General features: G+C 36.2%; 2 long non-coding RNA genes across 3 annotated transcripts; one reads left to right on the top strand and one right to left on the bottom strand.

Moving 5' to 3' along the window:
- Positions 1-41,272: 41,272 nt before the first annotated feature.
- On the bottom strand, positions 41,273-92,798 carry LOC131918707 (uncharacterized). Of its 2 annotated transcripts, none has more exons than XR_009381064.1 (2): positions 92,650-92,798; positions 41,273-41,806 (listed from the first exon to the last, which is right to left on the bottom strand). It is a non-coding gene; the product is annotated as an uncharacterized LOC131918707 (long non-coding RNA). The 2 variants fall into 2 exon arrangements; XR_009381066.1 differs by lacking the exon at positions 92,650-92,798 and adding an exon at positions 79,052-79,170.
- On the top strand, positions 74,731-102,017 carry LOC131918706 (uncharacterized). Its single transcript, XR_009381063.1, has 4 exons — positions 74,731-75,064; positions 95,630-95,815; positions 100,311-100,513; positions 101,899-102,017. It is a non-coding gene; the product is annotated as an uncharacterized LOC131918706 (long non-coding RNA).
- Positions 102,018-128,854: the final 26,837 nt, after the last annotated feature.

The following is a 128,854-nucleotide window of genomic DNA, read 5'->3' as shown; positions in this document are numbered from 1 at the left end:
ACATAATCCCTAACTACGTTCTAAACATTTGTCTTTATATCCACTTATAATTGCATTCCTCATCCTTCACCAAGGAAACTTCTCTTTGTAACAGATGCACCATTACAGGAAACTACAAGCAATCAAACTGCAGAGCTGTGGAGCACATTTCCAATGGAAATATGTACAACACAACTTCAGCATCTAAGACTCACTGAACATAGTGGAAGAGGGAGCAGAAAGAATGTAAAAGCCCTGGGAACCGAGACTTTTCTGTAAGATTGTATCTCCTACTGCTGTCAGAAGCTATACCCACAATCTCACCAACATGACTGCCTAACCATGAGATGAGTAAGGATGACAACAATAGACACATCAAAGTGGACAAGTGGAAGACCACAAGGCACCGACCCCACACAAAGGGCTGCAAGCAACTAAGGAATACTAAGAGTGGAAGAAGTAGTTTCCTTGAAAGAGAACACCAATTGGTTATCCATACCAAAAAGTCAGCTCTGAAAATACACATATGAGTAACATTATACAGAGTGAGCAGGTTATGTTTAGAAATACATAAAAAAATAATTAATGAAAAAAGAGGCTATGAATTAGAAGGAAAGCCAAGAGCAAGGAAGGTACGGTTTGAAGGGAAGAAAGGGAAGAGAGAAATGATGTAATTATATTATAGTATCAAAATTTTTTAAATGGAAAAAATTTCCTTGCCTTATAATTACATCTTTGAGACAGTTTTCTGGTATTTACTTTATCTTCTTTAGGTTCAGCATTAGTAAAACCAAATTACTTTAAAATAAAGTTCTGTCTCTGACTCTTCTCTCTCTCTCTCTCTCTCTGTCTCTCTCTCTGTCTCTCTGTCTCTCTCTCTGTGTGTGTGCATGCACGCAGTGTGTGCATGTGTGTGTGTGTGTGTGTGTGTGTGTGTGTGTGTACGTGTTAGGATTTTGGTTTAGATCATTTTGCATGCTAAATATGTATTTCACCACTGAGCTACATCTCTAAATCCTATTTAGATATTATTTCCATTTTAATTCTTCTAAAACTACAGCTAATATCTAGGAATAAAGCATAATTTTTAGCATTTTATACAAAATCAACAGACCAATAATATTGTAAGACCATTAAAAATTATTCTTGAATTTTCCAATGAAAACACATGTGAATGATAAGCCTTGAACTGGGGTTAGTTTGAAGAGTAGAGGAGTTTATAAAATGTAAGTGAAACACACAATTTCAAATACCAGAAAAGTAATGAGCAGTACATTATCAATATTTTATATGAATTTTATGTTAAGATAATATCTTGATTACCTCGGATTAAATATTTTACTATTGAAATTCATTTTTTTCATTTGCAAATTTTAAATATGTATCCTGGGTAGTTTAGAGTCGCATTTGTGGTTTGCAGTGCTTCTGTTGCAGAGTCGACGACAGCCCATTACCTGCAGGTTCCTCACATGCGCTGCACTTGTTGCTGCGATTGTGAGTAGCACTGTTATTCACAGACCAGTGAACTTTCAAAGACACTTCTGGTTTCATGTTGACTGTGAAGGGAAGTTCACACGATGAATTATTAACTTTCTAGGAGAGAGGAAGCATTTAGTGAGTCCCCAGAGAAGTGTTGAATGGAGGGCAATTTTAGGCAGACAGACCTGTGGTATCTCTCCTTCTCAGGGTTTGCCTGCCTATTTCAATGTAAACTCGTAGTGTTATTTCTTCTTTGGCGTGTGTTGTCCAGTTGGGTATTTACTTTTAGAAGCAACCGTTGTTGTCAAATGTTCATGGAACAATCTGTATTTACCATATTAAAATTAGTGTTGTTTCTTTTGATTCTTTATTGCCATATTATTCTCAATATTAGTGTTTTAGTTGTAATAATTCCTTTCCAATATTGTCATTTTGTGCTAATGTTATATCGTTATAAAAGCATCTAAATATTTTCCAACATAGAAAAATAATATAATCATAAATGAGACTGGCATTTTTTAAGTTGGAGCTGAGAGCAAAATCATAGGTAGTTACCTATGATAGTCTGGCATAGGAAAGTTATTATAATTCTAATAAGTTAACAATATACTTGTAGAAAGTACAGAAACCAAGCCTTTTGATTTGCCCATCATTTGTTTTGCTGATGTGTTTCTGTCAGGCGTAGATACTGACTTTCTATGGCCATAACTGTTAGGAGTAGCTCACTGAACTATTTAGCCCTTTATCAGCATGTTGGAAAAATAAATGGTAATGCATATAGAAATTATGTGCTTGAAGGAAATGCCAGATTGTGTTCTTTCTCAACTCAATATTTATTCATAAAGTATATCTGAGCACCAATATAAGGATTTGTATCAAGGAAAATATCAGTCATATTCCCTCACAGGGCTGGGGTTTTACTTTTTCCATTGATTTTACTAACCCACTTATAAGTTATTTGAGTATAATTACATGGATGCTAAAATTATCACTCAAAATTTGCTTGATTACCTTGCTAAACAGACAAAGTGTTGCTTGTGTGTCAGTCACTGGAACACAAAGAATCCTTCTGTACTTGAGGTACATCAAGTAGAGACTAGCGGCCAGTTTCCCTCCACTTGGGATGGCTCTGTGTGGATATGGATACAGATGAATCCTCAGTTGTATAGCAGAGTAATCATTATTCATTGTGTTATAGAACAGAAGCACATTTGTGTTATAGAACAGAAGCAACCAAAATAACTGAAACCTACCAAGAATCCTCATACTGTTCATCTTTTTGTATTCATTTCCCTAAAGAGTTTTTTAAAAAAAATTAGTTAAAAGCACTAATTTATATCTAACTTCACTGGGTTTGGAGATTAATATAAATTCTACCCACTTTTTTGTCCCTGGCAGTCAGCATAGACTACAGTGTAGTGTGTACCCCATTACCAGATCAACCTCTTCATATGTATGAGGATATATGGGGGATAAGGACATATAGGAAAATATAATAAATTTTCTTCTACTGTTATATGGTTCATTTTTTTTCTTTTTTATTTGTAACACACTTCCAGAGTGTTCAGATGCTTATTATGTTGATACAGTCCAGCATCATTTGAAAGAAGAAGCTTCAACTGAAGGATTGTCTAGATGAGACTGATCTGTGGCCATGTCTGTGGGGGATTGTTTAGATTACTAATCAATGTGTGATGGCCTATCCAACTATGAGTGGGACTATGGCACTATCCCTCGTCAGGTGTGTCCTGGCTGTGTAAGAACAGTGGCTAAGCATGGGGCTGTGAGCAGCAAGGGAGGAAGACAGCAAGCAGTACTTCTCTGTGGTTCTTCTTCAAGTTCTCCACCTGCTTGATTCACTCCTTGACTTCCCTCAGTGGTAGGCTGTGATGCAGAAGTCAAATGAATCCAAATGGATGAAAGATCTCAATATTAGACCTGCTATTCTGAGGACTAGAGACAAAAGTGGGTAGTATGCTTCAATTTACAATCACAGATAAGAACTTTCTGAATAGGGCTCTTACAGTACAGGAAATTAGACCAGCAATGGAAAAGTGATATGAAACTAAAAAGCAAAGAAGCTGTACACTCTTATAACAAAGGAAACTGTTCAACAAGTGAAGAGGCAGCCTACAAAATCAGAGAAAAATCATTGTCAGATATAATTTGACAGAAGATTAACGTCTAGAATGTACAAAAAATGAAAAAAAAAACATCCAGAAAACAACACAATGAGAAACTGGATTTAAATACAGATGTCAAGTAATCATATTTTAAAAAAAGCATTCAATATCCACAGAGCCACCAGGGAAATGAAGATTAACATTATTTTCAGACTTCCTTTTACCCCAGTCAGAATAGCTAAGATAAAAACAAAAATGACAATAAATGATGCCATGGATGGGGGAGGGGGAGGGGAAAACTTAGACACTACTGGTAGGAATTAAAATTGTGCAACCACTTTGGAAATAAGTCTTGATTTTTCCTTAAAAAAAAAACTAGAAATAGAACTGCCATATGATCCAACTATACCACTTCAGGGCATATAACCCAAAGACTCTCCATCCTGCTATATAGATACTCTTATTTGTGTGCTATTCTATTCACAAAAGCCAGAAAATTAAAACAGTCTACATGTTCATTAACTGAAAATGTGGCACATTTACAAAATGGAATAGTGTAATTCAATACTTTAAAAGAAATTTACAGGTAAATGAGTGAATCTGGAAGTAATTATTCTTCATGAAGTTACCCAGATCCAGAAACTCAAATGTCACATTCTCTGTCACATGAGGATGCTAGATTTAGACATGTGTGCTTAGACAGGAGTTCCCATGGAAGTCAGAAAACTAATAAGGGGCCATGTGTGATTTTAAGAACAAGGGGATAAAACACAGGTGATTGAAAGAAGAAAGTGGCATAATGGAACAGGAAGTGTTAAATGGTGTGGGAAATGAGAGGGGAAAATGGAATACAGGGAGGGATAACTAACACTGAAGATTTTTGCAGAGACTGCATAGGAACCTTCTACTATAGACGTCTGCTAATAGACATGTGTTAGTTTAAATGGAGCTGCCCCATAACAGGGAGTGGGGAAGTGATACCTGTCCCAAACTGATGAGTGGATAATGAAAATGTAGTAAACTCACACAATAGAATATCAATTAGTTAAGAAATGAAATTATGAAATTTGTGGTTTAACAGATTAAATTGGAAAAATATTTATCGAACAAAGTAAACTAGTCTCAGGAAAACAAATGCTGTATATATTCTGTCATACATAGATTATAGCCTCAAATATTTTGTTTTGTATGTTTAACTTGGAGTACATCTGGGAATAGAAATTAGAATGATGTCATTAGTAAAAAACGTGCATTATGGGAATGAGGAAGCAGACTATAGATAAAACGAAAGTAGAGAGGGTAGATACTGGAGACAGAAGGATTTAAAGAAAGATGCACTGGAGGAGATGGGGAAGCAAAGGAATGGTAAGAGGAATAACCAAAACAAATTGTTCATGAAAAAGCCATACAGAAAAATACAGTCTTGCAGTTCACTGGGAAATTTAATTGGAAAGGACAGTAGAGAACATTTGATACAAAAGAAAGTGAGAGGATGATGGGAGATGAAGTGTTACATAGGAGCAAAGAGGGCACATGGAGGGCAGAAGGGCAATATGGGTTCATTCACCAAAACCAATGATGTATGAAAAAAAAAACCTTATCTAAACCCACTAGTTGGTAAGCTGATTAAAAACTTAATTTAACAAAAGGACGTTGAAGAGAGGTGCACAATGCTACTTCCAGGAGATGTGGGTCAATAAACAAAACTCTCAATGTCAGATTTAGGACACTTCTTGAATCATTGTTTGGGGAAGCCTTAGATGCCTCAGAACAACATGGGCTATTGCTAATGTTCATGATTACCTATCAGAATCAGATAGTAGGTCCCTATTTTTGAAGACATAGCACACTTTTATTGGAGCACATGCACAAATCAGTTGGAAACTGCCCCAGAAATTACTTGCTGGTTAGCTTTTATACTGTTGAAAGGTGATATGGAGGTAGTAAGTGAGAATGAAATCAATAGTTTTACCCAGTACTGGATCCTGATTACTACAATATCAACCAGCTAACAAAAATGTGCACATTGATGCAGTAACAGCATGCTTTTGACAGGGGTAATCATCCACTTTCTGATTGAATTTAAGGACTGATCTATGAGAGACTCATGATTGGTACTTAAGTCCAGTCAAAATCCCATGGCTTGGGACATCACAAGCCCTACAAGGGAACTAACTGTTATTTTGCTAGACCATTGGTTGGGAAAAGTGCCTTATAAATACTCATGTATTGCCCAAGCTTAGATATTTGAACATAGGCAAAAAATCATGAATAATAACATATGCAAAATTCTAAAACTAAAGAAAATCATATATTAGGATCCTGCATTATATGGTTTCTTTCCTAGCTTAGATAGCTGCTCTTAGAAAATGACAGGCGTATGCACATTGCATGTTCAGCTCACTGTGGCTGAAAGGTCTTTTCTTTCTCCCAAAGAACTAAGGTTTATCTCATTAGCAAAATAAGTCCTCATGGAATAATATTTCAAAATCTCCCAAACTTCCTGAAGGGTTATACGGCTTCTTAAATATTCTTTATTTAGGTCAGCAACCTTTCATGAAATAACATTTATTATCTTCCCTATAATAACATCAAATGAATGCTTCTGCAGAGTCCATCAGAGGAGACAGCACTATCCTTCAGGCCATTTCAGTAATTAACCGCAAAAACCAATGGGAACTTTAACAGAGCAGAAGGCCCTAAAGATTAGAGAATGGATTATAGGGGTAGAAGACTTGTGAAGGAAGTTGGCATTGTCCCATACAGACTTAGGAGATTTGTGAGAAAGGTGGTCATTATTATAGATATTTGGAAAGAAAAAGATTACTTCATGAGCTTAAGTGTCCTATAAGAGTCCATGCTCTTTCATACTCCCCAGTGTACCTCCAGACACATGTGATATGGATTTCAATCCTATAATGTTAGCTCACAAATTATGCATAGAATAAGTGAATGAAGGCATGAATGATTTATTTTATGAGAGGTAGTAAAGAAATTCACCTATAAAATGTGTTTTATCTTTGTAGGTAGTGAAATTGCCTACTATTAAGTGCTCGTATGAGGAAAAGAGAATTCTTTTTTTTGTAATTTGTTTCAGAAATAGATCTTAAATAGAATCATAAAATTTCTATGAAGCAATATTTTTTCTATTATACCATGCTCATACACAACAGGAGAACAAACACAAATGTAATGTTATGAGATTTTTTTCTTCTGCCTACTGGTGTAAAAGGCACTTGGGAAGTCTTTGCTGATAGTGAAATTCAACCACTTAAGCTCTCCTGATCTTCTCATGATACCAATGGCATATCTGTGTAAGACAGTTGATAAGAGGTATATGATTATGAACCAAATAGAACTTAGTAGTTCTGAGCTCCTATCTAACATGAGCCCTATAAATAAATAGTTGGATTATAAAGCAATACAGAGAAGAACTTCATCAAAAAAGATAAACCTAAACTTTGACCTGTCGTCTTGAAAATTTGGACCTTTGGGTTACATGTTTAAAATTATAAAAATATGATTTTTAAACTCTAATTTTGTATAAAATAGAAATAATTATAAAGACAGTGGATAGTAGATTAGCCAGAGATAATAATATTAACATCAGACAACCACATTTTATAGTTTAGGAAACTCTGAGAGAAGTTGAGAGACAGATCTATTTAACCACTTTCTACTTTGTAAATGTAAATGAACTTTGGACAAATTTCTTACATTCATAGAACTCATTATGTACATACAAGGTTTGCAATTGGACTGTAATCTGGCAGTAGGAAACCAAGTCTAAAAGTAAAAATTCAGGAGAGAACACTGGAGACTGCTCTTGCAGAGGACCCAAGTTCTATTCCCAGTATACATATGACTTCTAACAACCACCTGTAACTCCAGTTCTAGGGGATCCAATGTCCTCTTCTGTAAGTGCCAGCTCTAAAGTGCTGTGTAGATATACATGCAGGTAAAAATTCTCACACATATAAAACCAAATGAAAATAAACATTTAATACAAAAATATTAAAAATAAAAATGCATACAGTGCTTATTTACAAGGACGTCTTTGGAATACTGAGAATGTATCCTTACATCCTGAATTTGTTTATTCTCAATATATTATAGTATCCTAACTTTGAAAAAATGCAAATTCAATAATAAGCTTTTAGAACAATCAAGTTTTTGAGAAAAACTCAGGCTATTTAATGATAAATGAATGTTCTTTGGGCAGTATACAATTGGGAGGTATTTGTGGAGGCATTATAGCAAAGAATCTCATGGAAATGTCTTTAAAATGTGTTACTATTATTGTTCTAAAACTTGTCTTACATCATCTGAATTTGATAGTTTACTCTTCATATTGATAACCTATTTGAACAGTGAAAATAGGAATTTGCTAAAAGTTCACGTTTTGAAGCTATTTCTCTAGAAGTGTTCATGTTATTTAAAAGGAACCATTTACAAATTTCCTTCAACCAGGTGCTGGTGTTCTATACCTCTGTAACAAAATGTGTTTTGCCTCATCTCTCTCTCTCTCTCTCTCTCTCTCTCTCTCTCTCTCTCTCTCTCTCTCTCTCTCTCTCTCTCTGTGTGTGTGTGTGTGTGTGTGTGTGTGTGTGTGTGTGTGTCTAGCAAATCATCCCTGTAATTTGTCCAGGTGTCCAGGTGGTCCTTATCTATCATCTATCTGTCTATCTATCATCGATCTATCTATCATCTATCAAACATCTATTGATACGGCATTTTTCTATGTAGTCCTTGCTGGTCTGGGATTCACAATAAACTTTTCTGTCCTCAGATTCACAGAGATCAACCAGCCTCTGCCTCTCACATGCTACAATTTAAAGCATGCATGTACTACTACATCTAGATGAATCCCCAAATTTCAAAGAAGGAATTATATCTGGCATTCATAATTTTAGGATTCCTCCTGTTATCATAATATACACTTTACTTAAAATTATTCTTTGAAAATTTCATACATTTATATAATGTATTTGATAAATATAATAAAAGAAAGCAATGGGTCTTTGTGAATAATGTCTTCTTTTGTGTGTTTAAATTTTTTATTTAAAATTTTAGCAAGTAATAATTAAATTAGATGTATCTTCACATTTTATTTATCACATTGACTTGTCTGATAAAGTACTTTTTCCTATCTTTGCATGGTTTTATAATAATTCACTCCGGTTCTTAAAATTTTGCCAATTCATAAAAATGAAATGTCACAGTATATTTACAAGAAAGGCATTTTATAATCTTTCTGCAAGCTAAGCTATTGATATTTTTTTTATTTTAGATTTGATGTTCTTATTAAATTTTTATTTTTTTACTTGATTTTGGGGCATCATTTGAACATTTAAGAATTTTTATAAAGCTTGAAAATGATTGCTATAAGTGATACATTAGAACACTTTAGAGGGGGAAGTGATTTCTAGCCTTTATAATTAAGTAAAAGCTTAAATTATTCTTTGCAGAATAGTAGTTGTTTATGAATTAGAAATTTTGAGAAATAAAGGGTAGGATAAATGGAAAAGATGACATGGGATTTGTCTTTTGGTGAACAGGAAAAAACTGATTTTTATTGAGTATACCTATAGATTTGTGTGTAATGTCTCTGGACATACAAGTATCTTTCTTATATTGCCCACTTTTCTTGATTTCATTTGTCTAAAACTTTGTACCAAAGATGCTGGAAAATGTATAACGATGTTATATAGAAATTAGACCAAGAATAAAAAGAAAAACAAATCCCTGGTATAGTTGCCTGCATCCTGAAGTCTTCTGGGTCTGCTTTTAACCTTCAACTTCCCTTTAAATAAATACTAAAATTCACAAGGTGTTTCCAACCTGCAATGACAATAATCCTTGCTGAACACATCAGTTACCTGGTAGGTAGAATTTACTTCATATTTCTATCATTTTAACACTAGCAGAGTCACTTGAAATTTTTCCTGCTCCAACTTTTTAAAATTTTAATATCTGTCACTGATTCTTAAAGAGCAGCCTTCCATCTCATCCCTTAAATAAATAAAAGCTTAGGGAGCCATTATTTGTTTGATTAATTTCTATGAGCCAAGCTGTTAGAACATTGTTTGTGAATTTAGATAAGGAAAGAAAAATTGGTTTCATCTTCCCACACCCTCCTGTCATAGTCTCTTACCAATTATATTTCATACAGAAAGTCAGCTGGAAGAAATCTCAGCCATGATGAAGCAGCTGAGAGTGGGAACAGACACATAGTTGAAATCAAGAGCATCTCATGTTTCCACCTCTTGTTTATAAATTCTTTACCATGTTTGCTTTGCTTCCTTCTGTTTCCTGAGAATCTCTTTAATCTCTTTTAATCTTTAATCTCTTCCTACTCTCCCTCAGTAATACAGTAAGTGATTCAAAAACCCTTTTATTTCTTTAAAAGGGACAGAGGCGATGGGTACTTTTATTAGAATTCTAGGTTTCCATTTAAACTTTCTGAGGAAATTGACTCTGGTTCACATATATTTTGTTAGACAATTATTGATACAAAGCATTCACATATAACCCTCTAAAGGGGAGGGGAGCACTAAATTGAAATCCAAAATGCTAGAAAACATTCTTTTGTACCTTTGGGAATGGGGGGGTGGGATGGGGAGAAGGTGAGGAGGGGGGCCGGGATGGGGGAGGACAAGGGAATCCGTGGCTGATATGAAAAATTAAATTAAATTATAAAATAAAAAATTATTAAAAATGTATTTTTATTGGAAAAAGGCAAATATGCACAAACTAAAACTGCTCTTCACCATCTGTGAAATAACAGGCCTCCCAAGGTGTGAATCAAGATTCCCGAGAGTTTTGCAATTAGTGTTTTCAGTCACATGTAATCACTGAGTAATGCAAATATATATAATGTTTGCCAACCAAGACCTTTGCAACTTGAAACCCCAGATCAGCTTGTGCCAAAGGAATTTTGAAAGAAGTTCAGTATAAGATTTTGTGGGAGAAAAAAAATGGTGCAGCTATCCAGATAGCTGAATCCGACTCCAAATCTAGCTTGTAGGCCCTCTTATAATAAGTACTAGCCACAGCTATTACATACTTGCCTTGTTAACATGACTGAGGTGAGCCAAGATAAAGATGAGTGCATTAGCTCTCTTTACTGTGATAGCAGGGTATGTTTAATATTTGAGCACAAGGGATTAGCTTTGTTTTCCAAGGAGAGATTTATACAATAATGAACCTAATCTGTGTTTAATAAGGTTTTCTTCCTTTGTGTTCATTGGAATATGGAAATAATTTTAGTTTGCTTGCACAGAAGTCCCCACTGGCTTACATCACAGTGTAGTATATAGCACAGAACTCCAACTAGTATCACATGCACCATCTCTGGGTGCACACGGTTTGCTGCCTCTAGAGATTTTTTTAGTCAATGAGTCAGATTTTTCTGTATTCAATACTGACAAATTGAAGTGGGTTTTATTATATTAATAGTTTACTAATCTCAATTATATTGAAGTCTTTGCAGAAATATCCTGTGGTTTGTACACTACCTCATAAGACACACTTTGAGAGACAGAAATACCATTTTTTTTAAAGTTAACACATTATCTTTCAAATTTGCACATATAAAAAGTTAAACTAGTAGTTTGTTGCGGAATATTATTTTAAAGTGTGCTGTGGAACATTTGGTTTAATGATGCAAAGATGTGTTGCATTTTTTATGTTGCATTTGTTTAACTGTGTGAAATTGTGTTACTTTGCCTGCCGAAAACACCTGATTGGTCTAATAAAGAGTTGGACGGCCAGTAGCAAGGCAGGAGAAAAGATAGGAGGGACTGGCAGGCAGAGAGAATAATAGAAGGAGAAAATTGGGGAGAGGAAGAAGAAGGCATGAGAAAAGAAGTAATAGGACATCAGGGGCCAGCCACTCAGCTACATAGCAAGCCACAGAGTAAGAAGCAATAAAAGGAATATAGAAATAGAGAAAGGTAAGAACCCAAAGTCAAAAGGTAGATGGGCTAATTTAAGTCAAGAAAAGCTGGCAAGAAATAAGCCAAGCTAAAGCCAGGCATTCATAAGAAGGAAGAAGCCTCTGTATGTGATTTATTTGGGAGCTGGGTGGTGGGCCCCCCAAAGAGCTAAGAGCAAAAGAGTTAAAAAAAAAAACCAACAACAGTAGTCAGTATATACTGAAATGTGTGTGAGAGTACATGATACATGTGTGTGATCATGTATATATTGCTGATAAGGTACTGTGTATGAAGATTAGAAAAATCTTGGTTTATTCCAATGTTGACTTTTAAATTTTTAAAATTGTGAGAATTACTAAAGGAATCATTTTAATAGTTTAGAAATAACATGAAATGATATTGTATTTTTAGTAGTTAGTGACTATATTATATATTGACTATATTTAGTGAAAATGACATAGTCTCACCATCACCACAATAAAACCTTAATGTGTAGCAACGCTTATTTCAATTAGCTAGATTTAGTTATTTTACAAGGCTTAAATACCTTAAAAACAATGTTTTGTGTAATAAATGCATACAATATCATGTGTTAATATAAAATTAAAATAAAAACCAGTATTGCAGAGTACTGCTTTGGCGCCAAAAAATTTGAAATTGTTCTACTTTACATATTGGTCCAGTAACACTGAGCCCTTAAATTTTCTAAGACTTCAATCATTATGTGTAAACTTAGAAAATTGAACTAGTTGAACTCAAAACTGTTCTCTAGGCCCTGAGCACTGTGGTCATGACCAAATGGATTTCTTAATGGATATAGGGGTTTGAATAAGAATGGTCCCATGGCCTCATATATTTGAATGCTTGATCACCAGGAAATGGCATTATTTGAAAGGATTAGAAGGATTAGGAAGTGTGGCCTTTTTGGAAGTGTAGCACTGGGGGTGGGCTTTGAGGATTCAAAAGCCATGCTAGGCCCAGTCTCTTTTCTCTCTGACTTAGGACATAGAACTTTCAGCTACTGCTCCAGCACCCTGCCTGCCATGCCTGCCACCATGCTACCCACTATGATGACAATGGACTAAATCTCTGAAACTGTAATCAAGCCTCCAATTAGCTTTCTTCTATAAGGGTTGGTCATGGTGTCTCTTCCCATCAATAAAACAGCAACTAAGACAGTCGCTCTGTTGCAGAGTTTCCCACACTGATGTGGAGCTGTGATGCTGATTGGGTGGTCACTGTACCACTAAAATCCATATTTACACCAAGATTCCAAGTTTGAACCTGAGTAAGATAAAAATCCACAGCATTTGGAAGTCCATAATCAGTCAGTGCTTATTTAAATTATTGATTTCCTCTCTCCTGATCCAAATGTGTTTCAGAACACTCTTTGCAAGCTTGCATATAATAGTTTCAGTTGCATTTTTCTGTATAGAAACTATTTCAAAGTATGTAGGGCGTTTACCCAACCACCCCCACAGTTCCCCAGAGTTTTCTTGAGTGCAAGCAGCAGGAAATATTAGATAGAAGGATTTATTGCGGAGAGTATCGCGGAGATAAACAGATAGAAAATAAAGGATAGCCTCGAGAGGGCCTGGAACCTATTCTAACGGGCCCCGACTGTCTCTGCCCAGGGTTTTTATAGAGATGCCAAGGGGTGGAGCAAAAGACCTCCTCCCCCAGCACAGCCAAGTGCAGACCATCCCAGACACCTGCACTTAGGCCGGTGGTCTAATCATCCTCTATGCAGACCTGCTGGGTAAAGCTAGGAGGAACCTGAGAACGGGCTCCCACAAAAGTACAATGCTTTGAATTAACATTTTGATTCCCCGCCACTCCCCATGTCTAAGGATCACTAACATGGAAAGCATCTCAGCTCTGCTCTTCGAGATGCAGTTAGAGTGTCTCCAACATCTATGGATTACTTAAGACCAATTGTGGACAGAATGCATCCCTCCTTACTCATATGTCCAAAATCAATTTTCAGCATGATGGTGTTTGAGGGAGAGGCCTCTGGGAGAGGTCTTGAGAGTGAGATCAGTTTGTTCTCTCTCTCTCTTTTCCTCCCTCTGTCCTTCCTCCTTATCTGTCTGTCTCTCTCCCTCTTTCCTTCTTTCTTCCCTCTTTATCATGCTATGTGAGTATACAACAAGATGACACCTGTCTAGGAACTTAAAAGTAAACCTTCAACCCTTTGGTCTTAGATTTCCTATTCTTCAGAACGGTGACAGATATTTATTGATTTAACCACTTAGTCCATACCAGTTAGTTATAGCATCCCCAATCAATTAAGACAGTTATGTTAGCCTCGTTCTGCTGTGGGTGAAGGTATCTAGCTTCCCTAGTGTGGCCTTGTTGGAGTAAGGGTGTTTTTGTTGGAGGTGTGTCTTTGGGGGTGGGCTTTGAAGTTTCAAAAGCACACGCCCAGTCCAGTGTCTCCCTCTCTGCCTGCTGCCTGCACATCAGGATGTTAAGCTGGCAACATGGCTATAGCACCACCCCTCCTGCACACTGCTATGTCCCACCATGATGATCATGGACTAACTGTAAGCAAGTCTGCAAATAAATGCTTTCTAAGAGCTGCTTTAGTCATAGTGTCTTTTCACAGCAATAGAAAAAGTAACTAAGACTCCTAGCATTAAAGCATGACCATGTCAAGATTAAAGGAGGCTTTTTCCACATGTCTAATGATTCAGAACTTCACAGGGCAATTCTGTCACTCATTGTAGCAAGGTGTGGATTTCTCACTGCAGAAGTGTCAGGATAGTTGGGTTTCCTACCTAATAACTGTCTTCCAAAAGAGGAAGAAGGAGGAGGAGGAGGGGGAAGAGGAGGGGGGGAAGAGGAGAAGGAGGAGGAGGAGAAGGAGGAGGAGGAGGAGGAAGAGGAGGAGGCAGCAGCAGGAATTATAGATCCTGTTGAATTTAAGCTGCAGCTGTTACAGTGTTACTCCATTAAATTTGATTGTCCCATCCAGGTTTAATTGTTAAAGAAAAAACTCATTTCTTGGAGTCAGGGATGTCAAAAATTCATACTTACCTTTTATTTCCCATATAACTACTTCTGATTTGGCTCAATCACAAGGTTTGATTTTTTTATATTTAGCTGATAATTGTTTATTATCATCAAGTTTAAGCTATCTCAGGTATTTTTCCAAAAGAATAATAATACAAAATAAAGGTATAGCTGGTATTTAGAAGGCTATTCACATGCCTTGTTTTCAAAATGTCTTCAAAGGTTTAATATAGGCACTTAAAGCTAAAGTTTTAACAAATACTTTGCCCTCCAAATAAAGAGCACATGGAAAACAGACACACAGAATCTCCTGCTAGTGGTTAGACACAGTTCCAGAGAATCCCAGTAAAGACTGAGCATGAGTTTGGATGTTTCAACTCATAGGTTTTTACTTTACAATGGCATGAAAATAGTATGCATTCATACTTTCAGTTTTCAATTTTTCCTCTTTTCTGGCTGTGGCAGAACCTTTCTCTAACTACTGAACAGCAGCATTGAGTTGCAGCTCCCATATGGCCAGGTGATTATGAGGATGAACAACAACTGTTTCATCTATAGAAAACCTTAGGACTAAACTTTAACATAAACATTTAATATGTTCTTTAGGTTAAACATATTAAATGAACATGTTTTGCTTTTAATAACTTCAACTATAAAATGAGTTAATAGTGAAATAATCACACTGTAAATCAAAGGATAATCTATGCATTAATGTGGCAGAATTGGTCTATAAAGATGTCACAGACATGGGGGCCGAAACAACAGCAATTTATTTTTCCCTCTTATGGAGACTAAAAGTCCACAATTAAGGTGTTCATAGTCTATTCCTATTGAGGCCACAATGAAAAGCTTCATTCTAAGATTTTTCTTTAGCTTGTTAGTGGTCTTTTTTGTCTTCTCATTATCCTACCTATATAACTGCATGGTTCCAAACTTCTTCTATTATAAGTACATTAGTAATATTGGATTAGCATCATTCTTACAATTATATTGTGAACGATCAAGATTACCATTAATGAGTTGGGCACAGAAATCAACCTTTAATACAAAGATACACCATAGAACATTCATTCCAGATCCCCTGTGACCACCCTTCTTTCTTTCATCCACAGGTTAGCAATACTGTATTAAGAGGAGGGAAATAAATGGGGCAAGAGAAATGGAAAAGGATGAAGAAAACAGGTAAGTTAGGAGAAAAACAGGGTACAAGGGAAAAAATAATTTGTGTGCTAGAAATAAACCTTACAAAACTAGATAAACCTTTCACAATCACACCCAAAACCTCTTTCAATTACAAAACATTATTATTGGTTATGAAGTTTGAGAAAAAGTTCCTTCTTGTTTCATTTCAGTATCTTCTTCCCGCTAATGGAAATCAATAACATGACATGCTGTGCTGCTGTTCCTATCCAGACATTTCGAATGTACTGTCAGACTTGGTTTTTACTTGATTTTCTGGGTGTATTTGCCAGTTAATCATTTGTTTTTGTATTATAAAATAGTTCAGCTGTGCCTCATTGAACACTGAAGATAATACTTGGCAAGTGATTGTCCAAGCCTCACCAAGCAATGCTCATGCAGGTTGGAAAGGATGTACACAGAACAGACGAAAGTGTAGCCAGCTTGCTTTTACTAACAGAGGGAATGAGTCTGATGATATAGGAATTAAAAGAGAATGAAAGTGCAATGATGTTGACCATCTTATTCAGATACCTTTGGCAAGATATAACCATACATACGAGTTGAAGAGAAAATTAGGAAAATATTAGAATGATTGCTGGTAGTTTGTTAGTGCTTCAGGCAGAAAAGGGGTTTTGTATTAAAGAATGTATAACAAGGACAACACATATAACTAGACAAACATCTGTTAAATGTTTTTCTAAGGGTAATCAGCTTCCTAAAGTAAATACAGCATGCTTCTTATTTGTTGCAAACATTTATAGCATTATTTATATATTTGGAAAATATTTTCATTCTTTTTGTTCATCTTGTGATTTCTAATGGACTAAGGTCTATAAATAAATTGATGACTTTATTGTAATATTTTAACGTTCCATGAGTAAACGCTTCATAGAATGTCCCATCTACTTTTTTTAGTGAAATATACCTTTACTATTGTTATCTGTACTCTGTATCTTATGTCAATTTAGACAAACAATTCATATCTTCTAATTACATGTCTGGATAAGGTCTACTGCATAGCAAACTTTTTGTTGGACTATCTTCGGATCACCAGCCTCCAAATAATGACATGGAGACTTCATATTAATTATGAAAGCTACAGCTTTAGCTTAGGCTTGCTCGCAACTACCTCTTATAACTTAAATTAATCAGCTTCTATTAATCTACATTCTACTACATGGCTTTTTTTAACCTCTTCTCCCTTTCTATACATCTGACTCGTTGCACATCTCTTGCTTGCCTATGTTCATCCCTCTGACTTCCTCTCTCTGTCTGAAAGTCCAACTCATTCTCTTCTACCTTACTATGGCCATTCAGCTTTTTATTACACCAATCACAAGCAACACATCTTCACCCAGTGTACAAATATCCTACAACACTACTGTATGAAACTTGTTGCTTAAAGTAACAATTGGACATAAGACTGAAAATTAGCTTTTCAGCACTGCATGAAGGTTGCATAAAATACAGTTACTTGAATTTAACTCTAACTCTGATCTTCTGAGAGAAATTATTTTCCAATTGAAAAGTTATTTGTAATTAACATTACTATAGAATCTAAAACCCTTAAGTATAAAATAATTATATAATGATTAGAAAATAAAATTCACAGAAACACTAGAAGAAATAATTATTCTAAAATTTACTTTATTATCAGATAACACAAAGTGGCAAAATGCCAACGTAAAATAAATATGCTTTTGACAAATAACTTTCAACAGGTGACTACTCTGTCAAAGAAGGTGGCAAATAAAGCCTTGTAAACAGTTTCAGGGACAGATTGGCACTGCAGAAACCTTGTGGAATTCATTTTTCATGATCATCTTTGAGGACTGTCATCGCTGTCATCCCTTCAGCAAATATTCCCTGAACTCTGACAATCACAGTGCTGAAGGCTGCGAATACGGCAGGGTGTGCAGAACAGACTCTGACATCAAGAAGTCTGTGGTTTCTGTAACTTATTCAACAGGCTTTTATTGCGCATTTCCTACAATGTAGGCATCTTGCTAAGCACACCCTGAGGATTAAGTAAAGGATTATGACACCCTTGGTGTTCCCTGTCTTATTTATCAGTTCTACCTACACTTTCTTGTAATGCTGAACTCATGCTTGTTATTTACCTACCGAGGGCCCTATCTAACTGAGCTATATCATTTCTCTATATTGTATCTCAGACCACAGGTGACCTGTGACTCATTTTCTATGTCACTATTATATCTGACCTTACTGATTTTCTCTATTTTTTTAATTAGTTACATCTGTATCCTGTATTTTGGGACTTACACTGTGAAACTGTTTAGAATAATTCTATATTTTATTAGAAGCTTTCAACTACTGCTTACCTTGACTGTCCCTTCCCCCAATCTGTCTATCATATAACTGATTTCTTTCTTGAAAATATCCTTTATCAGAAATTATAGTATCCTACTTATAATGTAACTGGTGTGAGAATTATCCATTGCCTAACTTACTTAAAAACTGAATAAAACTCAAATAACATTTATTTTTTTAACTCTAATAATGAAAAGCAAAATATTACTCTATTTTAACATTAGAAAGGGAGAGAAACTTGCAAACAGAGACAGACAAATCTCTGGGGGTTTGAGGCCAGCTTGGTCTACATAGTGAGTCCAGAACAACCATGGCTACACAGAGAGACCCTGTCTCAACGCGACCTACCAACAAAAACAAGTGCAAAATTGTGGAGCCCAATCCCCAAATAGGCAGTATCCTATACGATGAATGTGTAGGAAAGGACTTTCTAAATGATACTCAGTTTGCCAAAGAATTAAGGCCAACAATTGACAAGTGAGACTTCATAAAACTACAATTCTTCTATACACCTAAAGAAACAATCAACTAGGAAAAAAAAATTTCACAAACTGGTAAAGAATCTTTGTCAGCTATACATCTGACAGAGGATTAATATTCAGAGTATATAAAGAACCCAAAAAAGATTTAAAAAGAAAACAAAACAGACAAACAAACAAAAACAAAACAAATGAACCATAATTCTTTTCCAATATTGTTATTTTATGCTAATGTTACACCCTTATAAAAACATCTAAATGTTATCCAACATAGGGAAATAATAAAATCATAAGTGAGGCTGGCATTACTCAATAAGAAAGAAACTGACTGATACTGAAGTCTAGCTAAGGAGTCAGTGATAGAAGAGTCATGAACCTTGGAGGAAAACTGATAACCCCAACCTTATTAAACCAGCATAATCCTTAACAAGAATCTGAACATTTGTTCTTATACCCACAGATGAGTGTATTAGTCACCCTTAATCAAGGACTCTTCCCTTTGCAATAGACAGAGACCCCTGCAGAAAACTACAAACATTCAAAATTTAGAGTTGGCAAGCCAGGTACTGTGACCCATGCTTTTAACTTCAGCACTCAGGAGGCAGAGGCAGGTAAATCTTTATTAGTTAGAGGCCAGCCTGGTCTACACAATGAGTTCCTGGACAACCAGGGCTACATAGAGGAGAGCCTGTTGCTGTGGGATGTTCTGTATGGCAAATGTGTTGCTCTGATTGGTTAGTAAATAAAACACTGATTGGCCATTGGCTAGGCAGGAAGTATGGGTGGGACAAGGAGGAGAATAAAGCTGGGAAGTGGAAGGCTGAGTCAGAGAGACACTGCCAGCCGCCATGATGAGAAACAGAATGTGAAGATGCCAGTAAGCCACGAGTCACATGGCAAGGAACAGACTTATAGAAATGGATTAATTTAAGCTGTAAGAACAGTTAGCAAGAAGCCGGCCACGGCCATACAGTTTGTAAGCAATATAAGTCTCTGTGTTTACTTGGTCGGGTCTGAGTGGCTGTGGGACTGGCAGGTGAGAGAGATTTGTCCTGACTGTGGGCCAGGCAGGAAAACTCAAGCTACAGCCTGTCTTAACAATCTTCCCACCAAAACAACAACAACAAAATGCAAAGTTGTGGAGCCCAATCATAATAAATATATTTACAAAACACTCTCACACTTCAGGATCAGAGAACATTGTGGAAGATGGGGAAGAAAGATTGTAAGATCCAGAGGATCAGGGAGTTTGCTGTGAAATTGTGTCTCCTAGTAATTTCAGAAGCTACACCCAGAAAGTCTCATGAACCTGACTGTCCAAATGTGACCTGGACTAGAACAACAATAGACATGCCAGAGTGAATGAGGAAGAGACCACAAGGCCTCAACTCTACACAAAGACATACAAGCAACTAAGGAATGCTGAGAGTAGAATAACAGACTTCTTCAGAAGAAGGTATATCAGTTGGTTATTCAATACCAAATGGTCAGCCCTGAAAATATACATACAAGTAGCATTATAAGGACTGAGTAGGTTATGAGTAGGTTATATTGAGGAATATATTTGTATAGATATATACAGAATGTATACAATAACAAACAATGTAAAAAAGAGGCCATAGATTTTAAAAAGAACAAAGACAGGTATATATCTTTTAATAATTATGATTTTATATTTCTTTCCATAGTTTTTGCCTGTGATCATGCCTCTCTTCAGCCTAAAATAATGCTTCCTATATTTTCTTTATGTTTCATTTGTTGGATATAATTGTTTTAGGCTGTTTAATGTCATAGAAAGTCTGTCTTTCTCCTTCAACCATGGCAAATATTTTTGCTGGGTATCTTATTCTAGGTTGGCTGCCATAATCTTTTAGGCCTTGGGATGCGTTGCTCTGGGTTCTTCTCACTTTAATCATTATGGTGGGTTTTCCTTTATATATAACTTGTGTTTTTTATGTGTCAGCTTTCAGTATTTTTTTTTGTTTATGTATACTTATTTTTAAAATTATGATATGCCCTGGAGATTTTCCTTTCTGGTCTTGTCTATTTGGTGTTCTTGTATTTCAATAGGTCTGTCTTGCCTTAGTTTTGGGAAGTTTTCATCCATGATCTTGTTGAAATTTTTAGTTTATGACATTGACTTGGAATTCTCTTTTCCTCCTCAAAATTTCTCCCTCTGTACTGTGAGCATAAAGAGGTGTTAAGTGTTTTCGAAGCTATATTCATAGCATTTCTAGACTGGGGCAAATTAGGGTTTTTGTTATACTTTGTACACTTTCCAATGGTTGCTTATTTTTAAAAAAGAGCAATTATGATATCTCTTATTAGAGACAGATTCACAGTCAATAGATTGATGATCATTTTCAAGCTTTTACAGTGTCAGGTTTTCACAATATTACTATCATAATAGGTTTAATTTTTAAAATAGCTTCTCTCTCAGATTGCATTCTTTCATTTCCTTTTTCTACTTCATTCCAAGTTTATTCCCTAGAACCAAAAGAAAAGAAATACACACACACACACACACACACACACACACACACATATATATATATACATATATAAAAAAACTATAGAGAATTAAACATTGTATATGGACTATTCCCTTGTAGTAAGTAATGGCTAGAGAACTACCCACCAGTCAATTATGAATTTTTTAAAAATCAAATATTAGTCTTGAATGGAAACATGAATAAAATTATGCAATTTTTCTTTATTAAAATTGAATTGATTATACAGTGTACATGTGCAAGAGAGTATATCAAGCCTTCATACAGTATTTACCATTTTCAATGAGCCCTAGACCTAGGGATGCTATTCACTAAAATACAAAGTGCTTTCAGAACCTCCTTCTGCATTAATATACCAGTGAGACAGCTGCATTCATTTCATCCAAGATGAATGAGAAATTCCAATCCCCATGATGCTCAGGTAATTTACTGTGTTAAAAGAAGGACTCATGCTTTCATAACAGAGATTATTAGTTTATATTGTGTAGGAAGGAGACCATAAATTGCTCAGGATCAGTTTCTTCGGTGCCAGGTTTAGTTTTCCTATTAAAGCTCTTTTCAAAAATAGTTCCAAACACATTTTATAGTAAATTATGATCAAAGTGACAAAGATTGCTGTGCTTGCAGCTCAACTGGCAATCTGAATTCCTACAAAGGTAAAAGGACACAAAATAAAACCAAAGAGGCCACTATGGAGGAGAGAGAGCCTTTGGAGAAGCAGGGATTAAAGGTGTGCTCCTGGAAACAGTTCATTGCAAGCCCTTTTTAAAAATAGTTTAATTCCTTTAAGTGTTTCCTTTTACTATAAGAAGAGACTGAATTTCAATAACTCTCATTTCCTACCAGCCTTAAAAAAAAAAAAAAAAAAACTTGCCATCACAATGTAGTTTTTGCCATTGTCCTTTCCACATAAATTGCCAAAACTATGCCCCAAACAAAAGATACCATTTGTTTGACTTTTGAAAACCTTCTTATTTTGCCAGCAGCTATGTGAGATATATTTTATTTTCTTCTGATTACAAAGGATTTTTGTTGCAACTAGAGAGTTTTGCTCTATGTTGTTGCAGGAAGGCTTATCAAACACTATATATATTTTTATCCTTCTCATTAAGGTTGATTATGTGTATGCTGCAGAGATTACTCTATTAAGCATGAATCATGTAAGGAATATAAGGTCCTTGCTGTTGTGGAATATTTGCTTAATCAGGCAAAGATGTGTTACATTTGTTCATGCTGCGTTTGTTAACTATGTAAAGATGACAATTGACAAACAGGCTGAGAAGGAAATCAAAGATACATCACCCTTTACAATAGCCACAAATGATGTAAAATACCTTGGGATAGCACTAACCAAGCAAGTGAAGGACCTATATGACAAGAACTTTAACTCCCTGAAAAAAGAAATTGAAGAAGATGGCATTTGTATTCATTAAATAAAATTAACCTGAGCTCAGAAAGGCAGGGTTAGCAACTGGTTGACAGGAAGTAGCAAGGAGGAGCTTAGTATGGGTTTTCTAAGTTGGAATGGTATGGAACGGAGTGGCTTCCCGATTGGCAGCAAAGAGAGAAAGTTAGCCAATTGCTACTCTAACTCTCTGAGATCACAGATTTTCACCCTAGCCTTTGAATCTCAAGTTTTACTATAATGACAGAGATTTAGTTAGAACTACCTTTAGTGGCAGAAAAAGACCCATTGTCTGGGGGAACAGAATTTCCCCCAGGCTAAGGGCCTGGGAGGGGAGGGGTGGCCACTGGTAGTTTAAAGTGCAGCCACAGTAATGGAGGTAAAACAACATCTTGCTTTTTAAGAAACAAATTATAATTATAAATTTCTATTGCATTGCAAAACAGAACTTGAAAAAAGCTAAATAACCAAAATCTATGGGTGTTTTTGCTTTCATTTTTATCCTGGTAAAATATGTTAATTCTACATTTGCCTTTTACTCAAGGCTTGCTGGAATTTTTTTACAGACACACCTCATGTCTACTTATTTTAATTAAAATAATACAGTTAATTAAATACTGAAATTAACCATGTTTTCTAATTAGAATTTGAATTGTGAATAATTATAGTATATTGGAATTTGGACATTAGCATATTTGTTAATATTGTTGCTCAGAATTTGTACTACAATAAGATTGTTACTAAGCTGTATTTGAAGAAAGAACACCTGTGTAAGGGCTAAATTCTGAAGCTCCTTTCAAGTCTTCCACTCCTATTAGAGTCTTGATCTGATAATGATGCATACATAATGTGCCAACTGTGACTTTGAGTAAAACTAATTATATAGTTCTAGCTGGCCTTGAACTCACAGAGATCCCTCTGCCTCTGCCTCTCCTTCTGTCTCTGATGCAATGGAAATGAAGGTGTGTGCCTACCAGTGAAGTAGGTTATGATAAGAGTTCATCAACCTAATGTGTCAAACACATTTAGTTGGATTATCTGCTAGCTCTAACTCAACACTATATTCAAGGCTCATGGAAATGCTAAAAAGCACAGAAACTCATCAGCAGAAAGACAGTAAAGAATAAGCAAGTTTGCCAAGTTTTAAGAACTGAAAAATTGTCAAGCCTGGGTGTTCAAGGGGTCGTAAGGTGTGTAAGACCTGGCATGACACTTAATATGTAGCCCTGCATTGTTCCAATGAGATGAATATTACTCAGTTGCAGTTATAAATCATTTAAGTATTATTAAGTACTATCATACCTAAAGTATCAAAACTATTTATACCTTAAAAAGGACTTTTCTATAGCTATGATGAAATACATCTGTAAACTTGGCAGTTGGAAGGCTGAGGTAGGAAGATTAGTATTTGTTTGAGGCTAGCCTGGGTTACATAATAAAATCTGGATTTAAAAAAAAGCTCTAGTTGCCTTGTGGAGAATATAATTTAGGGAAACAAAAGAAGTGGAAGGATGACGGTCACTTGGGACACAAGTGTCACACAAGTCCTGGTATAAATTTAGAAATTAAAAGAAAAAAAATGAGGTATGTATTTGGATGATAGAGCTGGCAAAACCTGATGATGACAGTATGCATCTCTCCTTTCAGTTTTTCTATGTTTTAATGCCTTGCTATATTAAGATTTTCAAATGATGATTATTTTTTAAATTAGTGATGGTTTGAGAGGTCTGATATAAGCAGCATTTTACCAGTGTATTAATTTTATGCTATGTTTTGCATTCTAAGAAGTGTTTAAGTTTGTTTTGGTTGCTGGGGTGTGGCTTTCATAAAAACAGTATATTGATATAGTATAAATTAATTTCAAAGCTTTTACTTTAGGAACATAAGCATTATATTGAAAGAACTCAATTATAACTCTGTGAACACTAGGCAAGGTGGTAAACATTTACTAAAGAATTATGTACTCTGTTAGAACTAAAATTTGGAACTTCTGGATATTCTCATTTTCACTGATCATGAATTCTCTGCCATTCCACCATATATTGAATGGGTTAGATTTTTATAAATCTTTGAATGGCAATAATTATTTTTCCATATAAATTAAGACATTTGTGTAAATTTCAAAGGTCAATGGAAAATTGCTACACACACCACAAACTATTGTTAGCTTTATGGCCAATTGGAACTCCCAAGGAATTGAAATCATTGTCATCCAGTTTATGTTTCAGATAGATGATTGACCCAGTATAACAGGCACATAGTCCCTGAACAATTATACTCTAAATCTGCATTGGCTTTTACAGAAAAAAAAGATGATTGTTAAATCCATGTGGCTATAAAAATCCCCTGCATTTCATTCCCCAAGCAGTTAGGAGCTGTGAGAACATGATGGAACTGAAGACTGATGAAAAGTCATAATTCTTAAATATTATTAGAAATTTTAGATGATAGAATTAAAGGTTGATTGTGTTTCTTATGCAAATATTCATAAGAGTTATTTTCATTTCACTCAAAATATACTGGAAAAATCTTATTATAACAAAGTTCCAAGAGCAGTAAGAAGTCTGAAGTATCTATGGTCACAGATATCTGTGAAGATTGTTTACGTTTGGTGAGATGAAGAAAGCCACATATAGAAGGAGATGCTTCAACTTGAAAAAACATTGGAAAATTGAGAGAATTTCATTAGTGCAGACAAGAAGTTATAAAACTAATATTGTATTTCCATGTACAAGTATATCATGTGATGTCTCAACAGTTCATAATTCTCAAGTAAACTCATATTGACAAAGCTAAACATTGTTCTTGTTTTTTGTTTGTTTGTTTGTTTGTTTGTTTGTTTTTCGAAACAGGGTTTCTCTGTGTAGTTTTAGAGCCTGTCCTGGATCTCACTCTGTAGATAAGGCTGGCCTCAAACTCACAGAGATCCACATGGCTCTGCCTCCTGAGTGCTGGGATTAAAGGCATGTGCTACCACTGCCCAGTGACAAAGCTAAACTTTATCAGATAAGATTCTCCACCCTCAATCTAGTTATTTAATTTCTCCTGAGGAGTCCCTTTCCCTTCTAGAAGAGCTCAGGGTTTCACAGAGACGAGGATGGCATCACACCTAATGACGAGTGTGGGGAAGAGGCTGAGTATGGCAGACACATTCATGCAGATTTATGTCGCTGAATATCGCTTCTAAGACAACACTTCACTTACTTGCTAAGTGACTTATATGTGTATAGTCCCTTATGCTTATGCTTTCCTGTTTGACTGCTGGTATAATTGAATAACAGCATGGACAATCTAAAGTTGTTCTTTTGCATATGGAAACTATGTTGTTGCTGTTTTTCTTTCTTCCAATTTTTAAACATGTTTAGTAATAGGAATTCCATACAAGGATTAGATTTATAACTCATTGCTATTTTTCAGTAATGTAGCCACTGACAAGATGGGCTATACTAAAATACATTTAAATTAGTAATAAGATCCCTTACCCAAGAAGCAGTATACAAACATACATAAGACAACCTGCAGTTGGCTTGTGTTAATGATGGTCCATTGCCTTCACACTCAAGAGCAGGATTCCTGGGTAAGTGAATAAAAGGAAAGAATTATCTAATTATATGATTTCTGAAATAATCTAAAATGATAATTACATATAAAACTACATGGCCATATTATTATTGATAAATTATAATCCTTCATAATCTCAAGGATTTAAGAAAAGTGTTATTTGAATTTGTTGTCTTTATAAGTAGTTTGTGAAATACAAAAATGTTACACATTTGATTTGGTACCTAGCCTTCAGGAAATGTCTTTCTAGTGTGTAGCTGGAAAAAGCATAATGATATATGTAAATAAATATTTAATATATGACCATAGTCCTGAAATCCAAGCAATCAAAAGGATGAAGAAAAAGAATTATGAGTTTGAAGAAAGCCTGGGCAATATAGCCAGACCCTATTTCTAAATAGAAAGAATTGAAACTCAGATAAAGATACCAAACCCTAAAGAAAACCAAAATAAACTAAAGAAAATATTTCACACATTTTCATGTAGCATTTGGTAATTATGAATTGTTAGCATATAATTATTACTAGATGTTTACATAAAGTCATTCATAATTTTAATTTTTCACAATCAAGGAGTTTTTCAGGCTAAAACTATCTCTTTCATGGCAGGGATGGAGAAAATCATGATCTAATGTTAACCTGATATGCCTACTTATTGGCCATGGTGTTGGATTGGTGTTGGCTTTGCTGGATGTTGAAAGCTATTTATATGACTGGTACCCTTTTAGCTGGAGGCCAAATAATACCAGTCATTCCAGAAGGATGAAACAATCAGCAGACGCCTCCAAGATGGCTAGGATTCACTATGCAAGAAAGAGGTTTTTAGAAACATGGAAATCATTTTAACAAGATTTGAAAGTGGCACCATTTCAAATTCTAGGAAGAATAAACTATGATTTTATTCAAAGAATATTATTTAATTATTCAGGAGACTTAAGAGTGATCAACAATTGATTGTTTGCTACCACAAGTTGTATTTGAAGAATTTGCTGGAAGTTCTGTTCAGATGACAAAGCTGTAACAAATGCATTTAGCTGTCATTCATAAAGCCCAAGGCAAAGACAGATGGACCATTGATTTGTCTGTAGAGAAACATTGAGCTACTTTTTCTGCAGTGAACTAAATCCTCTATGAGTGATACCTACTGAGAATTTTATTTTTTTATTTTTTTGTTTACAATACATCCTAACCAAAGTTTCATCTCACTCCACTCCCCCCATTTTTCCCTACCCAACCTCACCTCTCCCCCAGGATCCTCCGCTCCTCCATTTCCCTTCAGAAAAGAGCAGGCCTACCAGGAATATCCATCGAAAATGGCATAACAAGATACAATAAGACTAGGCACAAACTTTCATATCAAGGCTAGGTGAGGCAACCCAGTAGAAGGAAAGGGGTCCTAATAGCAGACAAAAGAGTCAGAGATGCCCCACTCCCACTATTAGGAGTCCCAAATTTAACAAAGATTTTGAGGTTGCCTGTTTTCAAAATTAATGTTCTTGGGTTGTTGGTTTTTTCCTAGACTTGTTCTTTATATGTTTTTGTTTATTTTTTCCTTACATCATACTTTTTATATTAATTGATATTTTTGTGTTAGTGTACTGTATTTAAATTTTTTCTGGAAGTATTTATTACTCTCAACAGTATTTCTTATATTGATAGGAAACAACTTATAGTGGAAGTCAGCATTTGACAATTATGTGTTGAGTTCTTATTCTGCAAAAGGTCTTCTACCATACAGTCAGGAGGTGAGTGAGCACAGCAAGTGAAAAGAATGTTCTGAGGACACTTGCATCCAGATTATTTTTCTTTTGTGCCTTAACCAGTCATCACCCTGAAAAGAGCACATGTCAAGGTAGACTGAAAGGATTCATTTCTCAGTCGTTTACTTTCTGTGCTACAGTTAATTTATTTGCCTCCTTTATAAAGTGTGGATAACAATATTTTCTTCACAGAAATATTCTGAGAACGGAATGGAATAATATATATCAAGTACTTAGAACCATCCAATATTCTCCAAAAATTCAGTGGCTGGTCATTCCTATTTTATTGAAAAGACATTAATGTCTACTTAAGAAATTGAGAATAACTTGCAAATATTTTTCCTTAAGATACTCTAAGTAGAGATGGAACTTGTTGGACATCTCACATGACAGTCCTGATATCCTTTGTGCTACTAATCCTTGAGTCTTATGCAGTATTCTGATTGATCACTTGTTCAGGTGTAATACTTACTTCCAGTAGTTAGTTAGTTAGTGTGTGCGAGAGAGAGAGAGAGAGAGAGAGAGAGAGAGAGAGAGAGAGAGAGAGAGAGACAGACAGACAGACAGACAGACAGACAGACAGAGGATGCTAGAGATTAAAGCCTCATACATCTCATACATAGTAAGAAAACACTAACTCAGTCCATAGGCTATTTCAAACTTCTGATTCTTTGATTATACAGTTTTTGCCTTTATACATAAGAATTTCAGCAAATATAAAATGAATGTGACTTCCCAGCAATGCTTTTGGTTCACACTGTTGCACTTTAAAACTCTGATTTCAAGCACATAAATCACATTTTCAGGCACCAGCTTTTGCATTTCTACAAGAGGATTCTGGATCCCAGATCTACTCTGCTCTTTACGCTTTACAGTATATGGCAAGTGCTTTGAACGGACATTAACAAGAGCCATCATTCTACCAGTAAGTGCTAGAAGTTGTTGAGTAAATACTGTCTTAGTCAATGTTCTGTTGCTGTGAAGAGACACCATGACTATGGCAACTATTGTAAAGGAAAGCATTTAACTGGAGGTTTGCTTGGTGTTTAAAAGGTTTAGTCCATTATCAGCATTGACAGGAGGCATGGCGGCATGCAGCAGATGGTGCTGGAGAAGGAGCTGAGGGTTCTACAACTGGATCCACAGGAAGCAGGAAGAAAGAGAGATCCTTTGGGCCTGGCTTTTGTTCTTGAAACCTCAAAGCCAGTGACACGCTTCTTTCAACAAGGCCACACCTCCTGATTCTTTCAAATAATGCAACTCCCTAATGACAAAGCATTCAAATCTATGAGCCTGTGGGGGCCATTCCTATTCAAACATCACCCTCACTTGCTTTCCTTCTTTGGTGGGATAACTGTAAGGCCTACGTTTTATACCATTTTGCAGAGATCTCTGGGATCATTGGACTCTATTTACCCACACAATGTAATAACATACTTTATTTTAAAATCTCTGTAATCCTTGTTCCATTTTCTATAAAATGCCAAGTTTTGAGAAACCTTAGAGTGACACATTTCATCAGAAATTAGCTGTTCTTTTTCTTTATCATTATAATGACAAAAATACTTAGAATGTGTATATATAGGCTCCTTCGCTCCTAGCTGGTGTCTAAAGTTTTAAGAGTAATTTTGACATTTACATTCAGACACCTAGTTATCACTCAGAGTTTTTGTTTTTATTTTGTTTTGTCTATGAAGCATTTTATTATTATTTCTATTATAGTTATTTTATTCTCATTTTCAGAACTTCTATGACTCTGGCATAAGTTATCAGTTCTGTATTTCTAGTGTTCTAGTAAAGTTATTTCATACATTCCATACATTTTCCCTTCTTGGTTCTATTCAGCCTCAGGTCTCAGGTATGCTAGAAACACACTGAACACTGAGCCAGATACCAAGCTCTTCAATTCCTCCATGTCAGATTTATTGTTTTCATAATTTCAAATGTAGAACTTGCTTTTTTTTAGATTCAGAAATTCTCTTTGGTGTCTATTTTCAACTTTGCTTTTTCCCTCTCAATTGTCAATTTCCCTCCAACTTGTCATTGGTGAGATCTCAGTTCTTTATCTACAGTCAAATTATTCAAATCAGAACACTTTTTAGAATGTATTGTTTGAGAATTCCACACAGGTATATGGGTTTTGATCAAATCCACCCCCACTCCTTTCCGTTCAACTTGGACTCTATCCCTCTTGCTACATTCCTCTCCCAATCTCACATACTCTTTTAAACTGTCTGACTCTATTTACTCTTGCCAGTGTGTACATGGGTGTAGCACCACCCACTGGACCATATCTGGGAAAACTGATTCTACCTCCCCCAGCAGTCATCAATCACCACCAGGTCTTCAGTTATGAGTGAGGGTTACATCATGAATCCCTCCACTCTCTATCCAGGAAATTTGGCTGGCTTGATATTATGAAGGGTTTGTGAATGTTTTCACAGCCTGTGAATGTTTGTTTTCACAGCCTCTGAATTCATGTGTTTCACTTGTATTGTCATGCCTGGAAAACAATGTTTCACAGCAGTCTTCCACTACTTCTGACTTCACAGACTTTCCCTCGTGGGATGATTACTGAGCCTTTGTGGGGAGGGATGTGTGAGGGCTAAGAACTCCACAGTTTCTTATTCCCTGCGTGTGAATCAGTTGTGAGTCTCTGTGTTAATCACTATCTCCTTCACAAAGGAGCTTCTCTGATAAGGGTTGAAAGCTGCACAAATCTTTGGGTAAAAAGATAAGAGCTTATTAGGCAGTTTAATGCTATGTCCAGTCAGAAGAAGAACAGAATTAGATTCTTCTCTAGAGCCAACAAACTAACTGGCTACAAGTTTTTGGTCAATGATCTCAGGCATGAGTTCCATCATGTGGAGAGGCCTTAACTCTAACCAGAAAGTGGTCAGTTATTTCTTTAACATTCATGTAAGTATTGTAGCAATGGGCATATCTTGCCAGGCAAATCATTGTTGTAGCTCACAACAGACACAGGTAGTAAAGGCCGATGGTTATTTTTCTTCTCTAGCAGCATACAAGGCACCTTTCACCACTATAAAAGCTAGCCAGTAGGAATGAAGCTTCCAAGTTGGTCCCAGCTTGATTTCTCCATGTTCATTGACCAGTTAGGTAGACTCTTCAGCAATCAGGTCTTACCACCAATTTCTGAAGGGTAATCAAGAGTAATAGCAATAACCTGTATTGTTTGGGGTGTCTTAGGGTCCCACTGACAACTGAAAAAAAGAACCCTACACCTGGCATTGGGCCTTTTATTTGATAGCTTGTGACATCTAGGAGAGGCAAGAATTATTCTTCTTCAGTTGTGGAGACTTCTTTTGGTTCTCTGTGGCTCACCTGGCCTAAGACAACAACACAACAGAACTTCAATGAAGTCATGGCTCTCTGATATTGAGAGCACATGAAATGCATGAATAACATTCTTCTTTATATGCATGTAAATTTTCTGTCTCATTTGAAAAATGGTCTGAAAACCAAGTCTCCATTATACATTCTAGAAACACTCTGGTGTCTAGTTCTGGCTAAGACGTTTAATTTGGTCTGCATTTATCAGTGTAAACCACTCTTCTCATCTCTTTCTTCTTTCTGGATAGTTTTTACTTTATTTTATTTTTTATGCTCCTCTGGAAGTGAAGTTTTGAATCAATAAAGATACAGATCACAGAAGTAATTTGCTATATGCAAAGGCAGCCACATAGTTTTCCTGTTCAGTTTTCTGCCTGGTATAGATACCAGCTATATGAATCAGAAGGCAAGTTCATGTTAATTGCTGTTTATTGTCCTAATAAAAATTGTAGGTGGCAAATTATTGTTTCATTTCACTTTATAATATAAAGAAATGGTATGACTCTTTTTCAGACAGTGACTGTGGCATTAGAATTTCATGTTCTTTTTATTCCACACCATGATGGCTACTGTTGGTTGTCAACTTGACTACATCTGGAATGAACTACAATCCAAAAATGGAGAGCACACCCGTGAGATATTATTTTTGCTTTGGTGAATCCAATTCCAGTCTGGATCTTTGAAGGATGAAGATACAACTTAAACTGGAGCCACACCTTTTTCTGGAAACTACATGAAGACATGTAAGAAGGATGATTTTGTTCTTTGCCTTCTTGCCCTCACCTTGCTATCACATCCATTCCTTCACTGCCCTTGAAGCCTATTTCTTTGGGATTCCATTATAAATTGAAGACCAGCTGAGATATCCAACCTTATGGACACAGCAACTACTGGATTCCTGGACTTTCCATTCACAGCCAGCCATTTTCTTATTAGCTAGACTGCAGCCTATATTGTTTCAATAAATTCCAGAGAAAAAGACACACACACACACACACACACACGGAGAGAGAGAGAGAGAGAGAGAGAGAGAGAGAGAGAGAGAGAGAGAGAGAGAGAGAGAGATTCATTCTGTAAGTTCTGTTACTCTAGAGAACCCTGACAAATACATCCTTGAACCATATAGCATTTTAATTAGTAGAAATTCTATAATATTGCCTGACAGTATATCAGTCACTTTAAAATGAATATTGGACATTCAGTTTTGTAATTGGAAAACTTAGAGTAAGAATAATGATGGCCTGGGGCCAGAAAGAAATGAGTTGAAATCCTGACTCAAACACTTAGCATCTGTAAATGTGAGCATGTCCTTGAACTTTCTGAATATCAATTTCCTCGTGGGAATGAGAGTAATACTGTGGATCAGTATAGATGAGAGCAGTCATATAAAATACTTACCAAATTGTCTAATACAGAAGACGAAGAACAGAACATTGTTGTCTCTTGCACAAGTCTCTGATTGAGGAATGACTTCTAAATGATATATTTGCCATTTTTCCTATTTCACATATTTCCCTATTATTAACCAACATTATTAACTCCCCCAAATCCAACTATTTCTCTTCTGATATTTTTATTATGGAAAAGCCCAGGGAACTAACTAGTAGTCTATGACACTTCGCCTATGTTATCCTATCCACTGTTGGTACTATTTACATTTTTACCAAAAATACATGAGAGTTCAATGCTCCACATCTCCATTGGATTTCATTTTGTCTTTTAATTTTAGGACACTTTGGTTTTTGTATGAACAACATCTCATTTTCATTTGTTCAATACTTTTCCTATTTGTATGGATTATTTATGGTTTATGCTGAAAAGTATCTATTAACACATATTACACATAGCATTATTACTACATATGTGAACACAATTCAGCTTTTTACACATATTCTGGGTATAAATCCTTTGTGATATATATTAATGCTCCTCCACTTTGTACTAGTGTCTCATTTTAGTTACATTTTTTTTTAATGAGTAGAGGAGCTTTAAGTTTATGTTAAACTCAATATAACAGTTTCTTTTATGGTAATTTTTAATTTTGTGTTCTGTTTCTGCCTATGCCTAGGGGAAAAAGGCCATATATAATTTAATCTGATATGATGTATGGGTTAAAGTTTACTTTAGTCAGTCAGTATTCTCAGTACCATTTTTTAAGGAAATCATCCTCCTTTTATCCACTAAATACCTTTCTTGTTATATATGGATCTTTTCCTTTACATATTTATATCTTCTTTTGTGCCTTTAAGATCTTCTATAGTCATAGTAAAAAATTATGAACACATTAAATGTCTTTCTTAAATATCAATTAAACTTATAATTATACATTAGCTTGTTCAAGTATTTTCTTTTATAGATTAATTTAATGGAAGAGTGTTGATTGTTGAATAAAATTCACAGCACAAAAGATATATTTACATTAAATTTAAAGATATCATTTGCATTTAAAATACTGCCTTATAGTTTCTCAGAAAATTGGGAATCAATCTACCTCAAGACCCAGCTATACCACTCTCAGGCATATATATACCCAAGAAATGCTCAATCATACCAAAAGGACACATGCTCAACTATGTTCATAGCAGCATTATTCTTAATAGCCAAAACCTGGAAACAACCTAGATGCCTCTCAATCAAAGAATGGATAAACAATATGTGGTACATATAAACAATGGAGTACTACTCAGCAGTAAAAAACAATGACATCATGAAATTTGCAGGCAAATGGATGGAATTAGAAAATATCATACTGAGTGAGGTAACCCAGACTCAGAAGGACAAACATGGTATGTACTCACTCATCAGTGGATACTAGATGTAAAACAAAGGATAACCAGACTACAACCCACAGCTCCAGAAAAGCTAACTAACAAGTGGGACACAAAGAGGGACACATGGATCACCCTGGTAAGGGGTAATAGATGAGATCTCCATAAGTAAAATGGAGGTGAGGGGTGGCAATGGAGGGTAGGGGATGGGGGATGATAACATAAGGGAACGGGATGGTAGGGTTGGAACAGGGATGGAGTGGGAGAACAATGAAAGCGATATCATGATAGAGGGAGATACCAGGTGCTAAAGAAGTTCCTAGGAATCCCCAAGGATGACCCTAGCTTAGATACTAGCAATAGTGGAGAGAGTGTCTGAACTGGCTTACTCCAGTAATCAGATCAGTGAATACCCTAACTGTCATCATAGAGCCTTCATCCAGTAACTGATGGAAGCAGATGCAGAGATCCACAGCCAAGCACCAAGCCGAGCTCAAGAATTTAGTGGAAGAGAGAGAAGAGGGATTCTGTGAACAAGGGGCATCAAGATCATGATGGGGAAACCTACAGAGACAACCAAACCAAACTAGTGGGAACTGATGAACTTTAGACCAACAGCTGTGGAACCTCCATGGAACTGGACTAGGCCCTCTGAAAAATGTGACAGTGGTGTAACTTGATCTGCTTAAGGAACTCCCTGGCAGTAGGATCAGTATCCATCCCTGGTGCATGAGCTGGTTTTTTGGAGCCCACTACCTATGGTAGGACACCTTGCACAGCCTTGATATAGGAGGAGGAGCTTGGGCCTGCCTCACTGAATGTACCAGGTTCTGTTGACTCCCCATGGGAGGCCTTACTTTGAGAAAGGAATGGGGGTTGGGTTGTGAGGGGGGAATGCTGGGGGGTGGAAGGAGGGAGAGAGGGGGAATCTGTGGCTGCTATGTAAAATGAATAAAAAAAATTTTTAATAAAAAAGATCTCAAATAAATAAATAAAATGAAAAGATCCCTGGCATACGTGTCCAAACAAAAGACAAATGGGAGGAGTATTTGTCCTCAAAATCTAAAAACACCAGGTTTACTTACCTGTAGCTCATGTTCCCAGCAGCTCAAGCAAGAAAACAGAGTTCTTTCTGTTTTTGATGGCTTATTAAGAATATAATGGTCAAGGCATAGTGTCCTTTCTTCAGAAATTCCAAAAATGAAAAGAGATTTGCTCAAAGCTTCCCATTTCATATTTTGCCTATATTTCTTGGGAATAGAGGGAAAAGTGTTGGCCAAATGTTTGTTTTTGTCTCTGAAAACTCAAAGCTTTGGACTCCACTCACTCATGAAATTGACTACTCTGAAAGTGAAGGCAGTTACTCTCAATCCTAACTTTCCAAGTCTGTTGCTATGTACAGAAGAGCATTCTTCTGCTGGCCTCACCAAAGAGATTTAGGACCTTGCTTCCAGGATAGCATGGGCACAAAAGTCATGAGAAACATTTTGTCCTCTTGCAAAGAGTGAATACAGAAGTCAAATGTTTAGATGTCTAGAAAAATGTAATTAGTGGCAAAGAGTGTCTCATAAAATAAGTCCCACTAAAAAGGAAGGAAAAAAACAGAATCTTTTTTACAATGCACACTACTTTTATCTATTATCATTACTGTAAAGCTCTAAAGTGTGTGTTCATATTTGATATGTATTATAATACTGGGTTATTTAAAAAGCTAGTAAAAAATAAAATAAAATACTGCCTTAAATATCTTTATCCTTAAATACTGTTGAGCATACTGCACAGGCAGTGCTGTGATAAGCAAATACAGTGAAGTAAGTAGCAAGAAGGAAGGTGAGTCTTCCTGTCTTCTGGTCTGCATGGGGAGGAAGAAAGCGCAAATGGACCAGACACTCATAACACTGCAAGGGATAGAGCAAGGAATTACATACCCTACCCAGAGATTTACTGGTCTACCTTGTGAATTTTGAATTATCTTGTCATTCCTAAATATATAACCTTAGAAATTGCTTCTTTTTCCTGAAAGAGGCACATGATTACACTAATTTTAACTGCCTGGTTTGCTTTGGCACAAGCAGCTGTCTGAGTCCAATATTTCACATATAGTAGCTCATTAATATGAAGCATCAAAAATATTTTGAGATTGAATTGCAGTGATGTTTCATTTTTATATTGTTCTAAAATAACATAAATTTCAGAACAGTTTTCATCTACAGATAAAATTCAGGACAGCTATGTGCTTTATGATGCATTTTTCATTTTTCTCAGGAGAAAAAATTATTTTGTGATCTATGAAATATAAAACAAGATTATAAAGTCAGGCCTGGTGGTTTTTTGCCATCTTAACTGATATATTTATGGTTTGCATTTGTGATTATTCATTTATTTATTGGGTAAGTTTTAATTACTTTGTCCTTTTATTTTTTTTTAATCCCTTTCCTTCCTCCAAGCCTTCTCAAATACTCCTTATCTCTTTCAAATTCATAGCCTCTTTTTTCATTAATTGTTGCATGCTTTTATGTGTGTGCATATATACATATTCCTAATTATAGTTTGCTCACTCTATGTAATATTACTCATTTGTGTGTTTTCAGGGCTGACCATTTGGCATACACTTTCTTGGGGAAGACTGTTGTTTTGTAAATGAATTGTAGGGAGGGGCAAGAATTCACAGCTTTTAAACTCAGTAGTGTTTTAAAAATTATTAGAGTTACTCTATAACTCAATAGAATATATTATGTCACCTTTTTGTCATAACTGTAGGTATCTTTTCATTTAAGAATAAACTTTAAGTGTATGTTTAGAAAAAAATTAAACAAATAAGCTCTATAACCAATATCTGTATATTGAATGAGAAAGAACAGTGACCTGAAGTGCAGGTTCAGCTACAATCTGAAAAGGACTTTTACTCCTCAATGGCATTACAGGTTCTCTGTGCTGATGACCTTTGCCCTGTTTTAGTTTTCATTAATGGGGAGATGCACATGTATGAAACTCACACCTCATTCCTTCCTCTCTGCTTCCTGATTTCCAGAAGATAATGGATTTTGTTGTAACATTGTGCCATTAAAAACTAGCAGATTAGTATAATCTATATGAATTCTAAAATCTGATATTTAAATAGGACTAGTCATTTGCTCATTTATTTCAATATTTTATTTCCTTCCATAAGGTATTAATCATTCTTTTATAGGCAAATAGTGGATATTTGGTCCACTATTGAACAAGATGCAAAAAATAATGGGAAATACCAATTTTAGAAAATTTAAAATTTTTCTTTGGGATTACTCTACAATAATGTTTGATATTCTGTTTTTTGTTGAATTATTTTGTCAAGGACATAAGCCAATAATTTGTCCAGAATTATAATCAGGGATCAGGTTGTTTGCTTTCTAGTGAATGGTTTTATGCATGGCATACATTATTAAAGCAACTGAAATCAATTGATAGAATTTCCTTTGAAGACCGTAAATTTGTTTAACAAATAGACACTATAATACACATCTTACTGTCAGAAAGAATAAAATAGAACCTTGATTCTATGAGAAGACTTCTCAGCACTTTATAACATGGATTAATTTTATCCACAAAGTTGTTATATACTATTTATTTATTCTTTGAGAATTTCATAAATATATGCAATGTATTTTGACCATATTTTCCCCTACCCCTCTTGTCCAACTCCTCTAGGACACCTCACATTCCCCCTTTCAACTCCATGCTTCTATATCTTTATTTTCAGTAACCTACTGAGTCCAAATAATGTTGCCCATATATTCATGGTTATGGGTTCATGAGCTAGAGCATAGACCTCACATCAGAGTAAAATTGACTCTTTTTCTCTCCTAATTACCATTAACTGCCAATAGCTCCTCAGATACCTCTGTTTTAGAATCATATATTTTCAACATTTAAAAAATATCCTTTCCTTAATGTTTATGTATATAGATGGTTAGTCTATATATTCCTTTGCATGCCATTCTTTAATGCATTTCTTTAATTTTCACTAATTTCTATCTTTTCAGATTGGCATTAAGTAGTATAAGAACATATAATCTTACTAATGTTTTTCTACTTTCTAAGAAAACATAGATATCAATGAGAAATCATAATTACTTACCCAAATATTACTGTAAAGCAAAGTTATCAATACATGTAAAGCTATATAATTAAAACAAAGTAATTTTAGTAATCGCATTCATATTTAAACTATTTATTTTATAAACTAGAACTTTTAATTTGATTTCTATAAACTAATTGTATTTCAATAGTATACAAATCCAGTAAACTAAGAAAAATGGAGCTCCAAAAATACTTTCTCCTTGAATGTTTTGTTTAGCACCTTTCCCTGTTTCCACATTCATCATATCATTTATGATAAAGCATTCTTATATCAATACTTGCATCTCACTAGAGATTAATGAGTTTACAAAAAAAGGAAGCCTCATTTTCCCCTCATATTCCCTACCAAAGAGCATTTTGTTTTGTTTTCAGAGTTTCTTTTTATAAACCCTGAACTGAAGGTTGATAAGAGCATCCAGTTCTCTATCCTTTCTAAAACCTGATGTCTGACTAATTACATCAAAGAGATTCAGCAAAACCAAATAACCTTGATTATACTGAATAACAGATGAATGATTAAGAGCTAGGACAAGGCATTAATTAACAATCTAATTGCCACATAATTCCAGCTGATTATTCTATTTATTCCTCCCTTGTTTTCATAATGATTTCCTCTGTGAAATAAAAATTATACAAGAATTGTTGGCAAAGGTCATAGACAGAAGCACTGGGAGAAAGCCAGGGGTTACCTGGACTTCTTTGTCAATGCACTGGGAAATTTCTTTTATCTGCAGCTAAAGTTGCAGCATTTGTAAAGATAAGACTCCTTTTCTGCCTGTGGAAAAAAATCATCCTACAGCATCTGATTGCCTCCTGATGTCAGGTGACATTGCTCCAAAGGCAATGACACATCTCTCTCATAAAAATACTAAGATTAAAACCAAACAACTGTCCTGTGGTAAATGCAAAATCAAAGTTATGTTGCTTTCTCAAGTCTGCAGTGGGTTTTTGATGAAACGAGGCAGCTTTGATTCTCCTGCTTGAATTCATTTTTATATCGATTATATAATGGTAGAAAGAAAAAACACTTCAACTATATAAAAAACTGTAATCAATATGTCCTATGAATTTGATTAAAAGAACATATCACATATATTTAAATATCTATGTAGTTTTGAGTATATAGTCATCCTTCTTTATCTGAGGGCCATTACTGCTTAGACCCAAAAACAATATAAAAATTTGTATATTCTCAAATCACTAAGATAAAATGTTGCTGTCTACATTTCTATACATTAAATCATCCTTATATTACTTATAATTAAGTTGATATGCATGATATTAAATAATTTCTCCACCATATTGCTTAGGAAATAAAGACAAGAAAGAACTAATGTGAAAATATTCAGTACAAATGAAATTTTTTTTTAAATTTTTTTATCTAGGATTGGCTTACAAATGAAGAACCCATAGTAGGACTGATTACTTACACACAGGTGTGTGTGTGTGTGTGTGTGTGTGTGTGTGTGTGTGTGTGTGTTTGTGTGGTCACAAGACAGAACAAATTAAATAAATTGTTTTAATTTTGAGCTTTGGCCATGCTGCCAAAAGAAAACAGACTAGCTTAGAATTGTGTATATGTAAGAGTTGTGATTTTTTTCTTTCCTTAAGCATACCTTTATATGTGTCCATACAGGATTGCTTAAATAAAGGGTTTAGTTGTAAACTGTGACCAAGTTATAAAGGCTAAAACTACTAAAACTGTGCCACATGCTTGTAAGAAAGTCTTTTTCCTTTTACTCAATGTATGTTTTCTCTTTACTTATTATTTTAGTTGTACAAACTGATGAGATGCTGTGTTGTATTAGTCAATTATTTGTCACTATAATGAAGCAACCCAGGGAAGGAAAGATTTACTTTGGCTCCCAGTTTTAAAGGTATCAGTCAATCACAGTGGAAAGGCATGGAAAAACAGACAATCTCACATTATGGCATCCAGGAGGAACAAAGAGAAAATGTCTACTCCACAGTACTTCTTCTCTTTGAACTTCATTCAAGCCCCCTGCCTATTGAAAGTTGAGGGTATACTCAGAATGAGTAGGCTCCCTTCAACTAATCCTCTTTGGAAATACAGAAATGCATCTTATCCATGTCTTAGGCACCTCTATACCCAATTATGTTGAAAATCAATATTAACCATCATTTTCTAGGAATATTTGATACTTTTATATAAAGTGAAATAATCAATTCAGTGTATTTAGCACTTGTGTCTCTTTGAACATTGCAAAAATGTGATTAACATGTAATAATTGCTCATATTCACAGGGTACAATGTGGTATTTTAATAAATGTTTGCATGTTAAATCAGAGTAATTAGTGAGAAATCATGTTTTCTTTGTTCATTCATGTCACATCTGGATGTGACACTGGAATGAAAGGCACATTGTACATATTTTAAAACCTAAGTATTAATATTTATTGAATACTCATATTAGCATTTAAAGTATTTATTTTTGTGTGTATATGTATATTCTTCAATACATAAGTACAACTGCTCAGTTTGTATGTTACTAATACTTAGTCCTAATAGTTCTTTAAGCAACACTGTAATTTATGCAATGTGAACAGACATTCTGGAATATACTACTCAGGTTAAAATCCCTCTGTGTTTTTACCACCTGTGTAGCACTGGACAAGTTGTATGACCCTTTTAACACCTAGCCGACTTAGAAGTCACCTTTGAGTTCTATTGCCGATTTGTTGTGTCCTCTAGCCCCACTCCCACTCCTAACTACTCCCCCAGCTTTCTGTATCCACTCACTCATCTCAGTGTAGGGAAAGGAAGGCTTAGGAATTTCTATTTTTGTATGCTGTACTTTAAACAATTAAACTTACTCAAAGAATTATAGCCCACAAAATTCATCGGCATGGAAGTACTTGTCAATTTGGATGTGTAAAATCCCCCAGCAGCTGCACTGTGAGAAACAGGGACAGCTGTATTACATATGAACTCCTGCTTTAGGAGTCTTGGCTAATTGCCAATTCCTTTTATTTTTCAATACTTCTCTCTGTGTGGTTTCCAATGACTGTCCTTTTTCTCTCACACTCTCTCTCCCTCTTTTCTGAAACTCTTGGTTATAACCTCATTCAGTACCTTCCACAAACATCCCAGCATTGACTCATTGACTAAGCCTTGAAGTTTAAAGACAAGTGAGGTTGTTAAATACAAGTGAAGTCATTGTTAATATTTGGCATCAGGAATCTGTGCACAATATTTAAAAGATATATTTCTACTGCTATTCAGGAATAAGAACCACAGCCTACAAAGTAATTAATCTTTTAAAAATAGCTGTATTTTTGTTGAAAAGAAATTATAACACATAGTAGCAACCTTCATGCTTCAGAGGGTATGTTTTTAGCTGCTACTTCAATATCAAACCACAGACGATCTGAATTAAAGAAATTAAGATGATTTTGCCACTTCTTCACTAGCATCATGATGAGAAATAATCCACATGGTTCTCCACATGGTTCTCCTCCACATGGTTCTCCTCCACATGGTTCTCCTCCACATGGTTCTCCTCCACATGGTTCTCCACATAGTTCTCCCCATGGTTCTCCACATGGTTCCCCACATGGTTCCCCCCATGGTTCTCCACATAGTTCTCCCCATGGTTCTCCACATGGTTCCCCACATGGTTCTCCACATGGTTCTCCCCATGGTTCTCCACATGGTTCTCCACATGGTTCCCCACATGGTTCTCCACATGGACACAATTCACCTCTGCATTGTCATTTGCTGGCAGTGACAAACCATCACATGTCTGCAGCTTTGATTCTCTGAGGATGGAAGACCATTTCTTCTCTGCTGAAACAATGCAAAATGTGTCATATAATAAGTAAAACTGTGTATAAAATGTTCATTCTAAATGACCAAAGTAATTTCAAATAACTAATGTGAGAGTTTAAATGCCTTCAAAATTAACTAATCAACCTAAAAAGTTATTACTCCCTCAGGAACTCATGGTTAATGAAAGAGACCCGAGGTTCTAGATTCAGACCCTCGGACTCCTGCTTTCATGGTGCTTTTCACTGTGTATCAGGTAGATAACATGGATGAAGTAACTGCTTAAGATTTTGTGAGGGCGTGTTTTTATTTCTTCTATATATTCCTAGGATTAGAACAAAACAGTTTTTTAATTTCATATTATAATATCATCTGTGCTCAGATTATGGGTGGTGCTTTGTTGTGGAATACTACTTTAACTAGGCAAAGACATGTTACATTTGTTTATGCTGTATTTGTGTAACTATTAAAGATGTTTTACAGTTGTTGATGCTTCATTTGTTTAACAACGTAAAGATGTTGTGTTACTTTGCCTGCCTAAGGCACCTGATTGGTCTAAGAAAAAGCTAAACATTCAATAGTTTGGCAGTAGAGGGATAAGCCAGGCTGGCAGGCAGAGAGGAAAAAGTAGGGGGAGGGATCTAGGTTCCAGAAGAGAGAGAGAATGAGGGAGAAGGAGAGAGAGCAGCCAGGGGCCACCAGCCAGGCATGGTGGAAGTAGGACATACAGAGTGAAAGGAAGGTTTAAAGCCCTGAGGTAAGATATAGGTGAAGAAACACAGGATGAATTAAGTTATAAGAGCTACTCAGACAAGCATAAGATAAGGCCAGGCATTCATAACTAATAACAAGTGCTGTGGGATGGTCCGTATGTCAAATGTGTTGCTGATTGGTCAATAAATAAATCACTGATTGGCCAGTGGCCAGGCAGGAAGTATAGGCGGGACTAACAGAGAGGAGAATTGAGAGAACAGGAAGCTGAGTGAGGGAGACACTGCCAGCTTCCACCATGACAAGCCGCATGTGAAGATGCCGGTAAGCCACGAGCCATGTGGCAAGGTATAGATTTATGGAAATGGATTAATTTAAGCTGTAAGAACAGTTAGCAGGAAGCCTGCCACGGCCATACAGTTTGTAACCAATATAAGTCTCTGTGCTTACTTGGTTGGGTCTGAGCGGCTGTGGGACTGGCAGGTGACAAAGATTTGTCCTGACTGTGGGCAAGGCAGGAAAACTCTAGCTACAAACAAGTCTCTGTGTCATGACTGGGGGGCTGGCAGTCAAGAAAGCCTGCTTCAGCACTTCACGTAGAGTCAGAGCAGTCTGGTAGAGCAGGCTTCCACAAGAGAGAGCCCATGGATAAATTTCAAGTTGGTGAAGACCACTATACCCCTTCCTCTATCTATTTAACATCACGGAGATGCAAATATTAGAGATACACCTGTGAGGCACTTACCATATTTGTTCTAGCTTGGGTGAATTTTTGTGGTAACCTCCATCTCATTAATGGCTAAAGCTGGTAACAAATCACCTTGAATATCTTTACCAACTATGGCCTCAAGTTTTCTCTCCACACTTCTTTGCTGCCTTTTCTATTCTTTTCTCTTTTTTTGCCATTAATCCATGTTTCCATTAAATAAGTTTTTTGAAAATATATAAACAAATTAAATATAGAAGCTCCTCAAAAATCTAATAATGGAACTGCCATATGATCTGGCTATAACCCTACTGGGGATACATTACAAAGAATCAAAGGCATGGCTGGGTTTCTAACTCAGGGGTAGAAAGCATGTCTAACATGTGCTGGATTTTATTTCCAATAACTTTCCAAAGTCAGTGGACTCTCAAACTTCCATTGACTTGGATTTTCTCACTCTTACTTTTCATGCTTGAGTGTATGTTTTAACTTTATTCTACTTATTGGCAAAGGGTAAATTCCATAATAAAATAGTATTTTAAGAAATAGATGATAAAATAATCAAATTGTTTTTGTGTCTTTTTTGGTAGCTTATTTTCATTATTGTGTTAAAACAGCAAAGTTTAGAACTCCATAGACATATGTTTAGAACTTCAATATTCTGAAATAGAAATAAAATTTGAATATCAATAATAGAAATTATGCTGGTATCTGACATTAAATTATCCAAAAGTACGATTCACTTCTCTTTTAAGTATTGGAACTATTTTAAAATTGTGTGTGTGTGTGTGTGTGTGTGTGTGTGTGTGTGTGTGTGTTCACACACACATGCGTGCGTGGTAAGGTATGACTGCCAGTGCATACAAGCCACATTACACATGTGGTCAGTGTGCAACATTGAAGAGTCCACTCTTCCTCCCACTGTGGGTTCTTGGGACCAAGCTAAAGTTATCCGACTAGTGTCAGGTAAGGTACCATCTGAGTCATCTCTCTAGCTCAAGTATTGGAATTCTTTAAGAAAACAAAACCCTTGGCCGGGCGGTGGTGGCGCACGCCTTTAATCCCAGCACTCGGGAGGCAGAGCCAGGCGGATCTCTGTGAGTTCGAGGCCAGCCTGGACTACCAAGTGAGTTCCAGGAAAGGCGCAAGGCTACACAGAGAAACCCTGTCTCGAAAAAACCAAAAAAAAAAAAAAAAAAGAAAAAAAAAGAAAACAAAACCCTGAATTTCAATGCTGAGTGAATTCTCAGGGTACAAGCCACAGTGTAATGCCTACAGCATAATGTGTAAGTCACAGACGCTGCCCTGCAAGATGTCCACTCAGCTACTTAGAGGTCTCAGTGAGTAAAGGTGGTTCTTTGAGGAGGCGAAGGGATGTATATAGGGAAGAAGGAGGGATGTGGGTAAAATAACAATATCTAGAAAAGCCTCAGAGAATCAGACTATAAATTATTTACTAAAAATATCTTTATGTAATTCTGTACACAAATACACACATACAGTTTTAATGAACTTTTCTCATTTGGGCTAATGGTGATCCCTCATGGAGCCAAACACCACCTAACAAAACTATTACAAGACATGGGAAGCCTTTTTTTGAGTTGTTGGCCGGGGCTGTCCAATAGACTCCCCAAATACACTTCCAGTCACTGTTGCCCTTCATTACCGTCACCAGATGTGGAAGTTAAGTCCCTGTTGCCATGTGCTTCAGACACAGGGCCCAGAGGCCACTAAACTAAAACTGACCTGAATGTTTCCACTCTGAAAACTAGTTTCCATGGTACCAGGTGTGATACAAGTTTCCAAATGAGGAAGGCAACCTCTAATCCCACCAAACTGTGACATTTGTGAACCACATCAATGCCCACCATGGCACGATAATACTAAGGATGCAGTAGTAGTGTACATATCTTGGCAGTAACAGCTCTCTAATTGGACTCAGGACTTGTTCAACAAGAGGGGGACCATGCTTGAAAACCTAGATAACAACTCAGTGCTAGGGAAGTCATGGTTATTGGAGGAGAATCTACAGCAATAATTTACTAAACCAGCATAATCCCTAATAATTTACAAATGTGTCCTCAGATAACCCATAGATAAGTATAGTCTTCAACCCTCATCAAGGAAACTTCTCCACAACCATCAAAATGTAGAGTTGTGGAGCTCAGCCCCAACGAACAGGTCTATAAAAACACTTCTTCACTTAGTGCTTGAGGAACACTATGAAAAAAGGGGTAAAGAAAGATTGTAAAGAGCCAGAGGATCGGGTAATTTGCTGTGAAATTGTGTCTCCTAGCAATGTCAGAAGCTGTTCCCATAAAGTCTCACCAACATGACTGCTTCACAGTGAGCTGAACAAGAACACCACCAATGGACATGCTAAAGTGGACCTGGAAAAGCCTACAAGGCCTCAACCTTACACAAAGATCTGTAGGCAAATGAGGAAAACTGGGCGTGAGCAAGGTGGTCTTATCCAAGGAAGATCATACTAGCTGATTGTTCAATATCAAATGGTTAGTCCTAAAACCAAAAAATTTACATACAAATAACATTATACAGACTGAACAGGTTATATTTAGGAATACACACATACATGCACACACACATACACACACACACACACACACACACACACACACACATGCATGCGTGCAAGATCAATTAGTGAAAAAAATAAAAGGAGACCATAAATTTAAAGAAAGAATGGGAAGGAGTATATAGGAGAGTTTTGAGGGTGGAAAGTGGACAGAGAAATTTTGTAACTGTAATATAAAAGAAAAAAATTCTCGGTTTTATTTTATTGTAATATCTTCTTTCAGACACATTCTTAAACTTTACATGGAAAATCTATTTTCTTCATATATTGAGAAGTACCTAAATTTTAAATAAAAGAGAATGCTTGCCAAATATTTTCTTGCAAGTTGTATAAGAGAGTACTATTTATTTCAAACTGAAGATTGTTCAAAATTACAGCACATGCCCTAAAAAATGATGTCTCCCTCAAATCCCTCCCCTCAGGCCTCAGGGAATTTTGCAGGAAAAGGAGGAGGGAAAAGCATGAGAGCCAGCCGGGCGGTGGTGGCGGTGGCGCACGCCTTTAATCCCAGCACTCGGGACGCAGAGCCAGGCGGATCTCTGTGAGTTCGAGGCCAGCCTGGGCTACCAAGTGAGTTCCAGGACAGGCGCAAAGCTACACAGAGAAACCCTGTCTAGAAAAACCAAAAAAAAAAAAAAAAAGCATGAGAGCCAGAAGGAATGGAGGACACCAAGGAATCAAGGCCTTCTAAACACAGCACAGCCTATGTGCATATTAACTCAGAGACTGGCAGCATGAACAGGGCCTTCATGGGTCTGCATCAGATGTGGTCCTAGAGCTGAAAGGAGAAGTAGACACATGCCCCGTTCCTAACTCAGAAGCAACTCCAATTTATAGTCATTTGCAAATGAAAATTTTCTTGTCTTCAAGGGAGTCTCACTGGGAAACAAATCACTCTTAAGGGTAGGCCCCACACCCAGCAGTAGATGGCCAACATAAAGTGAATCCAATGGCATCATCTTTAGAGGTTCTTTGTCTTACAATGTTAAGTTAGGACATTATTTGATTATTTGTCTTGTTTTTTTTTTTTTCCTACCACATAGGTCATTGTGCATATATTACAACTTCTAGTTTTGAATCCCTGAGTGTGCAAACACATATATGTCTCTGTATCTATATGTGGTTTGTTTGTTTGTTTGTTTTTGTCTTTTGTCTTTGGCTCTTTTTCTTGTTTGGTTGTTTTGTCCCATTTCACTTTTGTTTTGTTTTGTTTTGTTTTATCTTATTATATTTAGTGCTATTTTATTATTATGTCTTAGATGCCTGTTTATTTTCTAAGGAGAGAAAGGATATGGATCTAGAAGGAAGGAGAAGAGGGGAGGAACGGAGAGGAGTAGCAGGAGGGGAAATCATAATCAAAATATATAGTATGAAAGGTGATTATTTTCAAGAAGAGAAAAAGTACAGCTCATGTAATTGTTTTCATTGATACTATTCAAATAATTCCTGGTGATGTAACATATCTGAGCACATGCATCAATTAAGGTTATTCTTCATTCTAAAGTGTCACAATAGAACTAGAAAAAACATGTTTCTATGAGGAGAGGACATTGTTAAAATTTAAAATGGGACAATAGAAGGCAAGCAACATATACAGATATTTTATAGTCTGTGAATAAAGGAACAGTTAATAAAATTATGACTTATGAAACCACACAAAAGGAAAATCATAAGAGGTAGATCGCCACACCAAATAGTTCACAGAAAGTCTCAGACTTAACTGCCACCAGCTTTTCTCATAACTCAGAATTAGTACTGAAGTTAAAATAATAACTGTACATGAAGCCCAGTTTTGATACACAATATTCCAGCCATTTGAAAAATGAGCTTGAGTTGAGTGAAGTCATGATAACAATTTTAAAAGGAGCTTGAGAAAATGAGGAAATGAGCTTCTGTCCTGCTATTACCTGCCAGGGTTGGCATCAACTAACTGCATTCTTACTTCATTTTGATCTGGTCCTGAGAGTAAAATCTATAACCACATCCTGCTGTAGATGATTGATTGATAAATAAAGTGCTGATTGGCCAGTAGCCAGGCAGGAAGTATAGGCGGGACAAGCAAAGAAGAGAATTCTGGGAAGTGGAAGGCTGAGGCAGAGAGACCCTGCCAGCCACCACGATGAGAAGCAGATGTTAAGATACCGGTAAGCCAGGAGCTATGTGGCAACTTATAGATTAAGAGGAATGGGTTAATTTAAGATATAAGAACAGTTAGCAAGAAGCCTGCCATGGCCATACAGTTTGTAAGTAATATAAGTCTCTGTATGTTTATTTGGTTGGGTCTGAGTGGCTGTGGGACTGGCGGGTGAGAGAGATTTGTCCTGACCTTGGGCCAGGCAGCTACAACATCCCCTGCTGCTCCTAGACACATTGGCTCAAGCTCATGGGATCATGTCATTTTGGGGGACTAAATATGCTCAGACTACATAAGATATAACATCAATATAAAAATGATTGTGGCCATTGATACTTTAACTTACCTGTAAAGACCTATTACAGGTATATGAATGACTCCCATAAAACTTTGTTTTTCTATAATAATATACTTTGAAAATTAAAAAGTGCCCTGAGTATAAAACCCATTAGATCTGAGATCACTTTAATAATGCACACTGCCAACTGAGAAAAACAATAATTACAGTGATTTTCATGTTCCTGTTCTACATATCAAGGATTTCTATAGATAAGTACTATACAAGTCTACTGATACATTTATATTTTCATAGTTTTGAGGAACACATACTTCTTTCCTAAAATGTATATGATAAAAAATTTTTGTTAATACTCATTGTATATGTTAATAATAAAACTTAAAAAATATGAACAAGGTTACATTCCATCAAATTATTTCACATATATTGAATACTGGTATGCCAAACAAACAGTGACAGTGACAATTAATCCAAACGGGCAATTTAGCAAAATGTTTTTTAATTAAACAATGAAAAAAGAGTTAAGACTATAAAACTCAGAGGAAATTTGAAAACACATGAGAAATAAAGGGCACTGGTAAATTAAGATGGGAAGATTATCTAATATCCCAGTGTATATGATTTATATTGCATTAGTACAGCTCTTCTCCTTTTATATTTAGTAAGTATATAGGAAAGAAAGTATATCATTGCATTCACTATTTTACTAGGGAGGTAGTCCTAATCCCTTTCCCCAAGCAGGCTATCTATGTGGGACCTGGACCACTACGCCAGGCTAACAGAGTCTAACTTCATTGGTCTCTCTAAAGCCTGGAGCAACAGCTTTATAAAGAAGAAGCCCAGCAGCATTCATTGCACTGGGTCTGTGCTTCTTCAAAAGCAAGCATTCAGGGTTGTGACAAGTTGGCAAAGACAAAACGGCTGGAATTAGCAGTATTGTGTGCAGCTGGCTTCTTGCATGGTTTCTAACAACACATCCACCAGAACTGATTATGTCAAAACAGATTTCCCTGTTAGAGCCGTATAGTCAGCACTTCTTAACAGATAACCTGATCAAAATGTGCCTGTGTAAGAAATCTGTAGCAGCCACTGAATGCTGAAGGGTGGCTTTGAGAAGCCCAGTGTCTTAGTGAGACTGTTGAACATGTTGAAAACTCCATCTCCTTAGTCAGATCTGGACAAATTGCTTTTCCTTCCTCCCTCACTCCCTCCCTCACTCCCTTCCTTCCTTCGTCCTTTCTTCTTTCCTTCCTTCCTCTCTCCCTCCCTCCCCCTCCCTTCCTTCCTTCCTTTCTTCCTTCCTCTCTCCCTTCCTTTCTTTTTCAATTTCTCACAGAATTTATTTACATAAAAATAATTTTAAGCTAAATACTTTAAGAATTAGATGATGATAACAAATAGTCCCACAAAAGCCCTAATAATATTTTACTCACATCAACTTTTCTTTCTTGAGATTATAATTTAATTCCATTTCTCCCTTCCCTTTCCTTCCTCTAAGCCCTCCCACATACCCTTCCATGCTCTCCCTCAAATTTATGGCTTTCCTCCCTATTAATTGTTATTGCTTGTATTCCTAAATATAACCTTTTCAGTCCATACAATTCTACCTGTGTGTATGTTTTTAGGGCTATTTGGCACATGACAACCAATTGGTGTGCTCTTCCCTGGAGGAGGCCACCTTTCCCATTCCCAGCTTTTCTCAGTTGCCTATAGTTCTTTGTGTAGGGTTGAGGCCTTGTAGAATTTATCCCATTTACTTTGGCATGCCCATTGTTGTTGTCCTTGTTCAGGTTATGTATGCAGGTAAGAATTTAATGGGTGTAGCTTCTGATATTACTATGAAACAAAATAACCCATGGCTTTAATAATCTTTCCATTCCATCTCCCACAGTGTTCTCTGAGCCTTAAGCATGGGAATATTTTGTAGATGTATCCATTGGACTGGGCTCCACAACTCTGTATTTTTATTGGTTGTGGTTTTTTGCAGTGGTCTCCTTCTGTTCCAAAGAGAAGTTTCCTTGATTAGGAGTGAGGACTAGGTTAGTTTTTTTTTTTTTTTTTTTTTTTTTTTGTAACATAATGACAACTTATACTATATGATACAATGTCTGGTTAAGGTAACTGTCAATAAATATCTACTGATTAAATGTGTGTGGAATTCAAGATAACTTGATTTAACCTCAGTATTAAAGAGCATTTAAAGTATGTATGTATATAAAACTGTATCAGATATAAAATTATTCAAAGAGAAAATAAACCATTGTTTTTAAATGGATGTATGCTCATCAGTTTCTCCTCTACTTTATTCTTATATACAGATCACCCTCCTTCTATATGTGTATGTACCTGATTTTCCTTTTTACTCTAGTGGATTTACTAAACTTTTTATATTGTTTTGTTTTTTATTGAGTGTGAGTACTTATATGTAACTGAAGAAAACTTTTATATATAAAGAATTTACTCTATTTTAAAACATTTATAGAATTTTTCTCAGATTAGAGTTACTTCATGTTAAAAAAATAATACTGTGACATATAAAGGCTTTACAATATGTTTACACTAACAGAAGTTCTATTTTGTATTATCTTTTATTATTTTTTCAATCCTATATAAAGAAGTCATTTTAGTAATTATTTCATTTTTCAAGAGAAATATATATTAGGACTGGAGAGGCAGCTCGGTGGTTATGATCACTAGCTTCTCTCAGAGAGGGGCTGCATTGGTTTCCCAGGACCTATGTGGTGGCTCACAACTCTGTGGCTTAAGCTCCAGGGTATCTAACACCCTCTTCTGGCCCCACAAGCACAAAGCGCATACACACTCACACTGTATACATACATCCATGCAGGCAAACACTTGTCTACGTGAAATAAAAATAAGTAAATCTTAAAGAGTTGTCATGCTTGTGCTGATAAGACCTCATGAATCTAATTCCAACAAAAGAAAATACAGCTGTTGAGGGCAGAAATGTGCCATTACATTGATGTTTTGTCTGCCAGATACCTTGCATGTGTTCTTGTCTCACTCACACGCATAAGTGTGTGTCATAATAGCAAGCCACAGCCATAGAAATGAGTAGAAAATTCTACACAAACCACTCTTCTTTCAAAATGTTCTTCCACAAACCAGTTGATAAATTCTTGAAAAGATAAGACATTGCTATATTTACTATAAGCATGAAAGCAAAGCATTTGTGTAAAACCTACGGAAACTGCTTGTAAAAACATATGTATCTTTGTAAAACAAAAGGTACATTATTATAATCTAAAAGTAGCAGCCGTTCTATACAGCACTACTCTAAGTTAAGATATTAAAATTTAGAAATAAACATATCAACATCTATATTTTCATTATTCTTGTTCAAAAGGACAGCAATACTGTATTTTTCAATATCACCTAGAACGATTCATTTTTTAATTGTTGTTTTGCATGGTGATCTAAAAGCAGTGGTGCCTGAGGAGAGATTTCAGAAATAATTTTAGTCTGTTGGCCTTATTCATTTCTAAAACTAAAGAATTTATATTTTCCCCTAATCCTGTTAAGAAGCCAACTTTTCACTTTGTAATTTCCTAGAGTTACTGTGCCAAGAAAAAAAAAAACCACTATTATTACAGAGCAGTACCTACAACTGCTCCAAGCAGCTGTTGGATTGGCAGCTCTTTGGGGAAATAATGTGCTTTTCCTCTTTCTTCCTTTGTGATTTAGCTCCAATAGTACTGACTGTGCCGTCCCATTTACTTCTCATGTGAAATGAGCTGAACTTGACATACTAATCTAACAAGTAAGGTAATTTATTTTGAAAATTTTTAGTGATTTCAAGAAGAAAGATAATGAAGAGATAAAGAAATAATCTTTGCTGTCCTGAAATGTGTACGTCTGACTCAGCTCAGAGACAACAGTATTGTTTTTAGCACATTTACCAAGCTGAGTTTGAAGACAAAGCAACCCAGAACCCAGGAAAGGGCTCATTCCCAGGCAGTGATCACTAGTCTTGGTTGTCAACTTGACTATATCTGGAATTAACTAAGACCCCAGCAGCTGGTTATACCTGTGTGGATTTTTTTTCTTAAACCATTTGAAATGGAAAGACACTTTTAAAAATAGATTATTTTCTCATGCAGTATACCCTGACTATAGCTTTCCCTCCTACTGTTCCTGGTTCCTGCCCACCTCCCCTCCAATCTGGATCCACTCCCTTTCTGTGTCTCATTAAAAAAGAACAGGCTTCGAAAAGATAACAACCAAACACGACAACACAAAGTAAAATATAATAAGATGAAGCAAAAATTCTCATCCTGAAGTTGGACCCAGCCAACCCAACTGGAGAAAAACAGTCCCAGGAGCAGGCAAAAGAGTTAGTCAGGGATCCCATAAATATAGCATTGATCCAGAGGAGCCAGTGCAGACCCACATAAGCCCTGTGCTTGCTGCTTCAGGCTCTGTGAGCTTATACGTGCCTTGCTTAGTTGATTTAGAACATGACTGGTTCTCCTGTCCACCTGGTGGACCTGGTGTTCTCCTGGTGTCCACCATCCCCTCTGGCTCATATAATCTTCCCTCAACCTCTTTCAAGGGATTCCTTGAGCTCTGAGGGGAAAGATTTGATAGAGACCTCTACTTTAGACTCTCTGTCTACCTAACGTCTGACTGTGTCTTTCATCTGTTCCATCTGCTGTGGAGAAAGCTTCTGTGGTGATATTGTGTTCCCCAAAATATTGTGCACTCTAATAAACTTATCTAGGGTCAGAGAACAGAACAGCCACTAGATAGACATAGAAGCCAGAAAATGGTGGCACACATGCCTTTAATCCTGGCATTCCAAAGACAGAGATCTGCCTGGATCTCTGTGAGTTCAAAGCCACACTGGAAACAGCCAGGCATAGTGACACACACCTTTAATCCCAGGAAGTGATGGCAGAAAGCAGAAAGGTATTTAAGGTGTGAGGACCAGGCTTTAGCTTTTAGGCTTTAGAGCAGCAATTCAGCTGAGATCCATTCAGATGAAGACACAGAGGCTTCCAATCTGAGGAAACAGGATCAGCTGAGGAACTGGCAAGGTGAGGTGGCTGTGGCTTGTTCTTTTTCTCTGATCTTCCAGTATTCACCCCAACACCTGGATTCAGGTTTGTTTTTATTAATAAGACCTCTTAAGATTCGTGCTAATAAGACCTCTTAAGAGTTGTGCTACAAGCTTCTCTGATGATGACTGGATAAGGCACTATAAGTATAACAATATCATTAGGAGTCATTTTATTTATTTATTCCAGATCTTTTGAGGTGGGAAGATCTACCTTTAACCTGAGCCATACTTTATGTGGCAGCCTATGTAAAGAACATAGGAAAAGGGAGCTTTCACTCTTTATCTGCTTGTCCTTTCATTTTTCTGACAAGTCCATTCCTTTGCTGGCATTAGAGCCTACCTCTTTGGGATTCTGGTATATACTGAAGACTAGATGAGACATCCAATTGTGGAATGAACAACTACTGGATTCTTGGACTTTCCATTGGCAGACAGCCACTGTTGTTGGATTAGCTGAATCACAACTAATAAAAAAACTGAATCACAATTCTAATAAATTATATATATATATATGTATATGTGTGTGAATGTATATATATAGAATACATGTACATAAAGAGACCATATATATATACATACACACATACACACACACACACACACACATATATATATATATATATATATATATATATATATATATATATATATATTCCTTCTATAGGTTCTGTTCCTCTAGAGAGCCCTGACTAATACACAGGCTAACTAACACTGTTTTCAGAAAATCTCTTTGTCTCTTTCCTAACCCAGCATGGAATTCAAAAATGTTCTGACTCCCCCAATAGGTTGCCCTGTGAAATCTTACCTTCCTAGTTTGAATGACCTCTGAAACACATCACAATTCCTCGTTTGGAAAAGCATGTACAAAGACTTTGAAAGCTATGGCCACACCTTATTTCTATTTCCACATCCCCAATTTCTTATTAAAATTTACTAGTATCATTTTAGTCAAACTAGAAAGTCTCATAACCCAACTTGACAAATATGTAGAATTTTATGTTTCATTTTCAGAGTACAAACAAAGTAAATATTTCAGTCATCTTTGTTTCATTCATATTTAGGCATGTCCAAACATCTGTTTTAAGATTTAATTAATGTTATATCATATCTTGGAGATGATTAGGGAAATATAATTACCTATCAGATTCTTTCTTTAAATGGCAATCACCTATTTTTTTTCTCTAAAATTCCTAAGCATTTCCTTAATAACAACACAGAGTTGCTGTTATCTGTAGCGCAGTTTTCTCTACATGCTCTGTGTTAAACCTTCAAACACAAATTAGTAAATAAGACCTTATTGTTTAATTATTTTATGTCCTATACTATATATACTACATTTGCCCAGTGACCTTTCCCGGGGACACTGCCTGGATGACAGCACAGTGGCTTGGAAATACTGTTTCTCTGCATATTTCTGTTTACCTTTAGTAGAAGCAACACAATACAAAGTTTATTTAAGCTGAGAAAAAAAGCAGCACAGATGTCAACCACTGTGTTCAGAAGAAAGGGAAAGAAAGCCCTTATCTTTTCACTTTGTACACAATATTAGCTTCCTGGTATACTTAAAAAAAAAGCTAACATAAATTGGATCAATTGTGAGAACATCATATGTATGTGCAAATCAATGTGTTGTCTAGCAAGAAAAGGGCTTCTGAGGTGGGCAGTGCTTTGCTCTATTTTGTTGGTTATCTTTCTTTTAACAGTGTATTTAAAATAATATACCTTTTACTATAAAAAGAAACAAAATTGCCACTGACTTTAAACTAGGATGTTTTAGTTTGTGGATGAGCAAGCCCAAAAACTACAACTGAAAATGATGATGTGGAAAGGCCAGGATTAAAACGGCTAAGCAGGATGGGTTTCCGGCCTGTGCCCAGGGTACTCTGCATACAGTCACACTGCTGACTCAATGCCTCCAGTTGAATGCACACCTTAGCAGGACTAAAGGTAACTTAGGCTGAATACAACCTCCTATGGCTCAGGGTTGCTAAGGTCTCAAAGGCATTTTCTTGGAGTATTTTTATTTTACTCACACATTAAAGAAATGCAGTTACCCCATAGGGAAAACTTAAATGTATAATCCTTATAGTCAAATCTTAAACTATTTATCTACATGTGGCTTTTTGCATTATCTAAGCTCTCATATGAGCAGCACCCAGGGCTCCTTGTCCAAAGGCACCCCGGCATCTTGACATTCACACTCCCATTTCCTTGCTTTAGCCTTGGAAACCATATATCTTGACAGCCCCTCCTCACTCATCCTGAGAGCCAGTAGTTTGAGAGCCTTAAGCTTCACTGTGAGTCTGTCTTTCTGTGTTGCTGTCTGAGGAGAATTTGCTTTGTTCTTCCTGGACTCCTATGGCTATTGATTTACCTTCTGGACAGGTTCCAAATAAAATATTCAAGATTTCTGGTGACGTGTTAATACTTTGCTGATTTTCAAAATACGATTGCAGTCCCTCTGTGTTGTTCCCATTCTATAAAAAGGTTATTGCCTCTGAGCAGCTCTCACGATCCTAACCTTAGCACCACACATCCCTCACACACACATAAACACCCCCCACACACACACACACACGTGATCTCAGTCTATTGACTGTAATTTTAAATAAGGCAAGCCTAGAATGCCTTTTGATAATACCATGTTAATTCCACAGCCTTGATCTGATCTCTAACACCTGTTAGTTTAGTTATTACCCTTTGGAATTCTCAGTGCTCTTTCCTTTCTTTGAGACATTCTACTTTACTTTGAATTTTCTTGCTCTCGAGATCTTCCCTCTATGCTGTGCTGTTAAAAATAAAAATCCTGATGGGAATCCATCACCACTGTGCAGTAATTTTAGATGCAGTGGGAGTTGAAGAAAGGTTCCTGTACACAGTATTTGTTGCTTGTGTCAACTTATATGTTTCCTGGAGAGAAACAGTAACCAGCGTGTGTTCGATGGTTTTCTTTGGCCATAAATATTTTTTTTATCATTCTTACTCAGAGAAAAAGATAAATCACTTAAACTGAGAAACCATTATTTCCTATTGAGTTAATTTGGCTTTTCTAGAAATTCTATCAGTTTGAAAATGGCAAATTCCTATATCCGTACTTGTAAAATTACTTAAAATAACTTTAAATGAAAAAAATCAATGAAAATTATATGGTGCTTCCACAAAGGAGATGATGGTAATCATTCATGATTTCCTAAGGTGGAATCTGATTTTCTCATAGTATCTATAGTGGGTGTGAGTTCTTTGTAAGCCAGACACCCAGATAGGCTCTGCTTCCTTTGAAAGGCTACAACCATGCTTTTCAATGTTTTGTAAAATCCACCTGATTTTTAGTGGGTTTTGTTTAGTATGATATTTGTTAATACCTAGAGATGTAAGTTTTAGAAATTAAAAATAAAAAGAACTCAGAGACAAAATACAAGGTCCAGGGTTACAACATTACCAGAAATAGAATTTAACACTTTCTAATGTTTTATTTTTTATTTCTAAAGCTTGAACTCGGCCCTTGCTAGACAAGTGTTACCCAAGCTACTTCCCTTGTACCAAGCTCCTCTGCTCCAAAAAGGATTCCTTATTCCATGTTACATTTGGGTTTTCCATGCAAAACAAGTAAATGGATTTATTATGAAGTAATAGGAATTACTGATATAAAGACTATTAATTTTCTAAGGAAAATACTTTCATTTCAGATAAATTCTCTGGTCAATAATTCTTGCTCAATATCTCAAGACTGTTTTCTATGCTATGTTTCCTATGCATTTGCTTATTATCAATGTTTACTGACTGTTATACACTAAAACATTGTTGGATACTAGATGAAATGATCAGCATTGCAGATCAAAACTCCTTCCCAGCACAGACTATACTTTAGAAAGGATGGAAAAGAATCATTAGTCCTGTTTCTGTCAGTGTGCACAACTTGTCCATTGAAAACAATATCAATGTCAAATAAATTTTACAGTTTTAAAAGTTATATTGAACAGAATGGATAAAATATTAAGAAATGTTCAGAAGCTCAAATCAGAATGTCTGTAGGGAACTACAAAGCTAACAGATCTTTAACCCAGTCTTACTTGTCCCATGCTGGGACCTGCTGACTTTGAGGTTATATTTTATTTTCTAACTCATAGGATTTGCAGGCTACAGAAAATGAGCTAAAAGCACTATAGGAGACAGGGCTTAAAGTGTGTCTCCAAAACATGGTACTCTAATGATAAATGTAATTTAGAAACTGGAGGGAGAATATTCAAAGACAGACATGGTTTTAAATCTTTCTTCTTACCATTTAAACCCATAAGTTAGTCTCCTCATGGGTGTATAGTACTAAGACTCATTCCATCTGTCTCCTGGTGTGGGAAACCAAACTTCTTTCACTCTGTGCTTATTCTCTTGTGAGTCTGAAAGGTTGGAGATTTCTCTACCAACACAGTCAGTTCTGTGGACAAAGTTGGTTGTCCTATGGTCCAGTTCAGTTACAAGACCACCTACCTGGAGAAATGCCAGAGCCTACAGAGTGAGGGCTCAACCTGCAGACCCTCTCCACTGGTTTGATCACTTAGCTAGAAACACTATAAACTGGTATAAACTACCAGCCAGGTGAAAGGGTACATAGGGCAAGGTCTGAAAGGATCCTTAGAGAAAAAATTTCCATCCCTGGGGAGCTCTCAGCAAATGGATCCAAAAGTTCTTGTTTTCTTCCCATAAGCCACCATGTCTAGCTTTTCAGAAACTCCACAAACCTCATACTTTGGGTTTTATGGATTTGTCTTGAATAGTTACAATTGTTAAAAGACTGGACAGGGAGACCCAGGAAAGCCTGTTTTTTTCTGCTTTATTGGATATATAGCAAGGTCTATTTTGACCTTCTCCTGGAGGAGGCCTGCCTTTGGGAGAGAGTATGAGCTAGGAACTAGGGAAGAAAACAAACTAAAGCAAAATAAACACACACACACACACACACACACACACACAGGCACACACACATAGGCACAGGCACAGGCACACACACAAAGGCACAGGCACAGAGAGAGAGAGAGAGAGAGAGAGAGAGAGAGAGAGAGAGAGAGAGAGAGAGAGAGAGAGAGAGAGAGAGAGAGAGGGAGGGAGAAGACTGAAGGAGGGGAGGCAGGAAAGGAGAAAGAGAGAAAGAGAGAGATTATGTACCTTATAGTATGAATACTTAAAAAGCATGGATATAAATGGGAAAGATAAAAATATATAGTAGCTACAATTGTAAGAGGAAGTAGAGAAAAAATAGACTGGGGGAAATGACATGTTGCTTTAAAAACAAAACAAAACAAAATGACAGTAGAGTTTTAAACATTTTAAAAATTGTGAGTCTTAAGTGTAGCATTTTATTCTTCCATCTAATTTATAATTTAAAATGAAGATTACATGGTATTTTTAAGAAAACTATAGCTTTAATTAATTTTGATTTCCTTTAAAATAAGAGAATTATAGATTTGTAGGGAAACAAAGCTTCCAAAGCCTGTAGTAATCTATATCGTTGGAACGGTTCAGCAAGGGAAGCTTCCTTCAGAAGGTTGAATTGGATCGGGAAGATGATAGAGTCTGAAGATAGCCGGAAAGGGAGCTGATACAAAACAGCCAATAAAGAGAAATCAAGATGGGTTTAATTAAATAACAGTCTCCTTTTCTACAGGAGGGCTTCACGAACTTGTCTACCATTGGAATTGCATTTGGTGGGTCCCAGAGTTCTGGGATTCCTCAACCTTTGATGATAATATGAATTACCTAAGGGTTGTTTTAAATGCAAATTATATTTGGGCCTGTCCTACTGAATTCTACTGAAATATGATTTTACCAGGCATGTGCAATGAGTGATCCTTGGGCAGTATATATCCCAGAATAACCATGAATGTGATGTAATACATTTGTAGATGACAATATCATGCCACAATGTCAAAGGGTTGGACATTCCTTATCAAAGTATCACACATAACCTTTCATAGCAATAGTTATCAACCTGTAGGTCATGACTCCTTTGGGGGTCACATCAGATATCCTGCATATCATATATTTACATTATGATTCATAACAGTAGCAAAATTATAGTTATGAAGTAGCAACAAAATAATTTTATGGTTGGGGGTCATCACAACATGAGGAACTGTATTATAGGGTCACAGCATTAAAAAGGTTGAGAACCACTGCTCTATAGTAACAAGTAATTGTACAATGCAATTGGATTTCTCAAGTCAAAATGACAAACATATCATAGTATTTAGAAATAAATTTAATATAGATGTTGAAAAATTTATTCACAAAATTGTATACAATGGCTGGAAAGTACAAAATTGAACTGGATAGAGAGTGAGTATACTATCTCAAATTAAAAACATTAAGCCCTAAAGAAGTTAGTTCCTTAAAAGAGAAATCATGGAGCCCTGGGTTCTGTATTTCCAATGAGATTCATGTAAGATACCACTGCTGTTGCTCCGCCTAGCAATACTAGAGGGTAGGAACATAAGTGTACTAGTAGGTAGAGGGAGGGAAGGTATATGGTGGTTGTGTATGTAAAGAGTCAGGAAGGAAGACAGCAAGTTGTCAAGGATGAAGTCTTCATGGAATCCATCAACTATATTTAGAATTAATGTTATGGATGAGGAGAGAAACTTGAAGCATGTCAAATCTAAGAGTTCCATGAGCAAACTTTTGTTTAGGAAATAAATTTTTGTTTAGTAATAAGTTTAATGTGTGGGAATGGATGGCAGATAGACCTGAGAAGCTAGAGGTGATTAAGGAGGCATATTTCATAAATTAGGTGAAGGGTAATAAATGGCAAAGGCAAAAGTGTGACAGGATACAAGTTTTACCCCATCATACCCATGTTCACACCATCATACCCATGTTCACATTCATGACACTAGTTCTTGCAAAACTTCCGGAAAGACAATTAGTGACTTTTATCTGAGTGTGCCACAGTCAGCCAGTGTGCCATATGGCAAACAGCTGTCTTATCTTCCTGCAGAAGAAATTGGTAATATCTCTATATGTCAGCTGGACACCTGTACAGAACACTGCTATCATTTGTTGGTTGTAATGACAATATTGGACTTTTTAATTTGGTTGGTTGTATAGAAACACATTGGTTCTTCATAATTTTCTCATATAACCCCTATACCCTCCAATTGAACTGTCTTCCTCAAACATATAAACAGCTCATTTCTGTCTCTAGAATATTTTTGGTATTTTCTTAAGGCTTTTATGTTATATTCTCTTCAAAATTATCATTAATGAGCTATAATTAAAGAATAATATTTATTCTTTCCTTAGAAAAATTATTTTCTAGCATGTTTATTTTCTCTACCATCACAGTATGTGTCATAGTAACAATAATATTTCTGCATACTTAATGACTGTTTCCTATGTGTACTATGCTGCTCAACTTAGGGTACATATGCATTGAATATTGAAATGAATAAATGACTTCATGCCAGCTATATAATTCACAATATGACTTTAATTCAATTTATAACATTCCCAAAGCTTACTTTTCAAGCCCATAAAACACCAATAATACTTATTTTACAAGACTGTAAAATTTTAAATATACTATTCAGTTAACTCAATTTTCATTCCAGGTAGCATAGATAGTACTATGTGGCTTCATGAGCTGAACTACTCTCATTACTAGCTATTGGTAAAAAGCAATATTTCTTTTGAAAACTCTTTGACATCAATTTGAAAGAACCCTTTGTAAAATAGACTTCTGAGAAATTCTGACAAGAATGCCATTGATTATATGCTTTATGTGGACATAATACCATTTGCAATTTTAGAGATGGTCAGTTTGATCATTTTCAGATACACCTTTCTTTGGAATTATGTAATTTTGTTAGATGAAATGTAATAGCATTGAGATGAAAGAACATGCTGTCTGCTTGCCTAATAGAGATTGTTCTCATCCTCCATTTCTAATTTCTATCCTCTGCTTGAAAAGAATGAAAAGAATTACTATTTTCTTGAGATTGGCTGATGACGTTTCAATAAGAACTCAGAAATGAGCCTCGTTTCTTTCCATAATCATATTATTATACCATATTCTTATGCTGATGATGTCATTTATTCCTATAGCTATTTAATTATTTGAAAACTTTCTGACTACTAACAATATGGTTATCTTTCACATTTTTGCAAAAGAACTACAGCAGAAAAGAAGTGGCAAACAGAGCAAGCAGTTAGCAAATCTTTGTCTTGTTTATTTTTAGCCACACATTGCCATGTTTTCTATCATTATAATGATACAATTCTGCATTTTATATCTTAATGGGAGAGCTGAACTGATAGACCAGAGAGGCTAATTGGAATGTAAAAGTGATTGATGGCAATAACGATGGGGTGAATGTTGGGCCATAAACAATACCTTTTGAATCATTACTATATTTGCTGAAGAAAATACAATTTGCCATGCTGTATTTGTTGATATAAACTACTTTGCAATTGGAGTCAAGAGTATTCTTCTGTCAGTTTACCATGAAGCCTTGCCAGTATATATGATCATATACACATATTCTCAGATTTAATGACCTAAGCCTTCCTTAGCACAAACATAATAAGTTGATCCTTGGGGCATCTTGAAAATCAAGCACTTCAAAATTATATAATATTCTTGGACATTATAAGAAAATCAAATGCTATGTAATTTTTTGTCAATAGAATCAGTAGAAGCAGTGTGCAGATGGTAGGTTTGTATACTTGTTATGCTGTGTGTGGGTCATTTTGTTTATGTTGATGCCATCCATTGGAGATACTGACTTATTGAAGTGTACTTCAACAGATGCAGACAAAAAGGTGTGAGTGATTTTAAGGATGACATATCTCTGCTCTATGGTTTTAGTCTTCCAAGGAAACTGCTCTCTTGCCACAACACTTATGGGTGGGGAGAAAATTCACAATAACCTTCTACTCTCATTTCCTATTTATGCTGTATTCCTCTTTGTACAAAACAGAGACTCGGTATCTGCTTAGTTAAGGAACACGTGGATATTTTGAGTCAATTGGTTTGAAAAACATTATAAACATGAATAGCAAAGGTACTGCAATTCCATTTGGTGAGTAAACCAGAAAGTTTGCAGCTTGGCAATAATGTCCAGGCCCCCACTCTCTTTTTCTCTCCTCTCCCAATCTCCCCATCTCTCTTTCTCCTTCCCTTTCTGCCTTCCTTTCTTCCCTTCCTCTTTTTCAATACCTTCGTTACAAACCTTAGACTACAGCAGAGACCTGTACATCTCTCCATAGCTGGTGGAAAATTGATGTGCTCTTCTAAGAAGGGCAAACATAAGGAACAGACATGGAAGCAACAGCAAAACGTGGCTGATAGTACATTTCTTGAGATTATGGAAACAACAAATAATGAGACCAACTGAAAAAGCACAGAAGAAATTAGATTCTGCAAGAAAATCAATAGTCTGGAAATTAGCCTTACAACAACATTACATTTAAGAGTAAAAATAGTGCAGCAACTGACTTTTTTGCTTCATCTTTGACCTGTTCCCTTTTTATCAATACTCTTCACCTCCTACCATTCATTGAGTTAACCATCCTGTTCTTCCCAACACACATGTTTACACACACACAGGCACACAGAAAAGGCATACACACATACTCACACACATGTTCACACACATACACACATGTTCACACACACATGCTCACACATGCATGCACACTCTCATGCATACATGCTTACACACACAGGCACACACACATGTATGCTCACACATACACACACTCTCACACACACAGACACACAAACATGAACATACACTCGTGTACACATACTTACTCACACACACATTTGTTCTTCAACTATCAACTGAAATGTTGTTTTCTTCTAATGGATAATAGTAGGATGTAGTGGGTAGTCGTTACAGCTTTGATCTAGAAGTACCACCCCCATTGAGGCTTCGGTAACTGTCACGCCTACAAGGCAGAGCCAAGAGAGGACCCCTAAAGATCCAAGATCTGGATGGGCCATCTCTCTTGGTTCCTGAACCCTGGACACTGGAGGTAGACCGAGAAGAGTTCTTCAGAGAACACTGCTGGACTGCGCTACACCTTTCCCAGACCCTGTAAACTATCCCTTCACTTGTAAGTTACCCCACAAAATAAACCTGCCTTTTAACTATGTGGAGTGGCCTTAGTAATTTCACTAATAGTAGTTCTTCTGATTATTTTTCATATATTTTTCTAATATTCTATAAGTCTTTTTCCATGTATATGAAAAAAAATCCTATAAAGCAATTGCCTAAATAGAAATATAAACCAGCTACCCAGTAAGCTAAGAGCTCCTGAATTATCTCTGGATTGAGAGGCAATGGAGACAGCAGACAGCACACACTCGGCACACTACTCCGGGAAGCTTGGCTGTGGGCTTCTTGGCCAGGTTAAATGCTGATGCACAGAGCTGCCTCTGATATTGCTAAATCATCATGTGTTGCCTTTGCTGTGGGCACTTTTAACATTTAAAAAATTAACTGATGCATAAAATTCAAAAGGTATAGGTATTCACAAGTACCATGTGATCAACAATCTCTATACATTATTCCACACATCATAGAATGTCAACATTATATCACTTCAAATACAGTTAAACATTGATTTCATTTACTTTTTCTTTAGAGCAAAGCAAAATTAGTAAAAATTATGAAAAGTGATTCAAATTTTTTACACTAGCCATATAAATAAACTAAGCATGATTAGGTTGAAAAGTATAAGTATGCAATTTGTGCATTTAGCACTTTTACATTAATTATATGGACTATTCATTAACTATTTCCATCCATATTTCCTGTCTTGATAGATGTTTGTGTATTTTAAATTTTGCATCTGATTATATTTATTGAAGTAATTAAATTATCTATGCTTTTACCTAAATCACATTTACTCAAATATAACTATGAAAATATTTCTTTATCTTTAGCTTGCATTCTTAGACTACATTTTAAATTTAATTACTATTCTTTGAATATTTAAAATGTATTAATAATTGCACACAGTTCATTAAATTTCATTATGTAATTATTTTTAAGTATTTCAATAAAGTATCTAAAACTCTGTATTCATCTTTCCTCATAAAGTTTTTCTGTTTATTGCCATCCATTATTCTTATAGCATTCTCTTAGTCAATCAAGTATCTGAACTTGAGATAGTTTTTAATCCAAGAAATTCATTTAAATTGAGTGAGCATGACTTACTTTCAAACCAACACCAGATTAGATTCAAGTTCTATGGCACCTATGAAAAGTTTTCCTCTTATTTCTTTAACTATCAATAAAACATTTCTATTGATAAAAAAATTAATTGAAACTTTTTGTTATGAGTTGAGCCACCATAAACAATAAGATATTTTTTCATTTTTATTTTGATCATGATACTAAGTCTCTGTTAAGTTTAACAATAACTTGTTAACAAATGATGTTTGTATGTTTACACATAGTCTTCTTTTTAAGAGGACTAGAGATAGTAGCTATGTTTAATTCAATTTCTCTTGGTGGTTAAAATGTTTAGCATAAATTCTAGATTCTATATCACATGAAGAATGCCATATGTGTGTGATGAAGAATTTATTAAGAACACACTGTATGCCACACACTGAGTTAGATGTAAGAATCATTTTTAGCAAAATGAATAAACTGCTTCCAAAATTTATGTGTTGAAATATATTATACCAATGTGGTATAAGTAAATGGTAACATCTTTATATCACGATTAAAATATGAGAGTATATACAGGTGAGTTGTGACATCTCATGAACTCAGTCTTTCACCTTTCCATATTTTGCCACATGAGGACTCAGCACTGTTCCCATATAGAGAACAAACATTCAAAACCCCATCCTGAAAACAGACCAACCCTCATGAGACACAGAAACTGATGTCTATGGTGATATTTTATTTGTATTAAAATGTTATTTGTATGTTAATAAATAAAGTTGCCCGGGGGTAAGTCTCTGTGTGTCCAATAATGGCTGTATCCCTGAACACACAGAGACTTACCCAGCTCTGCCTACCAAGTGCTGGGATTACAAGTGTACGCCACCACTGCCCTGCTTTCCTATGGCTTGCTAATAGCTCCGACCCCCGGGCAACTTTATTTATTAACATACAATAACATTTTAATACAAATAAAATATCACCAGATGTCCCTTTGGCTACTCAGCCCACTGAAATGTGAAGAATTGTCATTATTGGTTATGAAGTCATGAGTGTTTTGTTACATATGTACAAACAGATTAAGATAATATTCATGCACATGGGGAAAGTAAAAAAGAAAACTAGTGGATTGAAAAGTAATATAAGACGGGGTGGGTAGATGGGTTAGTGGGTGAAGTTCTTCCTGTCACAGCAAGAGCTGAGTTTGGATCCCCAGCATCCACAGAAAAAGTCAGTCATGGTAACCCTGGTCTATAGCTCAAGCACTGTGGTGTTGGAGGCAGAGGTGGAAGAGGCAAAGACAGGTTAGCCAGTTGGTCTAGCCAATTAGTAAGCACTAAGTTCAGTGAGAGACAGTCTCAAGTATAAAATGGAGAGAGATCTTTACCTCTCCTTCTGCTCCTTAAGATCAAGTGGCCCAGCTCTGTAGTAGAACTCCTGCTGCAGTCTCCCTTTCCTCTCTGACCCCATCCTCAGTAGGTCACAAAGATCTTCTCCTCCAGCCCTCCTTCGCCCATCTCATCTGTTATCCTAGCCTCCAGTACCAGCAGACATTCCCTGAGAACACACCACCTGAGCAGGCCAAAGAAACAGGCCAAAGCTAACTTAAGACCTTCACAAAATCCAATCCCCCAATCTCAACAGGAACCGCTGCTGCAGCCTTCCTTCCTTCCCTGCACATATCCCCTGTGGATCCCATAGATTTTCCCCCTCTTGACCTCCCTTCCATACTCCTTGCTTTATCTCAGACCCCAACTACAGCAAGCTCTCTCTGCTAACCCACAAGTTACCGCTGCCAGGAAATCAGATAGACTGACTAGATCATCACCTCTCTTTGAATTCTTCCTGACTCAATCGCCCAGTCTCATGCCCAGTGCTATAGCAGACCTTCTGGGTTGAACTCTCTTCATGCTCAAGAAGACTAAATAAGCAGATCCTGGTGGAACACTCTGCTTTATTCCCTCTTGTAAACCCCTCAGACCCCCTAACCTATTTTCATTCCTAAGTGTCAGTTCCCAGAGACACATTATACCTGGACCTCCCAATGGCCACACCTATCAGATTCACAGAGCATTTCCTACCAGGCAACACAGCCACCACACTTTCCTAAAATCCAGAAAGGAAACCAAGGAACAAAACACCCACCCAACAAAGACAAAGCCAGATATCAGAACCTAGAACTATAATATTCCCAACCCCTGATGGCTATACATCAGCATAAAAACACAATCATTAACAGTTAGAGCAATATGTCTTCACTAGAGCCCAGCAATCCTACCATAGAAGGCCCTGAATATTCCAACAAACTGAAGCACAAGAAAAGACTTAAAACAGCCTGTATGAAAGTGGTAGAGGTCCTGAAAGAGGAAATAAGTAAATCCTTTAAAAAACATAGACAAACAATGGAATAAAATTGTTCAAGATTTGAAGAACAGAATATAAGCAATAAAGAACACAAACTGAAAGCATTCTGGAAATGAAAAATTTAGGACTTCAAACAGAAACTACAGAGGCAAGCTTCTGTTGTTTTCAACAACAGAATACAAGAGATGGAAGAGAGAATCTTGGGCATTGAAGATACAATAGAAAAAATGAATATATCAGTCAAATAAAATGTTAAATCTAAAAAATGACTAACACAAAACACCCAGGAAATCTGGGGCATTATGAAAAGACCCAATCTAAGAATAATTGGAATAGATAAAGGAATAGAATCTCAGCTCAAAGGCCCAGAAAAATATTTGCAACATAGTAATAGAAGAAAAATTTCCTAACCTAAAGAAGGAGATGCCTATAAAGATATAAGAAACTTACAGAATACCAAATAGATTGGACCAGAAAAGAATGTTCCCTTCATAGTTAATAATCAAAACACTAAATTTATATAACAAAGAAAGAATATTAAAAGCTACAAGGGAAAAAGACCAAGTAACATGAATGCAGACCTATAAGAATTACACCCTGACTTCTCAGTGGAGACTCTAAAAGCCACAAGGGCCTGGACAGATATGCTGCAGACTCTAAGAGACTATGAACGTTATACTCAGCAAAACGTTCAATCACCATAGGTGGAGAAAATAAGACATATCAATATAAAACCAAATTTTAAGCAGTGTTTATTTATAAATCCAGTCCTAAAGAAGGTGTTAGGAGCAAAACTCCAACTAAAGAGGTTAACTACAATCAAACACACACACAGACACACACAGACACACAGACACACAGACACACACACACACACACACACACACACACACTGAATAAATAATCAAACAGTAGCAAAACCAAAAGAAGGGAAACACATACATACTACCACCACCATCAACAACAACAACAACCAAATAACAGGAATCAGCAATTATTGGTTGTAGTGGGTAGCCATTCCAGCATTCCAACCCCCATTGAGGCTTCAGTAACTGTCATGCCTACAAGGTGGGGCCAAGAGAGGACCCTAAAGACCCGAGATCTGGATGGGCTGGCTCTCTTGGTTCCTGGACCCTGGATGCTGGAGGTAGACCAAGCAGAGTTCTCCAGAAAACACTGCCGGACTGTGCTACACCTTTCCCAGACCTTGTAACCTATTCCTTCACTTGTAAGTTATCCCACAAAATAAACCACCCTTTTAACTACATGGAGTGGCCTTAATAATCTCACCAATAATTGGTCATTGTTATCTCAACATCAATGGTATCAATTCTAAAATAAAAAGACACAGACTAACAGAATGGATCTGTTCTTCTGCTGCATCCAAGAAACACACTTCAACATCAAGAATGGACATTATATCAGGGTAAGTGTTTGGAAAGATATTCCAAGCAAATGGACCCAAGAAGTAAGCTGGTATAGCCATTTTAATAGCTAACAAAATAAACTTCAAACCAAAACTAATCTGAAGAGTTAGGGAAAGACAATACATACTTACCAAAGGAAAAATCCACCAGGATGATGTTTCAATTCTTAACATCTATGCCCCCAAAACAAGAGCACCCAAATCTGTTGCTAAAGTTTTCCTGCCTGGCCCAAGGTCAGGGCAAATCTCTCTCACTTGCCAGTCCCACAGCCGCTCAGACTCGACCAAGTAAACACAGAGACTTATATTGGTTACAAACTGTATGGTCGTGGCAGGCTTCTTGCTAACTCTTCTTACAGCTTAAATTAATCCATTTCTATAAATCTATAACTTACCACATGGCTCATGGCTTACCGGCATCTTCACATGCTGTTTGTAGTGGCAGCTGGCAGTGTCTCTCTCTCAGCCTTCCACTCCCCAGCTTTATTCTCCTCCTTGTCCCGCCTATACTTCCTACCTGGCCACTGACCAATCAGTGATTTATTTATTGACCAATCAGCAACACACTTGACATACAGACCATCCCACAGCAAAATCCATAAAACAAACACAACTACAGCTTAAATCACATTGTGATTCTGACATACTGGTAGTGGGAGACTTCAATACCCCACTGTCACCAACAGATAAGTCATCCAGACAAAATCTAAACAGAAAAATGCTGAACATAACAGACATTTTAAACCAAGCAAACCTAAAAGATGTCTGAAGAACATTTCACCCAAATACACAAAGCAATATACCTTCTTCTTATCACCTCATGGAACTTTCTTCCAAATTGACCACATATTTGAACATAAAGCAAATCTTATGAGATACAAGAAAATTGAAATAAGATCCTGCATCCTCTGAGACTACCACAGATTAAAGCTGGATATCAACAACAGAAATCTTACAAACTCATGGAAACTAAACCCTCCACTGAATGAAAAATTAATTAAGAAAGAAATTTTTTTAAAAAATTAAAGACTTTGTAGAATTTAATGAAAATGAAAACACAAAATACCCAAACTTATGGGGCACAATAAAGGCAAATAAGAGCAAGGTCATAGCACAGAGGGCCTACATTAAAACAAAACAAACAAACAAACAAAAATGGAAAAGATTTTATACCAGCAATTATTCCAGGAAATATCCCTGGAAGCTCTAGAACAAAAAAAAAGAAATCAAACCCCCCAAAAGTGTAGACAGCAACAAATAATCAAACTCAGAACTGAAGTCAATAACAAAGAAAACAATACAAAGAATCAATAAGAAAAACAGGTGGTTTTTGAGAAAATCTATAAGATTGGCAAATCTTTATCCAAATTAACTAAAAGGAAGAGAATGAATATCCAAATTAACCAAATCAGAAATGAAAAGGGGAACATAACAACATACACTGAGGAAATCCAGCTTTAAAAAAAAAACCCTGTCCTACACTATATTGGAAAATCTAAATGAAAATGGATAATTTTCTTCGTAAGTATCACTTACCAAAGTTAAATCAAGATCAGGTATGCAATTTAAACAGACCTGTAAGCCCTACTGAAATAGAAACAATCATGAAAAGTCTCCTAACAAACAAAAACAAAAGAAAACAACAACAAAAAAAAACCCTCAAGACCACATGGCCTTAGCACAGAATTCAACCAGATATTTAAAGAAAAACTAATGACAATTCTCCTCAAATTATTCCACAAAATACAAACAGAAGAACATTACCAAATTAATTTTATGATGTGAATTAATCTACCTCAAGATCTAGCCATACCACTGTTGGCATATACACCAAAGACTCTTCATCCTACCACAAGGACACTTGCTCAACCATGTTCATCAATGTTCTATTCATAATAGTTAGAAATTGGAAACAACTGAGCTGTCCCTCAACAGAAGAATGGATAAAAAAAGATATGGTACATTTACACAATGGAGTATTACTCAGCTGTTAAAAAATGATACCATGAACTGTCTCACCCATTCAGAGGGCCTGATCCAGTTGGGGACCCCTCAGCCATTGGTTCATAGTTCATGTGTTTCCATTCGTTTGGCTATTTGTCCCTGTGCTTTATCCAACCTTGGTCTCAACAATTCTTGCTCATAGACAGTTGATTGGCTTGATCTGTTTGGGAGGCATCCAGGCAGTGAGACCAGGTCCTGTGCTCATTGCATGAGTTGGCTGTTTGAAACCTGGGGCCTATGCAGAATCGCTTGGCTCGGCCTGGGAGGAGGGGACTGGACCTACCTGGACTGAGTCTACCAGGTTGATCTCAGTCCGTGGGGGAGGCTTTGCCCTGGAGGAGGTGGGAATGGGGGGTGGGCTGGGGGGAAGGTGAGGGGAGCTGGAGTGGGGAGAACAAGGGAATCCGTGGCTGATATGTAGAACTGAATTGTATTGCAAAATAAAATAAAAAAAAGAAAAAATGTGGAAAAAATACATTATATATTTATTACTGTGCAATGCTTGCAGAATTACTAAACCTTATTTCCTAGTGAAGGAATACCGGGAGTGCCCCCTTCCACCCATCCTAGCCAGTGCTATGGCTTCTGTTTCCACCCATCTATCAATGCCTCAGATGAGCCTCATCACTCAAAGGCACCTTCCTAAATTTCACGTTTCATCCTGACTGCACCAATTATATCGCTCTTAGAAACCTTAGAACCTCCATCCATCGGAAGCTTCCACATCTGTTTCACCTTCTTACCTATACTGCCCTTAAATGACCGAATAACCTCATAGTTATTTATAGTAGGAATTATGACTGATAGTGCTCTGTCTTTTTGCTTTTGGAGTCATCCAGATGTTCTGTGTCTCTCAAGTATCTGAGAATGGTCTTTGTCACTAGATGGAAAAGCCTTCCTAAATCTGATTTCTGTCTTTCATTTTCCATATGACTTCAAGAATTATTCAACACCTACCACAGAAATTTAAATAACACATAATCAGGGCCCAGCCTCCCTTTCCAACTACATCTACCCAAATAGACAGATTAATTGCTGTACCTGTATTCTATTCTGCCTCGCTATGTCCAGGAGGAAGCATGTGCATTTTAATGTTCTCTCAGCCTTTTCTCAAACCTTTCCTTTGTTCTATTCATTGCTTGTCATTTGCAATCATTCTCCAAGCTCATAGTGAATTTTTTACTATTACTACTTGCAATACCAGGTAGAGAGGCATGATTAACAGCACTCTCCTCTGTATTAGCAAAGGAGTCTCAGAAGAAGCAGTACCACATCCTCATTCACCTGCAGTTAGCTAAGTGTGTATCACTGCTTTTATGTGCTATGGACAAATTGAGGGGCAAGCTTGCCTTATCCTTTCTTTTTTTCTTTCATCATTCAATAACAGATACATTAGATGTTTAATAACTATTTTTGTATTGTCAGAATCTACATTATCTTCTGTATAAATTCATGGTCATAACACTTGTGTGTTACAATAAAATGTCACATTAAACTGTTGCTGTTTCCTTCTAAATATTCCAATATTGAGGATGTTCAGGGCATTGTCAGCTTTGAGAAGACCATATTGTTGGGGTATCAAAATGTTTGCAAGACAAAAATCACTTGTCTCAGCACATCTACTGAATGACATTGCCAATTGTAGCATGAATCCTAAAAGGTCTTATTAATAAAAACAAACCCAGAGCCAGGTATTGGGGTGAATGCTGAATGATTAGAGAAACAGAACACCCACATCCAACCTCACCTGTTTCCTCAGACTGAAAGCCTCTGAATCCTCATCCAAATGGATCTCAGTTGAAATGCTGCTAAAAGCTAAAAGCTTAACCAGGCTCTAGTTCCTAGTCCTCACATCTTATATACCTTTCTGCTTCCTGCCATCACTTCCTGGGATTAAAGGTGTGTATCACCATGCCTGGCTGTTTCCAGCGTGGCTTTTAACTCACAGAGATTCAGAGGGATCTCTGCTGCTGGAATGCTAGGATTAAAGGCATGTGCTACCACTGCCTAAACCTATGTTTAATATAGTGGCTGTTCTGTTCTCTGACCCCCAGATAAGTTTATTGGGGTGCACAATATATCAACCACAGCCAGTGTCTCCTTGAAGGATCTCTACTACATCTTCTATTGGAAAGCAAAATACAAAGGCTGAAAGTGATGTTGATAACTTTTTTTTCTATTAAAAGTGATTTAGTGGACTTGCTTTTTAAATACTAAAAAATGCTTTTGTAAATATCTTATTGCTTGTAATTTATAAAACTTTCTAATTTTATGTATTTATTTCCCTCAGCTCTCATACTAAATTCTAACAAAACATAAAAATATAAACTCTTCAAAAGTAGCAGGATGGTTTCATGTGGTTTCTTAACATTGTTCTCTTAGTAACCATTCAGTACCTAAAATTATAAGCCCCCAAAACTGAGTGAATAGAAGATTATCAAAATATTATTCCTATGAAAAGTGGTTGCCTAAATTAAATTTAAAATATTAGCCTCTGTGAACATCTGTCATCAACAGTGTTGAGAATTCACCAAAATCTGTCTCTGTGCTTTAAGAGTTCACATGAACATACAAGGATATGCTCTGTAGAATTCTGGGACATAATTTATCCCACTACCTAAAGCAATACTGTTTATAAAAGCAGTTCTGCAGAAGGGCTGTTCCTGGTATTTCAGAGAAATAAACATTGGTGTAATTTTTTAAACTGCAGCTGTTTCTACAACTCAAATTGTCAACACAAGTTTGTATCACTCTCATTGATTCATAATCCTCCATGCTTCCTTGAGTTGTGTAGCCATATGGTAGTTTAAAATCTTAGAAATTATAAAATTGATTTTGCCATTAAATAAAGACAGAGTGCCAGTAATATTGTTTATTGGATGCATATTATGTAATAGGCAATAGTACAAGAGGTTTATTTATAATATATTTTGTTAAAATTTTGGATTTGGAGAAACTGTAGAAAAATGAAACTTCTCTAAATTGTGGTGGGACTTAGGTGGATGCAGTTCACCTGAGGCTTTCATTGTAAACTAAGAGTAGATCAAGTACAGTGGTTATAAATCAATTACTTATATAATGAAAAAAATAAGTTCATAAAACTAAAATGTAAATACCACAGAAACTATAAAATGGTCTCCTTTCTAAATCTAACACTCTGTCTTTCAATGGCAAATTTGTCTTGTTAGTTTTTGTATAATTTCGGTTATTCTGTATATTTAAGGATTTATGAGCACTCATTCCTTTGTACAAAATGAGGAATGTAAATTGTTTAAAATAGTATAATGCTATACACACAATCTTTTGCAGATTGTCACAACCAATATCTATCTTCATTTATTTTAATGACTATGTAATATTCTTAATATAAATGCAGTACTATTTGTCTAACCAGTGCCTTGCCATATGACAGTTATTTGCTTCCAGGCTTTTGATGTTATAAACTATTCTTTGATTGTTCTGCACATAAATGCTACTAATATACATCAGAGGCAGAGTTGTGAAGTTAATGTATGTGGACAGTTTTTGTATTTACAGTTTCTTTGACAAATTTTCCTCTTGAAAAAACTATAAGTTTACATAAATGTATGAGGAGGTTTGTTTTTACCTTGAAAACCCAAACAAGGTTTTACTAGACTGATTTTTACTTTTGCTTTATTTCACCATGAATGCTACTGAATGCCTCAATTTTTCTGTAAGTCTTCTCGTATTTACATTATTATGGGGAGTCTCATCTCAGGAAATTTCTAAAGAACACCACTGTATTGTCAATTGACATTAAAGTGAGAAATAGGATCCTATGAACCTGTTCTTTGGCTATCCATTTCAGTAAGTATAAACCTCAAGTTTAAAGAGGTAGGCATGCTTTATAACCAGTATATTATAATGTATGTTTAACATGTAGAACTATGTGATTTTTAAACTAAAGGCACTATTCTCCTCTTTGTGAAAAATGTGGGTACTGTGATACAGTTGCCAACATCCAAAGGTGATGTTCAACTTGTTGTAACTAAATTGCATTAACTTTGCTATTAATTTTTTAATAAATATTTTTATTTTATAATTAATTTAATTTTACATATCAGCCACAGACTCCCCTGTCCTCCCTCCTCCCATCCCCCATCCTTTCCCCCCAAGCCACCCCACACTCCCACCTCCTCCAAGGCAAGGTCTCCCCTGAGGAGTCAGCCCAGCCTGGTAGATTCAGTTGAGGCAGGTCCAGTCCCCTCCTCCCTGTGCCAAGGTTGAGCAAAGTGTCTCCAAAAAGGTTCCAAAAAGCCAGCTCATGCACCAAGGACGGTCCTGGTCCCACTGCCTGGGGGCCTTCTAAACAGTTTAAGCTCATCAACTGTCTCAAATGTCCAGAGGGCCTGGTCCAGTTCCATGGGGGCTCCTCAGCTATTGGTTCTGAACACCCTAACTGTCATGATAGAACTCTCATCCCATCCAGTGACTGGTGGAAGCAGATGCAGAGATCTCCCATTAATTTTTGTCTTTTTTTCCCCTTTCAACTGAGATAGGGTCACACTGTGTGGCCCAGGCTGGCCTCAAATATGCAGTGGTCTCAGGTTCTCAATTGCTGGGATCACAGGTGTGATGATGCCTTGCTCCCCATTAATTCTTCTTGAGAGTTTTCTGTTAGAGTTTTCTTCTTAAAAGTTTTCTGTTCAAGATCAGTTAAACATTGAGAATTTGATTGCCAGATTATTTTTCCTTTTACAACCTAGGCAACATATTTCCCAATACAGATCATCATTTTCTCTTTATAGAAGGAAGCACAAAGGTAACTCTTTACAATAACTGCCTTTAGGCTTGATTTTTCCGAAGTAATTCTCTGGTTTAAGTCATCCACTATCACTGTGTGAGGGTCAGTATGAGATTTTAGCTGTAATAGTGTTTCTTTTATGAACTTGGGTTCCTTTGTGTTTTGTCCGTACATGTTTAGAACTGTAATATCCTCTTGGTGGATTTTTTTTCCTTTTGACGAGTGTGTAGTGTCCTTTCTCATCTTTTCTGATAAGTTTTGGGTTGAAATCTATTTTGACAGATATTAAATAACTACACCTATTTGCTTCTTGAGTGTATTTGCTTGCTACTGGGCAAGAAACTGCCCTTGTCTCGACTGCTGGCAGTATGTTGTCCAAATTGGAAAAGCAGGACACAAAAGAAGGCGACTGCCAAACCTTGCCAAGACAAGGTAGGACAGTCCTTCAAAATTCCTGCTTCACAGAAAAGTATGTCAGATATTGTAGACCTGTAGGCCCAAGAAGGATGCCCCAACATTGCAGAGAAAACTTGGGTGACTGTCCAGGCAGCCAGCTGTCTCTGTTGTTTCTGTAGTTTTGGAGTTTGCTTGCTCTGCATTTCCTGTTTACTTAGGTAATATTGTATCTTGCTTGAGTCTCTGATGCACTTGGAGATGAGATAATTATAGTTACAGTTTTCCTTATTACCAAATTCAGAAAAAAATTCACAAAAGAAGTATAAAGTGTATAAGGTAAACAGACATAAAAGCTTAAATTGTTTAATCTAAAAAAAATGTTTTGAAGTCTAAAAAGATAGTTTAAGGATGGTAATACAAGTTATGACAAGAATAGTTTAGATATAAAACTTTAAATTCATCAAGATAAAATAGATAATAGAGTATTTTCTCCAATTATACCAAATAAAAATGGACTGGACATTGTAAATGTAATTCTTACCTGATAATTGTTCTTATTGTATATAGTTTTACTTTGTTAGAGTTAAAACCTTTCCTTTTTATTTAGACAAAAATAGAGGAAATTGTTGTTGGATATTTGTTCACTGTGTGAAGTTGTATTGCTGTGACTGGTATAATATAAAGCTGAACAGCCAATAACTCGGCAGCAAGTATAGGTGGAACTTCCATGCAAAGAGAAGTAGGAGGAATCTAGGCATGTGAGAGAGATGCAATAAGACACGGGGGAAGCAGGATGGTGGTACAAGACAGAACACAGATGACTAGAAATGAGTTAATTTAAGTTATAAGAGATTTAATTTAAGTTAAATACAAGACTAAGCTAAGGCCAAGCTTTCATAATTATTAATAAGTCTCTGTGTCATTATTTGGGAGCTGGCTGGTGGGACAGAGAAAGACTAGTTAAATAACCACTATGAAAGTAGGTTATAAGCACTATTTCACATTTGATTTAAAAAAAAGGCAAATAGGAAGGACCTTGATAAAAAAGGAAATTGTTTGCAATGTTGATGGAGACATTCATTTCTATGTCCATGATGTAAAACAGTATAGAAAACCTCAATACATTATAAATAGAACTACCAGATGATCAACAATCCCTTTAGTGAGCACATATCCAAAGGAAACAAATGCATATGTCATAGACATCTGCTTTCCTGTGTTTATTGTGGTTTTACCTACAGCAGTCAAAATATGGAGTCAGTCTAGGAATCCATCAACAAATAAATAAATAAAGTATGGTAAATGTATTCAATAGAATGCAATTAAACCACAGTCACTTGGACTAACATAGATATACCCAGAGGATATAATATGTTAATTAAAATTAATTAACTACAAAAAGAAAATACTGAGAAATGTCACTAGTATCTGAAGCTAGAAAAGCTGATGACATAAAGTAAATAATAGGATGGTTGTTAGCAGGGGCAGAGGACATGTTCATCAAAGATACAAACTTTCCATTACATAGGAAAAATATGTTCAAGAGATCAATTGTAAAATATAGTGACTATAATCAATAGCATTATTTTTATTGAAAACCACTACTAATTGATTTAAATTTTGTTACTATGACAAATGTATAATGAACATGTTAACTATGTATATTTAGTAATTCCATGATCAATTCATATACAAGATAACCCATCATATACAATAAATATATTCAAATTTGCCAATTCACATTTTATATATATACATGTACACTATATATATATATGTATATATATATATACTTGTATATATGGAAATATATTCTTACAAACAAAATTAACATACTTATTACAGAAAAAATTGGCATGTAAGAGGGAAAAAAACAAACAAGTATTTAGCAGAGGTAAAGCCAAAACTTGTTATCCACCATAAATATCATAAACACATCATAGATTTGTATAAATACAAAAAGAAAACCTAAACCTAAAAGAAAAATGAACACAAAACTAAGCAATTCCCCAAAACTGACTATAAAATAATGAAAAATTAAGTGTAAGCTTACTCTCACTGGTTTCCAAGAGTGTGTAACTATATTGTGGATCTTCAGATTTGCAAAGAGAAATTTTAAAGTTGTTAACATGAAGGGTTATTAAAATGTTAGAAAGTGAGCATCTAGATTCATTGTCGAATGGTAGTTATCTGCATCCAAACATTATCTATTTAAGTAATAAAGCTGTACACATAATATTGCACAGAAAAAGATTTCATATAAGTAGATTGGACTCATGATATACACATGTATGTATCAGCATGTGCCCCAAGCATACAAAAGCATCTCTAGAAGGAAATTCACTCTATTTGATAATAAATCTGTAAACAGAAAAGTGAGATTAGAGTGGTGGTGACAATGACTTTTCTGTTCTATTCCACCCTTGGGCTTCTTTTAAAACAGAAAGAATTAGCACATTTAATTATACTAAAAAGGGCATTTAGCCAGTGGTGGCTGCTTAGCATTATTAGGATTCAAATGTATCATTGAACGGAAGACTAAACAGATGTTTTGGACATTGCACAAGTCAGATAAAATCACTCTTTCACCGATGACAAGGGTTTATTTTTGAGTTGAGAGGTCATATGTGAGGCACAGATCTCCACTGGGAATTTTAGTTATTTGTTTAACCTGACTATACTGAGCCACAGAAAAACAGCTGGGTTGCTTCTCAGAGGCATAGAGAAAGATCAGTGACACTCTCTCTCCATCTGCCCCAAAGCAGGGTCACAGGAGGATACCTTAGGGTATCCAGGGTCTGGAAGCTTTTGTGTGCAGCTGCAGGAACTCATGCTATGACTTCATTGTGTTTTGTCTGAAAGAGCACAGAGAGTCATCAAAATGCCTGAGTAGAGGGGGCATTTTATTGAACCATATCCTAGGCTAAATTAATTGAGCAATGGAACATGACAGTTCAATAGGTGAGATTATCAAAGGAAAACTGCCCCCCAAGGCCGAGGCCACAGATGGGCGCCTGAGCTTTTCTGAGAAAAATGATTACTTCATGATAAAAATATAATTAACCCCTATTGTTATATTGCCATTTAATGAGTCCTAGCCAGCTCCTAAATAGGAAGGGATGGTATACAAGAGGGCTGACAGTTACATCTGATGCTAAACCATGTAAAGTCACAAGGCTTTGAAGAGAAGCTGGCCTTTGTATGACTAAATCAAAGAACCCTTTCAGCTGGTTGGTTCAGTAGAGCTTTTATCTAATTCTAATACAGAATTTTAAGAGTGTTGTACTTTATTTCAAAAGGCTCAAATAAATTAATTTGATCTATTTTGTGAGAAAACTGCAAACTATTAAATGCAAGGGGCCTAAGCAATTTATTCAATCATTTCCTTATAAATTGAGCAAAAGTGTTTAATGCATATTAAGGGTCCTGATGTGATGATAGGAGCATTACTTTAAGGAATCACAGTTCTTACTTAGTACATAGAACATCTTAAATTTGAATGTTTAAACAATTAAAATATCTAATTAGCTAGGATCCTTCTAGATGGAAAAAAATGAAAGCTGAGCTAAAACTAGCTTAAACAACAAGAATAATTATTCATTAGCATACCTGGAAGTACAGAGGTTGATCAATCATCAGGGTTGATTTAGTCCCATTTTTTCAATGTTGTTTCTTTGAGATTCTCTCTACCCACATTGACTAGTGTAAAATTTGGAAATAAGAAAATGTTCTTTTGTAGTACTGCACAACACCACAACACACGGCTATCAAGCACTGGAATAGTGCCATTTCAATTACAGGCTATTTTATTTTTAAGCAAGTTAAATTTAAATTTGGGTAACCAGAGAGGGTTAGTAGCTTTTGCATCAGGTGGTGAAAATTATGCCTTATGGTCCCCACACATTACATGACAGCATCTCCTACAGGTCTGCATGCTGACAAAGCTAATCCAACTGACGTCAGGTGAACTAATGGATAATGATCAGTTTGGCCACCAGAAAAAATACCTTCTTTCTATGTTGCATTGTTTTCGAATAAATCTCCTCAATCATTAAACTGCTATTTGTACCATCTTACTAATCCTAAAACATTCTAAATTTGTACTTATACATGCACATATAAAGATCTTCAATTTGTTATGCTTTAGTAGGCAATGTGTTTCCAAAATACGTTATTTTCCAAACCAAAAATATATTTACAACTTAGGTCCCAGATTTAGGCCCATGAATATCAGCAAAACAGCTCTTGATTTAGAGCTGTGTGAGTTATTGACCTTGTTAGAGTCATAAGATCTAATTTTCAGCATTTCTGTGATGAAACAAACATTTGACACAGTAGAAATACATAGTTCTAGATAGTTCATCTCCTACAAAAAGCTGAAGATCCTCTGTGAAGTACACAGGTCATTGAAATGACTAGATATAAACACCCTCTAATGAGCCTTACTATGTTTTCATTCAATTCAACATGATTTTCCAGTACCATACTTTGTTTTGTATGGATGACAAAAAAACCTGATCCTTAATAAGTCCCTCTCTCTCATTAATTAACTTTAAGCAGTTAAGATATAATGCAACAAAAATAAGATGTGTCATATGTCTGCCACTCATTTTGCAAATCTATTAGAGTATATACAGTCTAGCATTGCTAGCAAAAATGAAAGAGTTCTCAAAGCCTTTCCTCTGTGTGAAGGAAAATTTATTTCTTTTAATTTTAATATTTATTTATTTCATTTTATGTTTATGACTATTTGGCTTGCATGTATGTCTGTGCAACATATTTACGGCTGGTGCCCAGGAAGGTAAGAAGAAGGTATTGAACCCCCCTGGAATTGGAGTTTAAATGGCTGTGAGCCACCTTGTGGGTCCTAGGAATAAAACCTTGGTCCTTTTTCAAGATCAAGTCTTCTTAGCCACTGATCTATCTCTCTAGTTTCAAATTTTATTTCTTTCCAGAAAGGATAAAAGCAAATATTGTCTACTTACTTATTTTTACGTACATATTATCTCAGAATATATTTTCCTTTTGTTTGTAACAATTTTTCAGAGGCACGTTGAGGAAAAGTTAAGAGTTGAGGAAAATAGACAAGAAGACGTGTTTGCTATGAAGTTCAGTAAAAGTATTGATATAACTGATTTTCTATTTAGTTCTATGGAAACCTGAATGAAGATTATCCTGGGAATTTGTGGTTATCTATTCTTGACTTTATAGGACACATACACAACCAAATATGTACTGATGCTAAGCATGTATGATAAAAACACTGATGAAAGGATTTTGCTTCACATGTTCAATCCAATAGTTTATTTCCCTATCAGACTATTGTCTACTGGTGGGTAAAGATCACCCATGTAGAAACATAATAGCTGAGCAATAAGTAATTGTTGAATGAATGACGGAATTGGGGTTCCGTTACACAATGAGAGATTTTACCATGGCAGTAGCCTCTGCTGGTGGACTATCATGGGGGTATTTGAAGGTGATGGAAGCCTTAGGAAATGAAACTTCATTAGAGGAAGTGGGTTGTCAGAGATAAGTGTCTGATGGATATATTTGTTCTCCCTCCTCTCCATTACCCTATACCTCCTCACTCCTCCTGTCTTTCTCACTATTCTCTTAGATTCTAACACCAAGTGAAATGCTCTGCTCCATTCATTCTTAAACATACCTTATCTTGTCAAAGTAACAAAGCAACTGGAAGTGACCATGGACTGAAAGCCCTGAAATCATGAGCCAAAACAATGTTTTCTTCTTTTAAAGTCAATTATCTCTTGTAAGTGACAGAAAGTTGACTAGCAGTCACTAGCCTTTGGAACTATTAAGGGTTGGCAAAATCTATAAGATCCTGGGCTTATTAGAAGGAAGTTAGAACACTGGGGTAGGAATTTGAAGGTAATACTGAGACCTCAATCTTTCCTCAATCTCTTCTAAGATGCCTTGAAGCAAACAGCTTCCTTCTCCATTCACCCCCAGAACAGTTTTAGGCTTTGCTACAAGCCCAAAAGGCATCAAAGCCAAGTGACCATGAATAGTATTCTCTGAAACTGTAAAGTAGAAAATGCCTTTCCTCCTGATATATGTGTTGTCTTGGGCATTTTTTCAGTTACAGAAACTGACTGGCATTCATTTGCTCTACAACCATGTCTCATTGAACTATCATGCTCTGGATTAGCCTACTTTTCCAGTCAGTTTCTAATGTGAGTCAATGTAACTTTGAGTCAAGTAGAAATATTAAAGGTAGATAAGGTAAGGACTTTGGCATACCCTGGTAGTTATACTCATGGCTATGAGGGAAGTGCATCTTATCCCATAATCTAAGATAAATCTCTAAGAATAAATTCAGATTTGCTCTGTTATTTCTGAGTCTGGGTACTTTAATTAGCACATGCAAAGTTATATTTTAAGAATTGGAGCTCAATGTTAAGAATAAACTGCTTCTAATCTTAATTACTTCCCACTTCAGTGCACCATTGTTTCGTCTGTTTTCAACAATTTCATTCTTCCTCACTAAGTAGCCTGTACCTTGAGAAAGCTAGTTACATTATTTGTCTTGAAGAAGACTGAATCTTTGATACTGTTATTTAATTCAATTTTTTCTACGTACATTATTACTCCATGCTGTTAGTAATTCCGCTGGACAACAATTACTAGAAGGTGCTATGGTCCCAGATAATGCTATGTGGATTAGCAAGCAGGCTTGACTTCACATTCCTGCGTTGAGTTCTGCTTTGACTTCCTTCTATGATAGACCATGACTTGGACTTGTAAGTCAAAAGTCCTTTCTCTGTGAGATCATGTATGCATCATCATGCTATGTTCATAAGACCTTGCTTCCTTGGTATGCTCCATGCCCTCTGTCTCTTACATTCTTTCTGCCTCCTCTTCTGAAGAACTCTCTGATCCTTGAGGAAAGGGATTTGATGAAGACATCCCATTTCAGACTGAGTGTTCCAAGGTTGCTTATTTTCTGCTTATTGGCTTATTGTGAATCTCTGTATTAGTTCCCATCTACTGCAGGAGGAAGCTTATCTGATGATGGCTGAGTAAGATACTGATCTATTGGTATATAAGTGTGTCCTGAAGAGTCATTTTATTTCTAACTTCCTTTAGTAGAACAGTAGTATTTGGTTTTTCCCTGGGTCGTTGGCCAATCTAGTCTCAGGTTCTTGGCCAGCTGAGCATTGTCAGGGATGGGTTCCATCTCTTGGAGTGGGACTTAAATCTAAGGAGAAACTGTTTGATTAGTCCCACAAGCATTGTGCCATCATTACACCAGTACATCTTGCAGGCAGTTCACCACTGTAGATTGAAGAGTTTGTAAGTGGGTTGGTGTTTACCTTTCTCCTCTGGTAGTATGCAGAGTTCCTTCTAGTACCATGAACACTTTATCCCTAGTCAGTAGGGATAAAGGTAGGCACTAGGTCAGCTTTTCCATGTTCAATAAGTTGTTTAATGTTGTCTTAAGCAATAGGGCATCACCCTCAGTTTGAGGAGATGAAGCAATGGACTGACAATAGCCTAGATTTTTTGAGGATTCCCATAGAGTCTGTCTCAGTTAGGGTTTCTATTGCTGTGAAGGGACACCATGACCACAGCAGCTCTTATAAAGGAAGGCATTTATTTGGGGCTGGCTTACAGTTTAAGAGGTTTAGTCTATTATCATCATGGTGGGGAAACATGGCAGCATGCAGGCAGATGTGGTGCTGGAGGAGTAATTATATCTTGCAGGGAACAAGAAGTCGACTGAGACACTGGGTGGTATCCTGAACATAGGAAACCTCAAAGCCCACCCCTGATATAGAAAGGACAAATGGATTGAGAAAGAAATCAGGGAAACACCTTTCAAAGAAGCTCCCCCTCCCCGTTCTCTCTCTCTCTATTTCACTTGCAGCTCTAATAAGGCAAGTGAAATATTTGTATGACAACACTTTAAAACACTGAAGAAAGAAATTGAAGAATGTATCAGAAGATGGAAAGATCTCTCATGCTCATGGATTGGTAGAATTAATATAGTAAACATGGCCATCCTACCCAAAGCAATCTACAGATTTAATGCAATCCTTATCAAAACTCCAGCACAATTCTTCACAGAACTTGAAAGGACAATTTTCAACTTCATATGGAAATATACATGAAATAAATCCAGAATAGCTACAATATGGAATAATTTAAGAACTGCTGGAGATAATCCACCTCCAATTTCAAATTGTATCACAAATCTATAGTAATAAAAACAACATAGTATTGCCAAAGAAACAGACATGATTGATGGAATCAAACTGAAGACCCAGACATAAATCCACACACCTATGAACACATTTTTACTTGTTTGTTTGTTTGTTTGTTTGTTTGTTTGTTTGTTTTAGTAAAGAAGCCAGAAATGCACACTGGGAAAAAAGAGAGCATCTTCTACAAATGGTGATGAACAATTGTTTGGCTGCATGTAGAAGAATGCAAAGAGATCCATACTCATCACCCTGCACCAGAGTCATATCCAAATGGATCAAGAACTTCAACATAAGGCCAGACACATTGAATCTGGTTGACAAGAAAGTAGGGAATACCCTTGAACTTACTGATATAAGAAAAGACTCTCTGAACAGAATACCAATAGCACAGCCGCTAAAAGCAACAATAATAATTAGAATCCAAAACTGAAAATCTTCCATATGGCAAAGGACATGTGTGGTGATATTGTGTTCCCCAATATATTGTGCACCCTGATAAACTTATCTGGGGTCAGAGAACAGAACAGCCACTAGATATAGAGGCCAGAAAATGGTGGCATACACACCTTTAATCCTAGCATTCCAAAGGCAGAGATCCATCTGGATCTCTGTGAGTTCAAAGCCACAATGGAAACAGCCAGGCATAGTGACTCACACCTTTAATCTCAGGAAGTGATGGCAGCAAGCAGAAAGGTATTTAAGGCATGAGGATGAGGAACTAGAGCTGGTTAAGCTTTTAGGCTTTTAGCAGCAGTTCAGCTGAGATCCATTTGGATGAGGACTCAGAAGCTTCCAGTCTGAGGAAACAGGATCAGCTGAGGAACTGGCGAGGTGAGGTGGCTGTGGCTTGTTCTGCTTCTCTGATCTTCCAGCATTCACCCCAATAACTAGCCCCGGGTTTGTTTTTATTAATAAGACTTTCTAACAATTTGTGCTACAGACATGATCATTGAAGCAGGTTACATAATGGGAAAAGTTGTTTTTTTTTATTTTTTTTAACAATTCTATACTCAATAGAGTGCTAATATCTAAAATATATAAAGAACTTAAAGCACTGGAAATCAAGGAAACAAATAGCCTGTATTGCTTTTTATCATGATTACAGGTTTTGAATAACTCATTATGACCATCTCACACTTTTGTAAAAATTAAAACCACCCCAGAGGAAGGAGAAAATGAGGCGAAATGAAGAGCTCCAATACAGAGGCTGCACTTGAATCAGTTGTCTGTTCCATCCCTGATAAACATCACTGTCAGAATCCTTTGTGTCTACCGTAAATCACTTTAGTTTCACTTCGGGCACAAATTTTCATGTTTTGTGTATTGCACAGATGGAAAACAGTTGGTGACTGAGCTCCGTGAAGATCCCTATGGGGCTTGAAAATGAGTTTCATATGTTGGAGTCTCTCACACTGGTGGGTTCACAGCTTAGGGCTTTCAAATAACCATAGTTAGTAACACTGCCCACATCCTTCCCAGCTGCACACTAAATAAACTCCAGTGACCCTCATGGTAGAGTCTCAGAAAGGACAGTCTTTACATTTTGAGAGTCAGGAAAAAAAACAGGCATTTCTATAAATTATATCCAAGATGACCTGTTGACTATTAAGATTCTAAATAATATATTGTTATTTTTACATGACACTTGCTCAAACATTTGGAAATCACTCTCTAGCCATCTGACACAAAACCCTATCATTCTTTCTCTTAATTTTCCCATGTCTCATGATCTAGAAGTAGTCATTACTATGATACTTCATCTATACAAATTACAACACATTTCTGTTTAATAAAGAACTATGTTAACTTTTATTAGGAGAATGGCAGTCTAGCAACTATTTCATACAACCAAATATGCAGAGCTCTTTCATGTTTTCTTCTAAAAGTTAGTATTTTTAAAATGCTAAAAATAGTTTTGATTTTCAAGTTTAAACACTCATTACATGGATTATATCTTTCAAACTATGAATTACTAGTTATGAGTCGGATACCATCATGAATACTACTCATTTCCTTTACTTTACAATAATTATACATAAATGTGAATTTTGTTCTCTGATCATACAGTACCACAATCAATTTAAATACTGAGAAAAAGAAAATGCACACAGTTGAATGGATTTTTAGCACGTATTTAAGGAGTTATTTTATGTATCAGGTTTTAATGTCAAGAAATATTTAATAACATCCCTTGAGAACCCTCAGAATTCTGCACCATAGTGCTTAAGTAACTGGCAATAGTGCTGCAACCATGCCTCAGAGCCATCTAAGTATTTCCAAGATGATTTGTTATGCAAATAAGATAAGAAGGACTCTATGTTGACTTGAAGGCCAGGACTGGGTGACCTAGGGTTCTCAAAGTCTGGCAGGCAGTTGGGAATAAAACAACAGTTTTAGCTGCTCAGAGTGTTACAGAAGAGACAATGGTGATGGTGATTTGGCTGATCTGGATGCTGCTCAAGGTGGAACCTTTCTCCAAATGCAATTCTAGCTGCTGTGTTGCATGAGCATATGGTTATTTATCTTTTTTCCATCAAGATCCAAGTCGCTCACAATATAATTGCTTTTTATAAACTATTCATCATGATTAATGATGCGGAGATGAACTGGATGGTCAAGGGTCTGACACAGTTATCATTTACAAAATTAAGACAAGAAACTCATTTTTATAGCAAATAATAAGCCTTTAATAGCTATAAATGTGTTTGGTTCTTAAAATAGTTAAGTTATAATCAATACACACTGTCAATTTCTAACTTTACAAATGGGTTGAATTCATTCAGTATTCACCAACTTGGAACACATTTTCCTACAAGAGAATGTTAAAGGAGTGGTTGACTTTTCACTCCAGCCCAGAGAAGCTTACTCCTTTTGTGTTCATATATTATTGAACAGCTTTTATGTGCCAGATAAAATATTTTGTGTTGCTTAGATACAGACTGAACAGCAGGGATGAATTTTGACCACCATAGAGCAACAAATGAACAAACAGCACATGTACAGCATTGTTTTAGATGCTATGAAGGAAACAAAAGGCACAGAAGGAAGAGAGGGTGGCAGGAGACAGGAAAACAGGCATCCAAGTCTAGATTCTCTGTGATTCTGAATAGATATTTGCAAAAAAAAATAATTGAGGTTTAAGATTTTCCTTAGTTTTAATCACTGATGTGAAAGAAAAAAATTAATCTGTGATCCAGTCCACACAGTCTCAGTTAACCCACATGAGCTCATTAGACTATGTCTATGATTAATCCTTCTCTGCTTTACTTTAGTCAGTGAATGTAGACTAGCATAAAATCACGAAGTCTTTCAGCAGAACTTCTCTACAAAAGAGACAACCCTGAAAGAACTGGTAGATGAGACACTGTCGATTGCACCTCACAGCAGTATATTCTTCCTCACAGAAGGGTTTGAGCAACATGTCCCCACATCTACACACAAGGAAAAACTAAAACAAGGTTTTCAGAATAGAAATACAAACACAAAATCTGTAAATATGTCAAAATGTATGTCATATGTAGAGAGAAAAGTAACTGTAAAACCTCTGAGATTATACCACATTTAATGTTTGACAGTGACAAATGAGCCAGATGGATTTGAGTGAATCCAAGCGGAAGAGTCACCTAATATCATTGGAGATGGTGGCAGAGTTGGGGGTCTGCAGTTATAATTAAATGTGGTGAGAGGCTTTTAAACAAGGGAATGATCAGTCATAACTAAAAGGTAATTTTGTGGCTAAATGGAAATGAAATGAAAAATAAAGCAGAAAGATATAGTAGAAAGCTTAAAATAATCTAAAATAATAGCAATAACACTCCTCCAAGAGTTATTAAAAGTTTAGAGTAAAGTGAGTGCTATGGCTAAGAATTGACCAGGGTCAATTATATTTTGAAGTTCAAATCAACAAAACTTGACAGCAAAATGGTAAAAGTTTGTGAGAAGCAGGAAAAGATGTTGATGATTAAAAACAATTGTTAAATGTTTAGAGAGAAAAATAAGAACTAGAATAGAAAAAATAGCTAAAGGATAAAATTATGGTTGATTTTTTTCTGTTTGAAGTCCATGATACAATGTTTTCTTTTAGCAATTAAAATTTATCCTTAATTTAGTTCTCTTAAATTGAAATTGACTATTTGTAAATATAAAAATAATTGTTTAGAAGAGAGCACATTTCTTTAATGTATATATTAAGATGAGATTATAAAATCTAGTATGATTTACCAAAATTATCAACTGGGTATAGTTCACTCAGGGGGAAAATTTGTGCTCTAAGCAAGGTACTATTGAGACAACACTAAAACTTTTATAGTAAAACTTTTACAGTTTTTTTTTAAAACCAACCTAACAAAAATGAATATATGATGGAAGCAAGAGAGAGAGTAGAAAGGCTTGCTAGGAATGGAAGCAAGAGGCAAGTGGATAGCTGGGTCTAGACACAGCAATCGAAATATTCCCTGTGATTATTTTCCACAAGTGCCTTAGACAAAGGCAGGCTGAGTGGCTCTGCTTCACCCTTGGCTACCCTGTCTCCACCCACCACTTCACAGCCTTTGAAGCAGAAGTGAACACCTCATCCAAGAAGAAAGGATGGGTGGCATCTACGGAATGTCATGATGTAGAACAGTAGCTGAACAGTTAAATTATTTATCTAGAAATTCTGAATTTGAAAAATGAAAAGAATAGAGAAGCTACAGTTTATTAACGATTCAGGGATAAGCTGGATAAGATGATACTTAATCTGAATATACACATTTTTGTAATTCATGAGCTTGCCATTATGCCCTGTACTAAGAACAAAAAAAAACCATCTGATCAGACTGTTACTTGATTATTTCTTAAAAAAAAACTCATAGAAAAATTTATTTCTTACATTTTATTTATTTTTATTTTATTTACATCATTTTCCCCTTTCCTCACTCTAACCTTTCCCTTTCTTCTTCCCCACTCCCATCGAAATTCATGGTTTTTCTCTCTCCATCGTCCATCAGTTCTAGAGGAAGTCAGGACAGGAGCTCAAACAGTGCAGGAACCTGGAGCAGGAGCTGATGCAGAGGCTTTGGAGGAGTGCTGCTTACTGGCTTGCTCCACATTGGCTGTTCAGTCTGCTTTCTTAGAGAACTCAGGACCACTAGCCAGGGATGGAACCACCCGTAATGGGCTGGGCCCATCTATATTTATCACTAATCAAGAAAACATCCTACGGGTTTTTGTACAGCCTGATCTTAAGGAGGCATTTTCTCAACTGAGCCTCTCTCTCTGATAACTCTACCTTGTATCAAGTTGACATAAAACTACCCAGTACAAAAGATGTTTAGAATGCACTTAGGAATTTTATTGGTTTAGGCAAGTGGCAGTAGTAGACTCCCAGTTAGGTTCCATGTCCTCACTAGCCATGGATAATTGGCTTGGTTACAGTATCAGACATGAAATCCTCTTGCCGAGTGAAACTTAAGTCCAATTAGACAGTTATTGGTTACTGCCATGATATGAATCCCACTACTGCATGTTTAATAATATTTTGCCATATTGGTCACAGTTGTGGTTCATAGGCAGCACAGATGTATAGGACATTTAATTGATTTTCTCTTCGGCAGTTTTTATTAGCACCTTCTGGTATTATGAAAGCTAGTCTTCTGAGCTTGGCCAGATGCAGATATATTCTTCCTAATTCTGTGTCTGAAGTGTGTGGTATCCTCAGCAATGGGAGATTTACTTTTGAATTCTGTTAATCAGCCTAAGGAAACATCAATATCTTATATTGTTTGGGGAGTTGCTTGTACACCTGTAACCAACAACTTGACATTTCTCACACCTGTTACTGAGATTTTTGCTGTCCAATCTATGGCTCTTTCAGGGAGAATTATCACCCCAAGTGACATAACTATTTCATTTACTATTTTATATGTGTGTGTGTGTGTGTGTGTGTGTGTGTGTGTGTGTGTGTGTAATATTAAGTAAACATAAAATAATATGATTCGTTGGGAAATATTATTTTAAGGTGTGTTACTTTTGTTTATGTTGCATTTGTTTAACTCTGTGAAGCAGTGTTACTGTGCATATCTAAAATGCCTGATGGTCTAATAAAGAGCTGAACAGCCAATAGTGAGGAGAGAGAAATAGGTGGGGCTAGTAGGCAGAGAAGATAAATAGAAGGAGAAATCTGGGAGGAAAGAAAAACAAGCAGTCAGAGAAGAATGACATCAGGGACCAGACACCCAGCTACACACCCAGCCACGGAGTAAGGGTGAGAGTAAGGTTTACAGAAGTAAGAGAACAGGGAAAGCCCAGAGGCAAAAGATAGGCAGACTAATTTAAGTTAAGAAAAGATGACTAGCAACAAGCCAAGCTAAGACCAATTATTTATAAGCAAGAATAAGCTTCTGGATGTGGTTTATTTGGGATCTGGGTAGTGGGTCCCCCAAAAGAGCAAAAACAACCAACAACAATGATTCCCTAGAGTCTTTTCAAATATCCTTATTGTTATGTATTCCTCCCTCAGTTCCTATATTGCCTTCTGCTCCCCTCCCCAGGAAAGCCTCTTCCTGCTGTTTTGCTCTTGTTTCTCCTTTATAGCAATTATATCCAATCATCCCCCTCTCTAGAGCTCCATCTAGCCCATCCTCCCTTTTTCCCGTTTTACTTTCCTGGTTTCTGTGGTTAAACCAGGTTACACACTCACATATAAAAATTTAGAGCCAGGAGACACAAATGAGAGAGAACATGGGTTTGGGTTACCTCATTCAGTATAATATTTTCTACTTCCATCCATTTACCTACAAATTTCATGGTTTCAGTTTTCTTTACAGCTGAATAGTATTCCATTTATAAGTACTGCATTTTTATTATTATTCATTCATTGGTTGAAGAGCATTTAGGTTGTTTCCATTTCTTAGCTGTTGTGAATAGAACAGCAAAAAAACATTGCTTATCAAGTATTTGTGAAGGAGGATGTCAAGCCTTTGGGCATACTGAAGGAATGGTATATAGGTGAGTTATGCAGTACTTTTAGCTTTTTGAGAATTATCCACATTAATTTCCTTTGTGGTTGAACCAGTTTGTAAACCCACCAACAGGGCATGAGGGTTCTCATTTCCTCACACCTTTGCCAGCCTTTGCTCTAGATGGTTTTGTTGATCTTAGTTAGTCTTCCTGGGGTAAAATGAAATCTCAGAGTTGTTTTCATTTGCATTCTAATTGCCAAGGATGATGAACTCTTTTTGAGTGACTTCTTAGCCATTTTTATTTCTTCTTTTGAGAATTTTCTGTTCAGAACCATAACCATTTGAGTTACACAAAGTCACAGTATTTTTTAAAAAGAAAACTTTCCAACTGGTAAAGAAAGAAAGCTGTGGATATCCACCAAGGTCAGCTGAATAGAACTAATGGCAAAGCCAATGTGAGGGTCATAGTACTACTCCCTTTACATAGCTATGGTGTGAAGAGCAGCTGTGTGACATCTGTTGTTTTTCATTCTGCAAGATTTTGGTTTCCATGTTCTTTACTATTCTGAGAAAACTAATGTAATATTCCCCAAATAAATTAAGATCAACTTGGCTTCTTGAATGTAAACTTCTATTAGAACTGAAGACTTGGAAAAGGAATAGTGAAAATCTTCCACTGGGATTCTGAGGTCAGTGTACGAAGGCATAAGTGCTAGGATTTATTCGGCTGTTGTTTCCTATTCCTGTTGAAAATTGATTGTCCTCACCTTGACACTGTAATTGTTAAGTTCATGTGAAACCCCAAAAATGACATCTGATCATCTTTATTTTATGTTCTGTTTGTAACAACTTATTCCTATCATTACTGCCAAACTTAAACCTTATTCTCCCTTACTTGTAGGACTACTCCTGATTCCAAGGATTCTGAGTTCAAATCTCAGCCTGCCTCTGATTACTGTGGTTAATCCCACCTATTTATCTAAATAATAACACAATATCTCTTATCTTTTAGAACATTCTAAGAATTAGTAACTGTAACATGACTGTCAAAGGATATTGTATTTTTGTAGCTATTGATATTAACTTTAAAACATTCAGCTTTTTCATTGTCTCCAAAATTGAAAGAAGGAAAGGATGTTGGGTGAGTTATTATGTTTTTGCCGAGAAATCAATCAAAGGGAGCGTTAGGGAAGTAAAATTTCTACTTCTCTGCGTATCATTTTGTAGTGATTTCTTGTCATTCAGACACTAAAAATGAAGCATTTATTGTAGAGAATATTCTCTATAATAATTCATCTTAGAAAATTGCAGCCAAGCTCTACGGATACCTTTTTTTTTGCTGAAGAGTTAAATAATGTTACAAATTACTAAGAACACAAATACCATCAATTTTTAGCCTTGGTCTGAATATTAGAGAGAAGGCATAAAGCAGAAGTCAATTTAATAAATTTTCATTGATTTCCTCTTGAAGAGCTAGAAGTAATTAATTGAGGAATCCAAAATTTTTCAAATATTTTAGACACTGTATTTTAAAGATGATGAATGAAAACAATTTACCTTATAGAAAACTATATCTTTGTCAAGTGGCACGGCATGTTGATTATACAAGGAAGATATTGAACTGTTTTAAATATATATTAAAGAGTTGTTCTAAATATATATTAAAGATTTGAATTGCAGTCTACACATGTAAATTATTGCTTTATTATATGAACTTTAACTCCAGTGTCAGAAGACCCAAAATTTACAAGTGTATCTGTTTATTCAGTGTCATTTCCATTAAACACATGTCACAAATATGATTACCAAACCTAACCTCTGGCCACAAGTCAAATCCACCCAAAAGGACAACTGGATAGTATAAAATTGGAAAGTATGTTTTCTTAATGGTCCTAAAAGATAAATTTCATAAATACATCAATTAGTGGAAAATCTTTCAGAATGACTCTTCAAATAATCAGTTTTGAAGGAAATGATACCTGTTTGTATGAATATATTATAATGTTTGCTTAAAAAGGCAGTTAATCTTGACACTCACCTAGGATTAGCAATATTTTCCCACATACCTGTTTATCGATGTTGTCAGGCCACCTATAGTTTTAGAGAGGGATTAGATCACATATTTTTGAAACAAATTTTTAAGAAGCCTAGAAAGTGAGGCTAGGACATGGTATGAAATTATGATGTCGTCCCTGTTCCTTTATTCTCCTGGAACCTATTACATTCTGGCTTAGCATAGAGTTCTGTCACTCTTATTTCATTGGCTTTCAATGTTTATATTTACATATTTATGTATGTATTACATATTTATGAAAATATTGGTGACATAAATCAATATGTCCACCTTTGAATAGGCTAATAGTTATTAATGGTTGGACATAATGGATGACCTCCTTTGAGGCTAAAATATTTGTTTTGACAATTCTAGTTCAAAAGTTTAATGCTGTATGATATGGTTAATGTTTTACTTTCTTTAAATATCTTTACTTATCCATGTGATTAACACCAATCTAAAACATATCTAAGCATGGTCCCCAACACTGTGATCTGATTCTTCCCATTTTGCTTGATTGAAAGACTTTGGCATTTCCTCCTCTTCTTCTCCCTCCTCTACTCCTCTTGCTCCTTCCCCCTCTCTCCTTCTGATCCCATTTCCCCTTATGATATTTTCTTCCTTGTTTTTCTCTTTCTCCTCTTGCACACCATACTCTCTGTGCTCAGAATTATATTATTAGCTGCAAAGAAGGTTCAGAAAGTAAATGTTTTCTAACATAAAATTTTAAGAAAGAAACAAGGGAAATAATAATGAAAACACTGAGTGTGATGCTCAAGGAGTACTCATAATGTAATCATTTTTACTTCTCTTCATCCTGAATCAGAAGCCACATATGAATTTTGTTATAATTCCTGCAGTGAACAAGTAATCAGACAAGGTTTATAAGATTCTTAAAATGTATATTCTAAAAATATCATTCTTCTGAAATACTTGAAAAACTAAGTTCCAGGGAAAATCTCAAAGAAAGCAAACTGAAAGTCTGTGATTGTTTATAAAATCTTCCTTCATTTGTATTTACTTGGTGTGCAGATTTACTTCATAGGGATATCATAAAATTTAGCGAAACAATAAACCTCGCTTCATAGAATTCACTATTTCTTATATAATTCTACTGTAGAGTAGTGGAATCATTTCAGCCTGTAAAGAAATGAAGAAGTAGGACACGGAACACTAAGAATGAGGGACAACAATATTTGGGTACAAGGACACCTATGCAGTTGTGCTTTTTAGATGTGTAGCTTTTGACTAGGTAGCACATCACCTAGTATTGTTGTGTACATTGCAAACTGCGTAAGAAAGATCATTTATCTAGGTCCTCATGTGGAAGAACATTGAAAACCAATAGAAGACAATTTGCTGTTAACATATATTTAATAATAAAAAAAACTTTGGAAGTTCTGAGAATTACCATTTCTTCTAACTATGCTTATAGCTTATAAGAAAATACTTATTTATATTTCATGTATATGAGTTCTCTGCAGGTATACCTGCATGCCAGAAGAGGGCATCAGATCTTCTTATAGATGGTTGTGAGGCACCATGTGGTAGCTGGGACTTGAACTCAGAACCTCTGGAAGAGTAGCCAGTACTCTTAACCCCTGAGCCATCTATGTGGTTGGTTGGGCTCATCAGGATTATGAACATGGGGTTTTATCATAGTTGCAAAGTGGTTGGAGGTAGTATAACTGAAAATGTATGTCTGTTTGTTGTATTTTTTCACATTATGTGATCAAAGCACACTCATTAAAAATTTAATTTTCTAAAAAAAAAAAGAGCATTTGTTTGCAATATGCCATGTCTCTAGGGAAGCCATAAAGCTGGAGGAAGCCTACCAGAAGCAGTAGCCTGACCAGCAGCACTCAAAGATTACAAAATTACAAATGATGCTGAATTTCATTGTCTAGTATTTAGTAAACAAAGAATTATCATTCTTTCTCATCTATTAATATTTACCAACGGAAAGGGGGTTGTTAATTTACTCTATCCAAAGATCTATTTTCCAACCAATTAGCCTGTTATAAACAGCTAATTAAAGCACAAAGTTGGTATTGAATTTTTACTCATGTGTTTTTTCTTTTGTTCCATAATTAATAAGAAAACACTTTGATTTTACCCAAAAATTGTTATGTTTGAAATAATAAGGAAATTTACTATAATTAGACAGCATTCCCACTAGAGCTACACTAAGTGAAGATTTCAAAACATAACAATTTTTTCTATCATCACAACAGGGAATAAACAGAAGATAGAGGTCTGAGACATTTTCAAAGGTACACTCGTCTGGTTTAGCTGCTAAAGGAAAATATGTCTAGTAATGAAATGTTCAGTTTTTATTTCATGTGACCTGGGAATATCTCCTGCGCATTACTTGTCCTACTTTCTAGACATTCAGCAGTTCAGGAAAAATATGAGAGGACTGGGGTAGAGATGGGATGACATGGGTGGAACTTTTCTGACCTTAAATACAAGCATTTATCTATAGGATTTCAGAACTCTGACTTTCTTGTAATCTCAGAAGGCCTACTTCCCCCATGTTCCAATGGACTTCTTACACTTACTCTTTCATTCTCCTCATTCTTGTCCTCCTCCAGAATTGAAGCAGAATCATGGGAATGTTTGACACTATTATAGGCTCCACAGGGAGCAAAGAAATAAGCCATGGCACATGAGAATTAATAGGATGTTGGCAATGTTAGTGAGCACAAACTGGAGCCAAAGTTGTATTTTAATGAATTGTAATGTTCATAAGAAGAGAGTTTGAGGGTAGTTCAAAAGTTTACACCTCCTGAAACGCATTCCCAGATTTGTCATGAGAAGTAGGACTATGTGTGAAAGTTCTGCCACATGTTATAGTCAGATCTTTCTGGTTCCAGAAAAGAGTTCATACAAGAGACTTAAAATGGTACAATTATGCTCGATCTATGATTCATTCTGGTAACTTTTCTCATCCCTGTGGCCATAGACAGGTACAAAGTGAACTTACTAGAAGCCCAATGATCAGGAACTTGTTCTGACATGGTCACCTAACACCTGGGCCACTGCTGTCTTCACTGTCCCTGATGCCATTTGGAACACTTTTCTACTTAATATTGACATGATAATAGGTTATTCTTTTCCTGGACAACTTACATTTTGATATTGGACCTTGGTGAGTAAGAATTGTAATAATTTCTCAAAGTTAGTAGAGTGAAGTTTTGTTTTTTGCTTTTTTATTGTTTAACTTTGTTCTACTGTTAAGGAGTGATAATAGGGGATCTTTTATGAATTTTATCCAAGGGATAGAAAGTAAACTTAACATGTCTCTCACTGTGAGAGCTTTAAGATACACTAACAACAGAGAATATTTTTCTTGCCAACAATGATATCTCATGGTTTCACTAAAAGATTTTGATAGTCTACCTTCAAATCCCATCTCTCTTAAGCACTCCATTTTCAGTTTTCTGTTGAATATTTTCTAGAATTGCTATGTTTTTAAGATGCCTCAGCTTGGTATAGTCAGGATATGCTCTTCTCCACTAATGATTTGTATGTTCTCCTCCAGTAATAAGAACAATACAATTCATCCAAACTAATATTAACCCTCTAAAACCACCCCTGACTCCTGATTCTTCTGCAAATTAAAATAGTTATTTTCTCTTCTGAACAAGTTTTATGTGTAATTCTCATTGTTCTTCATCTAGCTTGACTACATTTCCATCTATCAACATCTGCCTACACTTTTCAAATATGTCCTTTATCTGTGTATAATCATACCATATTTAATTTATCCTTCAAACTACTTCTAGTTCTTTTTTTCCTACAAAAACAATATGATTGTCACATCCTCCTTCACCTATACATAGTGAATATTTGTTTCCTCTACTTGAGAAGTCTAATGATGATTCTTAAGTACTCATTAATTTCTCTGTCATAAACAGGATTAGTCTCCAACCCCTTTTCTTGATCACATCACTTTCTATGCGCTGCTATAAAACAAATCACAATGAATTGTGACTATATGCCATTACCACTTCTCCCACTTTCTTGAGAATGAGTTTCTTTTGTATGAAGTTTTCTTTTTAGTCATGCCCATTATTCCAATGCCTAGTTGCAGGATGAATGACCCCATAATTGGCTGTCACATAGAGTGCTTGACATCTTCGTTCTATTTTTGGTTCAAACTATGGTTAATACCAGGAAATGGAGGTACAGCACAGCCTTTTAATTTAATCAGCTAATTCCTGTTAAAATAGGTATATAAAAGATGAAAGACACTACAGCTGGTAATTAAGTTAATCTTACTATGTCCTGGGATTCAGAGCAACAAAAAGCCATTTGTTCATTTCAATTTTGTTTTACTTTTTCATATAGTTTATTGTCTGAGTACTTAAAGCTAGAATTATTGAAGTCATTATGATTGATTGTTGTGAAATATATTGTTCCAACTCTCTTACACCATCTTTTTTTCCACTTTTTTATTTTTTTTTATTTTGCAATACAGTTCAGTTCTATATATCAGCCACGGATTCCCTTGTTCTCCCCCTCCCACCCCCCCTCACCTTCCCCCCAGCCCACCCCCTATTCCCACCATCTTAATAGGAAATATTTCTTTTGCTTTATTGTTGTTTTATGTTAGCTTTTTTTTATTCTTGAGAATTTAGTATATGATATAATGAAGCATGATCATATCTATACCAATTTACCTCCTTCAATTCTACCCATGATGGCTCCTTCCTAACTTCATAACCTCTTCCCTTTTTTATAACCTATTAAGTCTAATTAATGTTACTCATATATGTGTGAGCATGGGTCTATCCAGTGGAGCATATGAAATCCACCAGTATCCACATGTAAGTAACAAAACAAATATCAGAATAATTCTCCATATCCTATCAGTTATCGATTACTGGTAATTCCTGAATGACAGATAGAGCCAAGAGAGCATCTCTCCATCTATGCTGGGATTTTGGCTGAATTAGTCTTGGGTAAATCATCACAGCTGGTATGAGTTTATGAATATGATACTCATACCAATATCAACTAAAGACATTTGGATTTTACAGCATTACTCACCATTACCTGGCTCTTACATTATTTCTGCCTCTTCTATGTTTCCTGAGGTTCAACACAGTCCAGTTATAAAATTGATTGTCCAATTGAACAACAGCAACAAAATCTCAAAAGAAAACCTATGAATGGCTTAGAAACTCTATTTTTAAAAAGTGCTCAAAATCCTTAGCTACAAAGAAATACAGATTAAAACTACTTTGAGATTCCATTTTCCAACAATCAGAATGCCCATCATCAGGGACATCAATGACAACCAATGAAGTAAAAGGGGAACTCAAACACTTTAATGAAAATATATACTAGTGCAACCAACTTGTACATTAGTCTGGAAGTTTCTGAAAAAAACTAGAAATAAAATTGCTATATAGCCCAGATATACTATAAATGGGCATATATCCAAAGGTCTTTATATCCAACTATAGAAATACTTGCACATCTACATTCACTGATGCTTTAATCACAGTAGCTAGGGGATGGAATCAACCTAGATGTCCGTTAGCAGATTCCTGGGGAAGTAAAATGTGGTACATATTTACAATGGGATATCACTCAGCTTAAACAAAAATAAAATCATGAAGTTTACAGATAAATGAAAAAACAGTAATACAACTCAAGCTCAGAAGGATAAATGTCCCATGTTCTCTCATATGTGACTCTTAACCTCAAATCTTTTATGTTAAATTTGGAGCACAATGGAAGTAAGAAAATTGGAACATGGCCTTTGCAGGGGCATGTGAAGAGGAAAGGCATAGGAGATTATAAATGCTATTAAAGTAGAGGGTTTGAATACTGAGGGTGGAAAGTCTCATTTGGGGAAGAGGATGAGCATACAGAGGAAATGGAAAGAAAAGCTAACCCAAAGAAAGAGTAAGTGAAAAGCCACGTGGAAGCCTGTTATGTCACAGAACAAGTTATTTAAAGTAGAATTGGAGTGGTAATAGAATAAATGTGATTTAAAAAAAGCAAAACAACAGGGGTATATTCTGGGATAAAGGATAAAGTTTGGGTACGGCTTGGATGGACATGGAGGGATAGGGAAGAAGAGGGGCTAGTGAATGAGTGAGTTAACCAAAATTAAAATGTATGAAGAGGCTTAGGGAAACCCATTAGTTCATAAGCTAATTTAAAAGTAAAAATTAAAGAAGAGTGTGAAAAGAATCACCTTGCATGGGAGGATAATACTGCTCACAGAAGACTTGCTTTATTAATGAAAATCAAATTGTAAGGAATGGGATACCTCCCTAACTACTGATCATGAAGTCCTCAGGGGTCACGTAAACAACACGGGCTATTGCTGTTGCCCTTGGTTATCAACCATAACTACCTGGTAAGACCTTTTGCTGAAGACATCACACACTTTGGGTACAGGACATAAAAAATGTCAACCTCAAACAGGCCAGGAAACTTCTTCCCCTCTGGATAGTTTTTATGGAGAAAGAAAGTGCTATGCAAGTTGCTGGGAAGAAAAGACATCAATGATCATATTTTGCTTTGATATTTATTCACTCTTCAGAATACTGAACAATGTTGCCCTCCTTCTCTCTTCCGTATTCTCTTTTGCTTTGTCATTAGTCATCAGAAGTTTTTGTTCAAGGTCATGTGTTCTTGACCTTGGCACAGATTCTCTTTAGGCTTCAGATAAGGTGTTTTAAATAGTCTCTCAGCTTCTGGTAGATTATTTACACTCCCCACTCATTCTTTGCTAATCCATATTTTGATGTAGATCCCTTTTGAAAGTGAGTTAGCACATAGTCTGTGTTTCTTAGCTTTCTAGTTCTCAGCAGAAAGTGTGACTTAATCATGGACCAATCACTAATATGTAATGGTTTGCATAATTCCTGATTCACTTCCTGCCTTTCATGCAGAACTCATTTGGATATTCTTTCCATATGGATTCTAAATTTATGTAATCTAAGAAGCATTTACTGCCTGAAAAATGTTTCCTTCATATCTTTCCACAATAAAGAACATCTATAAGTGTTGATGTGTATAATTAAATTTCTATTGAACTACCATCAGTAATGACTTTGAGTATTCTTATTTAGAGTTGATAATTTTAGCATCATACATTTCTGGATATCAGATGAGTATTGCAGCAATCACAAATCTCAATTCATAGTATGTCACCCTTTAAGAACAGAAAGTAGAGAACTGTGGAAGAAATAGAATCAATCAACCAATCAATCAAGACAAGCAAACAAGGATTTACCAGCCATTTTTTTAAATGTATAGTATTGCTTTATATATGCAACATATAAAGTGTTGATTGTTGTCATGGCTATAATTGTAAACATTATCTTAAGAGTTTTCTTTCCTCCTTACTTTTAATAAATGGTTAGGCTTTTGTATAGTATGTTTTTATATAACTTGATGCTTGTAACTACTATATAGTACACCATGATGGACAGTCACCATTTTCTCCCTGTCTTTTGTCTTAGGGTGGCAACTCAAAATGCTTCTAACATATCAACTTTATCTACTCAGGGTGTGCAGTCATTGCAACTATTAATCTTGACTTCAACAATGTTAGAAAATAAAATTTCTCTGTGTGTTTTTACATAAAAATATTCATTGAGTTCACTGTTTCTATCTAGGCACTCTTAATACATGGAAGTGGGTAAATATTTTCTGATAGACTTCTCTGTTTATTGTTGGATATCTGTCAGCATGTCTACTTTTACCCACCAGAAGCAAGTAGCAACCCCAGTAGCAATAATAATTTGACAATCAAAGACATCTCTAAATATTGTCCAAAGTTCCTGAGTGTGCTATATGTACCACTGATTGAACAGCTGATGTAAGTTTTCTAAACCTTTGTTTTTTTGTATTACTTATATAAATGTGGTATTTTTAATGGTCAACTACAGCCTGGGATATAGTTGCACTAAATCCTGTCTTCTGTTTCTACTTGGTCATCGTAATTGTTCACAATGCCAACTCCACTTGTTTCTTGACAAATGTCCCACTCCTACTATTTACTTGATACCGTTTTTACATAGCTACCTGGAAAGAGAATTTTTTGACTTTTTTCCAAGACATTTGATGGTGACTAGATGTCCATATCTTCTTTTCATGTAATAATATTCTTTAAAAAATACACTCTGTCAGGCCCAAAGTTCAACTTTACTGTTTTCATCCTAAACTAAAATGTCAATGAAACAATTTCATGCTTTTAGATATGATCTTGATTTTATTCTTTTTATTATTCATTTTTTAAAGTTTATTTTACATACTGATGACAGTTTCTCCTACCTCCTCTCCTCCTGTTCCCTCCCCCCACCACCTTTCTATACCCCCCATCCACTCCTCAGAAAGGATAAGGCCTCCCATGGAAGTCAACAGTGCATGGGATATCAAGTCTAGGCAGGACTAAGCTCCTCCCCCCTGCATCAAGGCTGAGTGAGGCATCCCACCATAAAGAATAGGTTCCAAACAGCCAGCTTATGTGCAGGGGACAGATCCTGTTCCCACATCTAGGGGCACTACAAACAGACCAAGCTACACAACTGTCACCCACATGCAGAGGGTCTAGGTCAGTGCAGGCTCCCTAGCCATTGCTCTAGGGTCTGTGAGCTCCCATGAGCTTGGGTCAGCTGTCTCTGTGGGTTTCCCCATCATGATATTGACCTCCCTGGCTTCTACAATTCTTGGGCAGAGTTCAGGGAGTACTGTTGAAGAGAGGGGGGAAGGCTTGATGATCTTGATTTTAAATGCCAATCATTTCATTGTCTGGCTTATGCTACCTTTGTGTTTAAAATGAAACCTCACTGAGAAGTTCAAGCTTTTAACACTCAGCAAGAAGCAGACTCTTCAGGAAAACAATCCAGTCATTAACTGATCCCTCCTCTCTACTTACCATCAAATATGTACCAGAGTGGTGCATATTTATGGTCCAAATTAACATTTTATCTCAGTATCTCCTAAATTACATGACTGTACATTAAACATGCTTTTAGATGATCTAAAATCATGTAACAGTAACATTCAGAATAAGCGCTTCTGAATTGACAGGCAAAATGATAGAGTTTCATAACTTATTTATCTTATATGCATTTGGCCAAAACTCAAAATTTGTTTCTAACCTGGTACAAAGTACTTTCCTTATTTTGTTTTTTTGTTGTTGTTGGTGGTGGTGGTGGTGGTGGTGGTTTGTTTGAAATGGGCTCTCACTGTGTATTTCAGGCTGGCCTCACATGGACGATATCCTACCTCAGATCCCTACTGATGTAATTACAGGAATGAACTACAACATCTGGCTAAAATTACTTTTTAAAAAAAGATGGAAATAAAGCTGGCAAAACTCAAAGATACTAAAGAATTATTTAATGACAACAGAATTCTTACGTTTTGGCTCCTTTCATTTGCAAGCAAGTACTGGTAGTGATAGACAGTGATATAGAGAAATTAATTTGGACAAGTAACTGACAATATCTGGTGTTGCTGATTACAGGTCAGGCTAAGAGACTCAAGAATACATGTTGCCCATGAAGATATAGACAAAGGATTTCATGAGAAAATGTTGCAGTGGATCCATATTGTACTAGACTCTGGACCAGGTAATGCCTCAGAGGAACACCTCACGAAGAAATGGAATCATTGTGATGTACAAGCATGACCTGATTAGTCTGTACTATCTGAATTCATTTTCAGTCATTTCCAGGACTTCAGTCTTTCCACACTAGTCTTATTACTAATCTTTGAATTATCCACAGTAGATTTTCTTGAGATAATTATTTTCTTCTGAGGACACACTACTTCCCTACTACATGACAAATAAATATTTGTTCAATAATAAATATAGTTTTCTGTATTTTCTCACATTTCTCTTATCTCTGTTAACATTTTGATGGATAATGAAGTCTATTCATCTATTATGTGACTTATAACACTGAACAAATGCTCAGTTGGTTGCTTGTTAGTAGTTATATCTCAGTCTTCTCCAAGATAAATAACTGAATATCAAATGAATATCTGTGTAAGACTAATAAGAGGTCAGTATGCAATGACATATTTTACAGTATTAAATGTAATGAAAACCTAAAATGTAGGCAACCATTCTTGTCCTCATATTCTTCATGTGCAGATTCAACTAACCAGAAAAGAAAAATGTTGTGTCTGCATTGAATATGTACACACTATTTTCTTGTTATTCTCTAAACAATATTTTTGTATATGAAGATGTTCACAAAAGTACATAAAATAACAAATGTTCAAATAGCACTAAGATTGTTCAAAGGCATTGTAAGTGACTTAGAGATCATTTAAAATATATGAGAAGATTTGCATATATAACATTCAAACCCTACATCATGTTTTATAAAACACATGGATATCTATGTATTATGATATCCATAAAAGAATCTAGAATCAATCTTTCAGGCTTTGGAGGGAGTTTTGGATTCATTTTTACTTTATGCCTACTCTATTTTCAGATAAATTGGTTATGAAAGGCAAAGGAACTGTTGAATTAACAACATTAAGAATCTTACTTTACTCTTAGCTCTATGAATGCTTATTAACCTCTTTCTTAACTAATTTCAAAGATAACAGTTTTTTAGAAAGAATTAGTACAATGAAAAGAAATAGAAACGTAACAGTTAAAGTTGAAATCTATAACATGATTATGACTTTTATTTTTCCTTTAATGTTTACAGAATATTGATAGATCACTGAGAAGCAAGTCAATTACTTGGGTTTATTGTTTTCATCCATGCTTAACTCTGCTAATATTATTTAATATATAAAGTGTAGGAACACAGTCCAGGCATAGAGTCATGTGAGGAGAATCCTGAGTACTTGTGAGAAAACTACAAGAAAATAAAACAAAAGTCTTGTGACCCCAGGTTCTTCAAAACATAGAAATTGTTCTTGGAATGTGTTTCCAGGCTCCTCCCAGGTGTAGTTGATAGGCATATGTTTATATCACATTACTCATATTGCTTGCTGTTTTTATTCAATTAAATGTTTAAACTATCTATGGAAAAAAGTTTTTGCAATGTGAGGTTTTTCCTTGTGATTGTATACAGATTGAACTCATAGTCATGTGATCTTTTCTTAATCCTCAGAGTATAAATTGCCTGAAGCTCTGAATAAAGTCAGCTTTTGCATGAGACTTTAGTACACCTCATTTATTGGTTCCATTCTTCCAGGTCCCACCACCTCTAGAGCAATGACAATAAAGACATTGTGATCTTAATTTTTACTATAATCAGAAAGTATAATTCCAATAATATACATCAGATTCCCACAGTGTTGCCCATGCTCTCCTTCCCCCTACCTCTCACTTCTTCCCTTCTTCGCTTGGTCCCTCCCTCCCAGATATGCAGACAAATCTGTGAGATGGAGAAAATATCTTCCAAGTAAGTGTGCATCCAACTTGAACGTTTTCCTTAATGAGGATGACACACAGTTCACAATCATTTGTCATGTTTCCATTTCATATGTGTAAATAGATTCAAGATTAAAAGAAGTAGGAGGAAGTTGATAACCATAGGATTAATCATATTAGTTATATATTTTGCCTGAATGTAACTCTGACACCTTCATATAGATAGGATTTTTTTTTTTCAGAAATGATCCCAGTATCTGTTTGTAAGAGATTTGGAACAAATTTATCTACTGTTAAAATTCTGGTTTATTTGGCTGACAGTCATGGCAGATAATATTTAATCTACAGTACTAATTGGGAGGATTACCAATGGGAAACAAATTTAAAGTTCTTAACAAAGTCATTGGCACATATTGAAGAATTAAAAACTCTAGACTAGGAAAGATAACACCACCTGCTGTGCATATAATGACAGATTCCTAGCCAGATGGGCAGCACTCCACAGAGGAAATTTTATGTATGTTCAGTCTCCTTAGAAACCAAGCCTTTATTGACTTTGTGTGATTGGGTTCAAGTCCCATGCCTCACTTTTAACTGGTGCTCATTAGTTGCTGATTACTATTGAGTACTACTTAGCTGTCCAAAATGAATATCATGGTGGAAGGAAAAAAGTGGGTCATTCCTTTTTCTCTTTGTCTCAGAGAGTTTATTATTTCTTTTCTTTATTTTCATTCTTTTATTTTAATTATTTGAGCAGTTTATTTAACACATGATAAACCCCTTTTTGTAATTGTATATTCCAGGGGTGTTTGCTTAGTATGTAGCATTTGTTATTGAAAATATTTTTTTTGCATACAATATATGCAGATCATGGTTTCCCCTCCCCCAATTCCCCCCAGATCTTCCACACTGCTCCACCCATCTAATTCCGTGCCTTCTTTACAGCCTGATGATTTATATGTTTTCCCATCAAGAATTCCTGTTTTCTCAACAATTCTGCCTTCAGAAATCCGACCCCCGCCCCACTCCTGGCTTGTCTTCTCTTGGCCAAACTGTCTTTTCTCCAGTGTCCTGAGCTGTCTTGGAGCACTGTGCCTATTTCCTCGGGATCTTATTGTTCTAAAAGCCCAACAGAGCCCTTTAGACTTTGAAACAGGAAGGAAATCGCTCCATAATAATTTATTTATAACACAGTTCTGTAGTTATGCTTCTCTATGATCCACAGAAAAAGAAAACAGTTCAGTTTCTCTGTAAAATCTAGTGAGGTAGAAGGTGAGGTCCTGAAAACACATTGAATCAATTTCACAAAAAGCCTGATCTAGAATGTATTTCTATCTGCTCCCCAGCCTATGTTTTCTTCCCAAAGAGAGAGATGAGAATCTGAAAAGTACAGCTACACTAAGCACATAGCAAATGCACTTCAAAGACAGCTTTTGAACTCATGTGGTGCTGTGTGGTGGAATATGCCTGTGGTTCCAAATCTTGGAGAATAAAGCAAAAGGATAGCCTGCCTGTGCTACAGTTTAAGGACAGCATGGGCAGCATAGCAAGACTTCTAGCATGGTAGCTTGTCTAATAGCTATATGTATCCTATAAAATTAGTAGAAGCAGTTAACCTGTCAGGCATACACACACCAATGCAAAGGAACAAGAAACGTGGGAGAAAGAAGGTATTATAATTCCTCAAGAGAAACATGATATCCATGCAGCACTGCATCCCAAAGAAAATTAATTTGGATAATGACTTTAAGAAAACAATGGAATGTAATAAAATGAAACACCAATGGACAATTCAATGAATATAATGACAACTCATAACACAAATGAGAAATTTATCAAAGATGCAGATTATAAAAAGTGAGTCAAATATAAATCTTGTGTCAAAAACTTAGCATATGAAATAAAAAAAAATACAGCGCAGTGGCTGGGAGCTGACTCAGCACAAAAAGAAGATCAGAGTTCCAATCCCCAGCACCCATGTAATACTGAATATGGTTGCCAACCTGTAATTCCATCCCCCAAAGACAGAGACATGAGATTCCCAGAAAACACTAACCAGAGGAGCTATGCTATGATCTCTGGATTTGAATGAGAGAACCATCAAAAATGTGGGGAGATAAGGAAGAAAGCTACTCAGGAAGATTCCTGAGGTCACACCACATATCTATACCTATAAAGAGAAGAAAAAGAAAGAATGTGGTGCAATGCCACAGCAACACCATAGCTTCTCTTTGGAATGACTTTTCTCACTGTATATAAATTCATTAAGGTGTATAGCCATTGGGCATGGCTACTTTAGATGTGTGATATTTTAATTTATTAGCAAGCTTTATATGATAAAGTTTATAAATTTAAAAATAAAGTTAAGAAAATAGATTTTATCAGCCACAATACATAATCTCCAAGCTTGAAGACAGATCTTTTGAAATAACCCAGGCAGACTGAAGAAAATGTAATGACAAAAAGACAGATTATTAGGGAGAGGAGAGGAAGGGAGGGGAAGGAAAGGGAGGGGAGAAATCGCTAAGAATGGAGAATACCTTTGAAACTTAAACAGTATCATTCAAATGTGATTGTTGCTGCTTCTAATGGGAAAGAGGAGTCACGGGAACAGCTTATGTTAGTTATTTTTACATTGTTGGACACACTAAACAATTGAAGACAGGGAAAGTTTATTTTTTGCCCACAGTTCCAGAGAGATTTCAGCTCTTGGTGGTGGGAAAGACATGGCAAAGGTGACGGATCGCAGTGGTGGAGTCATATGATGGAGTTTCCTCATGTGCCTGTGACCCAGGAAACAAAGGACACCATGAGAACCAGTAACTATAGCCCTCAAAGGCCCAACATTGTGACTTACTTCTACCCTCCAGGATTCCCAAAATTGCCAATTTAATTGGAGCTTCAGAATATGTGTTTCAGAATAGTACCAAAAGCTGGGAGTGAAGAATTCAAAACATGAAAAAATTGCAATCCATAATGCAAGAGAATCCTTAGAGGAGTCAGAGGAGGGTCCAGGTACATACAAAAGAGAACCCCTGTTAGATTATCAGTAGATTTAATAAAAGAAATTTTAGAGTGAAGGAAAGAATGTGATAACATATCTACTTTCCTGAAACACAGAGTTGCAAACACAAAGTACTAAATTCAGATAGGTTATCTTTCAAAAATGTCATAAAAATATGTTCTTTCCAACTCAAGCCAAAACTGAAGCCTCCCAAGAAACAGAAGGGAGTCCTATACCAGAAACAAATTTGATAACTACCATTTTAAAGCATACAAAGATAAAAATGTAAGCCAGATGCAAAAAATAAAAACAGAAGAAAATAGAGCTCCACTAATACAGGAGTCAGTTTTTACATATTTATATTTCCTTGAAAGGAAACAGATTAAATTTCTTAGTTAAAAGGTATAGACTGGGAAAATGGAATTTAAAAATAAACAAGTATATGCTGCCTAGAGAATCAGAGAAAACAACTGTAAACTTATAGTCAAACAAGGCTATAATTTCCAGAATAAAAAGAACTTAAACAGAAAAAGAATTCATAAATGGCTAACATATATCTGAAAAATTGTTGAATAGCACAATTGATCAGAAAAGGCAAAGCCACAATAACAAATCATCTGGTCCCAACTATATCTGTTATTAAAATTAAAGAAGTAACAAAAGCTGATGAGGATGCAGATGGAGAGAGAGAAAAACTGTGATCCACTGTTTATTAGTAGGAATGTATATACTTATAATTATTATACTGGCTCCTCAGTTACTACAGGTTGAAATGTGGTACGATCCTGCATTAACTACCAGGTATGTATCCAGAGGAACTAAAATCAGCATGCTGAAGAGACATTTGGATGTTCCATTTTGTTATACAACAACCAAAATATGGAGTCAACTTAAATTCTACTGGCAGATGATTGAAGAGCATGCATTATAAATGCACAATGGAATAAGAAAATTCTATAATTTGTAGCAACATGAAAGGAACTGAGGATATCATGTTAATTAAAATAAATCATTCACAAAAATGACAGATACCACACATTTTCATTTATGTGGAAGCCAAAATATGCTAGAGAATAATGGTTAGCAGTCTGGAAGAGGGTTGGGGAATAGAGAAGATGGTTGGTGATACAGGCTGCGGCTGGATTGGAGGAAAATCTTTCAGTGTTCTCCTGCAAAGGGTGACTATGGTGGACAATGGCAACTGAGTATTTTAAGCAGCTAATGGTCTGTTTACCACGCTAAAGACAGTGGGACCTGGGAGAATGGAGTCAATAAATAAAGTGGACTAAAGCCTCATGCACTAGTCAGTTTTATTCAGGGTTTCATACAATTTATACTCTGAGAGTTAAGAAGAGTCATGTGAGGAAGTATACAACCACAAGGATAAGCTGAATGTGGCAAAAACATGTTTTTCTATAGAGTTATATAAACTAATAATAGCCGGTTGTAACGAAAAATCTGAAGTAAACTCACCCCTATCTGCTACATCTGGGAAGGGCATGAAAGCATAATTCAAGAACAATTCTATGTTTTTTAAGAAATTGAGGTCACAAGACTCTGTTTTCTTGGAGTTTTCTCATAAGCACTCAGAATTTTTCCTCACACAACTCTTTTTGGACCATTTCCAACAACAGAGGACTTGAAATAAATGAACAGAAAAAAAAATGATAAATATCTGATTTGATAGATTTTCCAATTATTCTCATTTATCCATTATACATTGATATATGCATTGAAATGTTATACTGTACTCCATAAGCACCTAGAATTGCTGTATGAATTAAAAAATAAAGTTATATTTAAGGATACAATTTAACAGCATAGATTTTATGTTACACATTCCTACAATAATACAATAAAAATTTAAAAATAAAATGTATATGCTTACTTAATATAGAAAAAATTCAATAATACCTTAATTCTGACTGGTACGGAAGAGGCAAAGGAAGAGTCTTGGTGACAAAGCCAACATGAAAATAGATAAAATCATGTACTAATGGGTAATGTCTAAGAACAAATTTTTTTTGGTCAGGGAGGGGTCACCTTAAAGGGGAAGGATATGATTTACTGTTATCTGTCTGTCACTCTGGGGCTGAAACTGGTTTCAGCCATTCGGCAGTTATTGCTCTGTCCTGAGAAGCCTTTATTTAGCTTCCCATTTGGGGATTTAAAACCTTCTTTCATTTAAAACTGACAAGGAAAGTATATTAGTTCATGAAAGAATCATACCCTCCATCTCATCTCTTAAGGACTTTTCTTCCTGTGTGTTCCAGAAACTGGGCTGACGTGCAGGTTCTCTTTCTATTTAAGAACAAGAGGAAAGCTCCAGGACAAGTTTGCTTATGTGATCACAGGTGATTTTGCTCCATATGTTTTTTTTCTGAACAGGCTCTTGTGGTTGTACACAGCTCCCTTCCAGATTGGGATTCAATGTGAGTCCTGCTTTATGTGTCTGAAAATGCTGTAGACTCAAATGCTAGCTGAATTAAAGAAGGAAAATCTTATTGTATGATTTACACAGCTGTTTCTGAGTCCAGATTCTTATAAAAGGTACCTTGGTGGCATTTTCTTACCACAAGATTGACAGACTGCAGAAAGCTAAACATTTTCTTTTCTAAAGAACTAGTGCAAAGCAGATCTATTTTCAAGACCAGTGCGTCCTTAGTAAAAATTTGAAACCGCTGAGTTGAATCATGGCCATAAAGCAAAGAAAACCTCCCAATGTCTTAATTCATAGCGGATGTTTAAGCAGCTGTAACAGAAAAGAGTGTCTTCTGGCCTTCCAAGTCACCCTCATCCAAATCCTTTTTTTTTCTCAGAAATTTCACAATGGTCATCTTCTCTTCATCTCCAAACAAATGTTTAGCTTGAGACTTTTTCTCTAAGTGTCATATATTCTTACAGGACGACTTAGCTGCAGATGGTGTGCCTTGGTAGTATTCTTTTGTTTGAAACAATGTGGAAAAGAAATATCAGGCAATAGTATGACAGGAGCTTCAGCTAAGATTTCTTGAGGAAAACACATATGCACATGCTTCTCTGAAAGCTGACATCATTGAGATTTAGCAGTTGCTATATTGTTTAAGTAGCCCTTGCAGTTTTCATGATTTTCCTGCATTCCTCAGCAGGTTTCATTACCCATGTGACAGCTAGATTTCCAAGGGATGAAGTATCACCTGCTCTCAAGAGAGAAGGCAGATAATATAACAGAGTCTAGGATGTGAGCAAGACTGTGGGAACATGAGCCCCCTGTGGATTGTGGGAAATCAGCAAACATTTCTTTGATATGATTCAAACTCTAAATCTGAAGAGAAATACCACAAATCTTCCCATTACCATCTAAATAAATAAAAGTATATACAACACACACACACAGGTGTGGGTTGAGTATGTGATGGTTCTGATAACACACTTATATTTCTTTACCACAAACAGATCTTATTCCTAAATATTACAATAGATTGTTATATTTTTATTGTCTGAGAAACCCACAATTTCTGTACCTACTCAACTGAAGAATTTGTTGGCAAAAATATAAAAATGTATTTCTTAAAATTCTTTAAGCATAAGTCAGTTTCTTTTTCCCACTGCCTTAAAGATAAACTAGTTAGTGATTTAGAACAATCCTCTCAGTTTCTTTAAGATTTAACTTTCTTGACTATACAAAAGAAATGTCAAAAAGATGAATTTTAATATCTAGAGAAAGATTCTTTCTTCCTCTCCTGAGTAATAAATTCAGGTGGATCAAACAAACACAAAAACAATGAGAAATTTCAACTTGGTTTTATTGGTCATTGGAACTTTGTTAACTCCAAAGAGATTAGAAAGTTAGGCAGGGGTATAGAACATTGAAACAAAGAGAATTTACTGCTGAGACTAGAGAAAAGGGCAGGAAGTAACTATAATATAGTGAAAAGTACTTTTGAAAACCCACATAAAACTCCATATCATTACTCTACAGTCATGGGTATATGAACAGTAAAATTTCTGTGGCCTTGGAGAGGAAATAGGTTCCAGTGAATGTCAATTCAAGGTTAATAAACTGTAAGTTGTTGTTGTCTCAGGTGACTTCCTTCTCATAATCCCTTATCCTCTCCTTGAATTCCTAGACCTAAGACCTGTAAGGTGGTGGCTCAAATATGCAACTCAACCTCTTTTCTCTTAAGACTCTAGAACTACAGGGATTTGACATCTCCTCTTCAAGACGATCACCAGACAAGGTGAACTGACTAACTGCTGTATTCCACTTAACTCATCGTCCTCTCCTGTGAGTCCTTTGAAAGTGGGATTCATCTCTCATTAATTTTAGAGAAAAAAAAACATTAATCCCTGTGTATTATGTCTTTAAGTGTGTATGATTTCTTGGCTTTAAAAAAGAATCTAAAGAGCTTCAAAGAAAAAGCACACTTGTTCACAATATGCTTAAATACAAAAATACACAGCTTCCTAATTTCTGTTGTACTTGACCTTTTAAATGTTAGTTAAAACTCCAGTCAATAAGAAAGCAAGTAATAAATATCAAGTGGCAATAATTCACTTCGTTTTTTTTTCTTCAGATCTTCTTCCAGTTGGTTAGTGATTACAAAATGTCCACTATTTCCAACAATATGATATCTTCATTTATGAAACAATTGTTCAGGGCCAAATTTTGGACCAGACACTGTGAATTCAGACATAATTGAAACACAACTGCTGTGTCTCAAGAGTGTTATGTGTTGAGCTGGGGAACTCCATGTCATTTCTTTTCACCCAGATGTTTAGGTAATAGTCCTTTGAGATGGCTGACCCGACACGTGACTTTGGAGCTATTGCTACTCAGTATGGTTCTCATATTCAAGCAGTCTGGAATGTAGGCTCTACATTTGACATTTGTGTTATGGCAAGAGAAGATGCAATGAGTCAGTCGTTCTGAAAGTTCAAGAATCACAAATGATCTCTTTCTAGAATTTCTTCAAACCATGACTTCCTAACTACAGTGCTAGTTAGTATAGATTCCTTACTTCTCAGCTATCTCCCTTTTCCACCTGCCTCTCCAACCCCCATACTATCCTGGTCCAGGAAGCCAGGGCCTAGACTTAGTGTGCTATGCCCTGTGAAGCTTGAGCCTTGACTAGAGAGGCTCTGTCCAACTCTGTCACCTAAGACTCTATGATTTTAGCCACCAACATCGTCTTCCTTTTCTATTTTTCCCATGCCGAGAGAGAGAGAGAGAGAGAGAGAGAGAGAGAGAGAGAGAGAGAGAGAGAATGTGTATGTGTACCAAGGGTGATCTCTCAAATCTTCACAAGTCTCTCAATTGTAAATAAAAAAGGACCAGCAGCCTCTGGTAGCTAAAAGCAATCCTTCGGTCTGAGTATGGATCTGTGTCTTCTGCTATATTCTGTTTTCAAATAACATAGAATCTCAGACTCCCATAGTGCTGGGTGTTTGTAGCACACTTTCAGTGAGTCACTCTACACAGGGAGGCTTCCTAGTGAATAACATGGTGTCATTCAGAGTTGACTTCAGCTCACATCCATAGTGACCTTGTAAAAGTCTCATTTGGAGCTTTTTTATCATTAAAGTGAGAAAGTGGAACCAGATAATTTGAAAGTCTTATTTTATAACTATATGGCTCCTTCTGGGAAAACCACCTTCTCTGTTTCAGACTTAGCACCCCATTTGTTTTATTTGGTCATCCTAGCTTCCCTATATCTTTATTTATCTGAATAAGTAAGTCATCTTTCCTCAAGGCTGCAAGGTTTTTCACTCAAATCTCTAAAGACTGATTAAAGTATCCTGAAGTGAACACAAGCATTGGCCAGCATTTATAAGTCCCTGGCAACACAAAACAGATGGCTAAAGAAATCGAGTGCATTATCTCATAGGCTTAGCTAATCTCAAAGTTATGGGCCTTTCTGGATGTGAGAGCTGAATACAGAGGAAGCTGTGGAGTGACAAATTAAAGCTGATAAGATTGCTTTTTGCTTCGTCCTCCAAATACCCATAAAGCTTGAGCTGAGCTTTGCAGTAAGTAGGGGTCATTAGAGTTATTGGGAAGAGAGGCTATGGCTTGTGTTTACTTGTCAAATGAATGTGAAACATAGGAGCTGCTCAACCATTTCTATATAGTCACCATTTCCCAGATGAAAACTAAGGAGTAAAATTGAATTTTAAAACACTGACTTTAAGTTGGAGACTAATGTGGAAATATTTTAAGTGAAAATAAACAGAAAACTATTTTCAAATAGTCTACAAGTATTATCTTCTCATTAATTGCAGATATAAAAATAAAATCTTCAATGTTTTCATCATTCAACATATCATCAGTATCACCGTTGAATCTTTATGGGGTTTATAATTCTTAGCTTAATCTGATAAGAATGATGTATCAAGAGAGTCTCTGGGTAGTGAATTCTGATTCTCTGGTAACATAAATTACATAAAGTAGTGGGGGATTAGTCTCTTCCTCTGACCCCTCTATTCTTGGTTTTGAGATGGGTTAGTAATGGGTCATCTTTTCCAGTCATTCTACATCCAGATCTTTCCAGCTCTCATCAGTACACACCCCATTTACAGCTAGCTTTATGTGGTGATATTGTGTCCCCCAATATGTTGTACACCCTAATAAACTTATACGGGGTCAGAGAACAAAACAGCCACTAAAGCCAGGTGGTGGTGGTTCATGCCTTTAATCCCAGCACTCGGGAGGCAGAGCCAGGCAGATCTCTGTGAGTTCGAGGCCAGTCTGGGCAACAGAGTGAGTTCCAGGAAAGGCACAAAGCTACATTGAGAAACCCTGTCTCGAAAAAAACAAAAACAAAAACAAAAACAACAACAACAAAAAAAACACCACCCACTAGATAGACATAGAGGCCAGAAATGGTGGCACATACACCTTTAATCCTAGCATTCTGAAGGCAGAGATCCATCCAGATCTCTGTGAGTTCAAAGCCACACTGAAAACAGCCAGGCATGGTGACTCATGCCTTTAATCCTAGCACTTGAGATCTCATGCCTTGCTTGGAAAAGACACACGCCTTTAATCCCAGGAAGTGATGGCAGGAAGCAAAAAGGTATATAAGGCGTGAAGACAAGGAACTAGAGACTTTTAAGCTTTGAGGCTTTTAGCAGCAGTTCAACTGAGATCCATTTGGGTGAGGACTCAGAAGCTTTCAGTCTGAGGAAACAAGATCAGCTGAGGAACAATCGAGGTGAAGTTGGCTATGGTTTGTTCTGTCTCTCTGATCTTTCAGAATTTACTCCAATACCTGGCTTCAGTTATTTCATTTATAAGACCATTTAGCAATTTGGCTACAGCTTTACATCTTATTTGATCTTTCAATGAACCCCATAATGACCTTGTTGCCATCACTTCCCAAACTTTCATTCACTTCTCCTCCTTTTTAAAAACTTAATATTCATTACTCCAAGACCAATATTTAAGTTTATATTAAAGATAACCAGAGGAAACTGTAGGATGGTTGTGTATACATCTCTATCATATCAGAGCTCCAAACACTATACATTAAAGACAAAATCATAACCACATAGAATCCTGAGACTTAGTTCAAGATTATCTAGGCTAAATTGAAGAGTTGAAAAAAAACCCTAAAGCTCCAAAACTACACTAGCTTCTTCCAAAAACTGTCATGTGGCATACAAAAAGATATAAGGAAAAGATATTTGTAAAATAATCTCAGTTACTTCTGTGTCCCCAGAAACAAATTCAGTTCAAGGGGAATAAGAAGTCACCCAGAGCCGAAATTTTCTGAGGTCTCTTTCCCCCAACTGTTTCCTGAGGGGACCACATTTTTACCTGGGATCACTTTGCCTTGGCCTGATGGACTCCATATAAAAAGGTAAAGTGGGCACCTTACACATTTGTAGGTCCTGATCTATAAGCTTGCATCAATATACAGGTATTAAAAAGATATCTGTGCTCTACCAGAGAATATCAAACAATTACTTGCTCACAGAGATGGCGCCCCTCCCATCCCTTATTCATTCAGCAGTATGTGCCAAGTATGCATCCTAGCAATCCCGCCAAGATTTCCAACCTTCCTCCTACAGAACTGACCTTCACTCTCCTGTGATGTGTAACCATCAGGATGCATTTAATCATTCTTTATTCGTATTTCTGTCAGTTACAACATGCTCAACATTATTCTTCAGCTTCTAAAGACTAATTTCCATTAATATTGCACAATTCCTCATTAGCAAAGCTCCCTTTAGCCTCAAATCTTTCTTTGCTGTCTTCACTAACTGGCTGTAATAAGGACAGAGTCAGTCTTAGAGACATACTTCTAGCTCACATCCTTCAAGTGGGGGATTAGTCTCTTCCTCAGACCCCTCAATTCTTGGCTTTGAGATAGGTTAGTAATGGGTTATCTTTTCCAGTCATTCTACATCCACACCTTCCCAGCTCTCGTCACTACACACCCAGATCTTTCCTGCACAGCAGAGTATGTGTCTAACCAGTCTCCTTCCCAGTGCTAGCTAGTCAGCATCTCCACTTGAACATCTAAGGCAGTTGGAGCTTCCTGTAGGTTTTCCTTTTCATCCAAACTCAACTATTTGCATTTGTACAAGTCAAATTTAAGTACTCAAGAGATTCACATTAAATGGAAACAGAAATCCATCTCTGTACAAAATTATCCCTATGACCTCATGCCTTAGAATTCTCCTTGCTCTCTGTTTCAGGTACACTGGCCATCTTTCTGTTCTCCTTTTATTTTTTTAATTAATTAAAAATTTTCATTTCTTTTATATCCTGACCACAGTTTCCTTCCCTCTTCTCCTCTAGTTCCCTCCCCCACCTCCCCTCTGCTCATCCCCCCATCCACTCCTCTGTTTCTGTTCAGAAAGGGACAGGCCACCCATGGGTGTCAGCAAAGCATGGCAAGTTGAGGTAGGACTAAGCTCCTCCCTTTGTATTAAGGCTGGGAGAGGTAACCCAGTAGGGGGAATAGGTTCCCAAAAGCCAGCTCAAGTGTTAGAGACAGGCCCTGATCCCATTGCTAGGAGTCCCAGAAGTGGACTAAGATACACAACTGTCACATGTATGTAAAGGGTCTAGGCTGGTCCCATGCAGGCTCCCTAGCTGTTGTTCCATAGTCTATGAGCTTCTATGAGCCCAGGTTAGTTGTTTCTGTGGGTTTCCTTGTGATAGCCTTGACCACCCCACCCCCAACTCATACTGTTCTTTAAGTTTATCCATATTACTGCTTCAGAGCCTCTTCCCTTGAGATGTGTCTACCCATATTGTTTTCATTTTGCTGCCTTCTCTTCTTCTATTAGATATTTATTAAAATTGCACCTCTACTTCTGAGGTTTTATGTTCACTGGTTAAAATCGGTGCCATACACTGGGGCTAGACAGATGTCTCAGCAGCAAAGAGGACTTATTCCGCTTACAGAGGACCTGTGTTCAGTTCCCAGCACCCACATGGCAGCTGGGTCATCCATAATCAGTTCCAGAAGATCTGACTCCCCTTTTGACTTGCTGGAGATGTCTGTGCTGTATATGCATGCTTTCAGGCAAGACACCCATACACATAAAATAAATGTCTGAAATATTTTTAAATCAATTACACACACAAACACTCTCCCAGACTATAATTAACTTAATGACAGGGATTTTTTATTTATTGTCATCAGTAAGTGATCAGCATCCATAATGATGTTTAATATATAGTAAGCACTCAATAAATACATAGAGTGAATAAATAGATCCTTAATAACCAAGTAATGGCACTTAGCCTTAATGTATAGATTTAGCCATATGTTCCTCCTGTGTTAGAAATGGTAAAATCTGTACTGTGAAATTTGTGTAATTCCACTCCTTGTCTCCTTCTTCCTTTCCTTTTGTCTTCCTTATCCCCCTCTTCCTTTCTTTTCTCCTTACTTCCCTTGCTTTTTCTCTTTCAACCTTCCCTTATTTGCATTTCATTTTTCTGCATTTCTTGCTTTACAAAGTCCAGAATCTCATAACTGCCTATCAAATGTCTTCTCATGAATAAACTTACCTTAACACACAAAATAATAAAACAGTGGTCTGTATCAGTTATGTAAGTCCATCATTATTGAGTGTTACAAATCAAGACCTTAAACAACATAGAAGTATTGCTTCACAGTTCATCAATTTAGAAAGTGAGATTACAGTGGCAGCTGGGTGGTTGTTTTGGCTGTGTTCTGTGCCTCTCCCCTAACTGCTTGTTTGCTGGCAATTTTTATAATCAGACAGCTATGGGAATTCATATTCACATAGTGGTTTCATTCTGTGTGTATCTGCCTTCAGACTTTTCCTTTTTAAATGATAGCTGTTATATTGGCACAGAGTCAACTGTAATGATCTCATTTTAATTTGCCACAGCCTTATCTCCAAATAAGGGGACATTCTAAAGTACTCAGGGTTAGGACTTCAAAATCTGAATGTCAGGGAGATGGAATTCAATCCATAACAGGGCTTATGTCCCTCCTGTGAATTGAAAGCAACCAAAGGGAGCTAGGATTTAATGATCCTGAAGGTCTCAGACAGAGCAAGAAACATAACAGCAAAAGGCTTCTCTGAGTTCAGATTCCCTGACACACAAGCCCCACATGCTATTCGCTCTGTTACAAACACAAACCTCAGTAAAGGAAATTAAGATATATAATAATTAGCGAGGAACTTGGGTCAAGATAGTACAGTTTCATGGGTTTATTTCAAAATTAATTCACGATAGTGGAGGCAATTCAGATACAGAAAAATAATCGGAATATTTTAATCCAATTTAACACAGTTCCCAGAGAAGTCTTGAGAGACAAAGCAACAGATGTTGGCCTGACCAGACTGATAGAAGAGAAGCACCCAGGGGAGACCTAGAGTGATGGGTAGTGAACAGCTTGCTCATTCTGTCCAACGGAACAGACTTTAATTTCTTCCAACAAATCCAAATATAGAGATTACTTTTTTCAATGCTGAAAACATGTAACAGCTGCCACTGCCTATGAATTCACAGAGGAATGAGTTCTTAAGGCTAAAACAGTTTTCTGCAGAAGCTAAACAACAGTGAAAATAAAATTATTTTCATATAAACTGAACAGATCTCAGTACTAGAGAAGAACAAATCATAATTATTTATAGTTAGGTAACAATATATTTGCTTTCAACTGAGCTAGCATTAGTGTTTTGCTTATTATATTCCACCTTTTCAGACTTACATACAAATTATTTTCAGATGAGAACATAGTTTATGATCTCAATTTTCTCAGAATCTAATAAGAAACTCAAAAATACTAATCTTTTCAAAACAGTTAAATATGTTCTTAAGAGGGTTTCAAAGAAATATGTAAGAGAACTTTCACTGTCTTTAGGCAAGAAATATGTACAAAATGTTCATGTAAGGAAAGCCATTATGAAATACTTTACTAAAGAGAGGGAAACAGAGAGACAGAGACAGAGCAAGACAGTTTCAGGAGGAAGGCCATGGAAAAGTAGAAGCGTGCTGACACAGAAGTATATTTACCCTCTGACACAAGGAGTCACCAATGGCACAAAGCTCAGGAAGTGATTTCAGGAACTTATTTCTATGCTAGACTGTATTCTTAGACACTATGAAAGACTCTTAACATTTAAAAGGAAAAATTATGTGTTCGTATTTGAATTGAGGAAACCTTTATGTTACTATCAATAGAAATAATGAATTCAAGATAGATGAGAAAATACTCAAGAAAATTAAATTTAGCTTGGTCCATTCTACAATTACTTCAGTAGCGAGGCTCTTGGGTAAAATGCAACCAGAGATGGTGGTTCAGGGATGCAGCCCAAGCTATCCCAAAAAATAACACAAGAGGATCATTCGAGCTCCAAAGCTCAAACACAGCCTCACAAAATAGTGAGAAAGTGGAAAGAACGTGAGAGAGACAAAAAAAGTTAAAAATGAGCAAAGTTAAAAGAACTATGAGACTCCTTTGAGAGAATTAACAAGACAGAAAAAGGGTGAATTAAGTGATGGCTTAACGCTGTGGTTAAGGGCTTCATTGAAGATTTGTTGATTCAAGGGTTCCTGTGCTGCATCCAGATAACATATACATCATTGCATAGAGGGACCCAGAGCAAAGGGTAGAGCTTTTAAAACTATGTGCTTTTTAAATGTATTTTTAATTGGAATAGAATTACATCACTTTTACTCTCCCTTGCCAGATGCCATCTTTGAATCCCCTAAAATTCTCCATCCCCACCCTTAATTTTATAGCCTCTTTTTCTTTGATTATTACTAGTACACACTTATTATATGCATATATGTATATGTATCATGCTGAGTTCACATTTATTGTTTGTGTTTATATGGTTTCAGGCCCAATCACTCTTCACTGTATAACCAATAAGAAGATTCCTCTCTGGGAGAGACTAATACTCCTCCCAGAACTCATCTTACCTGTAGCTCTCTGCCTAGGAATGGGATCCCATGAATTTCTGCACTTCCAATTTAGCACATGCCTTGGTAACGTCATTGTTCCAATCTTGTTTATGCAGGTATTTCTACAAGAGACTGTTTCATGGAAGTCATCCTGGTATTCTAGCTCTCAAAATCTTTTCACTTCCCCTTCTGTGATATTCCCTGAGCCATGGATGCAGGACCTTTGATCTCCAACACTGCACAATAACCATAAGCATGCAATAATGAAATGCATACTTTGGGGTAATCAATAGCTCTCTTAATTTGACTTAAGACCCTCTCAACAACAGAGAAATCATGCCTGGTACTAGAAACCTACCAAGCCACCTAGGACTAATGAAAAGGAGAACCTACAACCACTTTATTAAATCAGAATAATTCCTAAGAACAATCCATGAACATTTGTCCTCATACCTTCAGGTAAGGATAGTCCTTACTCCTCATCAAAGAAACTCCTCTTTGTGACAGATGGAGCCCATTACATAAAAACAGGACCAATCAAAATGTAGAGATGTGGAGTCTAGTCCCAACTGAAACACCTACAATACAATTCCTTTACCAAAGTCTCAGAGGAGGCAAAAAGACTGTAAGAACCAGAGAAACAGGGAGTTTCCTGTGAGATTGTGCCTCCTAGAAATGTCAGGATCTACACTGGTGAGGTATCACTGGCATGGCTGCCTAAACATGACCTGAAAAGAATGACAAGAATAGACATGCTAACGTAGATGGGGAAAAGCTCAGGAGGCCTTAACCCTACCCAAAAAAATATGGCAATTAAGAAATATTTAGAGTGGGAGAAATAGTCATTCCCAGGGAAGAGCATACCAATTGGTTATCCAGTACCAACTAGTCAATCCTGAATACATACATACGGGTAAAATTATAAAGACTGAGAAGGTTGTATTTCTGTATTTAGTAACAGTTAAAGAAAAATTACAGCCGGGCGGTGGTGGCGCACGCCTTTAATCCCAGCACTTGGGAGGCAGAGCCAGGCGGATCTCTGTGAGTTCGAGGCCAGCCTGGGCTACCAAGTGAGTTCCAGGAGAGGCGCAAAGCTACACAGAGAAACACTGTCTCGAAAAACCAAAAAAAAAAAAAAAAAAAAAAAAAAAAGAAAAATTGACTATGAAATTGAAAGAGAGCAGGCATGTACGTGGGAGGGTTTGGAGAAAGGAAAGGGAAAAAGAAAATTACATAATTTATAAATAATAATAATTTAAAAATAATGTTATATTCTAAAGATTATTTTAAAATACTTTTAAATGGTTGTCTTCTCTCACATCTCACATTCTAATATAGATGAAGCAAAGCCATAGGAAATGTGAAAGAAAATAGTACTGTGCATATTTCTGCAAGAATAAGATTTAATTGGGATAAGTTTCTGTTTTCATTATTTAGTTCTCTGTGGATTGTTTTATGGATTAAAAAGAAGAAGAAGAAGAAGAAGAAGAAGAAGAAGAAGAAGAAGAAGAAGAAGAAGAAGAAGAAGAAGAAGAAGAAGGAGAGGAGGAGGAGGAGGAGGAGGAGGAGGAGGAGAAATTTGAGGGTGGGATAGATTATAATGAGAATTTATGGAGCTACAGTAATAGTTGTGTGTCATCACCTATATGTGAAACTCTACATTTGAGATGTCAAGTTCTTTTCCCCTAGTTTCAGCCACATCTATTCCTATTTCCTCTTTCCTTTTATCTTCTCGCTCTGGGATGTTCATTTTCTCTGATGGCTTTATCAATAATAGAACACAGCTGGAATGGTAAGAACACAATACGATACTGTACATTGAGTAAAGCCAATGGTTCTGATGCATATGCAAGGCAGACAAGAGTCAAGCAGACCTACTAAAACCCTGCAGATTTTTTTTAAAAAGGAATTAATGACAAAATATGTCAGAGTAAGTTCTTCTAGTTCTTGCAGTTTGCAGATGGCTATTCATCCCATGAACATTAATATTCATTGGCTTTTGCCACTATGACTGAATGTCTGAAATTGAAAATTATAAAGAAAATAATATTATTCTCACAGTTCTAGAGGTTGAAAAATCCAAAGTCAGGCACTAACAATTGCTATGTGCTTTCTTACTTCACCATAAAATGGCAGGGGAAACAGATTTAAGACAAAGACAAATGTGATAGAAGTTTCATGGCACAGAATTTCCCACTTGAGGCATTATGAGGACATTCATTATAGACATTTCTATAACCAAATTAGCAAAATCAGAAATGAAAAGAGAGACATAACAACTAACAATGAGGAAATCCAGAGAATCATCAGGTCATACTTCAAAAACCTGTACTCCACAAAACTGGAAAATTTAAAAGAAATGGATATATTACATGTTTTATAACAACCTGAACAGAAAACTTTGAATGTCTTGTAATGTAAGGAATTGATAGATGGTTGAACTGATGGAGATGCTGAGTATTCTGATTTAATTATTACCCATTGTGTACTTGTATAGAAACAACAGTGTAGCCATATAAATGTGTAAATGTTATAGATAAAATAAAATTTATTATTGTGAAAAATACAAGTAAATAAAATGGTCTAATATATACCAATATGAGTCTCCATAATTATCAATTTAAGATTTATCATATTTATTCTACAACCCTATTTCATATATCTATGTTTTATAATGAAATTTAATGTATAGGGCAGCTTAAGAGCTATAGAAGAATTGAAGATAGTACAGAGTTTTCATAGCCCTCATAGTCAATCTCCACAGTGTATTTCATTTATTACTGTGATATTTGTATTATAATCAGTAAACCAATTATGATATCTACATATGAACAAAACTCTACATCTTTAGTAAAAAAATACAATATATTTTACTATATATACAATGAAATGCCTTAAAATGAGACTCATATCAAATACACAAATCAATTATGTTCCATATTTACCTTACCAACAAATCTTGAAAATAATTTGATGCAAGATTCCCAATGATTATATACATGAAACAAGTTTCATGGCACAGAATTTCCCACTTGAGGCATTTTGAGGACATTCATTTTCTGATTTTAGACATTTTTATAATTTATATTTTTAGGTTAACAACAAAAATGCCTATGAGAAAGATAAATGATGCTATTTTAAGCATTTATGACTGAAAGATTGTTTTGTTATTCTGATTTCATCTGGTATCCACTGCCTTTCTAAGTAATTTTTTTATGTTTTCAAGTACTAAGGTTTTCACTGCATGCTGTAAACTTTCATGTGGTTTCACATGTGCTTAAAGTCATATACCTCATGAAAGTATAATACAACTAGTCTGAAGATACAACTCAGGGGTAGTGATAGAGCACTTGCTCAACATGTGCAAGGCTTTGGATCTAATCTTCAAGACTGCAAAAAAATAAAATCACCCAGAATTCTGTTTCACTATACATACATACATACATACACATACACACACATGCCAAAACAAACAAAAAAGCATATGATTCAACCTTTGACTCTCTTTTTTTGTCCAAACCTCTGAAAACTCTAGAACATTATTTTTTTTCTACAGTTCTTTTATACAATGTCATTTCATTGGAATCACATAATTCATAGAATTTTCAAAGTGGCTTCTTTAACAATTGAGAGTCATCTATATCTTTTAATAGGTTGATATCTCACTTCTTTCAACACTGAGCAATATTCTCTTATATAGGTTGCTACATTTGTATATAAAATATCTATCAAGAAGGGTCTTGTGTTGAAGACTTGGTCTCCAACTGATGACATCATTGAAAGGTGATTGGATTATGAAGTTGTAAACTTCATCAATGAACTAAGCCATTGACAAATTCATAGTGGAATGGGCTATTATGAAGTGGGGCTTGCTTGTTCTTTGAAGCAGGGACTTACATTAGTGGGCTAAGCTTGGTGACTGGTGAATCCCAAGGGTTCCTCTAGCTCTGCCTCCCCATTGCTGGGGTTACCAGCAACACACCACAATGTCTATCTCCTTTTCTGGGGATCGAACACAGGTCCTTATACTGTAAGGCAAGAATCTACCCCATCTGAGCTATCTCCAAACCAATAAATAGCACTTCTATTCAAACCAATTATATTAGGCTCATATGCCATACTGAAAGCATATTTAAAAGTTAATGAAAGACTTAAATTTTATTCCTTGATCCAGAAATGTCTCCCAGCAACATCTGTTCTGCTGATCCTCTTGGAGCCACAGCTTATTTTTCAGAATATCTCACTGCATCCTAGGTGAGCCTACAATGACATTTTCGATAATTACTATTTGAAACGGTAATAGATGCAACAGCTTGTATATCACACGGGAAATAAAGAAGTTAAGAGAATTAATTTAATTTTCATGACCTGAAAGATCTGAAGCTCATATTTCAAGATGAATGAAGTTGATTCTATCTTAGCAACACATTCACATCTGATTATTTTCTCTGGAACATTTGTATAGGATAATGTACAACATTTCAAGTATTGTGCATTTGTTTATCAAGCTTCTAACATTCTTCCTTCTCAACAGCTGGTTTCCAGAGGTAGAGGTACAAGTCAGTAGGAATACTTGCTTAGCATATAAGAGAGTTGACCTCCAACAGTGGCATTAAAAAAAAAAACTAGAAGGCTTAACAGTTGCTAAATAGTTTCTATATGCAGCTTTGGATCCTAAATTGCCTTTGCACCAATAGCGGCGTCCTTCGCCTGTGTAAATTAGCCAAAATTGTTACATAAATACACCACCATTATGAGAATAATAAGTATCTCTTAGTTCCTCTCCCATTTTTCTTCAGTATAACTTAATCATATCTCTAATTTTCACTTTGGTTTGTGTTGATTGTTGTGAGGAAATACAATGAAATATAGGAATTTTTAATATGCATTAGCTCTGCTTTATTTACAAAAGATAAGGGTCTGTAATAAGAAAACTAAGAGAGAAACAAAAGTAGTGGAAGAGCAGGAGTGTGTGTGTGTGTGTGTGTGTGTGTGTGTGTGTGTGTGTGTGTGTGTATTAGAGGAAGTTAAGAGTATGGGCCAGAAATGGATTAATTAGATAAATGTATGGATAGATAAATGCATGGATGGACAAATAAGTAGACTGATGAATGAGTAGATACGTAGATAATAGATTAAAAATGTAGAAGTATTTGGGTATTAGGCAGTATTACCCCCCACCTCCACTACCTCCGCACCATGCCATGTTGAGAATATTCATTAAGCATTGGTATTAATTTAAAATTTATTTGTGTATTTCAATATTCAGATTTTTTTCTATGACCACAATTAGATAGATACTCATTTATAATAGCTTACTTTGTGTTTCTTCCCAAGCCCTTTCTGCTTAATAAGTTCTATTATGAAGTTTGATGCTACGTTTATTCCTAAAACTCAAAGTATCATCTTTCTCTTGATTCCAAAACCTAGCCTAGTTGCTGGTGCAAACTTATGGTCATATTACCTATTCTGAATTTCTTTTGCCCAAGAAAAGCTCCTATATAGTCAACTGTTTTCAGGAAACTCATGCCAAAATGATTAAAGAAAACTCATTTTTTTTATATTACCAACTAAGGTTCCAGAGGACAGAAAAGTCAAAGGAACAGAAATTAACAAAGCAGGAGTAATCACAAAGCATTTCTAGCACTGCAAAACCACAAGTAGAAGAAGGCATTGGTGAAACTTAGAAGCAAGGGTCATTCAATGTCTTCTTTCATGAGCTAAGACTATAGAGCAGACACAAACAGTGCTAAAAACTGCCTCAAGAAACTTAGAAAAATTCTGGCTCTTCCCTCTTCTTTTAAACTTTCAATCTTCAAAGATGTTTACCACTGAGAAAGGCTAGATAAAGGCTAACAGTTAAAGAATTATGAAGTGTGCTGTTAGGGCCAGATCCCTGCAATTAAGAACAGAGTAGGGTAATGACAGAGGGACAGGTAAAAAACAAACAAAAGAATTAAGTGTCATGACAGTTTTCCCCTGAAGAACTGACTGAGTCTACCCCTTGATTTAATTTTCAAATTCTTCGCTATAACAGTTAATTCATTGTCTGCTCACTCAAAATTCTAACAATCAGATATAGCTGATAAGAACATTTCTGGGACTCACTGAAGAGTACATGATTCTTCAGTGTTATGCTATGCTATGTTTATAGTTTTAGACAATGCAAATATCAAAACTGAAAGTACAAATGAATCTAAAGTGTAGATTCAGGTCTGTAAAAATGAACACTCCTATTGCTGACACACACACACACACACACACACACACACACACACAGAGAGAGAGAGAGAGAGAGAGAGAGAGAGAGAGAGAGAGAGAGAGAGAACTTATAGATAAATGCACATCTTCTTCCATGTTTCCTAATTTGCACATAAGCCAAAAAAGTAGACCATATGCTTCTTTAGCTATAAGCTTGGTTGTAGACATCTTTTCTCCAAGTATTGCTAAGAAACAGTTTTTACATCTTCACTACTGGATACAATCCACCCAAGAAATGGGAGGGTTGTGGCAGGGAAAGAATCTGACCTGTTACACTAGAATTTTGGCTCTAGCTCTAGGACATAAAGAGAAATGAGTTAACTATGTAGGACCAGATCCAATACGATATTAGGGAAGTCCTACATGCACAGCTGGCTGGAACAGAGCCTCTGAGTTAGGAGACCTCCCTGTGAGCATTGGAACTAGCCTAGTAATAACCTTTTTCCCTGATGCTTTACCACTATCCCTCCCACCACTAATATGGAAAGAATAAAACTATTATTGCCTGCCCAGACTAACCAAATGCTGATGCCAAGCAGAGAATAATGAGTTAGGTGGGGAAGCCATGTTTCCAATTTGCCAAGGTGGTATTTTAATACCAGGTGTGTTAAATCTATAGTGGTAACACACAAGACTGAGAACAACTGATAAAGTTTACCCTAAAGTGAATTTTAAACCACCAAATAAAACTACTCTCTAAACTGCAAGTAAAACAATGCACTATTACATCTAGTGTTTTCTTCCAAAGTTGCACAGCTCTAGGAAACTACCTCTCTCTAAAATTACCTTCCTCATATAGATGTAAATTCGACTTGCCAGGGTTAGTACCCTGTCTATCTTTCCCTTGCCAGTTGATTTAGAATTTTCAAGGTCCTCAAAGTTTACAACCATGGTCCACTGTCCACTCAATTCCTATCCCATTATATCACTAACAGATTTTTAAAAATGTTATTTAGGAACTTCAAGAGACTGGTGTTTATACAATTTTACCTGTCAGATTAATAATCCATTCAATTCAGTACTACACAACTGATGTAGAACCTTTCATGTGTGCTCCATTAATAGATAACTGCTTTGGTTTCTAGTCTATTTTTTGTCTACATTTCATTGTATATAATAATTGCCCAACAATTTTCCTTTAGTTAAAAGTATTGAAGGAATCATCAGGATATTGTCTATTCAACCAAGAGCTGTCACAATACTATGAATAGGGCCCTAGTTACAGAGTCATTTCTAGGAGGCATCTCTTTGGAGACACACCAGTACCTCTCCAGCGTGGCAAAGGCCACCTCTGGTTTCAACAAGAATAATGAAGAGTATCAGCTCCATCACTCTACCTCTAGATGCACCAAGGCATGCTCATCACTTTGATTGCACGCCCCCACCCTCACCCCAGCTGTCTAAGGAGTCTCTTCACTAGACCTCAAAGAACTCAACAGATACTGTATACATCATCACTCTAAATCTGTCTGTTCTGTTCAGAAGACACATGTCTACATCCTATTTTCCTGTGATGCTTAGACAGTATTGTGTCTAACTATCTCTGCCCTTTCTAAAATTACAATGAGAACCTTGTTAAATTCTAAGTCTGTACCCTGAAGGTGGGGTAGGTCTGAGACTCCATATTTCAGACAAGCTCTTAGGAGAACCTGATCTTACTAATCAGACCATAGTTTCAGTCATGAGTACGTATCTGTTTACTTATTTTACAATGTCGTGGCCAGAGAGATTGAAACTAGAATTTCACACATGCTGGGAAAGTGCTCTATTACTGAGTTATCCCTGCAGGCCTCAGAGTTAATTATATTGCCTAACAGACATGAGAAGCACCATGCTTTTCTCAGATGTTAGCCTTTATCTCAGGCAGTGAAACAGGGTTCAGTAAGGAGTACCTCTGGATGTGCTCTCAGATACTGCACTGGGCCTCTTGAGAGAATAGAGGCAAGTGCAGTCCCAGTTTCAGAAGACTCCCTGCTGCCTCCTCCTGGCTCTGCTGGAGTAACACAGGCTCTAGCAGGTCCTTGCTTGTCTTTCATTCTAATACTATGTTTTTCTAAACCAAAAATTAGATAGAACAAAAGCAAGGTTTTTCTAATCATATTTCCCAGTGCAGATCTTGAGCTATCTGAGACAGTTTAGTTCACTCCACTGGTAGATTGTTAGAGGAGACTGCCACTAAGTGGCCTTGATTCTACTACGGTGTCAGACTGATGCAAAATAGAAAAACAGTAGACCTATTACAAACATGGCAAAACATTTTTCACCTCTATTTATTTTCTCTAACAAACATTGTGATCATTAGTAATAGAAACGTATTTCCACACAGTGGCCTATGGTGATCAGGTCCTGTCTCTCAACAATTTCTCCAATAGTCTAATCATTAGCATATCAGTCCTGGGACCATGTCAAAAGCTATTCTAGTTGTCCAGTTTAGACCTATCATTTTAAATGGCTCATTTAATGACAACAGTCGTGTGATGCACACTGGTTTGAATATCCCTCATCAGATTTCCCGAGAGAAGAGTGGCAGAATTAAATTTCTGTGTAACACACTGAAGAATAAATCACATGTTAGAAGTGGTACATAAATTGGAAATGGAGTAGATTCTAAGGATGAATAGACTCTAGATACGTGATTTTTTTTTAAATTGCTATTTTCTATGCATCGATACTATGCATTGTGAAATTATCTGGGTGTTTGGGTGTGCTGGCTACTCCTTTGTAAGTGCTTGGGTGAATCCATCATGTCAGTGTCATATGAGCTCACTGCTGGCATGGTTCCAAGAAATCTCATTATTTTTTGATGTCCATGATGGATTCAAAATGAGAGTATTACTGGCCTGAGGGTCTGTTAGCCTTGCCTGTCATATTTGTCAAGCTACAAAGCAGATCTGCCGAAGGGTTGGGAGGGCATTGGGGACAGTGAGCCATTAAAACGCAGTTCCATTACTTACACTCAGTTAGGCTGAGGAAATGGAGGGTAGCAAGTGTGAGAGTTGCCTCCTGGGATCCATTTCCAGTGTTACATACCAGAAAAGGAAAAGTCAAGATGACGCTCTTTCGACATGTGATGGGCAGGTCTGGTAATTTCTTACTGAGGGTGAAAAGTGCCTGTTTGAGTAACCCACCAGGCAACTTTAGGAGCATGGCCAAAGTCAGGCAT

Source organism: Peromyscus eremicus, chromosome 8b, assembly GCF_949786415.1.
Source record: "Peromyscus eremicus chromosome 8b, PerEre_H2_v1, whole genome shotgun sequence".
Taxonomy (NCBI): domain Eukaryota; kingdom Metazoa; phylum Chordata; class Mammalia; order Rodentia; family Cricetidae; genus Peromyscus; species Peromyscus eremicus.
Note: the sequence above shows the minus strand (reverse complement) of the source record. Positions and strands in the feature narration are given on the sequence as shown.